Genomic DNA, 114,367 nt, shown 5'->3' with positions numbered 1-114,367 from the left:
CGGTGCCATTGTTTTTTCTCAAAATGCACACCAGTAATGTTTTTCGTTTATAAAAGCTACTTAAATGCCCTAATTTAACTAAGGCCTGTCTAATCGGCTTAATCCAATCCTTATCTGTGAAACCAGGCCATATATTACTAGATTATATAATTTATTAATAGAATAATAATATTCATTACTAAAAAATACAGATTTTAAACTGATTTTAGAACTTTTTTATATGCATACATTTATTTATTTTCATTTTGGTAGAGTGCAGCTGAAATTACAAGAGCAGCGGTCATGCTGTGGACACAGGGAGGAATATTTCACAGCGCTATCTCTGCCTGCTTTACAATGCCCCGCTCCTGCTCGTAAAAATGAACTATGGCAATGCTGAGTGGAAATACATTACCGCCATAAAGCACTCTACCACGCCCGCAGTACTCTGGGAACACACCTCTCTCACACAGAACAAGAGAGAGAGACTGTTTTGTTGCTGATTAGTTGCTAAAAAAAGAGAGAGACCGTGATAAAATGGAACAAAGGCAATAGTCACTGACTATCTGGAGGCTTGTTAGGAACAGAGGGAAGGTAGTTCAGAGTTGGAGATATCCACAACTCAAATACCTTTAGAAAACCCATACAAATTTCTCACTACCTCTTTGGGGCCATAGCAGTGTTCAAATGACTTACAGTACACACAGAGAAAGTTTCTACACACAGATCTGTGTTAGGTGCAGACACCCATCCCAAACAAAACCAGAATATTTAATTCATCAATGTACATTAGTATAAAATAACCCTCACATATTCACATTGTTATTAGCCAATCTTTCCAATTGCTGACTGAACCTTTTTGATGACTGCATAAGACTCCCATATAAGCCCCAGCATTTCACAGCTGATTTCTTCCTCTTCGTTTGCTGATAAAGTTTGAGGCAGTTTAAATCCTGAGAGCGCTGATAACAGAGGCACTTTTTCTTCAGGCACAAAAGCAGTCTTAAACTAACCTGAAACATGGCAGCCTATTTTACAAAAAAGCACTGCATTCATTAAATCATCAGTGATTCACTGACACCTCCTGTGTGACTTTTGACAGATATGAGGATGATGAGGCTGTCTAAATGAGTCTGAGGAATGGCAGGAGGATATTAATAACTTCCTTTTTACAGATTTTCCTGAAATCTTTTGCAGGGTTTCTGTAGTGATTCTCATCTGAAAGGTTTTCATGAATGTGCAGAATGAAATCTGAGAAGTACACTTAATTTGATGTGAGTGGCTGAAAAGAATAAATGTGCTGTGTTTTGTTTTTTTTAGTGTTTTTTTCTTCTTCTTAGACTTAAAAATAGTCGTTACATCGTTTTAAACCACTATTTTATTATATTTTCTTTTACGTTTCCATTATCATGACAGTCTATTTTGCTATCTATGTAAATAACTTATGATTGGCTAAACTACATGTAAAATAGTTCACACTTTCAGTTTGATCAATACTATCATTAAACTCGCTCTTATTTCGTAGAACTTTTCTTCGAAACACAAATTAACCTCCTGAGACCCGAATATCTTCGAAACACAAATTAGATATTTTTGATGATATCCGAGAGCTTTCTGTCCCCCCGACTGCAACATTATCACCACTTTCAAGGCCCAGGAAGGTAGAAAAGACATTGTTAAAATAGTCCATGTGACTACAGTAACACAGTCTCATCCCAAGTCGTCGTATAACTGACGTCTTGGGACGTCTTTTGACCATACGCCAACATCCGCCTTTTTAGGGTACGCTTAAACGTCGGTTAGTTGACGATCCCGCATCCCGGGCCGTCATGCTTTACCTTTAACGTCAGTTAGATGACGGGGTAGGTTTAGGTCTGGGGTAGGGTTAGGATCCGATAAAGTCATCTAACCGACGTTTAAGGGTACCCTAAAAAGGCGGATGTTGACGTATGGTCAAAAGACGTCCCGACGTCAGTTATATGACATCTTGGGATGAGACTGCGCTGACTACAGTGGTTCAACCTTAAAGGTGCTATAGTTTTTAGCGGCCTCTAGCGGTGATGTTTCAGATTGCAACAAGAGAGCTCGTGCTCGAACACAAGAGCGAGCACTCATTACCGGCCACACTGAGACTTTCAACAAAATGGAGAAAGCATCACACAACATGCTGAAAACTCATGTAGACTCCCACTGCGACGTTACAATAATAGGCTACTTTTATCAGCTTGACGTTGAATTAATGCTCCATGCTCGTACCATGATAACGTTGCATTGACTGTGGAGTTATCTGGCATAAGGCATTTCACTAACTATTTGTGTATCTAAAACAAAGTGGAGGTCTCAACATAATTCATCCTGAGTTTTCATCCTGACTCGGTTGACGTTTGGCCTGACGTTCTTCAGCAGATAAAACTTTTTTTTGTTTTTTATATTTTTGAGGAGTTTGTGTTGTCCTTGAGGCAGGTCGTTTTGGGGTGTTATCAGACTCCATGTCGTTAGCTGCCGTACCGTCGTATAGAATGTATATAAAAAGGAGAGAGGCGCAGAAAATCGGACCTGAAGACTTCACAAATAGGAATACTGGCCTTCAGAGGTAATCACAAAACCCGAAAAGGATCATTGTAATGTGTGATTACAACCCTTTACAGGCAGTGCGCAGTGATAATATAAAAAATTAAAAAACAACAGATTACACAGGCAATAAAAAAGGATTCATTTCAGAAGAAAAGTTACATATAGCACCTTTAAATGTTATGAAGCAACGAGAATACTTTATTCAACAATTTCTTCTCTTCCCTGTCAGTCTCTGATGCTGTTCATGTAGTAAATTCAGTGCAGCATTTCTGGTTTCTATGCCAGAACGTCGGGTCGGTATTGGGCGTCTCCTGCATCATGTGCCTATGAGAACAGCATCGGAGACTGGCACAAAAGAGTAGAAATTGTTGAATAGTCGTTATTTATTTATTTATTTTTTGTGTACAAAGTATTATGGGTTGGGAATGACATGAGAGTGAGTAATTAATGACAGAAATGTCATTTTTGGGTGAACTAACCCTTTTAATGAGACGCTTTTCATTCAGAAGAGTAGAAATTGTTGAATAGTCGTTAATTTTTTTATTTATTTATTTATTTTGTGTACAAAGTATTATGGGTTTGGAACGACATGAGAGTGAGTAATTAATGACAGAAATGTCCTTTTTGGGTGAAATAACCCTTTAATGACACACGCTTTTCATTCAGATGAGTAGAAATTGTTGAATAGTCGTTATTTATTATTATTTTTTTTGTGTACAAAGTAGGTTATGGGTTTGGAACGACATGAGAGTGAGTAATTAATGACAGAAATTTCATTTTTGGGTGAACTAACCTTTTAATGACACACGCTTTTCATTCGCCAGACACTTTGTGTTCGCTCAAGAAACTTTGCCATCACTCGCAAGACCTTTTTGTTCCTTGTGAGCAAACGCAAAGATTCTCGGGGAACTGACCGAATGCAAAAGCATTGAAATACATTTTTTTCCATCGCTATGTCCCTTTAGGAGCTCCGTACATAACATACTTTATTGAACCTTGTTTTCAATCATATTTCCATGATATACATTTCATATTTTCTAAGTTTGGGTATGGCTGCTTGGCAAGGTCCAGTAAGCTCCTGCTGGTAGATTCTCCTGCCAAAAAGCATCTCTCTCTATTGACGTTGAAAAATTGCAGTGTATTATGTAAACATTTAATTATATTATAGATATTTAGTCAGTGCCCATTTTCTTTGCAATGATCTTAAAGCATGAAATGGGCTTATGTTTATCCCTGTCTGCTGCCGTTGGCGTCACGGCTTGTGTACAGACGGGACGGTCTTTAGTAAAAGGTTTGATACTGTGGCACCAGTTATCAGCATAGCCATTACGTCATTTTGCTGCGGCTTTACAGCTCAGGTGACTGGCTCAAAAACTTGAATCGCAATTGTAACTTAAGACCCCCTTGATTATTTCATTCCTGCAATGTGATCCACTTTGTAGTTTAACCAAACACAGACAGACAAAGCGCTTAGACAACCAGCAAGAAGCCAAACACACACAAAGCAAACCACACAGCTTTTTTTTTAATTTATTTCCTGCTCGTTGAGCTTAACTGCAGGGTGGATTCGTTAGGAACTCTCAGACGCTGATGAAATTTGTCCATCCCAGTTGAGTGCACTGTCTGGCCAACTAATCACTCTAATTAGCTTAATTACACAATTAGCTGCTCAGGTATAACAAGTTGCAGCATGCATTACCCCTCAAGAATCCAGACAAATGAAGGTCAAAAGAGTAAAGATCTATCTGTTTCAGTGCTAATAAACCACAAGCTGCGTAACATTTGGACATTCACATCTATCACGGTAACACTGATCTGAATAAATATCTCTTCCAAATAACAGGGATTAATTGTTCAAAGGGAAGCTATATTGAACTGGCAGCTATGTGGTCAGAAAGAAACCATAAAATGCTAAACAAATTATGCAGCGGTAATTATTTTCTGTGACACCACTGTTCAACCGCACCCATTAATGGCTTTGAGAGCTTTGTACACAGATGATATACACTTATGAAATATTTGTTTACAGAGAGATAAAGGTAGATTCAGAAGATTAGAACATCAAAGTGCATCTCTCTCTCTCTTTACTGTACAAAGCAGAGTTTATACTGCAACAAGCCATCAGCTTATTAGTCCTGACATTGCACTAATGAAGAGAAAAATTCTGCCTCTATACCATCCCCAGACTTCTTTTTTTCTGCCTCTCTCTCTCTCTCGACCAGAAGCTGACCAATTACATGAATCTATTACAGCAAAATGAAAACATCCAAATGTGCTTGTGTCTGGTCTTGCTTTTCCTACTTTCAAATGAAATTAGACACAAATTACATTTCAGAAACATTGCTTCCGGAAACCAAAAAAGACACCGGCAGATAGCGTCTGCTTTCCCACAGAAAACTACTCAACTGTGCCCTCTCATAATGATCACATTTAAATTAAACATATGCATCGGTTATTATAAACTTTTCATTTCTATTCACTTTAAAAGAGAATTTTAACTATTTGAGAGCCGAGAGCCTATTTCAGGTGCATATTGAATGGCACAAAGCAGCTGCAGAGGATCCAAAGGCCTTTGAACTGACAAAAATAACTGGGAAAAACAAGCGACTTTAATCGCCTCTGCACCGTGAGCAGCATTCGCTCGCAATGGTTTTATCTATAAAAGCAGCAGCAACGTCCTGCAAGATAAATTGACATTAATGCTAATGTCAATAATGATGGGAGATGAGCGCTATGCCATGTGAAGTTGGAGTATGCCCCTGTGAATTCTGGGTAATTTGTTGCTCGGTCCCAGCGCAGTAATATGCACGTGAAAAAAAGGAGATCTGACATGATTTGCTTTGTGGATGAAAAGATGCTCTCTATCTCTCTGTCTTCCCCCTGTTCTTGCATTTTTCTTTTCTTTTTTTTTTCGAATGCGCTGGTGTAGCCTGCGGCGCGCTGGGCTAATGATGAAAGAGAGAGCGTTGCTGATTCTCTCATATATGAGAGTGTGTGCGAGCCTCAAATCCAGCTAACACTTTCTTCGCTCGATCGCGCACACGTGCGGTGTTAATCTGAGCATTGATGCTATAGTGAGAGGATAAGTGAGGACTCGGATTCTGCTGCGCCGTGGCAGAACTCTTCATACTCGTGCGGCTTTTGAGTGACATAAACACGGCTCAGTGTTGATCGATGTGCAGACATCAGCACACCCCAGAGATGGATCATCTACAGCCGCTGAAAACACTCCCAAGACGAGGCTGAAAGCGCTCCGCCATCACAGCGATAACACTAGATATAGTGAAGTTCGGCTATCTCACTCACACAGCATATGCATAAAACACAAGATATCCAGCAATCTCTTTCTCGCCCCAGCGGGCACACATACACACGCGGCTCGAGCGAGGACGGGGAGAGCGAGAGCTGATTTCCAACAGCAGAGGTTATTATTTCAAGAATGTTCTCTTTTTTTAGTTTGATTTCCTTACGCAACACAGAAGATATTTTAAAGAATGGTGGTAACAGTTTTAGTTACAATTGACTTCCATTGTGCTCAACACTGATACATTTTTCTAAATATATCATCTTTTATCTTCCACAGAAGAAACAGTCATAGCCTACACGTTGGGAACGGCATGATAAATTACATTTTTGTGTGAAATATCCCTTTAAATTTAACTTGACTCTAAAATGATACTAGTCACATTTAGCATACCGTTCAGCTAATTTTCATGAACGGAATTTTGTCATTTCAATAGGATAGGAATCAATCTGAAATCGCCCCCTATAACCTCAAATAGTGGGGACAGACGTTTGTAGCGGTGCCCGGAATCATAGTTATTGAGTGCACTCATTCAATCCCACAATGCACCGCAATAACGAGTGTACCAGCAGTGTAGGCCTACAACCGTTATATGCTCAACGGCTGTCTGAATCCACTCACTCGTTTTCATTCACATCCTCAAGTGGACTATATTAGTGGAGTAATGTAGGGAATAGTGAATGAGGGGTGATTTCAAACACAGCCTGTGAGAGAGTTTATTTGCTCATAAAAGATCCCAGTGACTCATTTCCATTTCCACTAATTTTTCATTTTCATATTTATTTTAAGCCAATTTATTTTATTTTGGGGTGTTTCGGTGCAACCACAGAAATGGAAAATTCTCATCAGCATTTGTCCCAATTTCAATCTTAACCGTTCTATTTCATCAGAAACGATCTTAAAAAAGGGCTTAAAGTGTAAAATACCGAACTTATTGTTTTTCCAACACTTGCAACATGATGTAATAATAATTACAAAGAAAGATAATGAAAACATATTAATAATCTAACTAGCCATTTACCTGTATCTATCTAGACAAATTTCTGTTTTAAAAAATTGAAGACAGAAACACAAATACGAATGCAGACTTGCATATCATTATGTTAAAACATTGATAATGATATTGTGCAATACTGTGTGCAGTTTGTATTTGTCATTTTAACTGACAAGAGAGGAAGATCACAGCTCATCACGGCTCATGATGTGTACAGAGATGGTGGCGGCTTATATAAGGTCAGGTCTGGTCTTCAAAGATCAAAGCTCAGAACACGTCGCTCAAAGGAACAGAGAGGGGGGAGGTTCAGAGAAATGCGTACCAAGAAACTGAAGAAAGTTCTTACCATGATACAAGAGAATTTACTTCATCACCCCCACAGGCATGTGTGGAAGGCAAGACACACATTCTTACCCCCACAGACAGACACATAAACATGCCTTCCCACGTTCACACACACACAAATACAGTTACAGGACAAATAAGCAAAGGCAAGGAGTATTTTAAAGAGTATTCTTTATGAAGCAATTCTTAGCACTGACCCCTTCAAACCCCTTCCCAAGACATGATGTTAAAACCAAACAAACTCTGATTGGTGGATAAATTCTGTCTGGACTGTACAGTGCAAAGGCAATACACATCCTCAACTGCTGCCCGTCACACACATTCACACTCACACTGCCTTTAGTGACAGTGCAGTTTACACAATGCCACATCAATCATTTAAAATAAAATAGTGAGAAAGTAAAAAAAAAAAAAAGTCAATAAAAAAAGATTTGCTCAAAAATAAAATCTTAAAACAGCATAATTTCTAGCTGTTAAGACTAAAGTAATACAGTATTTGCTCCTTTTCCTTCTGCATTTTAAATGGGATATGGGATTACATGATTGTGATGTGACATGAAGGACCCTGTTCAAATATATATAGAAGCTAATTAATTGCATGACAAAGCAAAAATATAGTTAATTTCCAGCCTTGAATCTCAGACATTATTGTCGGTGTTCAGCTGCAGCTTGTGGAATAAGGGTAGTCTAAGTAAAACATGTAGTGGTCTATCACAGGGGCTGACCTGCTTTCACACAAACACACACTGATCTCTGCTCAGCTGTGATCAAGAGGGAAGAGCTGCGCTTTTATCCGTCGAGCTGACTGTCAAGTAATGCCTCACATCATGGTGCCAACAGCTACCTGGAGCAACTCTGAGTCTCGAGCTCCTGAGGGACAGAGAGTGCCAGAGAAAGTTCTAGAACACCTGCAGGATTTGTGCTATCCTTGAAGCTGCAGGGAATGTGAGTATGTATGCCTGTCCTGAGTGAGTGAATTATGCATTATAGCAGCCCGACGAGTGCGAGGAAACAGTTGGGAAAAAAAGAGGGAAAAGGAGACAGATAGAGACTTTGTATTGGTGTATATATAAATGCTGTATGCGCACATACTCTTTCTCACGTACAATCGCCACATAAATAATGAAACGCCTACAAAGCTACTGTATATGCAGTGCAAACCTGCACCTGCACGTCTCTTTATCTTCCTCGTTCACTCACTAAGTACAGAGCCTAAATTCATTGTGACACTCACTTGGCAAGTCCAGATGGAATCTGAAGGCCTTTTAAATGTTAATTGGGGAAAATCGGCAGAAAGGGTTTATATGTGATAGTACAGTGTGTAAAATGGAACTTAAACAGAGTTCTAAAAATATATTGGTAGCTGAAAGCTTAATCAATGAGCCCAAATGTTTAATACAATACCGATCAAAAGTTTGAGTCTGTAAATTTAGATTTCATTTGAATATATATATATACAGTATATTTTTTAAATCCGATGAATTTTCAGCAGCTTACTGCAGTCTTTAGTGTCACATGACCATTCAGATATCATTCTAATATGCTGATTTGGAGCTAAAGAAACGTTTCTTCTCAATATCAATGTTGATAATATGTCTATGAAAAACGTTATATATATATATTTTTTTTTTTCAAGATTATTTGATGAACATCAAAAGAATATTATTTATTTGAAATGATCTTTTCTAACATTATAAATGCCTTAACTGCCACTTTGGATCAGTTTAATACATCCTTGCTGAAGAAAAGTATTAAAACCTGACTCCAAACTTACTCAGACATACAAATAAACAGCCACACTATCTATCCAAAGTAGCAGCTGACCAGCCCTTAACACAATTTCCCAGCCAAATATTGACCACCATGGACAATTCTACCAACAATATCCTTTGTGTCCTTTGTCTATTTCACAATCAGATCACAAGTCTAAACTGACAAGGGGAAGCCTTTAGTGAGTGTGTGTTTGGAGATGGGATGACATATCTATTGCCTTCGGTACCTCCTAATCAACATAAGTCAGTACGCCAACATTATGTTACAGTTACACATATTACCCATCATGCATCTAGTCAGCACAGTAGTAACAGTGAGTTGTGCACAGTACAGCCCAGACTCTCACTACAGTGTAATGGTCATCAGGTACAACTCAGTCATTTATCAATTACATCATAACTTTAATTGATCATTATCTTCAATAATCAATTGACAGGAGCAGGAACACAGTAGCTACTGGTCTCTGTTTTTTTTTTTCCTTGTTTTGTTTTTTTGCTAACTGAGAGAACATACAGGGATAAACAGAGAGATTAAAAATATCTAAAAAAGGAAAATGCCAGAGGCACATTGTTTAAGTTGCCTAATCAATGGTGTGGTGGGAAAAATATATTAAGAAAACTACAAAATAAGAAGAACTCAGAAGTTATTATTAGACTGATGGACTGATGGGTGGCTGAATGGATGGATGGATGGATGGATGGACTACTAACTGGCTAGATGGACAGTTGGAATGGGAGAATATCAAAAGGACAGACACAGCGATGAGGGCAAAGGGCTAAAACACAAATGATATGAAAGCTAGTTAGGTAGTATAGAGTAATTGTGAAGATCTGCTATAAATAATAAAAGATGGACAGAAGGATGGATGAAAGGATATTAGATTTGTTTGTTTTTTTCTTCTTCACAGGCACTAATGTTTTCACAGTCATATAGGAGGAATCAAAATTTAAAAATGTCTCCAGAGTCTAGAATTGCTACAAAGCTAAAACATTTAAAACTATTACTACCACTTCCTCCAAGTATATCAAACTTAACTCATTATATATATATATATACCTGTCTGTGTGTATATATATATGTATATATTTATTTGTACATATATATATATATTGTATAGATAAATTATATGATGGCGATGAAAACTGAATACAATGGTCAATAAAATCTATGTCAATTCACAGTATAACAAGATACATTCTCAAAAACATAGTATATAGAGATAATATTTCTTTTTTGTTCTCAAGAAAAAGCTACATGGGAATTATAAGTCTGTTCTGTACATGCAGTCACAGAATTCTGTGTTAGCGCCTTCTGACTCAGTAAGGGTCAATGACAGATCAAGTGTGCTCATGGCACACTATATTAATTCAATCATTCTACATCCATCTTCCTGCCCCCTCCCCCTTCCATGCCGGGTGCGGTGGACTTTCCGCTGACGCACCCGTATTCCCGGCATTGGAAGAAACGCTGACCGAGGGGATTAAGTGGCTGTGTGTGATTCAGTTTACACAACACGCAATTCAATACCTGAGCTTGTTATTTCTTGACTCATGCGATGACAGGTGGGTCTTTAAAATGTGAAAAAGCCCTACATTTTATTGTAATTGATGACAAACCTTCCCCAGGGGGTCTTGTTTAAATGAACAAGATATGAAAGGGAGACAAACATCACTTATATCAAATAAAGCGCAATCAAATCGGTTGATCTGTGACGACATGTACAAGCCCTCTATGCCCCCCAGAATAAAAGTGTAATTGTCTCTTCTTGTGATGAGTAACTGCATCCAGAGTGCTACAAAATCTACCGCATGTCTACTTTTTTGCTAAATCATGTCAAAGCTACATTCAACTACAACACGGGCAAATAAGCGGTGCCTGACGTCAAATAGGTATTCAGAAACCGAATCTCTGTGTGATTGACATCAATACTCAAGCCAAAAATAAATGTTCTAGGATGCTTTTGGTTAAAAATCGATAAGAAATGTTTGTCCTTGACTCTTCATTATCATATGTTAACATTTGCACTGACAAGAGCCAGCAACTTGTGCTTTATTATATGCAACTCTGCACTGGAAGTAGGCTTGACTTGATAATGCACAATCAGTGACAACGACAGCCTCAGCTTTTTTAAACATTGCCCTTAACCATCCCAGTAAAAAACAGCAAGCTGTCTGTTTGAAACCTAATGCGTGATGATTAAGGAACAAAACAAGCATGATCCACTAATGGTCCACCATTTATAATTGTTAACATACGGTTTTTAATATTATGTAGCCATCTAGTGCCAATCATAAATATTGCAACCCATCATCATATGATGAAAGACAAGTATTGCTTGTATGCAAAGAAAGGACCATCACATTGGGCAGTGCCGTGGATCTACTGTAGTTGTGACAATTTGAAAATTCTGTTATCAAAAGAAATAACTCATTAAAAATTGTCTTCACATCTATAATCCCACTATTTAACTTCAGACACAGCTGGTTTACCTTTTGTTAAAATACGACCACAGTGAGAGCAATAAACAGCATAAAAGAAAGGGAAACCTAAAAGAAAAAAAAATTGCTACATTTTTGTTCGTGTTCTTATTGTTTATCTTTTGAAGTCGGTCTCTTTAGAACATAAAGTCATCCCTATTTGATGTCAAAGTGACACCATGGCATTGGAGTTCTGATAGGACAACAAAAGTTCTGATGAGTGAAATAGCTCCATGAAGATTCTGATTATCTTTGAATCAGAAATACAGAAAGAGTGACAGTTTACTCTCGTTCACTTTGAGGTCAAATTTCAATAAATATTTTTTTCCAGCATGGCCTTAAAAGAAGAAGCCAAACAGGTACTGATGCCATAACATCTCTGTTGCAATTGCAAGTGTGAAAAAAAAAGAAAAGAAAAAAAGTGTGTTTCTGTATCTATGAGCGTCAGGTTGCCATGGAGACAATTTTTCAGTCAGTGGGTTGATGCTGATCATCTGAGGCTCTCCAAGACTGCATTAAGATTGAATATATATTAATTTTGAGTCATCTGTAAATAAACTGAAAAGCCAGTTTGAGCCACAGCAGTATTTGTTGTCTGTCGTCACATGTTGTATGTGAACGATCCAAAAATGTCTTTTCCTTGTTTGAGGGAGTGTATATGTGTAAACATGACATCATTACTCACAGAAAGATCCCAGACATTTGCTATCCACTGTTCTCATTGGAGGAGAGGAGCACAGAGGACATCATAATACTCAGCTCAGACCGAAGATGGAGCACGGCTGGAGTATCCATTGTGACCGCGGCAAAATTTGTTGAGCCTTTCCCTGCTTTGACTGCTGTTTCTTTGCTGCTCTGGTCACTGCCGTGGACGTTTTCCTCGTCTTGGTGCGGCGAATGTATGTGCATCACACTCCAGCTGCGCTTCACAGTAGAGCTCACACACACGCGCAGCAGCGAAGCCCCGTGTCATACTTCACTCTCTAGGCTGGAGAAATGGGCAGAACCACGGCGTGAGCATAAGCTCTTGGCTTTGAGCGGCAGGTGTGGGGAGTAGAATCGTCTTGGCTGGGGCACAGACCGAAGTCTCTGGTATTGAAGCTTAGCACTGGCGGTGGCTGCCTGGGAGGAGCCGGAAGCAGCCCCAGGGGAAAGCACAGGTGGAGGAGACATGGATGTAGAGGATGGAGGTGGAGGAATGGGCATGGGTAGGGAGTTGGGAGCAGAAGGAACAGATAATGAGGGCAGGAGTGGCTGAGGTGAGGATGGTGATGCCTGGGGTATGTGTTCTGAGAGCTGGGTTTGCTGGGAGCTTAGGTTGGACTGGCTTCCGGATTTGGATTTATCAGGATTAGGGAGTGCTTTGGGCCGAGAGCTTCCACTGAAGCTGTGGCAGTGAGGAAGCAGATCTTCTTGACTGTGGGACTGAGCACTGCTGTGTTTGTGGTGTGTGTGGGGCCTACCGTGGCCATACTGTGTACACGTACATGATGCTGCATCTTGCATTCTATCCCTGGACCTCTGACCTTTGCTCTTTGGCCCACTGCGGCTACGCTTCTCACCCTTCATCTGTAGTTTGTCCACTGACCAATAGCGTCGCGGTGGTGGAAGGGAGGTGGGAGGGGGTGGCCACTGTGAACCCAGCCCTCCACTGCCTCCCCCAGAACCCCATCCAATCCCTGGACCTGAACCCCAGAAATCACCTGCCACACCCCACCCTTCAGCTCGACCCAAAATGGAGTCATCTCTACTGTTGACACTTCCACCTTTCTCTCGAGCAGGGTATGTTCCAAAAAACCAGCCCCCACCCCCAATTCCACTGGCTCCACCTACACCAGTTCCTTCCCAGTACCTCTCAAAACGGCCAAACTCTCCTGAGGACCCCTCGTCAGAAAAGCTTTCCTCTGCTCTTATTCTGTCCCTCTCTGACTCAGACACTGCTCCTCTCCCTGCACGCCGCACTCTCTCCTCTATTCTCTCCCTCTCTCGTTCTCTTTCTGTCTCTTCTTCTTCCCCTTCCTCTTCCTCATCCTCAGAGTCCCACTCATGGAGGGACAGTCCTTCTCTTGTGTTAACTCGCCCCCTTTCATAGTGGAGAAGCAGTGGCTTGCGCTCTCCTACTCTCCCTTCTGCCTCTCTCTCTACCCCACTACTCCTCCGTCTCTTGGATGAGGAGAGGAGTGTATGTAAGGAGGAGGGAGGGGAGGGTCCGGAGGCCTCAGTGCCACCTGCTTCTCCTCCACTGACCCAGAATTTGACTGAAGAGGGGAGTTTGTTCAGGTTGGGATAGCGTTTACTGGATGTTTGATGTTGTGAATGGGAGCTTTTAGGTCTTCTCTCCCTTCCTCTACCTCCCCCACTCTCGTCCTCTCTATCGTCCCCCTCGTCCTCAACGCCATCTCTCCTCCCTCGTACTCTCTCTCCCTCCCAAGCTGAAAGACTGCCTTTGTCAACAAATGCGCTGCGGTATTGATTGGAAAATGATGAGTACTCTCCTTCTCTATCCCCATCCCCCTCTCCATCTCTCTCTGCCTCAACATCACCCTCCTCTGGCTCTGACCGCTTACTGGAAGAAACTTTCTTCTTCTTTTTTGTTTTCATTGCCTTCTTTTTCTTCTTTTTCACCTTGCGACGCTTCCTTTCTCTTTCTCTTTCCCTTTCACGCTCCTCCCTCTTTTTCCGTTTTTTGTTTTTCTTCTTCTTCTTCTTTTTGTCTTTGTCTCTCTCTTTCCTACGTTTCTTCTCTCTTTTCCTTTCTGTGTCTCCCTGGGCTCCACTACTCCTCTCTCTGTCCCTCTCTCTCTCTGCCCACCCTGCCCACCATTCCTGAAGCTGTGCTAGCTGACTGCCACCCCTCTCTCTTTCTCTGTCCTTCTTGTGCTCCCTGTCTCCAAAGGTGCCCCACGGTTTGCGTGGGGGTATAGGAGGAGGAGGTCCATGAGTGAGAGATCTAGGGGAAAGGATAGACCGTTCTCTGTCCCTGGTTCTGTTGTGGCCCTGCAGAAGACTAGACTCTTCAGTCAGCTCATCCAAATCCTCCTCGTCCTCTTCCTCACCCTCTCTATCTCGGGTGCTGCGAGATGATGCTGTGGAAGTGGATGAAGGAGAGGTGGAACGTGAGGATGTGGCTGAAGATGTGGTTGAGGAGCTGGTAGTGGATGAGGAGGATGATGTGGAGGTGTAGGGGAGTGAGGGAGAAGGTGATGGAGGAGTATAGGATGGGGAATGAGTGACTGGCACGGGGATGGGGAGAGGAGGAGAGGGTCTCGGTCTTCGACTCGCTTCCCTGCCTCCACCTCTCCGGCCCAGTGGCAGGATGTTTTCATACAGTGGGCCACCAGGTTCTTTGGGCTTTTTTGGTCGCCGCTTCCTCCAGAAGGATGAAGGGAGAGGGGGAGAGGGGTGCTGCAGCGGGGGGTTAGGTGTCAGTGGGGCTGGGGCCTGGCTTTTAGGAGGAAGCCTTGGAGTTCCCAGAGATTTAACCCCTCTACCCTGACCCCCTCCACCAGTACCCACTCCCACCTTCTTCCCCATGCCATGGTCCATGCCCTTTTCCTGATAGAAAGCCACACTAGTTGGTGGGGGTTGTTGGTGGGCTCTGGGGACAGTTTTTGGAGTTTGAGAACCTGTCTGTTGTTCCAGACATGTCCCAAGTCCCTCCGGATCAATAGGTCCATAGTAGCGCTTATATCCATCTAGACCACTACCCGTACCTCCACTACTTGCCCAGGTAGGTGCCACCTTTTGGGGTAAAGGCCCTGTTTCTGCTAGGGCTCCTCTCACACCCATGGAGGTGGTGGCACTAGCGGTTTTGGGTAGTCTCCAGCGGTCCACAACCGCCAGTCTGCGATCTGGCCGGGGTAAGAAAGTAGTGCATGGGAGCGGAGCTCCTATAAGTTGAGTATTTGCAGGACCCAGGGCAGCTCCAGAATGAACAATTGTGGGAGGGGAACCAGGAAGAGGTGTTTTGTAAGACTGAGGAGGTTGAGGCTGTTGTGGCTGCTGCTGCTGCACCATGGCAATGGCTGGATTGGATACAGCTGAAGTTACCACATGTGAGGAAGAAGCGGGAATCATGGCAGTGTGATGGTGGCCAGGAACTGTGACTTTAACCCCACCTTGTGCAGTTTCATCTTCAAAACTGCAGCAGCTATACATTCCCTAAAGTAAAATAAATTGTAAAGTTATATTTTGATAATAAGGGCAAATCAGCTTTCATTACATCACTCTCACCCCATTGGTAATACCACAGGCATGTCCATGTTACCATCTTTCTTCTACTCAAACTCTTCCATACGTCTTTCATCCAGTGACTAATAACCACTCACTCTTTCACTTTACACTCTCACTTGACACTCTCTCTCTCACCCTGCTGAAGGCAAGCAGGAAGTCCAGTTTGCCGGACTGGCCCATCTTGTTCATGCAGTGCCGCAGCCTCCAGTAAACCAGGTGTTCCCAGGCGAAGACCAGCAGACTTAGGCCCATGGCCACCAGCAGCATGTAGAACACACCGGCCATGTTGTCTATGTCTAGTTTGGAGCTCATCACTTCAATTTTATCATTATGACAGATCCCTGAGAGCCAGAGACGCTCTAGCATCTCAATCTCATCTGGGTGGAGAGGGGAGAGAAATACAAGGCATTAACATTACTCATTTTCTCATTTAGTAAGTGATACAACTACTTGGCACAGATGTATCAATAAAACATGTATGAATGCAATATGGCATTGAGTTGTCTTTCCCACATGCTTGCTGTAGCAGGAAGCAGATGCTAATACTAAATGTGTACAAATCTGTTTGTATCTGAGTTTTTTTTTTTACTGAAAACATTACAGGTCAGAGGTCAGGTAAACAGTTCCTTGTGGGTAATTGGGAACATTACTGTGAAGGTCTGTTTAGAAGGGATCAAATGGGGAAGTTTTTGTTAATTTTGAAAGAGTGAAAGGAAGAGGAAGAGAGCAAGAGGCCTGTAGGCTAGCAAAGGCTAGGTCCTGCATAATGATCTACCCATATCATCTTTTCCTCCGAGGGTAAATGAGAAGATAAAAAAGGAAGGAGAGCAAAGTTCTTTGTCTTTTCAATGCTGCATTGTATCATGGGAAATGAGAGGATGTGAAGAAATAAGAAAAAAGGCATGTGGAAAAGAAGAAGAGAGTGACTTTGTCATTATGACAAATAGCAGAAGTACCTTTACTATTCAGAGAGGATGAAGTTAACATAAAAAGAGGGATGAAGGATGAAGACAGATGGCGACGGGGGGAAAACAGTACAAGTGCATTTACATGTTTGTGTGTGTGTTTAGGTTGTGAAAGACGGAACAGAAAAGGGGGAAAAAAATAAAGGAGCAACAGAGTGATAGGCAGAGGGCAGAAAAACAAGACGACAGAGAGGGAGACCGAACGGTGAAAGGGTGAGATCATAATCATTTAATTGTGCTGGAAGATGGTCAGGCCTGCTGCAAACTCAAGAGAAAATCAGAATCTCACCTTTTATCTACAGAAAGACGAGCTTGTGAATTACTGCAATCCTTACTACACCGAGGCATGTACTGCAGCATTAACTGCTTTGATGAGAACTGGCCAACTGCACCACGTAATCTCAGTATGGGCCATCTCAAAATAGTGCTGTGTAACATAATAAAAGTACATCATCACCCATCACACTGTAAATGACAGTTGCGTTGTTCTCACAGAGTTTGAATTATGGCATCTGTCTCTTATGCTATCAAAACAAACTATCCAGCAAGCGTAACCTGCGGGCATTAATCACAATGTAGATGAGGTGCCGCAGACACATCACATAAAACATTTCACAAAAGAAAATGCAGTTAAGCAGGACAACGAAGCGCAAGCTGAATCCCACATGGGACTTGAACAGATAACAGCACGAGCCCGGCTTGGATCCCAGCACTGCCTCACTCTGTTGACAGTGTCCATTCACCTCCTTCTGCCTCCGGCCAGTGGCTCTGGCAAACCATTTCACTGACCACAGCCAAACTTAGCAGGTGTGTCATACTGAGAACATACATACACACACACACAGCTATATTATAAACACACAAACACCATTCACACACTTGTACAGCTTTACAGATGTACGCTAAGTTACAAATACACACCACACACATTCAGTACAAATGTGCGCATGGCACATTCTAACACATGTAGACATACTTTCACACCTTTGCTCTTGCCATAACGGCTTCTGTTTGGCAATGGAACTCAGGGTTGGCACGATCAAGTGGGCACATTTTAACAGCTAATGTTTTAGCAAGGTCTTTACGCTCAGGCAGACAGCCAGTCTGTGCCATTTGTGTGATCTCCAACACTGTTCCCTGTGCAGCCCCCTCTGATCCCATCCTGACCCAAACCACTATCATGCTAAAGCAAACATTGCTCTTGGATCAGCCTTAAAGGTCAACACTTTTATAAACAGATCGGAACCGCAGAGGCACCTCTGACCACTGTAATAAGTCCTCTGAAATTGTTAGTAGGTAAAAGGACTCCTATTCGAGACGACCACAGCAAAGAAAGCTGCTGGCCCTGAAATAAAATAAGATAATGCTTTTAGCAGTTAAGAAGTGCGTTTGCGTGGTACTGACCAAGAAGGTTACTTGCGGAGTTTAAAAGAAATGAAAAGGTTGCAGATGGACAAGTGGTTTTCCTGGGGCTTTTAAAGGCTAAAAAACAACAACATAAAAGTACAAATTATAGTTGTAGTTGTTGTACAGCAAAAACATAATTCAGTACCTCCATAGTGACTTCCCACATGTTTAAGCTTCAGAGCTAATTTCTTCGATTGACACAATTTTATTAATTAAGAATTGTACTGTACATTTTGTTTCTGTTATTTTGTGTTGATACAGTATGCCATCAACAAATGCTTATGTAGAAAAGGCAACCTTTCAACTTGGGAAGCTCAATTTTAGAAACAGCACTGCCATTTTCTTTCATGATTGTCCAAAGAAGCATTTTGAAAAAGAGTTAAGAGCTGCCAAAACAGCAGAAATTCGTTAAATCAATGAGATTAAAATATTTGACATTATGTATATATATATAGACTCATTATCCCCAGAAAGCCACAATGGTTTTTAACATTTTAAAGGTAAAACAAGGACATAATTCAGAAAATAACATCAGATAAAACACCCACCAAAACACCAACCAGATGAATAAAAAAAAGCCACTGTTCATTGCACTTGTTCAGCTTCTCAGCTGTTAAATTGTGGTGTTAGCTAATAGAACCTGGCACCAGTGTGACGATCGCACTGTGGGAACCTGGCGTACACACACGTTCTTTCAGTCTCTCTCTCTCTGACACACCAAAAGCCAAAGAGGATTTAAACAGCAATCAAACAAACCACCCAGTTGAAACAAAACACTGTGTGAGATGGTTAGTGCATTTATGTGTTTGTGTGTGTGTTGGGAGAAGGCAGGGAGGATGGTGTATAAATGACAATTAAAGAATTAGTACTTGGACAAGCACATTTGAATCAGATGCGTTTCACTCTGACATTGCAAATCCATAACAGCTAATCCTCTAAGGAGTGTGAGAATGGACAGTTACTCAACACACACATCTCACACAATTGCTTGGTTCCAAAACCTAGTGAGCTGACTAGCTACCTGCTGCCAACACATACGTACAAATGCCTGTGTAGTTTTTCTGACCATTATGGAACTGTCTAACTGACTAGTTTGGAATTTGGAATGCCTCGTGGCACACCATACAAACAACACAGGAGAAACAACTCACAACAGTTTGCTGTTAGCATGTTCTTAAGCTTACAACTGAGCCTGGGTTCTCCCAAGGTTTTTTCTCCATCCAATCTGATGGAGTTTTGGTTCCTTGCCACTGTCGCCTTACTTTTGGCTTGCTTTTGGCTTGCTCAGTTGGGGTTATTTAGTGTTTAGCAATATTATTGATCTGTGTTGTACTACTTTCATGTTATCACTGTGAAGCTGCTTTGATAACAATCTGTATTGTGAAAAGCGCTATATAAATAAATGTGACTTGACTTGACTTGACAACGTCACGTGATAAGCGATTACACATATGGAAGGGTGGTCACAAAAAACATTTGTTGTCTATTGTCAATAAAAAAAGGTTGGTTGTCTATTGTCAATAGTGTAAAGTAAAGTAAAGGCTTTCTGTTGGTTAACGCAGCAAATCCAGGTGACTTGAACCTGTTACGAAGTAGGCATGGGAAAACCTTTCACTCACACACAAAATTCCAGATCGCACATTTCATATCAAAGGGATACTCCACTTTTTTGGAAATAGGCTCATTTTACCACTCCCCCAGCGTTAAATAGTTGAGTTTTACCATTTTCAAATCCATTCAGCCGATTTTCAGATATTTAGAAGAATATCAGTAACCAGACAGTTTTTGGTCTCATTGACTTTCATAGTAGGAAAAAAATATACTATGGAAGTCAATGAGACCAGAAACTGTCTAGTTACTGATATTCTTCTATACATCAAAAACTCGGCTGAATACATTCAAAAATGGTAAAACCCAACTGTTTAACTTTAAGGGAGTGGAAAAATGAGCCTATTTCCAAAAAAATAAAATAAATGAAGTATCCCTTTAAATTGGCTGGATTTCACATGCAAGAATTTGATAAAATACATTATAGTCCCTTTATAGTCAATTTTGTCCCTTTAAACTCATCTTTGATGACGAAAATAACATATTTAAAAAATACAAAAATTCTTCAAATTGCTTGAATGTAATTACACCCTTGCCTCGACTCACTCACACCAGCTCAGAGATCAACTCGTTGACAATCACACGTTGTCGTGACTAGTTACAAGGTAGTTTGTGATGTCAGAAACACCAGCATTTTTGAGACCATCTTTGGTTCACTGTAAAAAATACTGCAATGGTGTTGACTTATGAATTTGCACAAGGTTTGTCTTAAAGCATATTAAAAACACCATATATCCATATACGTAAACAACAGCACAAACTTGATTTTTACCACATTGGGTCTCTAAACACACAGCTTGATGACCCACAACCCTGGATCAGGCAGCTCATAGGTTTTGGAAAAGAGCACAGACTTTTTTTCACCATTTTCTCTCTCTCTCTCTCTCTCTCTCTCTCTCTCTCTCTCTCTCTCTCTCTCTCTCTCTCTCTCTCTCTCTCACACACACACCACTTCTGTCATCCCCAAGACTGAATCTTTGATACATGATACATCTCTTTTATGCATCAATAGGCTGCGATCATCTCCTTCAAATCAGTAAACTGCTAGCACAAAGACAAATGTCACCTGGCTGGCACACAACAGATACATATTGCGTCATGTTAAGGAAACTGGATTACAACAAAATGGCTGAGAAGATGGCTTGAAGCTAGCAGTACAGGCTAATGAAGTCTTGTAAAACATGCATAAAAAATACTTTAATCTCCTACATCCCAACAGCATATAAGCACTAATATACAATTCCTTCAATTTTGACACTTTGACACTGCAGAACCTTCAGACTCTCACCGTCGCCCACCAGCTGCAGTAAGGCCAGGTCCAATGGCCGTTTCCAGCGGGAGTTCTTGATCAGGGCGATGCCGTAACCAGTTGTGGCGAATACTTTCCCTGAGCCGATGGTCATTACTTTGCAGCCTTCATCTTTACGAGCCATGTAGTTCAACACGGCTGCATCATAGATTAAGGCATCCAGCTTACTGCACACAAAGACAGGAAGAGTAGGAGTTAGAAGAGACAGAGAGTGGGATGGAGGAGGGTGATAGACAGAAAGAGAGCAGAGAGGAAAGTTGTAGAGTGGCGGCATTATATTATCACTTTTGCTAAAAATTGATATGACAGGCTAAGGAAATGACAGGCTCAGGAAAACCATGGTGTGGATTAACAACTCATGATAAATAGAGGAAGAGTGTGTGAGGTGTACAGGGCCAACAGAGGAAGTGTGGGAGGGGGAAAAAAAGTGCAAACACATCGTAAAGGAACTCCTGTTCGTGAGAGCAACATGGGGCTTGGAGGTGTAAGGAAGCGAGTGGAAAAGTGAGAGATGTAACATGTTGGAAGCAAGGTTATTATTGTTTATGTAAACAATTACAAAGACAGAAACTAAATAAACACAGCGGAAGTAATTTCGTTAACAGAAATATAAATGAGTTTGCAAAGGAATTATAGCTACACTGAAATGATCAGGGTTTAACTGCTGGAACTTTAAGATTTAGTTTTCGTTCTTTATATAAAGCATTTCTCAAACAATAAGTTATTTCAGGACAATTAGAGTAGAGATCACTCAAATGTATCACTGTTGTAGCCCCATTTATTGTCCATGTGTCATTTTATGAAAATCTTGCATTTCGAGGTTGTATGCTTTTTATGCAAACTGGGCCACACCCACAAAGAACAGAAATTACATTTAGGATATACATTTGGTTTGTCTTGAATCGAGGATTGCATTTAGAGATCATGGTTCCAGTGATATACAGTTCAGGAGATACGCAGTTCAAAATTTGTACAAAATAAAACGCATTTATCTTCATTATAGCGCCCCCACTTGACTGTTATGTTTAATAATGGCCAATAGTTCTACCAAATTTCAGATCTATAAGCCTTAGGTTTGGGCTCCATGATCAGTTTTAGTGAATACAAAATAATCTTACAAAAACAGTAGGTTTTTATCACTTGATCCCAAAACTATAAATGTGCACAAAAATATAACTTTTGTTTCTGATTTAATTATTTATTTATTTATTTTTTGATTATGTAACACTCTTAAACTCCACTATGGATCCAGTCCAAATGAAAATCTAGGGTGATTAGTAATGGTAGTTTCAAATGCAGTTAAATATACATTACAAACAAGAAAGAATCATCTTTGCACCATTAAAACTAAAACTGAAAACCACTATACAATACAATACAAAATGCAAAATTGTATGAGACATAGAATGACGGAAGTAAGTAAGAAAACCAGCACAAACCCAGACTTGAGGTGGGAGATGGCGTCCTCCACACTTCTCTGGTTGTACTTGATCATGTACTGGTGCATGTCTGGATAGTTACTACGGATGTTTTTCTCTGTGCTTCCGTTAGGGACCGTTCCAAACTTCAGAGGGGGGTACTGCTCTGTGGGGTGCTGAAACTGAGAGAGGGAAAACACAGTATGAAACAGTGATTGAAATTGATGTTGAACTTGTTTATTCAAAGTAATTAGTGGACTAACAATAGAGCACAATGAAAAAAAAATATTGCAAGAATAAACTTGAATGACGTGTGACAGTGAATGCATGTTAGAAACAGACTAGAGCTACTGCAGCTGTCAAAGCCAACTATAATACATCATAAAAACAGAACAATATACAAAGCAGCAGTGCTGACATGCACATTGTGTTCATTCCACTTTACAATAGTGAAGCAGATGGGGGAAACTTTTCATTTAAAAAGGGATTACAAAATGAACACGAGGCACTTCGAAAAAGAACTAACAAAAGCCACTGCAAGTTAAATGACTTTAAGTATACAGATTTGATGTAGCTTCTTTTCTGAAAATGACACAAACATAATGGGACTCAAATACATTTCATTTAGTGTACACAAGTACATTCATATGCCATGTCAGTGTGTTTCCTCAAGAATCCCAGTAGATTCTTCAAGGTCAACACTAAGAGTGAGGGCAAAGGAACATTTCCACGCTAGAATGGCAAATTACTGAACATCTCACAGACCCAAGAGCACTACCACCGTAGTAAAACGCAAGCACAAGTAGAGGCAATATACTCTGGCTGCTAGCAGAAGATTGAGAATAAATTGTCCTTATTGTTAGCTATGATAAGGTCTTTTATAGAATTAGGCAGCTTTTCATGTAATACTGGAGCTGATTGGTAAAGATGTAAAGATGAGTATGCACTATCAAATTCTTGCAAGTGTGTGTGTGTGTGTGTACACCTTTTAAACGTTTGAGGTCGATTTCATGTTTTGAAAATAAATCTCCTTCACATTAAGGTTCACATGATCTTCAGAAATCATTCTACACATTTGGTGCTCAAGAAACATTTCTTATTATTATCAATGTTCAAAACAGAAGTGCTGCTTAATATTTTTGTGGAAACTGTGTGTAGTTTATACATATTTTATTATATTTTAAAATCAACGTAATAGTCTTTCTTCCAAAATGTATCATTTCAGTAAGAGACTTTGAAAGCATAGGCTCTTCAAAAGACAAACAGTGAGAAAATGTTTCTTCATGCTGTTCATCCACTTAATAGCCAATTTAAGCTACTGTCAATCTCAAATTCCAGTCTAACTCTAGTCTCTGTAGTCTTAAAGAATATTGATCCCAAAATCCATGTCAACACCACATCACAAATTATGTCCATCTATACGCACCAATAAACACAAGCTCTCTCTGCTTCTACAGTATCTCTTGAAACCATTTTTCCCTTACCTTTTTATCGCTGAGGCCAGACACAGTGTCAATGTATTCCTCTTGGATCATGAAGGCAGCCAGGTTGGCAGTGTAGCTAGCCAGGAAGATGACAGCAAAGAAAGCCCAGACAAGAACCATGATCTTGCTAGTAGTTCCTTTGGGGTTCTCCACTGGAACGGAGTTATTAAAGACTAGCGCCCAAAGAAGCCAGATTGACTTCCCAATTGTGAATGTAGAACCTCCGGCCTCTGACAGGGAAAAGAAAGAGAAACAGAGAAAGAAAGACTTTTAACATGGCCTTGAATTTTAAAGGCACTTTAATTATTAATAAGCCCAAAACAAACTAAAAAGTATCATAACTACTAACTTGATTTAAAAAATGGATTCCTAAGCTATGCAGACAATGAGGCGTGAGAGAAGAGAACAGAGGAGGGATAGGAATACAGAGCACATGTCTGCAGTGCTTTATTATACATGAGTATCTGAGAAACTGCCTGCACCACAGATATCAAGTCCACGTCCAGGCCAATAAACAGAGAGGTGAACTCAACCATTAGGACTCCTGAATAAACTCTGCGACTGACAAGCAACTGTGCTCATTTATCTCTGTCAAAATAAAGCTTGAGACTCCTAATTGTTATGATTGAAGGTTACGTGCAGGACTAAGAACAAACAGGACTCTATCTCTCTATATATAGTGCAAATGATAAAGCTCGGATGATAAAACTGATAGGCGACTGTACAATATTTTCATTGTAGCCTAATAGAAAATGCATTTTGGCACAACATTTCAACATTCTGCTTTTGTATGGGGCGCTGTTTGAAAAGTCACGCTGAAAACAGCAACATACCTCTTTCACCAGCGTTGCCAACTCTGATAATAACATGCAGTCTCTGCATAGACTCGACTTGCTGCCTGATGAAAATTTGACTATTTCAAAGTGTTTTTTGTTTTTGTTTTTTTGGACGTAGGTATAGTCAGATAACAATATTTAAAAATCTATACGTATATTTTTCATTTGATTGGTTCAACCGCCTGCTGTTAACCGCCAACTGAGCATCTCTACAGGGCGCCATACACACTTTATCTGTCACAATGTCTGGTTTGTCATGTGCTTGTGTTCTAGTTCTGTTTATTGTGAGCACATGGCTTGACATGTGTTTCCTTTGTGCCATGTGCTCTCTTGTCTATTGTCGAGCCCCTCCCATCTTGTTATCTGATTATTGGTTAATTTGTCCCACCTGTACCTCTCCTTACTCTGGACCTGGCGTCAGGGGTCTCAAGTTCGGTGGTCCGGGAGGACTCTACTTCGGGGGTGGTGGTCAAACGGAATCTCTACTCTGATTCCGGTGGTGGCCAAAGTGGTGGCAACACCGCCGTGGCCACATAAACAGCAGAGGAGGAGAACTACCCTGGGACCTACCGTTCCTACCATCAGTCCTGCCATGCCCAAGAGAATGGTACTTTCCTTCTATGCATTGGCCATGCTGCATGCATGGAGGAAGCACATGGTGTCAGCCGATCCAGAGACCGTTCACGTCACGTCTGCCGATCCATTCACATCCCTTCCATTGAGCCAGTGTCTCCATACAAGATGGCCGCCATGCCTGAACCTTCTCCCTCAGCGGAGAAGGCCGCCGCCAAACCTGAGCCGGTGTCTGTTCCTGCAACACCCTGGTCTGCTCCACCCTGGTCACCTACACAGCCCGTGTTGTCTTGGTTGTCTCCACCATGGCCGCCTGAAAGCTGGTTCCCACCAAGGTCGGCCAAGTGGTCGTCACAGTCATGGCCGCCCGAAGGATCTGCTCTGCCCTGGTCGCCTGCACAGCCTGTGTCGCCCTGGTCTGACTTTTCGGCTCCGCCCACCCAAAGCGATCGGGATGTCACATATGAGTATAAGTCCTGTGCCTGATCACGAGCGCTCACGCTTACTAATAAACACTTTGTCCAAGGCATCCCTCGCGCATCACAAAGTGATCATAAAACGCTCCTCGTTCATCAATCGGGATGCCACATACAAAACAGCCTGCCACCTCTGTCAGCGAGCCGCCGTGTTCAAGCAAAAAGGGAATCTTTCTCGTAGCGTAAGCTAACTTACGCAATACTCGTTCCCCCTTCTAGAGAGAACTGAGGTTGCGTTAGGTAACCGTTACATTTTCTGTTAAAATGTTGTCATGTTAGCGGCCCCTAAGTTAATAACTAATGATCGTTGCGACAGAAGAGAATCAATCAAAACTAATTTTGATTGGGAAAAAACTTTATTTTAGCGCTGCCATAAAGCTAAAATAATCTGTTCATTTAATTTATTATTTTCACTGTAAAGCCACTTTGGAAAACTCTACATTGTTTTAAAGCACTAAATAAATGAAGATGACTTGACTTGACTCACTCTTGCCACTCTGAAGGCTGCGGTTGTACCCCACTGGACTGAAGAACTCAAAGATGAAAACCGTCACTGCCACCACGGTCAGGCACATAACAAACATCATCACCCACACAGCAGGGCTGTACGGCTCTAAAAGAGGAGAGGACAGGAATCAAAACCATTAGTAGTAGTTTTTCTACTTGGTTTGTACACAACACAGAGCAGAAATCAATACCAAGCTTGTAGAAAACGTTAGAACTGGACGAGACTTTTGGAAATGATTCAATTTGAATTTGAATCAAATTAACTTATTAACTTGACTAGGCTTACCATGTTATATTTAAGAAAAAAATAAAAATAAAAATAAAATAAGCTTCTCATTAAAATGATAAAATAAAATAAAATAAAGAACCTGTTTGGAAAAATGTTGATTTAGTGCTTCTCACTGAAGTGTGATAAATAGTTTGTTTTGAAAGGGAACTGTAAGTCTGATTGATGAGCTCTGGAAAGATACGCACCAGTACCTGAAAAGTCATACATCATAATCACATGCAGCAGAGACTGATTAAAGTCAAATATGATGAAACATTATGGCTCACATGAGACTCACCAAGAAAAGCAGAGGGAGAGACAGTTCCGTTACTGCGAGAGACCATGACGCTGATTCCCGTCTCTACAAACGGCACAGAGAAGTCCACGACCTCTGACCTTTCCTCGTTAATAGTGAGGGAGCCGATCGCCATGTCTGCCCGCTTGTACACAACCTAGAGAACAGGAGAAAGTAGAGGATTTTATTTTTGCCCTTTTGCCACTTTTATTTGTAGTAGGAACATTTTATTTACAGGATTTATATGGACTCTATTTACACGAGCACGATTCCCTGTAAACTGCTGCTGTGGCCCAGTAAAGTTGTACTGATTAATCCTTGTTTGACAAGGAAAATGACCATATACTGACCTTACTATTTGAGTCAATGGATATGATGATCATCTCCAAAATGTCAGAGACTAAGGCCCCGTCCACACTACTGCGTTTTCGTTTAAAAACGGAGACCTTTTGCTACGTTTGCACCTCCCGTCCAGACTAAAACGGGAAAAATGAAGACCTAAAACGGAGAAGTTTAGAAACGCTGCATCTGCGTTTTGCGTTTTGAATCTCCGGAGTGCGTTTTAGTGTGGACGAGACAAAACGGAGGAGTTTACAAACGATGACGCAGAGGCTCACGCTCGGCTCTATGATTGGGTGTTATCAGTCATGACGTGTCCTTCCCTGATTCGCCAACCACTGTTTACACCGGCGCGCGCATGCCCAGTGTTGGTGAATGGTCACGTGATCCGCGTTTTCAGTCGTTTTAGTGTGGACGGAGATAAATTCTAATACGCAGGTAAAACGCTAGTGTGGACGGAGATCGTTTTTGCTTTAATTCTCCGTTTTTAAACAAAAACGCAGTGTGGACGGGGCCTAAGTCAAGGTGAGCAATTCTTTCCTTAGATCTTCTTGGGAACTTCAGATTTGCTCAGAGATCAGTGACTTGCAGAGGAAAAAAGATTGATACTGTAGGTAGCTAGATACCAAGCTTACTCAGGTGTGAATGAGTAGCTATTGCAAATCCCTATATTTAACTGGACAGCGAAGAAGTGACAGGAAAGTACAGGAAGAGTGAGGGGGAAACACGACTGTGATTGGGACTTGAACCCAGGTCCCCACGAGCGCAACAATACTGCAAAATATATGTCTGTAGCAACTACTCTCTGTGCCACAGCTCTGACATAAAAAAAAAAATTTGCATTATGGATCAAGAAAGGCCACAAAGCAAGCTGCTGTATGAAAAGTGCATGAGCCAAATGGTCCAAAGAATGGTGCACTTTATATTATACTATTGAATGCTTGAATTTCTCAATCAATTGAAATGTGCAGTTTAATTTTAATAAAGTATATAGTCCAAACTATAATCAAACTGAACATATATATATATATATATATATATAAAAATTGATAGTTCTGCTGCATGGGCTTTTGTATATTATTGCAGATAACATATCAAATAAATAAATATTGATAGACCTACTTGTTAAAAGGGCTTTGTGTTTCATTTATTAGTCTAGCCTACTTAGAAAAAAAAAAGAATTAAATTAATTCAAACAAATGAATTAATAAATAAGATAAATAATACTGACGCACATGCTTTTCTGTCTCATTATTGCGATTTCTCTCTCTGCATTAAAAACTGCATTAGTCTGCTGTCAGTGGCTCAAACCCACTAGATCTAAAAAAATGTTTTGGAATTGGCAAAGGAGGCTTGGGGTTAAGAAATTAAGAGCATTTTTACGACAAAAACTTGACAAACGCCTTGCAATACATCATCTGGACAATGTTTCGAGGTGTGGTAATCGTAATATAAGTGGAATAATTGACACCAGGCCGTTGACTTATTAGAAAAAGAATGCACGCTCCGTTTCACGTCGTGACCGCTTTACCACCTCGGGTGTGCATTATTTTTCTAATAATTCAACAGCCCGTCGTGAATTATTCCTTTCTTAAACACTTCAAAGAAGATTGAGCATAGTTTCATGTTGTCAAAGTGCTTGTGCCATTTAATGTGCTAGAGTGGCTTTGTTCCTATTAGTAAATACTATTTAAAAATAATAATGTAAGTGAATATTAGTAGACATTGAACTTAGATATAAATGAATGGAAAATTCATTCTATTTAATTCAAATTTTAGATTTAATGATTTTTCTCCCTTACTTTTATCTGAAAAAAATATATTTCCTTAACATTATGTTCAGAGAAGAGAATGTTCTTTAATGCAGAAGATTCTAGTTGGTGGCTATAACACTTGTTTAGCATAAATGTTTATAATACAAGTTACAGTAGTCTTGCTACTTAACTAAAACTGTAAACAGTTCTTTTTATATTCTAACATTTACACTACTTTTCAAAAGTTTGGTGTCAGTAAGAATTTTAAAGGAATTATTATTTTTATTCAGCAACGACTCTTTAAATAAATTGATCAAAGAGGAACAGTAAAGACTTTTACACTCTTACCAAAAATGCTGTTATTCAAATAAATGCTGCAACAACAATATCAAACAGCCCAACCATTTTCACCAAGGTTGCACCAAATCAGCATATTTAAATGATTTCAGAAGGATCATGTGACACTGAAGACTGGAGTAATAAATAAATAATATACTTTTTAGTAATAATATTACTTATCAAATAAATTAAGACTTATTGAACATAAGAGACAAAATCTCACAGACCCCAAATTTTTCAATGTACACTGTAAAAATGAATATGCTTTATCTAATCAATAAAATTGTGGCAACAGATTACAAGCAATATTATTAATTAAATTGAACAAATTGGAATTGAGTAATCCTTAATCAAAATATTCCTTAAAAGTTAACCATTTAAAATGAGTAAAGTTTACACCAAAAAATTAAACAAAAATATCTGAATAACAGACAGACGTCAAAGATTAATTATTTTATATTTTCTTTATTTTATATTGCCAACATTGAAGACACCTGATGTTAACAAGCAGAATCACTGAAGGAGAAAACCGTAATTTAAAAACAAACACAGAGTACCATAATGGTGACTTAAACATACATTGTAAAAAAAGTAGCTTTACTCATTTTAAATGATTAACTTTTAATGAATTAATTTGATTAATTATTACTCAATTCTATTGTTAAATTTAATTAATAATATTGTTTGTAATCTGTTGCCATGCACATTTTTTTTGATTAGACAGCGCATTCATTTTTACAGTGTGTTATATATTTTAAACCTTTTTACATTTTAAAGTCATTTATTTAATTCAAATATATTTAATTAAAATACATACTGCTCCAAAAGTCACCAGAATTAAACACTTTGGTTCTTTGAACCTTGCCCTCAGGCCCCCCAAGAAAATAAAGGTGCACTTTTTTTTCTTTTTTACTCGATGGGGAGAAGCGCCAGCAATGCCCCTGGTAGAAAGAGGACATACAATGTTAGGGAGAGAAGAGTGGAACGAGCTGGGGAATTGACACGAAGATGAATCAAACTTGTGATGCCCGCATGAGCACCACGGTCCAAAATTTCCTCTACACTTTACTGATCAAAGCACTCACTGCACACTAAGACTAGACATTCAAAGAACTATCAAGAACTGGTTATGTACAACATAGGCGAGTCCTCAGCAAGGAATCAGCATTTTGCCTGAACACAGGGGCCATATGTGGTGTGTAACAGGTGGTCTATCTGCAAATCCAGAGAATCTCCATCTCTAATTAATATTCAATCCACGTACTGGCTGCATTCCAGTATCCATAAATTGGTCGAGCAGATAGTGTTGTAAGAAGCCTGCACACATAGACACTACAGGAGGCAGGTTATCCATCTCAAGACAGTATACCCCATACAGAGGGAAAGCATGTACGGGAATACCAAAAAGGAGGGAAAACATTAACATCTTTACTTTCCAGTGCAGCTCTTTTCTCACTTTGCATTCTGTTTTATATTCCTAAATGTGTAAAAGCTCATGATGCAGAGGAATGGGATTTATGGTGACGAGTGCCGGGTTGAGTCACTGCCTAAAGTCACGCAGGTTACAAGCTTTCCCAAATCTCCTCTGACAGTTTGAACGCCGCATTGATTCTAAAAAGATGCGCACCTGCCTGCGCCAACGTGTAATGTGGGAGACAGGATTTTTTTAGGTTGTATAATTTCAAAAGCTTTTGCATCCTTGTGGAAAGTGAGCCTGCATGTTTGTGGGTCTGCAGAGAATGTGGAAAGAACATTGATGAAGTTGTTTCCTTATGAGCGCGCCGCAGTCCCGGTCCTGCTGCAGGCCGGCACAACGCACAGGGGAAATGTGGACCTGTCGTAGATAGAAGATCAAAGCTGCTCACGCACACACACTCTTGCAGCCTGAGAAAATAACCCTTAGCACTGCGCCTACAGGGGCCATGCTGACAGCTGATTGGCTGAGCATCAAAATATGCAGTGAAAAGACCAAAAGAGAGGGAGAGAAAGAGAGAGAGAAAGAGAGGGAGAAAGGAAAAGACTAAGAAAAAGAAAAATATGTGGTCACAGAAAAAGAGACATGTTGAAAACCAAGGAGCAAGGGAAGAAAAAGAGAACACATAAGATACCGTGAGAAATATTAAGACCATAAGGATGGAAATGAAGAAGGAATGAGACAGAGAAAAGAGCCGTTTCCATTCCCTAGCAACTGTCTTGAACAGGCGTCACTCCAGGGTGTGAGCGCCACAGCGGGGTCTCGCTCTCAAAACAACAACCTCCTGTCTGTCATTCGCACTCACATGCATTGGCAAGTCTTTTTGGGCTGGCTTCAGGCCTCTGTCTTGGATACATCTGTGTATGTGCGTGTGAGCCATTAGTCAAATTCCTCAGCGCTGTGTTAAAAGGGTTCAGAGTGTTTCAGCAGTCCTGGAGGCCGGCAGATACGGGTGGGAATTCAGTCATCAAACAGGCCAACAAGTTACATCACGCATTGTCCTGGGAATTCTTTACACAGAGCAGCAATCAGCCCTACAGTTCTAGAGATCGAGCACTCTCAAGGACCCCAAATAAAAATAAGCAAAAGCCTTGATTTCTTCAGCAACCCTTTATAATAACTTTCATTAAGAAAAGATTAGAAGTTAGAAGAAAATAGAAGTTCAAGATGTTTTATCGTCTTTACCCCCTTTTTAAAATAAATTAATAAATGTATTAATGCATTAAAATGAACTATTTTAATTTTAAATGCAATAAAAACAAACAAAGATTGCTTATAAAATATTTTCTTTTTCTTTTACAGCAATGACAATTTTAAAGTTCGGAAACAACATATTGTCTATATAATATCATGCTATCTTATGCTATTTTTTTCTCAGACCCTATAAACGGATCTTTATGAAAATATATAGCTGCTTTTACATTTTAGGAAGTGAGTCCCTCTCAAGGGGATCATCATATTTAAAGGTCCTTCCTTGGCATGAAAAAGGTTTGCAAACCCCTGCCTTAGAGGTGAAAACGTCTTGCTTACGTATGTAACTGTATGAGGTAACGGAGACGTAATCGCTGTGTTGACTGATTGGGATCACGCTTAGGGAGCTTGTCATCTTTGAGTATTGATAAAATGAGCCAATGGACATTGGCTTGTGAGCTTTGCATCTCACACTCCGCCCCGCAGCGCGGTAAGTGGATGCACAAATCAACTGTTTTTTTGCAGAGAAGCCGAGCGGAGCCCGGAATCAGTGGTGGTCCAGGGACTACATCTCCATTCCCTCCTTCCTTTAACCGAGACGTTCCCTTTCAGCCGCTCATGTTTGACATAGTCGACTGATTGGGATCCCAATTAAAAAAGCACTAATGCTGTCTGTCACCTTCCGGTGCCTAAACACAAGGCTCCTATCCCCCCACATTATTGAGGCGGAGATGGGACAGGGCTTAGGCCAGGGAAGTCTCTCCTGATCCGCAAGACCCACTCAGTCAGACTTGGACAACACTGGGAAAGCATGTCCTTTCCTCGGAAAGGAAGACGCTGCAGAAGCCACATCCTGCCCGAAGGGAGGCAACATGTGGAGTATACACTTATGGACTGGCTGTTTTACCGAGCAGTGCAACATATGGAATGTCACTCAGGTGGTTCCAGCCTATAATAGGGGGAGACTCACCAGACAAGGGATAACACAGGCTCACTGCAGGGATTCTACTGTGGAAGAATACAAATATGGGATCACCGTAGGGATCACAACATATCACAACCCAGCTAACACAGGGTCCACCAGTGCATACACTCTTAGAAGAAAAGGTTCTATATAGAACCTTAAAAGGTTCTAAAGCGCTACGCAACATTTTGGAACCCCTAAAATGCAATGCATGTGAATGATCACAAAATTCAAGATATGTTGGTTAAAAAATGTAATTGATCAATATCACACGAAGAGTGCCATTTCAGTTTTTATCCTCCAAAAATCTGCATGATTAAAATGTGATATTAAGTTACTACAACAGTTTAATAAACAATAATTTATTAACAACTACAAAATGCTGCAGAATAATGTAATATATGAACAAATAATAGCCTTTAAAGAACCTTTGTGCCAAAAGTGTTCTTTCTTGTCATTATTGAACCTTTTTAGCATAAAATGTCCTTTTGAGTTGAGTAAAGAACCCTATGCTACATATGTAGAACTATTTTTTCTAAGAGTGTACAAGTGTTAGGCCTGGCATCACACGCTCCACAACATCCGTTACCAAAGGGTGTGAAGGAACTCAACAGGGTTCGGCTAAAGAGGAACTCTACTGGAGCAAGAATGGTACACGTATCCAGTCCATAGGAGGGGAATGGCGCAGCAAGCTGATACTTCGAATCAGGCTTACAGTGAAACTGGCTTCATGTGAAGGGAGCTCACAGGAAGCAACCAGCTCGACACATAGACTATTTTTCTAGCGAATGTGTTTGGTGTTGCCCAGTATCACTGCCCAGAAAGGAGCTACTCTCTCTCTCTCTCTGGAGAGGCTCTCTACCCAGGTGGGCATGGCGTAACTTGGGTAAACACATCAAGATGATGGCAACCACTATCCAGTAGGCCCACCTCTGCTTGGAAACAGCCTTCCCTTCTTCTGGTCTCAGTAACAGACACGCGCTGGTCTGAGGTTATAACTGCGTTACAATCTGCATTCTGTCCAGTTATAACCGTGAGGAGCATAAGGGACAGAAAAAAGCCAGGGCTGGGTCTGCCTCCTCCAGGCAGCACTTGCAGGCTCACCACCTGGTCCCGTTTTAAGTGAGAGGTAGTATAAACAAAAGGCCAATAAGGGGCAACTAGCGAGACCTGCTCCTTCTCCTCCCTGACTTAGCACAGGGCTGTGCAAGAAGGCTCACTGGGGAAACACATCTCTGCGGAGGCCACCCAGGCCCAGCTGTGTGCCAGTGTCTCCGTGCCGAGGGTTCTCCGCTCGGTCAGGGAGTAAAACAACTGGAAATGGGACGAGTCTGGAGAGAAAAACAGATGTAACTGTGCGGCCCTGAAGTGGTCCCTGAACAGCTGGACCGTCTGAGATCCTCAGCCCATAGGCAAGTTTACTCTTTTCCCAGTTGACCTGAAGACCTAACTGGCTGTGCAGCACTCAAGGGGAGGGACTTTGTACTGACTTAGAACCTGACTTAGAACGCAAAAAAAACACAGGTATGGCCTGCATTGCGGAAGGATAGGTTTGATTCAAGACTCGCAGGTCCAATTGGCCATAACCCACCGTCTTTCTTAGGCACAATGAATTACGGGCTGTAGAAGCTGGTCTTCATATCGGCTGGAGGAACCGGCTATATCGCATCCTTCGTCAATAGGACTGCGATCTCCGTGCACATGATAGGGACACGTTCACTCAACACCGAAGTGTAACGAATGCCGGCCAAACTGAATTACTGTTATTACTGTTATAGACGAGTCTGGAGGAGCCAGCTGGACCGGTTGGGAAGCACCTCTTCAGGCTTCCACGAACCGGGCCAGGGGGACACATAGGCACCACAGACGTACCCGGTGTGGGACAGCGAAGTGGAGGACAGGAACCCAGTTCGGAAGGCCCCAGGCGGCCTGAAGCAGGTTTTGAGTGTGCGGTGCGACACTTATCTGTCTCCACGGATTGGCAGGGGGTGCGTGAAAAGGCTTAATTGGGGCCTCGAACCGCACCCAGCTGCAGGCTGGCGACACAAGAGGGGGCTGAGGGGTGGCCCGTCTCAGGGACGCTTAGGAGCTGCCAAACCAGGTGGCAAGCATAAGACTGAGACAGACTGGGTGACCTACCTGCAGCTGGCTGCACGCTGAGGCCGGGGTGGAGGCTGCTGCGGAGGCCCACCGGGATCGGGAGCAGCGGCAAGGGGATGCCCTCAGCAACGAGCAGGCGGAAGAACTGCTACTGGCAGTGGGGTGGAGGCAGCAGCTGGCCGCCGGGGCAGGATGGTCTGAATGGCCTCCGTTTCCACCACATCACCGAACAGCCCAACCTGGGAAATTGGGGAGTCTAGGAACTGAACCTTGTCTGTATCCATCATATCAATCAGGTTGAGACAGCGATGGCGCTCCTGGACCACTAAAGTGGACATCGCCAGACCAACCTTGCACACCTCAATGCTTGCGCCCCGGAGGGCGAGGATTGGTTGCAGTGCGGAGGTCACCTATGAGCGCACGGTCTGGCCTACCCTCGTACCCTACCGTGGGCTACCCTGAAGGGATAGCTTTGTAACCCTTCACTGCTCCTCCCTCAAGGGTAGTAAGGGGGAGGAGCTACTCAGACAGTTTCTGGCAGAGAAAGGTACCTGGTAAGCTCTCCATGCACTTGTGGCGGCGGGCTGAGAATCAGCACGGCACGCCCCTAGAAAACAATCATCCAACCGAGACTGTTTGGGACACGGTGGTGGATTCCACTCGAGTCCAACAGCCTTGGCAGCCTGTTTCAGCTTAGCTGACATCTCTGGATCTGGCTCGGGGAATGTTACACTCCCAGAGGGTAAAGTCAAGTCATCATCTCAGTCAGCTCACCCTTCGATGCTGCAATCGGCATCCTGTCCTCTGGAGTGGCCCCTAATAAAACGGCTGGTCGGTCCATTACAGTGGGACCAGCACACTCAATGTGGGGCTCCACTGGCTACGGTGCAATAGAGGAGTGAGAGGCCCACATGGATTGATTACCGGGTGGGGAAGCCATCACTGTAATCCTCCGATCACCCATCCAACACGGCACCCTGGGATGGGGCGTGGTAATGGGGACTACACCTTCGCGGACGAAGGCGCGTCTTAATCTCAACACCGCAGTAGTCATGTTCCTGCAATTGGAACATGAACTATCCACAAAAGCTACTTCAGCGTGCTGTAAGCCCAAACACGTGATACAACTATTGTGACTGTCAGAGGGGGACAGGGAACGACCGCATCCAGAAACGCACAGGGGGAATGACAGCTTGAAAAAGATACAAATGCACCTGTGTTGCTCTTTCAGGAAGTTTGGAACTCTCACCAGTGCCGGACCACACAGGAGAATGATCGTGGCAACACTGACAGGAATGATGGAGCCTGAACCAGTTAAGCATTCACTTTCTTCGCCCTCAACCGACCGTCAGACAAACAAAGATAAAAAGAAAGCAGTTGAGAGCTCAGAAGGCCACCGCTGCAGTCCTGCTGTAGAAACACCAGCACCGGCAGAGACTTTCAGAAGCATCGATACACTTGCTCATTGAAAATATTCAACACTCTTCAGAGACATCGATGTGAAGATCGATTGGCTCCGAAGCGAAAGACAAATGGTGCATCCACTTCGTATTTATACCCGCGCTGCGGGGCGGAGGGTGATATGCAAAGCTTGCACGCCAATGAGGCTAGTTTTATCAATACTCGAAGATGACAGGCTCCATAAGCATGACCCCAATCAGTCGACTACGTTGAACGTGAGCAAATGAAAGGGAACCCTGGATACTCCCTCACTACACACTTACATACATCCTTATACAAAGGACATTGAAACATGTCATAGGCTCACATTGCTTGCTTACTGCAAATATACTGAACCATGCCCTCGTCTATCCCATAATCCCAGTGTTTGATCATCATGAGTACTAATACTAAAGGGAATAGCAGCTTTGCCTTTAATCTGTAGTCCTCTCTCCACCTAATGCCTGTATTTACATATGCAAGTAAAGTCTTAGAGATATCGCTGACAGTGCATCCAGGGCACTTGCTCATCAGAATAAGGAGAATAAGGAGAGGCGCTGATGGGAATACAACAAGCCTGGCCAGTTTAAAGTAGACATTAAAGTAGAATTTTAAAAAGCCTTTCTCACCTCTCCCACCATCCCGTTCCAAACACCATCAATCTTTTTCCCATGTTTCCCATTGGTCACCAAGTAGAGGTCATAGGTGAAGCCAACAATTCTGGCCAATCGCTTAAGAATGTCAATGCAGAATCCCTTGCAGCACTGTTTCATAGGTGCCACCCCTTCCTGAAGTGCACTGTAATCAGAGAGAAAGTGCTCACTTAGCTTTATTGCACGCGACAAGAAAATCCATCACATTCCCAAAAAGGTTTAATTTGTTAACATTTGTTAATGCATTTTTGTACCCAATATTTTATCATTCCTTTTTAGGAATAATATATTTAGCTAAACAATAAAATAAAATATGTTTGAGTTCAGTAAAATAAATAAAAAAGGAAATTCATATTTGTATTCGGAAAGGATGCATTAAACTAAATAAAAGTGACAGCAAAGTATTTACTTTCATCAAAGAATCCTGGAAAAAAAAAAAACACTATCACAGCTGACACTGAATACTAGAGTAGTGATACTAAAAATTCAACTTTACCATCACAGGAATAAATTACATTTTAAAATATATTAAAATAGAAAACAGTGATTTTAAAGGGTAATAGTGTTATTACTTTTTATATTATTATTAAATAATATTAGCTTATTATTAAATAACCCCCCCCCCAACCCTCCCCTCTTAGTGAGAGAAAACAAGAGAAACACTGTTACCAGAGTGACAGAGTTACAGAGGGAATGTGAAATAAGGAAAGACAGAATAATGAGAAGGGCAAGGTTTTCAGTAGTATGTTGTCTTGGTACATTTTCTGTGATATAACTTAAATTGATGTAATGAGATGAAACGCGGACGCCTACATGACTGGTGTAGGAGTACTGCAACAGCATCCGTAGAGACACACATAAGCACAACAAGAGCTCAAGCAGATTGACAAGCAACATGATGGCTAAGTATGAGTAGAGATCGCCACAAGGCAATTCAAAATGTGGGGGGAGTGTGAAAAAAGAGGAAAGAGAGAGGAAATGAGTGATCGATTGCAAAGCTAAGATAGGCGAGTATAGCCCCGGAAACTTCACAGTGATGTCTTGGGGGAAAAAAGTGAGAGACACAGAGATAGACAAAATTGAAAGAATGTGACAAATGACTGGAGAAAGATGACCAACGCCTCCAAAGAAAATTCTTTGAAACAAGATAAAAAAATAAAAATAAAAAAAAACTGAAACAAATAGACCTTGCTTATGTACAGTACCGGTCATATGCCCATCAAGCCTGCATTAATTTAATGAAAACTACAGAAAAAGAAAAAAAAAGTAACATTGTGAATACTGTTAAAATAATGGTTTTCTTTTTTTCAATTTACTTTAAAATATGATTTATTTATTTGATGCAAAGCTGAATTTTCATCAGCCATTACTCCAGTCGTCAGTGTCACATGATCCTTCACTTTTATATTTAAGGATGTGTCAGTGACAGTAAAAATGTATATTGCTAAAAAAAATCTGTTTTTTAATCTCTGAATAAATGCTGTAATATCACAGGTTCCAAAAAATATTAAGCAACAACTGTTTCACAACACTGATAATAACAGAGTATCAAATCAGCCCATTAGAATGATTTATGAAGGATCATGTGATGCTGAAGACTGGAGTAATGGTTGATTAAAATTCAGCTTTGCATCGCAAAATTATATTTATATTAAAAATAGAAAACCATTATTTCAATCGTAATAATATTTCACAATATAACTTAATTCTTTTTAATCAAGCGTATTGTTAGTTCTGGCAGGTCACCTTAAGCAAGCTTGCATCAGTAAGTTTAGGAAAATGCGGAATGACATTGGAATGCCTCCCTCAAGGGTCATGTACAGCCCGTTCTCATCCTTTAGCGTCACATAGAACGCTATATGACAAAACGGCGCTATACTACAGACATGGCACCCTTTATCGTTAATATAACACGCGAACCCAAGTCGTCATAAATCCTTTAGCATAATATGAGACTACCCTACCCTTCCCCACACCTAAACCTACCCATGACAGCGCATGTTATATTAACGATAACAGGTGCCATGTGCATGGTATAGCGTTGTTTTGTCATATAGCGTTCTACATGACGCTAAAGGATGAGAATGTGTTGTCTTGTTCAAGAAAGAAACTCCTTATCCTTTCCACTGAAAGATACAATTTTCTAATTTAACATGTGTATTATTCAAGTGAGTCCCAGGAAACCAATGTTCCTTTTCCTGATAAATAGCAGAAGAGGAGGTCTGATGATTACTAACCTGGCATTAAGAGGCCGTCGGCATGGCACAGAGTCCCTAATGCAAGTTCCAGAGGCAGGGTCTGCAAGCTCCACGATAACGAAGGGGCGCTCCTCCAGGGTCACAACCCTCAGGTGCTGGGCATCATCGGGCGGCTGCAGGAAGGGGCCATAGCGAGACCAAGCAGGGTATCTCAGACGCAACACCCCGTTCTCCCACCATCCTACCTAAGACCACACAGACAGTGCATGGTCGAGGGTCAGAGATCATTTGCGTCTAGCGGTTTCAAAAATGTGGCTAATAATATAAAATAATAATCATTGTGGCCATGATAAATCAATAACACATGAAAGTCAAAGGTCTTTCCAGCGATTTCAGCCATTTAAGTGGTCTATTCTAAACAAGTCACTGAGGCTGGATTACAGGCAGGAATGCCTTCCCTTACTCAGGTTAAGCCTGTAAAGTGGGGAAGGATAGTGAAAAGTGAAAAATGAAAGACTATCGCCTCTATGAGCTTATAGCTGAGGACTCTCTAAAAACAGTCCTGTGCCCTTTTTACCCACTGGGGAATGAGTGGATTTTTCTTTTCAGAGGAAAAAAAGATTTTTAGAAAGACAGATTTTTAGCTAAGTGACGGGCCACAGAGGAAAAGGTTACGAGCCTGAGAAAAAAACAGAGAAGGGGTAAAATGTGTCAAGATGGGCTATGACAGCATAACTGAGCTCATAATCCATATACAGAAGATCAAGACCTGCACAATTGTACTGTATGTAACAGAAACAGTGGTATGCACAAGGTCCTTGATGATAGGAAAACCACAACACAGTTGGCAATTAAAAATATGCAATTAGGTACATTACAATGACTATTATTTATGTATGTAGATTATACTTTGTATAAAAATCCTTTATACAAAAATAATAATCTGCATGTATTAATAATAATTAATAATATTTAATTCTTATTCTTAATAATAATACATTTTCTTATACATCATACAGAAAATGCAAGATTTGCAAAAGTAATCTGGAAGACCTTTATCCAAAGCAAAACACATATATAAGAAATGCTACAACAAGTAATTCGTCATAAGACGACAGCAATAACAGAATAGCTGCGATACAAAGCATCAGTTCAATTTGAAGAGATATTTCACAGATATTTCCATATACCACAAAAAAAATTGAATATCTAAAGAATCTTCACACAAAGGATCTTTTCATACAACAGCTTATAGTGATCAAGCTTCAAGCAGGTTGTCAAGCTTCAAAATGGCCAAAAAGCAACGCAAAAAACATCATAAACATAATCCATATATTTACATTCAGAATGAAATTGAAGTCTCACAACCAAACAAACACCATGATGTCATGACATCAAATATCTGAGACAAATGTCAAACCTGCAAAAAGGTCATATGTGCGTCTACTCTAAAACCGTCTTTAGAGTGCTTTTATTTCATTTCAAAAGCTTGACAGTTTGTGATCCATGATCTGTCACTGCATGGAAAAAAAAAAAGATTTGTTTGTGAAAAACAACACAGGTTTGGAACGACACATGGGTGAGTAAATAATGACAGAATTTTTCAGTTTTCAGAAATATTTCCTATAGGACACAACAACCTCTCGTTTGCAAGCAGCAAACACTTCACGCGCAACTGTCCTGTCCCAATCCCAACCCTCAAACTTTGTTCGCAGCATTGAGCCATAGGAGTCTCCTCTACACACCGGCAGAGACTGGCAGCTATCAGCACCCCTCGAGAGCTATTCAGATACAGCAAAAGATGTTCAGCTCTCATAAAACTGTTACAAAGTCTCCATGGCAGGCGAAGAATAAATATACTTCTCATACGCCGTCTATGTGCAAGCATACGACTCCAAGAGATCAGCCAGAGGCTGGCAGCTAGAAGACTTTGCATATTAGCACAGGATCAGTGCAGAGGCAACTAAATGAAAGGAATAGAGCAGGAAATGGCAGCAGTCAGCATGCGGATTCCTGCGAGCGCTAGTCTCATTGAGCTAGTTATCCCACTTTCTATTTGCCCTGTAACCAAGGCTCTGCCACTACAAAGGCTCCGAAATCAAACGCATCCGGGGCGGATCATTGGAAATTACAAAAAGCCGATTCGCTGACATCCGCTCACCTGGTCCCTGTCTCGTTCTCTGTTCATCAATCTGTCTGCTTGGGTCAGTTTGACTGTCCATTTGTCTGCGTTCTCTCTCTCTGTCACTCTCTCCACCCTTCTTAAACATCCACCTTTACAGTGTGTTAACCCAAAGATCTATTTTCTCTGAGCGCCACTGACAGGAGGGAAGAGAACAGAAAGGGAATGTCGTGTCTGCATCTGTCATCCCAGAATCAGCCACGGAAAGAGAATCAGCCACACATCTCAACAGGTGACACCGTCATGTATTAAGGATGTCTGAACAGCTTCATAAAATATGCATGGTGTGTCACAAAGTAGCACAACCAGGCAAGATAGGACTGTGTGGGATCCGAGTGGTTTTATGCTGCTTCTTGAGGGATAGAAATGCTAATCATGCAGGGTGTTTAGTGTCATGTCCTTACAATACTCTCTAATGTGTTTGAATGTGCTGTTGGGTTTCTCTTCTCCCTTTCTCTTCTCTGATCTGTCTCCTTCTTCTCCCTGAATATTTCTTGCTCTCCTCCACCTCCGAAATGCAGCGAGTTCTCTGGGCCGATCCGCGTCAGCCAGACGCCTTAACTCTTCTCGACGTCGGAACGTGGGCCGACAAAACGACCGAAATAGGAGTGTTGGAGCATGTGTGGAGATCTAGAGATCCTGCAGTGAATAACAAAGAGCCGGAGTAGCAGAGATATGGGCCCAAGCTGAGGGGGCAGAGCCTCACGCAGGCAGAGGTAGAGCAGGGGCCTGATCAAACACCGTCTCCCCCGGGAACGGATAATACTTTCACAGGGTGAAACACAAACACGCTGCCATGACACCCTGTGAAAGTCCCTGTGAGAGGAGGATGAAACGAGGCGCTTTTCCCCCAGCGCAATCCTTACAAATCCACTAGAAGATTTACACAGCATAAACACACATGGACACATCCTGACAGGTACAAAGAGGGTTTGGAAAAATGTGCCTGGCATTTCATTTCTTAAATGCCCCCCCCGATATGTATCGATTTATGAGAACAGCATGGACAAATGGGATCAAAAGCGTTGTAGCAGTTAGTTTGTTAAAGCACTATAAATGCTGCACGTGGAAGCCATCACATGAAGTGCCTTGTGCAACACGGCTTCTGGTAGTTTAGTCATCCGCATCCATTGTCTACTCCATGTTTGACAGAACGCATTTAAGACAGCCAGAGACAAAACGGAGCGAAGACAAAGATAGCGTGCATCACATTTTAATAGAGTGCCCTCCTAAAACAAATGGAAATTGAAAACCTCCTATAGTCAGCGTGGAAGCCTTTTAAACGTACATTATGGCGCCCCATTAAATATATTATGTGAATCACAAAGACTCCGTGACTCTGAAGTACAAAAGCATCCAGACGTCTCTAACAGCACTTTTCTCCAGAACATATCTGCAAATGAGACGCAGACGCCAAAGCCAGAACCAGCAGCATGCAACTCTTAACAGACTGTTGCACAGTTTGATGGGTTTTTTAAGAGTTGTTCCCGTGCAAAGATTTTAAAAACTACAAAATACCACTGTTTTCCAGTCTGTGCTGCTTGACCAAAAGTTTTAATGGAATAGAAAACTAAAACTTCTCTCAAGATTTACTCATGTCATTTCAAAACCAGTTATTTTGGAATCGAACACACTCTTTGAAAAAAGGGTTCTTTATGTACTGTAGCATAGGGTTATTTACTCAACTCCAAAGGGCATTTTATGCTAAAAAAAGGTTCAATAATGACAAGAAAGAACACTTGGCACAAAGGTTTGTTAAAGGCTATTATTCATTCATATATTACATTATTCTGCAACATTTGTAGTTGTTATTAAATTATTGTTTATTAAACTGTTGTAGTAACTTAATATCACATTTTAATCATGCTTGATTTTTGGAGAATAAAAACTGAAATGGCACTCTTCGTGTGATATTAATTAATTAAATTTTTTAACCACTATGTCTGGAATTTTGTGATCATTCACATGCATTGCATTTTAGGGGTTCCAAATACGTAGTGCTTTAGAACCTTTTAAGGTTCTGTATAGAACCTTTTCTTCTAAGAGTGATAGTCTGATGGCAACGATTTTCCTCTATGAATTTGGTATGAATTTGTACAGTCTCATATATATGTACTTTTTCGTCTGATGTGCTTACACCTCACTGACGGTTATGTTTTGGGGTGGATCTTCATGCAGGTTTAAAAAAAAATAATTTGCATGTTTTCGAACAAATTACATTATACGAATTCACATGAAATCGCTACCACATTAAATAGTTACGTTTTCCAATGAGATGAGGTTGAGCTATAATAAGAATTCTGAAGATTTGGAATATAGAATATAATTTATATGTAGCTCTTTTACTGCGATTTTTTACTTTTACAATTATATTTTTATTTTTATTATTTTTTATTTTTGCTGTCCCAGAGTAGTCACCATTCACTTTTATTGTGTAGAAAAGAACATTATTAATCTGCTTTTATGGTTGACAGAAAATCATTTGGGTTTGGAACAACATGAGAGTAAATGATAGAATTGTATTTTTGGTTGAACTGTCAGTTCAATACAGGATGAAATAAAAGATTTTAAGGAAATGAAAGGCTGGCCTGATTCAGAATGGACTAAATGTAGAACAGGCAGTGAAAAGGGCCTCATTGGCCTCATTGCACCTAAACAAAGCCTATCCACAAGTTTCCTACGCCCCATGAGGCCTTGCGTCAAAAGTGGGCGCGTCTTCCGGTTCGAAGTCAACAAAGCGCGACTTGACATGCTTGACACTCATTCAATCAACAGTTGACAGTCATTCAAGTTATAACGATCCAAACTAGCTAACGATGTGGGAACACAACCCCATCGAAATTAAAAAGAGTGATATAACAGTACCTTTACCCTCCGCAGTAGTTGGTTGGGAGTATTATAATAACATTATTAATAATCAATACTCGCAAGGCATGGTGACAGACAGTTGTGTGAGGTGACAAACAATTAAAATAAAAAATACATACTTAGTCATTGTGCTTTGGAATTTATTCAAAATTATAAATGAATGTGATACTTGAATACATTAACTGGCACATTTGGTATTCTGTCAACACAGACTTTGATCCCGAGTTTAGGTGTAACATCAGTAACGAACAGCCAAACACATGCTGATAGAGTTTATAGAATATTAAGAATTTAAACAAATGTACACAGGAAGATGCGTCGTCTTTTGGGAGGTGATGGAAACTACAGTCGTTGGCAGGATCACTCTGATTTCATTTTCGTCTTATGTTCAAAACAATCACGTTTAAGCCACTGAATTAGTTTAGTCCAGTTATACATACAACCGCGAACAGCACATGTTGTCCCTGAGCTCCGTAACGGCATCTCTCATAAAGATTTGCGTCTTTAAATAGTAAAATAATTCTCCAAGAAACAGCTAGCCTCTTCGCTAACTAACACACAAAATACCATTGGAATGCTACTTCTGCCGCGTCACCGGAAGTTTCACCCACTTTATTTTTTACAGGAGCGCCCCTCGGAAACTTGTGGATACAAGAACATCGACAAAACAAACACTCAACCTTTCAAGACGCCCTGGGCTACACAATCTCTGTGCATCCTCTCACTTTCCTACCGGAGCATGTTAAGGTGAATCTGTTGCTGTTGCATGAAAGAACGCGCTGCCGTTCGAAGTGCTATCAGGGGTCCAAGGCATAACAATCCTTGTGAAAAGCATTGATTGCAAGCTATGTTGTGCTACTAAATGCACAGAGTACAGTATATAAAGACCACAAATAAATATGGATGGTGACAAGGTATGGGAATCAGCAGAAAAATAACCCCCACTCTATATCGATACTTTTTGCTCTTATGGCTCAATGTCAGTGAATATCGCCCTAAGGAATTCGAATTTCTCCCAAGTACATAATCCGCGGTCTTTTTCTCTGTTAACAGATTGTAGCGGTGGAGAACACGAGCGCTGCCAGGGATTACAATTTTCAGTCTCTACCCTTGTCTTTGTGGCATCTAAATATTAATAATTCTGTTTTAAGGCACTGTTTGAGTGGCACCTTCATGTCTATGACATTCTCCCCGGCTATATTTACTTAGTTGGGTTTGGTATCAGTTATTTTGTCTCACGACAGCAGTGCTCTGCGGGATAAATAGAGCCACAATGTCCCATGTGGCACCAACGATATGCTGATATACAAGAAGCCAATGCATTTAAAAGAGTTTTTATTCATTATTTATTCCTTTTCCGCTCAGAGATCCTTAACACAAGCATAACTAGCGAAAGAGGGAAAAGAGGAAATCAAATCCATTCTCTAAAACCATTTCACAATTAATTATTTTCCATTTATTGCTATTCACATAATAGTAATAAAGTCGCAAGCTAGCTAATAACGTAGGAAAGCATTGCTAATAACATACCGAGGGTATCGAGGAAATGCATAGATAACAAGGCCAGATGTAAACATGAGATAATTGTGCATTATGTACGTCCTCTTGAAACCCTAATTATATGTTTATATCATTGAGGCTTTAACGTTTCTCTCCAGTACAGCAGAATTGCACCGTCAACACCACAACACTCTCTCTCCTGCACAATGTGATGCATTGTTCAGAGTTAATTGTAATGGGTTTTTTTTTTTCTGCTGTGGACTGTCATGGGAAATGGTTTTCGAAATTAGAGTAGTGTCAAGTAGTATATCATTTTAAAACTGCTTTCAATCTATATGTCTTACTGATACAATCTGTAACATTAGGTTTTCAGCTCTTAGACAGCAAGTACATCATTACAATAGTCATGATGGAGTAAATCGCACATTTTATTAGAGCACTGCGCTGTCGTTGCCTTTAAATCCCAATACGTACCGCAATCGTTCATATGCGTAATTAACAGCGCACAAAAACAGTCCATGTCATAAACAGACATCTCGAATGATTTGTGGTCTCTCGAAATCCATTCCAGCGCATTGGTACTGCAGTGCTCAGCATGGCTACTGCAATGCTGCTTTTCATCCTGGACATTACCAATCCATAACAGCAGTTACATAAGAACGAACAGAAATAGAATTCTGATAAGTTCTTACGTCTTCCCAGCCACTCCCAGGCGTGTAGGAGATGACATCCAGAAAGGGATTGGCCAGGTAGCCCTCGTTATTGAACGAATAGTCCCGCCCACCAAGAGTGATGTTACTGAAATACCTGAAAAGCATAGAGAACAGAGCAGAAATAGTCTTTCGAGATGGAAGAGACCCAGAAAGAATTAGTATTAAAGACTCGAGAGGACACGTCAAAGAGGAAATCTCACACAGAAAACTTCACAAACATCCTAATTAGGTCAGATTGCAAGAGTGTGTTGAAGGTAACCATTTTATTTCCTTCAGCAATGGAATCAAAGGAAGCAGTCACTCTATTTTGAGCACTTAATCTAAACCAGTAAAATACCCAGAACAGTGCCTAAATGTGACATTCTTTGTGACTGCTTCAAATGAATCTTTTTATCTTAAATCCAATATGCTTTTGGCAAAATGAAGACAGCACACACTTAAATAATTTGACTGGGTGAACAAGTTTAAGGGAGCAAAGTTTCCTCTACTCTGTTCTTATGAGCCTTTTGAAAGCCTTTTGTGAATATTCCTCACAAAATTCTGCCAAAGATCTGTGCGATTAATGCGTGCAAAACCATTATGTATAAGCCTATTTAGCAAACCATGATTACAACAGCACTAAACAGGTGAATCTCTTTTCACCATCAATCCTCTTCTGATGTGTAATGAGTCACACTGGTTGTTAAGTTGAGAGTTTCTGCTCAGTGAGTCCATAATTTCTCCTTACTACGTGTAAAACATGTTATGAACGGTGATTAACAAAAAAAATAAAAAATCATTCAGTCTATTCCTCTGCTGTCATCGCTTTAAAGGTGCCCTCTGGGATTTAAAATCAAATCATACAACATGTTCCATACCAGATGGGGGCAGTATACCTCCAGAAATACCTCCACGGCCACGCGCTCTCTCATGTCTTCAAACAATGGGCTATATGCACGCATAAGTTCCGCATTTGACGTAAGGATGCTCGTCCATTTCCGGTTGTGTAGATTTAAGCGGAGGAGAACCGAGGAAAACGGGATTATGGCAGAGTCTTCAAAACTTACTGTCCTCCCGTCTTTGAAACGAAACGTACACACGTTTAGATGTAATTTTATATATAGTTATATTTATTTAATATAATTTTAAAAAGAAGCATAAACACAACGAGGGGTGTCTGTTTTATCTGTTTTTGTGACTAACGTTTCATTAGTATAACCATGGAGTATAAAATTCAATATAAATTCTCGGTATTGCATTGGACTCTATGATCGGCGGAAGTTATCGAGCATCCCTAATGCTTCACCGGAAATACCGCCGTGCATAGAGCCCATATGGGCGAGTGCTGTGTTGCTCTGTCTCCCTCGTGCATATTAATCAAATCAATTGACACGATAGTAAAAGGTTGGAAGACCGCAGTTTCACGTGGAGCATTTGGAGATTTTCAGAGATTAGAGACTAAATGAACAACATCTCAATACTAAATTATAAGGGCCGTCTCATAGACAAGTCGGTGCATTTCGACGATATGGGAAAATTAAAGCCCAGGCTATTATTTCTAGTTTTATGATATTCGATTTGTTCATATTACATTTTTTTATCATTAGTTTGAATTAATTTGACAGACAGCATTCCCTGATGTGGACCACGCTAGCGTCTTTCAGAGCTGCCAACTCTCACAACACTTTTCACACACTCTCACGCCACACATCAATTTTGTCATGCACAGAAAAGGACACGGAGACCGATCTCAGCTCTCAGATTCTGTTCATTTTATTATGCAATTCAAACAATAAATACAGTATTGGCGCTTTACACGACAGATCCCTAGCACACGTGAACCGATCATCTCTACTAGCTAATGGTAAAAGAACACGAACACTGTTAAAAGATAAAGTATGCTACAACTTACCAAAATGTATTCCTCATGCATAATATCGACCAATTATTGTTTTTTAACTCTTCCCTGAACTGAAATGTAGTAGTGGGCTGTATTTTCCACACGACTGACGTCAGGTTCAAGTAAACACAAGCTGGCGCGAGCGCGACTCACTCGTGTACTGCAGTTTGGCTGGTGCTAACGTTGCCCGCCCGCATACCGCCTCCCATGGTCGAAACTGGTATTACGACACCTGCCGGGCCGGGGCTAGTAATTTAGCATGCTAATTCAGATTAATATCTCGGCAGCACTATAACGTGTCAGTTTTTTAATGACATCATCAACCTTATTTCTTCTCAATCTTTTGATGCGTGTAGCTCATTTTTGGGATATTTTAACCTCAATTTTTACAGATGGCACCTTTAATGAACCTCGCGCTACAAACAGAAAATCCATCTGGTATGATCATCAAATCCAATAATGATCATACCAGACGGATTTTCTGTTTGTTCGGCTCTCTGTTAACAGGTTTGTAAATTCGCCAAAGAAATATAAATACAGTCCACTCTAGTCTACTTTATTGCACAGTAGGCCTATGTGGATTAAAAGTTTTAGCCACGATGCTAACTAATCTAATGAACAAATAGAAATCATTGTCTTAGATTGTTTTAGTCAATCAATTCAAGGTATTCGGTACAACTGTCTTCAAATTGCTGATATAACTAATTAATAGTTGATTCCTGCTGTCATCATTGGCGTTCTCTTACGAGAGGTTCTGCGTGATATCTTAGGCTATGGGAAAACCTCTTTTCCACGAGATATTGAAGCCAAAAATTATCCTTAATTTTTAATTAATGTAAAACGCATTGCTGTAGCATGCAGACGAGGCAAGACGGCCTGACGGCGTGACTATTGGCTGTCCTGCGGCAAGTGCAGCAGCCTATCGAGAGAGGCCCTTGGTGATGTCAGATCCAATGGGGCCGCTTCGCGTCCCGCCGTAGCTCACGCATCGCTGGATCTGGTGTGAAGAAGCCACGGCGTCTGAGAAAAAGCCTCCTGCGGGACGAGCCTTTGCGTCTGAAGCCGCTGGGAACTGCCATGTCATTTGCGTTTCCATGGAGCTCTCGTGCTCGCTGACAGTGGACATTCGGCAGAGCGCAGGTAGACCTGTTCGCGTCCAAAGAAAACTTTCACTGTCCGAAGTTTTTCTCCAAAAGCAGGGATGCACTAGCCCATGTCTGGTCCGCTGCCCACTCTATACCTTTCCCCTCGTTTCGCTCCTGCCTCAGGTATTGGAACGAATCAGGGAAAACGGATGCTCAGTGCTACTTGTGGCTCCGCTCTGTAAAAAAAAGGCTTGGTTCCCAGTTCTGACCGATGAGGAAAGATGTCCTCTCTCAAGCCAAGGCTCGATTTGGCCTCCTCGCCCGGAGCTGTGGTGCCTACATGGATGGGTCATCAATGGATACCCGCTAACCTCCCGGAGGGAGTGTTAAACACGATCACGCAGGATAGAGCACTGTCTACTAAACGACTTTTCCTCAAAATGGTCTGTGTTTTCTGGCTGGTGCAAAGCTCGAGGATTTTCACACCTACTGTGGGGTTACGGAAGTTCTCTCCTTCCTTCAAGAGCTACTGGATAAGGGCAGAAACCCATTCACGCTCAAGGTTTATGTGGCGGCCATAGCAGCGTTTACTAAACCAGCGACTGGCCAGTCACTGGGGAAGAACGATCTGGTCATCAGCTTCCTTAAGGGAACTAAGAGGCTGAATCCTCAGTCCCCATGTGGGACCTTTTGACGGTTTTGGATGTATGGAATTTGGTCCAAATGACTCGAAAGTCATACTAAAACCAAGAGACGGGTAACGTGCCTAAATCCCTCAACACACTGTTCAGGGCTCAGGCTATTTCCTTGTCTGCCCTGCCGGTTTACAATTAGGAAAAGGACGCAAACTTCCTCTGCCCAGTCAGGGCATTAAGAGCTTATGTGTCTCGCTCGTCTGTTTTCACACAGACTGAGCAGCTCTTCGTTTCGTTCAGTGGACGTTCTAAGGGACTAGCTGCATCGAAACAGAGTCTATCCAGAAGGATAGTTGATGCTATTGCACTGGCCTACAATTCTAAAGGCTTGTAGTGTCCTTTTGGTGTCAGAGTGCACTCCACAAGAAGCGTGGCCTCGGCTTAGCTCCCTTAGGATGCTACTTATTGGGAATGACGCTTCTAGCCTCTTTTCCCAGGTGTCCCTGGTGATTATGCACTATATGAATCCTGGGCACCTGCCCTTGGGGCTTTGGAGTTGGATCCCAGCACGAACAGCTTTTTACATTGTGTTCCCCTAGGTTCCCCTAGAGAACCTCTCGTAAAAAAAATTTACTCAGTTACTAACATAACCTCGGTTCTCTCTAGAAGAGTGAACGAGTACAGCGTATCTGTGCCTGCAACAAGCTCTGGTTCGCTTCGGCGATGAAAAACCAGATAATATCAGCCCATCGAGCTGTATTTATAGGCCACGTACTGGCCGCAAAGCGCCCCCATTGGATCTGAAGTCACCAAGGGCCTCTCTGGATAGGCTGCTGCAGTTGCCGTAGGACAGCCAATAGGCATGCGAGCCGTCTTGCCTATGTCTGCATGCTGCAGCAACGCGTTTTACATTAATTTAAAATTAAAGATAATTTTTGCCTTCAATATCTCGAGGAAAAGAGGTTTTCCCATACCGCAAGATATTACGCAGTACTCAGAACCGAGAACCGAGGTTACGTTAGTAACAGAGTACATTTGTTATGAATAACACGTGGATATAGTTAATGTAAGCTTGGTCTATTTTTGTTTATTTACTACAGGTGCCCTGATTCTTTCAAATACCATTTTAAAGTCATTTACTGGTCAATAAATATTATCTTGTGAATGGATTTAATCAGCTTTGTTCTTTTGTTTCCCCTGGAACAACAACTGCATTTCTAAAATCATCTGAACATTTCAGAGGCAACATTGAATTACAGTAAGTTACCAGCACCACATGCACGTACTTTATTACTATGAACTTTTCTGTGTGAAATTGTATTGTTTGACTGTGTACTTGTGTTTTTTAATCAGTTATTCTCTGAGAATCTTCCCTCATGGTCTCAAATCTCATTCATGTTACTCAGAAAAATTTTATCACAGGTTTGGCGCCAAATAAAGCTATGCATTTTTCTTTTACTGCACCTTAACCATCTATCTTGTTTCTAGTGAGAATATTCTCACTAGAAACAACTATTTATGAGCACTGTTGATTCAAGTCACACACTTAAGCTTTTCAAAAGCCATAGTGTACATTACAGTCTCCAGTCTCACCGCATTTCCAGTCTCAATATTTTTCGACTCAAAATAGCTGAATAACTAACTATCTGAGATTTCAGTACAGAGATAAAAGTTTTCAGGAATATTTCAGCACAATATATATTAGCACCATTTGTTGTTTGTTTATGGCATCTAAAAGAGCTTTTGGATTTGGAAACAGCGACATCAGACTTAACCAGCTTAAATTAAATGGAACAAATGTGTTTCCATGCATTTTGTTGAGATGTCATTTCTTATATACCCTATTGTATATACTGTACATTGTTAATCATTCATGTTGCTTATGTATTATACTATTTGTTTGTGTATTCTATTCATTGATATTAATCTATTATTAGTTTCTTGTCCCAAGTGCATTGAAGTATATGTATAAAAAAGAGATCTAAAATATGTAATAAACAATTCTTATTTTGTATTGGGTTCAGTTTGTTTATTATAATAGAAGTTAATGATAACCATAATAATACATAAATAAAAATTGGTTCCTGGAGGCACCCAAAGCGGTTCCACACAGTGCCTAATATTAGAGTTCCTCAGGAAACCTGGGTGGTTGCTCAGAGAACTGCCTCTTTTTAAAGTGTTCCTAGAGGATCTACAGATGGTTTGCCGGTGTGGCAAAGTGAAGAACCCCAAAAGGTTCCTCCAGTCAGCTTTTCTTTTTACGGTGTATAATGCAGTAAATGGTTGTATTATTTTGCCCTGTAAGTTTATGATTATGATATATGTTAAAATAATATGATAACAAGTACCAGTCTGCAATATAAAGATCAAGACTGTTTTTGTACATCTAAAACAACTAGAAGCAGCTGATGCATCCTTGCACATTCAAGTCAAAAACAGACCCATTCGCTCTTACGTGAGATGAGTAACGTTCCCATTATAATAAATCAAACTGGCACATGCTTGTTAATTATAATGGGACTATTCTAGTTTTGTTGTGTTGCTTGCTTTTAGGGTAGAGACAGCGTCAAACAGCTGCAATTGTTTATCCGCTCTCACCCACTTTGTTGTCTTAAACACAGGGGCATGTTAAACGCCTCTCCTACAGTCCCCGTGGTGGGGGAGTAAAGGACATCCATGCCCCAAAGGTGCAGCACTTTCACTCTCATTAGAGTGTGTCATTAAGGATAAACTGACTTACTATAAATGCAAAAAGCATATATATATATATATATATATATATATATATATATATATGCATGCTGTTGTCCCAAATCCCGGAACCGGCCTTAATTGTCCCAGAAATTTTGATATAAAACATTAAAAACTGTCCGATAAAAAAACTGATTCGTCCAGCAGCCTGTTCCTTCAAGTTGCAGCAGTAAATGTGCAAGCAGCCAGTCTAAACTTTTGTCAAATCTTGACGCGCGAATGGATTCAAAGTGTTCAAGCGTATAACTAGGTAGGCACGCGGTAGGCACGAATTTGACGCGCTATTCGTGTCTGGTGTGAACGCAGCATTAAAGGAGTGATTGATTGCTCACGTCACTGTGTGCAAAAAATTACTTCGGCCGGGCCTTAATGTCTGATGTCGTGTTACACTTTTTTTTAGTTTTCCTATTTAATGACCGACGATTTAGTAGTAATAATAATTTTGGCATAAGTCTTATTAGCATTAGCATTAGGTCTGATTTAGCCTGTACACTGTTACAACTGTAAAACATTATTATTTTTTTTTCACAATGACATTTGAGGTCATGATTTTAATGTTATTTTTTTTATTATTCAGACTAAAGATATTCAGACTATATATATATAGTCATATATATATTGCAACAAAGATGAAAGTTAATGCCAAACAAAATGAGCTTTAAACACAGTGCTCAGGGTGAACATAAATTGAGGGCTTTTAAAAGATTTTCAAGATCACACAGCATAATAACACCATAAACTACACTGAAAGCACCATTTATTTGCATGTGCTGGTTTAGCACTTGATTCACTAAATGAATTACACAGGCAATATCATGCACACACGTTCACAAAGGCAGCTTTATTAGCGCTGCATTACCATGGGCAAAAATGGTTTAACTCTTTAATGAATTTGCTCCTACAGGAGTGTCTAAATTAAATACTTATATGGTTGATTCTATGGCTACTCCATATATAACAAAATTAAAATTCTCTTTCTAAACAAATGTCACTGATTATACTGTCCACAGACCATCACAAAAGAAGTTTGTTTAACAATCATGATAAAAAAAAAAAATATTTGAACTTTTTCATTATTTTTGACCATGAAAATGACACATTATATATGCACTACTATACAAAAGTTTGACGATTTTTAATGTTTAAAAAGTATCTTACTGTATGTTCACCAAGGCTGCATTTTTTTTTTAACAAAAAACAGTAATAATGTGAAATATTACTACAATTTAAAATAAGTTTTCCATTTATAAATATTTTAAACAGTTATGTATTCCTGTAATGGCAAAGCTGAATTTTCAGCATAATTAGTATTCAGTGTCACATGATCCTTCAGAAATCATTCTAATAAACTGATTTACTGCTCAAGAATCTTTTCTTCTTATTATCAATTTAGAGAAGAGTTGTGCTTCTTAATATTTTTGCGGAAACCGTAATACATATTTTTCAGGATTCTTTGATGAATAGAAAATTCTAAAAAAAAGCATTTATTTGAAATAGATTTTTTTTTTGTAAAAGTTTTTACTGTCAGTTTTGTTCAAGATAATGCATCACTGCTGAACAAAAGTATCAATCTCTTTATTTACTGATCTCAAACTTTTGAACAGGAGTAAGTTCATTCTAAAACTATTTTACAGCCTTTCTTCACTGCTCAATGAAATCTCATTTGATTAAAAATCAAATCCCACCCTACATCATGTCCAACTGAATATTAATTTTCACTTAATACAACACATTACATTAGTTAAACGTTTTGCAAATACATTTTCATGTTCATGGTCACTATAACACAGTGTCGTGCTTGGTGTGAGACAGGTTGTATCTTTCTGTGCAAAACATACAAGTCAAGTCGTGCATCGATGGAAAGAACTATCTCTTACTTCATTCTACCACGAATCCTCTGTGTTCTGTTGCCATCCGTCTGGCAGTTAGTGACAAAGTGTGGACCTCCAGTGGCTCCATAGTCCTTGCGCAACGCAACAGCTCCGTGGGTAAGGATGGACACCCCACGGGCGATACGTCTGCGGGGCTCGTCCCTCCAACCCTGCGGTCTGACTGCAAAAAGGCGATTGGGTAGTCCGGTCAGGCCCAGCTCGGACAGAGCTGGACCCACCGCAAACCATATGTGGGAGGCACTGGCCTGACCAGCTGCCCAAGCAGCTTGGAACACCTGTTCTGCTTCCTCCTGAGAGCAGTACAACAACCGCACCTACAGTAGGAGTGGGGGCAAAGAGGACAGAGGGGACCAAGATGAAAACCAGAGAGCAGGAGCAAGAGAGAAAACAAAAGCGAGTGCAAACAAGAACACAGAGGTCAAATGGGAGGAACAGACCATGAGCAGAATGAGAAGAGGAAATGGAAGACAGGACAGGAAAGGAATTGGGATTATACATTTCAGTGCTGGAACCGACGTGTAAAATCACTAAGAACTGATCGTGAATATGTCACGTCTTTGCGATGTACTTGGGAGAGACTCTTTCAGTGCTTGAAAAACGTATTTCTTAAAAAACAATATTTAATTACATTTTACTGTTAAATTCTTATAATGAGAGTGTTTCCATTTACACGAGAGCGTCCTAATATCAAAAGAGCGATTTAAATGTCGCCGTCATCATTAAATTTCAGATACTTCAAAGAGCACATGCAGATCAAACTGAACACAACAGAAAGGGAATACAATCACTTGGATCAGTGAATTTGGATTGAAATTTGAAATCCTATACGCACTGCAATTAATGACATATGAACAGTAACTTTAATGGGATTACTGAAATATAAAGGGTTCATTACAGGAACTAATAAACTGATTACAGTAGACTGATGTACTACAGTATGTAGTACCATGTTCATTGGGCAGAATGTGTTTGTTTCCTGCAATCACAAGTTCTACCTCTTAACAGTAAACTTTGCTAAATGCCTTTTAAAAAAGACAGAATGTAATAGACAGAAATGTAATTATTTTACAGGAGGTAATGGTGCTGGGACATTCCTTAACAAAGATAGACAGATACTGGATGGAAAGAGAAGGAGAGAAAGAAAAGGGGAAGGTGATACTAGCACAATCTGGGAAAGAGAAAGAAAGGAAGAAAAGAACAGAAACTGAGCGAGGGGCTAAATATTTCACCTTTACAATACATGAGAGAGAAAAAAACCCAAGAGAGACTGTAAAAAGAAGAAGAAAAGGTCAGTAGCGAACTAGGAAAAGAAATAGAGAATGAGAGGAAAAAAAGAATTCAACCTGTATAGATTAAGTGTTATTATGTTCTTATTCTGTGTGCGTGTTTATGCCGAGTATGCAGTATATCCTGTCCGTGTCTAGGTGTGTGGTACTTTGAAAATCACGGTATGAGTGATATCATGTTCATGATAATGTATACATCACATTATAAAATGGATTGGTCAACACAGCATTCCAGCCATGCTAAAATCCACATTTTAAAATCACGCAGCAGGTAAGGTGAAGTATTATAATAGCTCTCACTACTGACTGACTGAAGCAATTACGGTATACCACAATCATACTACTTACTGTATTCTACTATGTAACTTTCTGTTTTCTTTTTTTCTTTATATATGTGTGCAATATTTATTTCGATGTGTGTGTGTGTGTGTGTGTGTGTAATTGAGCAGAAGCACTGCAGACTGAATCTAATGCATACGGCATTAGGTTGCACCGCCACAGGCTCTGTGTTATATTAACACTGACATCAGTGTACTGGGACCCACAAGGCACAATAACACCCACTAACACACACATACACAGAACAATAACAGCCTGGAGCCAGGGGGAGACAGAGGACAACCTGTGACACACATACACACACATACACATTACACAAATATAGGTAGAGATGGGAAAGAGAACGAGAAAGAGAGGAGAATGGAAAAAAGGACAGTGAGAGGTCACAGAAAGATGGTGGAGTAAACCGCCAAAAGAAAACAAATGGTTAAGGACAGGAAGTGATGTCAGGTGGAGGGAGGAAGAATAAGTGATTAAATGAGTAAGCGAATAAGTGAGACATAAATGCAATGACCTTCCCTCTCTACCTGTGCTTCGTTCTCTTTCAAGAGCCGTCGTGCTCGCGCTCCTCCTGGGTCATCGGTTAAATTCAACATCACTACGCTCTTCTTCTCCCAGCCGATGAATGACCCGTCAGTCAAACCTTCCACTATTGACAGGAAGTCCTGGTAGCCATGGTGACGTGTGGACACCACTGAGAAGGCCGTCCAATCGTACTCCTCCAGCACCTCAAAGATCACCTCCAATTGGAGTGCGGTGGAAGAGCTGAACTGTAGGAAGATTGAGCCGGTCTCCTGCAGAGCAATTAAGAAGGTAAACGACTACATTTCCCAAGGCTAAAGACCGTCGATTCATTCATTCCTTGCATGAGGCATCATGGGAACTACATTTCTAATGTGATATTCTCTAATCGTGACATGAGACAGAGCTAGTGCTCTGCAGTGCAATTAAGGGGAAAAAATAACTACATTTCCTGTGATTGAAGACTATTTATTGCCGCCATAAAGCATCATAGGAATTCAATTTCTTATAAAGAGTTTCTGAGATATGCAGCCGCTGTAGAAACAGGAGGGAGGTACTTCAATGACTCCAATCGTCACCGGAGTACGTCGCACAGACTCAAATTTAATTTGCAATGCAATGGAGTGTGCGTGTAGGTCCTGGAGAGTGTAGGATTCAATGCAACATCATCAAAAGGATTTAATATCATGTCTCCAGGGTTGTTAATAATTATAATAAAACATTTGTACATTTAAAAAGAAAAATCCTTGTTGTTTTCACACTGTGCTAAAGAGAACAACTGAAATTGCGAAACCCAGACCGTAGCACTTCAGTGAACACAAGAGAGAGAAAAAAGAGCAGACCATATGGCCTGCAGTGGTAATGCACGACCTTTGGCCTTGCTATTTATCCAAATGGATGTTAGTAATGCCATCCCTTCCTACAGTTATTGGTGTACCCCGATCAGGCCCCGACAGAGACGAGGCAGCCCTATCTCTGTCCGTTTAACAACACTCCTCAGGCGGTACCATTAACAAACAATGCCCTTATAGCACTGCAGCAAGCCAAACACTATCTAGCAAGTGTTAGAGCTCATTAACACCAAGAGCTTGCAGAGAGATGTTTGTGAGGAATTTCCACAGTCCAAAGAAACCCCAATATTGTTTTTTTCTTTTAAAAGTAAAGCGATGTCAAATAATTCAGCGCTGTTTAAGTGCATCTGACACTGTTCAGACTGGTCTGTTCTGATAAATCCTCATTGGCCCAGTTTTATTTTGCTATAAAATGGCATGGAGTCTATGTTAATGTACAGTTAATCAGGACAAAACTCTATTCATTTCAAGACAGCTATACTTCAAAATTAAAATCAATCGTACTGGCTGAGTGCAACTGCTTTTAATAGGCATTTGACTTAGCATTTGCTTACATAGCAGGGTTACAATAAATACTTCAAAAAGTTTAAGTCTGTAGACTTTGCTTCTGTATTTAAAATAATTAATTGAGTAAGCAGCAGTCTATCTTGAAAGATTTGCTGTGAAATCCAAGGTTGATCAATGAAATGTGCACAGAGGTTAAGTGAAATTAATTTAACTCAGTGTATGGAATCATTGTAAATAATAACTAGTTGTTTTCTAACCTTAATGCACTTACAGTAATTGAGTGAAATCAAACTTTTTAAACAAACGGTGGGTCACACTGGTGAAATTTCGCAGGCAAAAAAAAAGGAAGCTTTAGTGTAGCAATACATGAGGCACTGCTCACATTCAAACCAAGCAGCGAATTCGCATGACCAACTTGAACATGGGTGAAATCTGCTTGGGGAACTCCTAATTGTGTGGATTCTTATTGAAATTACAGGATTTAATCTGCGAAATTTCAGTAAATGTGACCGCATCTTAATTCTGTAAACAGCCATACCTGTGGTACCCTGCCCAGACCCGCTCCCCCTCCCACAGCAACGATGGGGAGGCCGGTCTGGGCTGAAACGAATTCCAGCATGGGGGCCAGGGGGCCGGAGGCCAGCGGAAGGGGTCTCTCATCTTCATACACTAGTCCCTGAAGGGGTCTGGCTGCCAGCAGGTCACACAGCTGAGAGAGTAACGTCCTGGGACTGCTGTCATTAACCTGTAGTCAATTCACATTCACTTCACATTCATGTTCACATTCACACCACATTAACTTCTGTAGTTTTGAATAAGCACTCCTGTATAAGTGCCCATAATATTACTTTACTTTTGTGTTCACACTTCAGTTAACTTGAAGTCCGCCTGTGAAAATCAAGTTTTTAATATTTTATACATCTATGTGTTGTTTTTAATGTGCTTTAAGACAAACCATGTGCAAATTCATAAGTCAAAGTCAAACTCAAAGTCTCAAAACGCAGTTTGAGAACTACCAAACTACCTTGTAACCAATCACGTCAATGTGTTGTTGGGCTTTAGCATGTCATTAACAGCAAACTAGTAGGACGTACCGAGAGATGCTAGGTTATCCCGGAATATATATGTATTTTTTTTTTTTTTTGAAATTTAAAATTTGGTAGATTTAGCAATATAACAGGAAAATTGACCTATGGCTAAGCTACGCCCTCAAACGCGATGAGCCAATCACAGTGCGCAGCTAACCCAATACACTCGGACATTCTCTGTTTCCACGTCCATTGAAATGCATTGCAGTTAGTCAGTTTTCATTCGATTTTTCTTGTCATTTTGAGTTTAATACAGTACTGTGTGCATGGGGTACATGCAACTCTGACTCTAGGTTCCCAATAGGCTGGGCAACGGTGTGTATTTTTTACCCTTTCCCAGGCCACATCTCAGCCGAGATAAGTGTCTGCTCTGGATTAAGTTATGCGATTAAGTTATGCGGTAGACCACAACACGTGGATAAATTAAATACGGATGTCTATTTGTTCTAAGTTAAGTCAACAACGTATTTGAACATTATCTTTAAAATCCGTAATAACGTAACATTAGGTTAACATTAGAAAACGTTAACGTTAGCTTCTAGCTGCGTTGCACATCATGTTACTTAGCTTCATTAAATAACCGAGATAACGAATGTTAACAATGTTGTGCTAAATGGTTCATGCAAATATTGTATCACCAAACGATGATGGCAACGATATGTGGTTTATTACGTTTTTACACTGTGACCTGTACATTTTTACCTGGGGCTGAAGCTTTTCATCAACCTTAAAATTAAGGTTAACAATAAAATTATTAATATAACCCTTTAATGCATAGTTAAAGCCCTTTAGGTGATTTCGATATGATAGCTGCCATAGCGCCTGTCCCCGAATGTTGACTGTTTGTCCGAGTGAGTGGAGGGGGCGTGGCTTAGCCATAGGTCAATTGTGTATATTATGATGTTATGATGAACTACATGCCTTTCTCCACTGACGTTCCGAGTTGTTAAAAAGGTTTCTGATGATTGTTACTTAGAAGGCAGACTGAGATGGCGAACAGAAACAGTTTGTTTAACATTAATAGCATCATATTAACATAGTCAAGCAAAAGGCCAATAATATTAATTACCATTATGTGTCCGACATTGTAAAGAGCGATACAACTGTGCAGCGTTTACCTCAGTAAGATGGCCGAGTTAATCTCTGAGTGAGTGGAGGAGGAGCTAATTAGCATTTTCATGGTTCTGCGTATACTAAGCAAAGCAAGGGTGTAGACAGTTGCATTCAAGTTATTTTAAGGCACAAAGAAATTTTTTTAAGGAAAAAAAAACTTTTAAGCTTGTCATTTCAGTGATCAAAGATGAGTTTAAAGGGATAATATTATTGAGTACGGGGGGACTTTAAATTAACACAGTGTTCAGGTATTCTATGTTACTCTATATGTAAAATCACAATCTGTCTCCACTCTGAAAGCAATCAATTCCAGTTTCATGACCTCTTTTAGACTGACCTGAAGCCAGATTACGTTTGCGGATCCCCACTGGGTGACGACGCTCTCACCAAAGCTGCTGTGAACACGTCCGAAACCTGGGTACGGCACCCGACCCGCAGCTGCTGCAGCCCCTGCTTCCCCTTGTTGAACGGTTGAGCCCGCGTGGATCACTGCGATGTTGAAGTGCATTGATGCTACCGGGTCCCGTTCACGCTCTCGGGGCCGGAGCAAGAGATGAGGGGAGGAGCTAGTCTGACCCGCCCATTCTACCAGGGCCAATAGCAGAGACAGCGTGGGTACTGTGACCATGGCAACAAACATGGAGGCCAAACGAGAGGGCACAAAGAAAGCCTGAGTGAAACCAGGAAGGGAAAAGCAAGAGAGAAACTGCAATTAAAATAAAATCATAAATTCGATATATTGCATACAATAAAAAAAAAATTGAGAGATACAAAGTGTAAAGATTAGAATGAGAGAAAGAATGTGAAACAGGACAAGAAGTATACTAAGAAAGAAAGAGAACAGAAAAAAGAAGGGAAGAAAAGGAAATTGGCTTTATTCAGGCCACAGGCTGAAATGGAGCAACACGGGAGAAAAACAAACACAGAGAGAGGGTAACTGATAGAGGGATAGAGAGAAACTGTATGCGATTCTGTGCATGCACAGATAAAGCTGTTGTAATGAAGGCCTAAATGTCCTAGTGAGCATCTGAAGTGGACTTAACTATTTGGAGGGCTCACCAATCAGCCAAATCATGTTTTATTTTAAAGACGCCCACAAATGTATATCCTGACATCATTTAGTCATCCACGTGCAAACCCGCAAGACTTTCGTTTTATCTTTGAAACACAAAAGAAGATATTTTTATTAAAACAGCTATACAACTACCACTTCAAAAAGTTCATAAAGAGATAACTAATACATATGAATTGAGCTGTTAAGTCCAGATTTTCTGAAGAGACACGATCGCTTTACATGACGGACAGAATGAATTTAGGATTTTATTCACTCATATCTTATTAAAAAATATATTCATTTGTGTTCCGGAGAGGAACAAAAGCCTTATGGGTCTGGAATGACATGAGGGTAGATAAATGACGTGTGAACTAACCCTTTAAATGTAATAATGTCAATAAGCTTGTGCAAGGGTTTTGCCTATATTAAATAGGTCAGTGGCTAAAAAAAGTTTTTTAAATCTTCTTTAAAACTCATACGCATGTATTCTGGATTCATGTTAGTTTGAACTTTTTTACAAATGTGTAATACATGATTTGAGTGTACACATCCTAGGCATTATTTTTAATGATTTCAAAAAAGGTTTTAAAATATATAGGGTAAACCGATTTAACAATTCGTAACCATTTTATATTTTGGTGAATATGTATGAATTTTCACAATCACATTTGTATGTTTTTGAGCAATCTGCTTTCGCCCTTCTGAATGTTAGTGCTCTCTGTCATGAGTAGCAGGAAAGAAACACATGAGGCATGAGTAACAAACATCACCAACCTTGTTTACTCTTCACTTACGTTCTCAAACATTACGCCACTACACAACACTTCCTTACAACATTCTTTTAAAATAATAGTCCCAACACAATTCTACCCATGCACGATTACCACAGTTAGATTTAGGGGTGGAGTTTCATGCTTATTTTTTTTTCTAAAAATCATGTACTCAGACTTCTAAAAACTTCTAAAAATCCTATCATACTCAGATCATTACAAATCACACTTTAGGACATGGATCTATTATTATATTTGGGAAATTTAAGCAGAGAAGCAGTTTTTTTCTCCAAAAAAATAAAGATTATGCCAAACTAATTTAGAAACAAAATTATCACCTAATATAGCTTCTAACGTTTGTGTGTGCACTAATAAAACAGTCAAGGAATGAATGGAGGTTACTTAGGTGAATAAATAAAAACAAACAATAAAATATAAACACCCACATAACACTTCATACCCACACTCACATCAACATCACTGAACACACGCACACCATAAAATGATTTAGAGAGTTAGAGGTTAGTGCATTTGATATGTAAGAAAGTACCTCCACACACACACAAACAAGCAAATAATTTTCAATTTACTTTTGTGGCAGCCTTATCCTGCCTGCTCCTCTCTGTTTCATGACTTCAGGTGCTAATGCAATTGCTCGGAATCACCAGGCTCTGACATAATATTCCCTCTCTCCCAAATCTGTCACCACTCTCTGGGTTTGTTCTCTTTTTGTTGTATTCTCTTTCTCCCTCTGTTATATTTATCTGTCTCTAAGTCTGTTGGTCTGTTGACCCTGACAAGTCCTTCAGATGAACGAGAGAAAGAATTAAGAAGCCAAAGTCGAAGGAAAAATGAAAAGAATATGGGACGGATGGAGACAGAGAGAGAGAGCGAGGGAGACAGGCAGACATTGGAATTTTGTTTGGCTGAAAGAGGTAAATATAGTCCTAATGACTAAGATGTGGACAGAGATGGGGAGGAGGGGGAAATGGAAGCAGTGGAGAAAAAAGAACGAGGGATGAAATATGGAGGAATAGAGGAAAGGAGAGAAATATTGATTACTGGGGTATGTGTACGTGTTTGGCCTGACCAAACACACTGGCAATCCTCCAGTTTTGACAGACAAGGGGTAGTGTGTGTGTGTGTGTGTGTGTGTGTGTCGCTCTCTGTGTGTGCTTTGGTTGGGGTTGGAACGAACGAAAGAGCACATGACCACATTTCACAACAGCATTTTACTGTTTTTGAGTCACTTCAAATTAACCTGGTGTAATCATAGCCTGGGCTTGTCATTTGGGGTCCCACTGTGCTAATGTTGTGCAAAAGCAGCAATTTACGGCACCTTTACACTTTGCATTATACAGTAGGAGACGTGGGAAGTACACATGCAGTCCTGAATTCATCAAAGAGAGCCAAAAACACTCAACGATATATCATCCACAAAGGAAGGGACATGTGCTTTGCTGTTGCTTACAGACCCCCGGGCGATTTTAAAATACTACAGAGTACATTACTATAACGGCGCCATATAAATTTGCATAAATCTCTTGTGTCCCTGACTGGTTTATTAAATATGCTGTGAACACTGTGCTTTAAAAGACATGTTCACTTCAGTTATTTACAGTTTATGAACATACAGCACAAAATGTATGTTTACACAATTATTAGATTTATAAGACACAAGGTCAATTTATTTCCCTTACAAAGAACTTGAGCAGTTTATGGGTATTATATCATTACATTTACGCATATAACATATAAATATACATTGGCCATATTTCCAATTATAAAAGGTCTATTTAGCCAAGCCTGAATTAAAAAATCTTGACATTTGCTCTAGCTCTGCTTACCATGTTCACGAGAGGAACAGCAATGTTTGATTCATGAAAAAAATCTCTATTTTAAGGCATATCTTTTCAATTAACCGTTGATCCAGTTGACAAAAAGCGGTCTCTGATCTGAGTGATTTATTCAGAAAACTTACAGATTCGTTTCCCTAGTTCAATTCGCTGGAACAATGAACCCACTGCAGCAGTTCAATGGAGAAGCTCACTTAAGGGGAAGATTATCAGTGAATAACACCACATGGCTAATATTTACAGGGTTTAAATTGGGCTGAGGCCGTCCGGCACATAGGCTTAAACTGGTAACTCATCAGTGGACTTTGACCTTTCCAAAGTTTCCATTTTAAAAAAACATTTTTTGACACCTTTCTTGTTCTTACTAATTCAAGCAATGATTCAAAGCGCTGCCTTTTAAGCATTAAATAATGGACAAACAGCGCACAAGTGAATTACAGTAGAGTGAGCACAGTGACAAAGTTTGCACGTAAATTTGATTGTGCACAAAAATCATCACGTTGTGAGAAGTTGTAACGGTCACCAGCTGGAGTGCCCTTGATACCCACCAGAAGGCACTCCAGATTAGTCTTGTATCACTCTCAGACTACATAATTCTCTCAGCGGGTCCTGAATGGTACCTGTTAGACTCATGTTGGTCAACGGTGCTGCTGGATCTCAGTGTGGCGCACAAACACGGAAAACGCTCAGAAATGCAGACACACAGTACAACAAGACTTCGCAGGGATTGAACAAATGAACCAGGTATATAAAGACAGACAAACAGGATGATACACAGGTGAATGCTATCAGAGAACGAGGTACAGGTGAGTGTGATCAGTGAAGATGAGTCCGAGCAATGAGTTATGGGAAATGTAGTCTGAGAGTGATACAAGACTAATCTGGAGTGCCTTCTGGTGGGTATCAAGGGCACTCCAGCTGGTGACCGTTACAGAAGTAACAGACCCGACAGCAGAACTGACCACAAACGTGAGTTCTGTTCTGCATGTACACGCAGATCTGAACATATGTGATGCGCGTGCTTAAATCTTCACAGCAAGAGTTTGAGTTGACAACTTATGTGTCCAAACTTATGTGTTAACAAATGCTTTAAAACTCCTATTTGGTTTGGCTGCTTGTATTGCGTTAAAGGGATATGTTTTCTTGTTGTGTTCATGTCTAAATAGCTGTAAGATTCTTTGTGCAATATAGAGCAGTACAGTATAGTTTTATATAGGCCGACTGTAATTAGTGTAGAAATATGCCAAAGGCTTACAGATCATTAAATGTTTATTAAACTTTTATAGACCCCCAAAAAGTTTTCAAATTGCCAGACATGATTAATTATATTGGTGTCCATTTAAAATGAAGATACAATTTTATTTGCCTTTTGAAGAAAATACATATTTTACATTTAAGATTTCTATTTAAACCCTTATATTGCAGTATGAATTTAAAAAGAAACACAGACAGCACATTTTCATACAACCACATGCAGCACAAAATTATTCCAATGTATTTTTTTTTTCTGTCTTGAATAATATGACAGTTTGTTCATTGTGCTATTTCTGCATTCCAGTATTATAATTTCTACAAAATATTACATGATTTATTTATTACAGTGTACTTGGTCATGGGCAGTTGACACCACAGAGCATCGCTTCGCTTCAGAAGGCCTTACGGATTACTTTTATGATGGATGATGAATGTGCTTTTTTGGGGTTCAAAATCTATTTAGCAGAGGTGGAAAGTAACTAATTACAAATAGTTTCGTTATAATACTTGAGTACATTTTATATTTTTTTCAATATAATTAAATTATAGTACTTCTATTTTTACTGTAACTTGAGTTGAATAAAAATAAAGTATATTACTTTGCTACATTTATTTTTCACCAAAAGTAAGTACTTTGAAAAGGGTGTTGAGGTGCGGAGCAACAGGGAGGACTGGCACTTTTAACACTGCGGTGGAGCCCCTGCGCTTCAACCAATAATAGACAGGTCTGACTCAGGAGCAAAACCAATCAAGACTTCCAGTTCAACTGAGCTGGGGGAAGAGGCATTTAAACCACTTTTTGACAGTCAATCACTGGCGCTCGCATTTTGAATCAGTATTGTATCCACCTTATATTTTAAGTAAGCGTGCATGGGCGCTGCCATTTTTTAAATATAATGTGTAAGATTTCCGGTATGTCGCCACTAAATCGTAGTTGTATTGTAATGCGAGCCCGTAGTTTTGCGACGACTGTGTAGTTTTGACTGGCTTGTTCAACTTTTAGTATGGACTACAGACAGACTGGCGTCCTTTGTGAAGTTATTGGGTGCCATAATAGAGTGGTTCAAGCTTAAAAAATGCCTACAAGATATTTGTTTTGACCATAACTCGCGCATCAAAACTGAATGTGGATGTGGGGCACCCTATGATTTGCACGCTGCAAGAAGCTCATCGGCTTTGGTTAAAAGCATTATTGTAACGTGTGAACACGCTAGCAATGCAAGTTGCTTGTTTTGCTAGTTTTAGTCAAATAGTTAACAGTGTATATGTTGCATTAACCCGTTCAATCTTCATTTTGAGTACTTTGCATGCACATGCTTAATGTGTGACACGGTGCAGAAAAGGTGAAATAGTGTATGTAAAATGATGTTATTAAGGTTCTAAACAATTATGTATTTCTCTTGTGTGTATTTGAGCGACACATTTGTGAGAAACTGGCCAAATTTCTGTACGTTTGCTCTTTCCACTTCATTACTGGCAGATCCCCAGAAGATCATCTCTTTAATATTTGGCCACCTCTTTACGATTGAAATGCTACAGTCTTAATTTATACTGTAATTTCTTGAACAATAACATGGACATCAAAACATGCAAACTCAGAATGAGGGTTTAAACTTTTATGTTATGAAATAATCATGATGAATTAACAGTTTGCATATTTAGAATACGTATTGGTGTATTCTCCAGTCTTGGCATAGGTTTATAGATAATTTGCCTTACAAATCTGATGAAATGGCGCACATTCCTTTTCCATTTGAACATCATAAGCAACACAAACTCACAGAATATGCTGAGAAGCGCGTCGAAGACCTGTCTCTGAGTGACAACACAAAATAATTGAAAACACTCTCATAAGATGTCAGGCCACTTCTTCATTTCATCTCCCACTGTGCTATACACTGGGGGTGTGGTAAATATTTACCATCATGGTGTTTCATAGTATTTTGGTGTGTGTTCTCACAACATTGCTCCTTACATCATCATATTTACTTCTGCGTTGCAAAATAAGGTGGATCCTGCATACGTACGAATGTATTTCGCTTTTAAATTGTAATTTTGGTAGCTCCTGAAATGGGTCATACCAGTAATATTACCAGAGCACTGAGCCAGTGAAGTAAATAGAAAACCTGGCTCGTACGTATGCAGTTATTGCATGGACGGAGCAAGAACAATGTAGGTAAAATGGCACATTTCTGATAGAATGAAAAAAAAGAGCATTTTATGTAACATGTTAACCCATACCCCTACTTTTGTTTTGTTTTTTGTTTTTTCTGGCACTTTTCTTTTCATACTGTTTTAATCCCTCATTTGATCAGACCTCTGAAAGCAAAATGATCTCAAGACAAGAGAACAGTTAACACAAGAGCTGTAAGAAATTTCGTTTAGCACACACCGTGTACCGTCTGTTGCCAGAGTGCATTATTGTTATCATGCTGAGGAGCCATGAATTTTTTTTTTCTTAACATGAACATGTGAAACAATATAAACATAACCATATGCTAACTCTGGTGTATGTACAGTGTGTTCTGCACAATAACTGATTTAAAATAAAATCGCTGCGCTTCGATGCCCTTGCAAACTTCCCTAAGCATTTCCCCATGGGGGTAATTCCTGCCACCATTTAGAAGTGCGTTCCACTTCGTTAAGTAGACGAGAGAAGTTTATATGGACAGACCCTCTCTCTCTCTCTCTCTCTCTCTCTCTCTCTCTCTCTCTCGTCTACTTCATGTACACTTCAGGCAGCTCCATATACCACAATGCACAACTGTGATGTCAACACATATTGCGTTAAATTGACCCCACCACAAACAACTCTATGATATGAATTATTATTATTTTTTATTATTATTATTATTTAAACAACTTAAACACACATAGAATGCTGCATTAAACAATTTCGTAAGGGAATAAAGTTAATAATAAAATCAACTCCATAGTGGATTCTAAGTGATCGGAGAATCTGCACAACTGCAGCAGTGGAGGACTATTATTCTGGTGAGCAGAACCAACTTAAGACGGAACAGTTTGATCTTCGTCTGAAAAATCAGAGGAAAAGGGCGTTTCATTCCCACCCACGAGTAGAAATCGAATATTCAAGCTATTTAATCCCTTTTCTACCTCAGAACGAAAAATCAAGCTGAATTCTTTTTTCGTTTTTTTTCTGCTTTCAATATTAAATCAAAAAACAACTGAACAAATGATGCACGGATTCACATACTCACTGATTCATTTTGTCAATCCATCAATTTCTTTTATCCTTTGAATACTACTAAAAAATGCTCCATTATCACAATTATCGTGTCCAAAAGAATAGAATTTTAAATACCACACTTATCAGTCAACACCTTATACGTATATTGCAACATGCCTATAACAAATATGCCAGCAATTCCCTGCCCTTCCTTCACACGCAACACAACAAATGGCCAACACAATGCTCGAGACATGAGATGGACTGCATTCACAAACACTGGCTGGATCTGGGGCCATATGCATTGACAGCTCGTGATCATTATAGCTGAGCCCATGGTTGCACTGGCTGTGAGAATGCTCCCCTTTACTGCACGGCTGTAAACACAGCTCATAAAATGCTTCGCATGCACTGTGATGACCGACGCTATCGAAACCACTTTAGCTGACAAACGACCACGTCATCCATCAACCTTCCACACAGGCACGGATCCTCGGCACAATAACAAAGCCCATGCTGCACTGCACAAAAACATTACTACACTATTTAGATACCATTCGTATGTTGAACGCATTTAACAGAGATGCTGTATCACTATTAAGAAGTGACTTTAATCAAGTTTAACTCCAAGATCTCTTCTTCAAGAGTGTGGTACAAAGTAATCTTACTCACAAGACAATAGCGGTCTTATCTTAATCCTTTGCCAGATTTTCATCGTCAATCTCAGCAGACTAAGAGAAAAAAAGCCGTTTTCCCTAATTCTCTCTTCAGCATTAAACAACATGCAGGCTATTATGCCCTGACAAATTAAGAAATCAAATGTTGCCATTCTGTAAGGTGTTTGTACCACATCTCAAAAAAAAACATTGTTTAAACCTCTCCACCAGTTGTTAAATTGGTTAAACACATAATCAGCAACTTGGTTAGTAAACTGAGTTGCCAAGAAGTCGATGAGTAAAAGGTTGTAAGTTTGAATCCCACAAGCAGCAATTTAAGAACTATCATCATTGTGCCCATGTGCCTATGAACTATCATCCTTGTGCCAAGACACTTAACCTTAGGTTGCTCCAGGGAGGCCTTCCCTGCAATACTCTTTGGATAAAAGTGTCAGCTAAATGATAAAATAGCAAAAGTGTGCATATTTTTTTTCACCAAATACAAAACTCTTAGGACCTGGCAGAGGTCTATGAGAAACAGAGGTATGTGCACTCCTAGGGCCTCATCTCCAAAGCATTTCTCCAAAGCATTTCAAATAAATGCATTTCTCATTTGGCTTGATTTCCCCCTTTTTAAAATGATTTCGTTCTAAGACAACCCTACGGTGGTCGAGAGAGCTCAATGCACTGCAACTGAAGAAAACACATGCAAATAGAAAAATACCCCCAAATTGAGAAAACATCTTCATTAGTTTCACAACACATGTGTGCTCCAAAACCTCACAACACTCACAATGCACTGCAAACGTTCAACACACAACCAAATACAGAAACGACCAAAACGAAAATGTTTCCAGGTGATCCCAATAGGTGACGAGCCCAGCAGGGACATGCTTATTGCTCGTGAGCATCCATATGCCCTACTCCCTTCGAAGGGCAGAGCCCTTGAAGTGGGGACTTTGGAGTGAGCTGGGCACTTAACGCAATTTCCTCATTATTTTCACCAGGGATGTTCCTATGACAACGCAGTGTCCATCAGCTGAATAGCTGTTCTTATGACAGAAATGTCTTATTGCTGTTAACATAACTGTTGCAAATATGCATTTTATACAAAAAAAAAAATGTTTTAAAAATATGCGTTATATGTGTGTCTCCACTTTAAAACTTGCCTTCTCATCTTTGGACCCTGCATTACCTAACATTATTATGAAACTTATTTAAACATAGAATGACAAAATGTGTACAGTGTACAACCCCAAATCAGAAAAAGTTCAATACAATGTAAAATGCAATAAAATCAAGAATCTGTGATTTGTTCATTCTTTTAAACCTTTTTTCTTTTAACTGAAAAAAGTCCAAAGAAAGGTTTTCCAATGTTTTCACTGACCAACATAATTGTATTTTGTAAATGAACAAATTTTGATTTTGATGGCTGAAACACACCCCAAAAAAATTTGGGACGGAGACGTTTACCACTGTGTCACATCACCTTTCCTCTTAATTACACGTTTTAATCATTTGGGAGTTGAGGATACGAATTGTTGGTGTCTTGCAAGTGGAATATTTTGTTTGATACAAGACAGCCATTCAACAGTATGTGGTCATCATTGCATGATTCTCCTTTTCATGATGGGTGTAGGGTCAGACACACACTAATTATTCATATTTATTATATTTAATGAATATAAAGGTCTATGAAACTCCCCCAAAACTAACCTCAAAAATGAAGTTACTTCGGCCGGGTGTCCTGTTACAGAGCACTTTAAGACTGATAACAGACTTTTACGACCTCAAAGGAATGTGGCCACATGCGCCACAGAGAGAAACAATCTTTAATACAATCTTTGCGGCATTACTCTGATCTATGAAGGAACATGCCTCCCAGAAACTGTGATGATTTACTGTCTCGGGGGGAGACCCCCCTCACTGTAGCCCCCGGGCCCAGCACCATTGGCCATGCTTTCATTCTCCCAAAAGGGAATCAGACAATTTTTCTTCAATCCAGAAACTGCAACCTTACCAACTTAAAAGGACAACCTCAGGAGTGCACCACGACTTCTCAGGCAGAAGAAGTCTGCCGAAACTCACACCCTTTTCTCTACGTGTCCTCCCAGACCAGGGCTGGCAGGCCACAGTCTGCACTCCAGCCATGAGAACAGAGTCAAACCAACCATGCAAGTTCATCATATCTTCTTCATCAAACGAAGAAGAAAATGATTGAGAATTCAACATTTGACACGCGCAGAATCATCAACAACTTCAAATTTCAACAACTTTGATAACAGTGTACCATACCCAGTCATGAAAGTATACTTTTGATTTGATGCTTTGAAAGTGAAATGCTGATGTTTCTTCTCATAGTTACATGGAACTTCTCAATAGTTTAGTTTCCGGTTTCATTCTATAAAACTTGTACATGATATGTATTTGGTTCTGTTTTGTTTGCAATACGGAGTCCCTTTTACGATTTCGATTTGGCTACATGCTCAAAGCGCTGTACAAGCTAAGAAATAGTTATTCTTCTTTGCCCATGGAAGGTACCTTTTTCTTAGAATAAATGAATAATCAAAGAGTTCATTGGACGAACTGATTAATTGATTGTAATATTAATTCAGCCACGTCAAGTTAATCCAATTAACTGACCCATATATTCATAACAAGTTATTATTGATTATTAATATTTAGGCATGTAACAATATACCGCGGCACAATATATCGCAATACAAAAACACAACAATACGTACCGTGGATAGTGACAATACGTATCGTGGATAGTCCCCCCAAAATAAAAATGACTGTTTGACAAATTTTTTTTTTGTCAGAGTTTGTGTCAGTACTGCATTAAACTTCTATATATAATGTTGATTATAATTTATAATGATGCAGTGGTGGAATATTTGTGGGTCGTGATAATGCCAAATATCTAATGTTACTACTAAAAAGTGATAATGTTACTAGTAAAAAGTGAAAAGGTGAACACTCTGTACACAGAAACCCTTGACTCACAGAGAGCACTCAAACAAACACGAAAGTGAGCATTTAAAAGCAGCGTCTATCAGTGGGTACCGAATTTTTACTGGTAGCACTAGTCCTTTTGCCAACCCCATTCCCTGCTGTACTATTCAAAAAACAGTAGGTGAAAATATCATTGACCTACTAATTCCGACATGATTCGGGGGTGCTCATTTGATATTTTACCATCCCATAAGGCCACAGTAGAAGGGTCATGAATGGCAGAGAAGCATCACCATAGCATAGATCACAACAGAGCCAAAATGGCGGGTCGGACAGTGCAGGTTTTTTTTTTTTTTTTGCAGGTTTACTCAAATAAACTAAACTCAAAATGAGCAGACATCAAAAAATGGACTTTTTTTTTGTCCTGAAAACGAGAAATGTTGATATTGGTCTTAAATAATAACCATTCCACTTTCCTTCATTGTGACTCAAAACCAGCACAACATTCAGTGTCAGAAATAGCAGAGCCTCGATGGCAGCCTCTTTCTCATTATCTCGTAATTTATTTCACTGATGAAGGTAGGAAGCAGAGATGTTTGAAACAGCAGCCACATCTGAACAAATAAACAACATTATAGGAAAAAAAAATCTCTCAGTGTGAATCATTTTTCTCAATTCATTCTGGAAAACCTGAGAGCTGAAATGAGAAATGTTTGAGCTGGCCTTTCCACACAGCCCTCTATGCAGCATTTTTGCTCAATTTCTCTCTCACACTCACTCACATTTTCCCACTCTCTTTCTGCTTTAAAGGTTGAAGAACACTATGTTCTTGTGTACCGTGCCAGCTGATCACACGTGCCTCTGCCTCAAACGTGCACATTTTCGTGGTTATGCTGAGTCGATTCGAACCAACAGGCTCCTCTGTACCCCATTCACAAAACAAAGAAACACCTTTGAATCCTCCCATTCATAAATCAGCACCCTAATAACTTCCATTCACTAAAAAACAACCCCCATGGCCTCAATTAACATACTGTAACAAGCTAAGCCAAATACATTAATTTACCCAATTTATCCATGCTGAGAAAACAAGTTTACCGTCCATAAGGAAAGAACAATTTCACAAGCAATTCTAATAAAATTGATCCCCTGCAATTCTTTCACTGCATTTACAAAAGAATGATGCTCTTAATTCACCTTGCTTTATTTACCAAACATCCTTACACTCGATTTTATTAAAAAACAGCCCCTCAAACAACATCATGCCATGTCTCCGCCCAATTTTTACCAACTATGGTATTCAACATTTTCCAACCCAGGCTCATTGAAAAAGCATGCCTGTGGCAACATTTATGCAAAATGATATTACATTGCTTCTTGCGCATTTTGCAACACTTTGCAATGTTGCATGAGTGGCTCTAAAACTGTGTACAGATTTTTCCTGAAATAGATGAACGTGAATCTGACAACATTTTATTACATTGGTTGTTGCACATATTGTGTATAATGCAATCAGTTCGTAAATGAAATGTCCGGTGAGTGGCGCTAATAATTTAATGCTCTATCGCATTAAAAATATAATGTACCACCTAAACCCTACCTTAAGTGTCACAAAAGTGAGGTGACAAAAGGCATTTCTTGAAGGAACCATGCCATTTAAGCTTGCTTCCACAAGTCTTTTGAGCTTTTAAAGCGACTCATAGTTAAAGGTGCTGTAGAACATCTGGGAAAATGCTAACTTTAGCCTGATAGCAGTAAAAGCGTACGTCACACCCATGCCGCCGTCCAAAGCCATGCCTCCTGAAGGCATGAACGAGCACAGCCCAGAAGACCAGAGACAACATTACTCTAATAAGTAACAATAACTACAATGCCAAACATAAACAAATTCTTAAAAACAGAATTAGATCCAGGAAGTTGCCACTTGTTGTTGAGTTGGGAGAGTGAGAAAATGTGTGTCGCCAGTGCCACTTGTTTTCAGTTTAGAAGGAAAGTTAGGTTGTTGCTGCTTGCCTGCCATTCTCGCTCTGTCTACACAGCGTAAGTGAACACATTGATGCCTTATTATGTCTGCGTGAACAGCCTGCGCAGTGGTATGTGGTTGACTGACAGGGAACGCATGCTATAGGACAGTTCGGACAGAACGCAACGATTGAACAAACATTTTATGGCCCTGCACCTTCCACAGACGACAACAGGATATGAGGACTTTCAACCAGCCTAACAAAAAAAAAATGTTTCTGTAGAGAATCGCCTACAGCCCCTTTAATCTGATGCAAATGTCAGCATGTAAGCCTATTAGTTTAAAAATCATCCAGTATGGTAGAGTGTTTTGAAGTCACAAAATAATATTGTGCAAGGAACCGCATGGAAATAAGTCTTTATTCATTTATAATATGCCTGTGTGATCATAATTTGAGTGAAAAGGATTAAAAATTGCATGTGTTATCTTCAGCTTGAAACTGCAGTGAATTGCATACAGCCACATTTTTGGAGTTTGGCAAAAATGTAACCTAGGCTCAATTGAAAAAAAATGTGCCTCTACCTACATTTTTGGAGTTTTGCAAAAATGTAGGTAGAGGCACATTTTTTTTCAATTGAGCCTAGGTTGAAATTTGGCTGCTACTCAGAGGCTCTGCGTTGATGAATGGGCTCCTGGAAACTGCTACCAGCCGGCAGCTGGCTCCGAGGACCCTCGAGTAGGAGTTCAGCGACACAAACCTCCGTGGCGGTCTCTACATGGTGCCCTGCCTGGGGTTGGCTCAACCAGCACATCCCTTAAGCTTCCAGGCCCCACTGAGATCCTGCATCCTGCCTTTCTGTCAAGCACAATGGAGTGTTTTAAGGATTAGACCCGTTCTAAGGACACACCGAGGGAAATGCCGTGAGTCAACTTGGATCATTCACCATCCAAAATCTATGAGCCCTTGGGCAGCGTCTGCCCTAAGATCCGACATCACCCTCTATAATACCACCAGTCCTCAGAAGATCCTAGCTTCTGTATAACCCACAAAGAATCTGAGCACCTCAAGGCAGGATATGGATTTCTTTAACAAGTGTTGGTCGTTGAATTTCCTTTTTCCTTGGACAGGTGGATTTAACTATAGAAGCTGATTTATTGCAGCTTTAAAAGATTGTTAGCACTAAACAACAGCGGTAAATGATGCGTGTAAGTCAAGCTTCAGCTGTTGAATCAAAGCTCCTCCAAAGATACAGGGCACTCAAACCGACTCTAAACTAAAATTTAATTATAAATGATCAGGATTGGCCTCCTCCTGCCTCTATCTGCAGATAATTGACTACCTACCATGAGCATTAGCTATTCATTGGTTGCCTAGATTAATCGCACAGTTTCATTTAAAAAAAAAAAAAAAAAAAACCTGAAAAACCTCATTAACTTGGTTGGGGGTTTAGTAAAAAAATATATATGATACAGTGGCCCTGTGTTGTGCCACTCTACCATTTGAATATGATTGAGATTTAAAGTGGAAATTGCCCTGGAGAAAGAGACCTGACTTCCTGAGAGCGGGGGAAATAAGCAAGCCAGGAGATGCAATCCATCAGGGAGAGTGGCCTCTTCGCTGAGCGCTACAGTGCAAAAAGGCCATTATCCATCCAAAACACACAGATTTAGATGCAATGATATCATAACAGTCAGGTCAACAACGCAACACTTGATCTTTAAATTACCTGGAACTACTAATTAAAAATGCAGTGGCATTGACTAGAATACACATTGTCTATAATGAGCATGTTTGCAATTTCGTAATTGCAAACAGTCAAAAGGTTGGGCCGATGTAAAGTCCCCTCACTGAAACAAAATCTTAACATTAACATTTTTTTTTTACATATTTTTATTATTTCTTAGAAAAATATTTTAACAAAGCCTCTTTACTGCTTAGTATTTGAAAAACTTTTGCACACCAAACCAAAGTCAGGTACTGAAGTCCAACCAAGCAACATGTGATGACATCTCATCAGATAATTCAACCCGATCTCACGGGAATTCGTACGAATTTTACGAGGTGGCTAATTCGTAACAATTCATACGACCTCAGTCGTACAAATTAGTACGATTTTTGCTAAATCGTACATATTTTACGAATTGGCCAATTCGTATGAATTCGTACGAATGACCTACCCCTGACCCCGCCCCTAAACATAACCGTCACGTAGGTTAAGACAAATCGTACGAATTAGCCACTTTTTAATCACTCGTACGAATTCGTACGAATTGGTCGTGAGATAGGGTAGGATAATTTGACATTTTTATGACAAGGCAGGCAAGTTCAAGTTCTAAAATGTCATGTGGTGTGACATTCTCCAAAAACAACAAATGAATAATTCATGACTTGTAATATGTAGGCCCTTATTAATATTTCTAATTTTGCAAAGGTCTCCTAATATTTTCCACATACAGTGGGCTATATTTTTTAGAATAAATGAATGAAACTTTTCTTTAAAATAGTATATTCATTTTTCAAAACAATATGAAACCAATATGACAAAACTAAAAACAAACTAAAAACTACATTTTTAAAAGATTATTCCTTACATTTATCAAGGACACTCTTACAGTACATGTCATTGACCCAGTCATTGAATCGTATCAATCAGCTAGAGTGTTTTCGTTTTGTTTTCATTTTTTTCTGATGATTATCACAAAATCAAATGACTGTCATGTTTCGCTATGCGCTTTTTTTTTTTTTTTTTTTTTTTCAGAGGGTAGCCCAAACAAGCATATTGTTTTACATTTTTGGCAAACTGAGAATGAAGTCTTTCAAAAAACCTAATGAAGCATCTGATGAGCATCCAAAAATGAAAGGCGGTTACAGTTCTACATGAGCCAAAGTGAATGTAGAGCTCCTATCTGTTCAGTGCGGTGGGGAGAGAAAGGATTGGGAACCAGTGGAGTGGCACAGGATGAGTGGGAGGTGCTGATGAGAGGAGATGAAGGAGGAGGAGAGCTGGAGCTGAAAACCAGCAGTCTTAAAGCATACCTCCTCACACCTCTCAGACACACACCGCTGTGAGGAGGGAGCTTCACTGACGACAGCTGCATAACAACACTCAACACACACATACTGTAGTAAAACAATGCGTGTACACTGAAGAAAAAAAAATATACTTTGAAAAAATACTCTATAATTTGTTACAGCAAAATGAATTAGTTTCTCAAATCATATTTCTTATTTATTGATTTAATATTAATGGGCCAGTTGTTCAAAACACTTAATCTGGATCAAAATGATCCGGATTTGGAAATCCCATTTTTTCCTATCCAGGATCAGGTAATCCGTCTTACTTTTATGCCGGTTTTTCAAAGCAACATTGGACTGGATCACCCTGATCCAGATACATAGTTTTCAAGATTACCAAATCCAGATTAGCAGTGCTCTAAATGGGACAACAAATCACAATGTGGGCCAACAGCTATGTAAAGAACAGGTAGAAGAGCCAACATGGGGTCACTGTAAGTGTTTCTTATTTTGAGACAAAACACAAATGGGGACAAGATCATTTTTATTTTATTTTTACTTTACTATACTGAAGAGCTTAATTGTTAGCCTATGTCTACTTTATCACTGTTACAACGGTTCACAAGTCAAGTGCAAAATATAAATAAAAGTATACACTAAATGATACAAATGTACCAATTTTAAAGTTTTACTACATTTTCTTCCTGAAATCCACCTTGAAATCCTACCCCCTGTTGGGATCAGGATAATCCTGTTTTTTTTTTGTTTTGTTTTTTTTTTGGATCAAAGTTATCCAAATCCCACTGACAAGTTTTGAACAACACAAACTGAAGGTCTGATCCAGATTAAAACTAGGATTGGATTCCCTGATCTAATCTGATTTCAGATTCCTACTTTCCCTTTTGAACAACCCATTTTCAAGATTTGATCCAATCCGATAACCAAAATCCGATCAGCTTACCTTTGAACAACTGGCCCAATCTTATAATCTTTAATGTTAATCAATATACCTATAATAAAATATATCAATATAAAATTCTCGGGGCTTTTTACTTTAATTTCACCATAAACAAAAGCTATATAACATGAAACATTTTGTTAGACAATGTTTAATTTGGTTTACTTTATAAAAAAATGTTTTATACTTCTTATAAAGTGATGTAATGAAGTATATGTATCATGTTTTCTGTTATGCACCAGAATTGTGTAAATCAATCAAATACAATTAATAAAACTCGCATCATTTCTGCAGTCAGTGAAGCTAGCCATTATGTGCTACACATAGGGTGACCACCCGTCCCGCTTTGCGTTGTACTGCACAGAATTTTCACCTCTTGTCCCGCACGTCGCATATTGAGGAAATGTCCCGCATTTTCAGTCTATTAGTTTTTAATATCATATTAAGAAAACGTGCATGCGTTCTTTTGCCTTTTTAAAGAAAGCATTCTACTTATTACTTTTGCTGCGTAGTTTGCAGCGCTTCGTCATAAGTACAAATACAACAGCTGTGTTTTAGCTATACACTATCCAATGGTTGAAAAGAAAGGAGCAAACACGGCCACTCGTTGGTTGTGACAGCTGTCAATCAAAATGTGGACCGGTGATTCGTTTCATATATGTTCCCAGTTGCAAAACAAATGGATAATTGGGTAAATTAAAATTTTAATTTAACGGAATTTATCTGTTGTTGTTTTAATTCACATCCTTTCTAAAAATATGAACGTTTTTGTTTTTGGTTTTTATTATATTCTTAATATATAAGACTGTAGTGTCTATCTAATTTCATGTTGTTTTATATTTTATTTGTTCATTGTTTATTTTGTTGGATTTTTGCTGGACTTTCTGTTTCTAAAATATTTATATACATGATTCCTGTTGCCTTTGGGCTCAGTGATGCTGAATTTAAATGACTTTTTTTTTGGAAGGAACTAAAGAACAAATCATTTTTTATCAGATTTAAAGGCAGAATATAAATGTTTTTATCAAGTTAGATAGACATTATATAACAGTTTCAGGGTATGTTTTAGTGTTGGTAACATGTCCCACATTGTCCCACACAAACTTATAATTGTCCCACATTTTTGTTTGATGGTGGTCACCCCAGCTACACATTACGATCTAGTGTCAAGTGAAAATACTATTTAAACAAAACAGTGTTTCTATGCAAGTAAGTTTAAACTGAAAACCATGATTTTTGATTAGACCAATATAAAAATGCACATTAAATAAACGGTTGTTTCACTTGTGTGAACTGATCTACAAACAGAGACTCTCTGGAACTAACCTGCACTCTTAAAACAGACCAAATTGTTTGCCGAGTTTCGTCTACATATCCGCAAAGACAACTTGGATTGGAAATAAGGTCAAATTACACTCTCTCAATCAGTCACACACACATGCTTTCACACCACATCTGGCCAGTCCTCACACACACCGGGTGCCAGAAAAGAAGCCGGATACACACTGTGCACATCAACACAATCTTCATGGACACTGATACACTCTCACAGCTGTCAGCTTCCTCCTGTGCCCGCCTCAACACACACACACACACACACACACACACAGACAAACATACACTTGCAAGAGAACACTTGGCTTTACCAACTAACATGTAATTTCAGGCACAGATGCACAGGGCAACGTACCACACACACACGTGCTATAGCACACAGACATACATTATATAAAATTGGTAATAGGGAGCACATGTGCTCACATAATGTCATAATGACACTTACACTCACGTGCACCCCAGTTCTCCATTACTGACAACACACAAACATGCTGTGGTTTGTAGCGATGCAACGCACGCAAGCTCTTGCAAATCACTTTGGAAGAAGAGCGTCTGCTAAGAAAATAAATGTAAATGTAATCGGAAATGGTCGTGTTTTTGGCCTCATCTGCCCTTCGCTGTGCAAGCGCCGTGACTCTTTGTTTGACATGGTCATTATTAAAGGTCAATGGGAATGTTGTTAACATGACAAAAAGCCTGTCGTGGACTTTCAATCTTTGACACGACTGCTATGAAACATGCACGGTTTGGATTGTTTTACAGGTAACACCGACTCCCGCCATGTGGCATTATTGGATCATTTGTGCTGTTGTGGAAATGTCTGTTTGCTTCCATGTTACAAGGTGTCATGAATCGTTAATGAAGAAACAGGGAGGCATGAGCGGAATTAAAAATCATCACAACTTAAAAAAAGGGGAACATTAAAAAATAATTTGAAATGGATAGTTTGGCCAAAAATGTGACTTTGGTTTATCTTCGAAACACAAATTAAGAAAATTTTAATGAAACCTGACAGATTCTGCCCTTCCATTAAAGAACCCTTACACCAAAAATTTGGCAAACAGGTGGTCACATAATGACATCATAATCTATGAATATTTTGAGGGTTTTTTTATTTTTTATTTTGAGTGTTTAGGAGATTTTCTTTTTACAAAGCACTACGGCTGCCCCAATGGAAATGTATAACTTTTCCAAAAAAAAGTATTGTCTGGACCTATTCTTTAGTACTCCATAAAGAATAATATGCTAAAAAAAAATATATGTCTTTTTCACAAGGATATGTATGCGCATTGATCAATGTTTATTTGAGAATGAAAGCATTAATAGTCATATAAATACTTTGTATATCATCATATAAAGTGATAGTGTCTTACTTTGATTAAACCATATATATATATATATATATATACATACACACACATATACATTATATATATATATATGTATATACACACACACATAACACATACATATACATTATATACACACACACACACACACACACACATATATCATTTTTTGAAACTTTTTGAAGCTTTAAAGTTTGTGACGGACAGATATTTCTCTGGTATCCATTAAAAAAAAATCAGACCACCTGAGGCTGAGTAAATGACAGAACAGAACTCTCATTTGGATGAGCTATCGTTTTAAAGGCAACAGCATCTTAGGGTATTTAATTTATGATTAATATTCTTTTTTTATGAATGCCAATTGGTCAGAATCCAGACTGAGGCCCTGCCCATCATCTTAGTTTTGTGACTGTGTGTATTGAGCTTATTAGCATCCAAAGTACTATGCTATTAGTATGTATATTAGATTCAAGGTAATCTCTCTAGGTTGCTTATGTGCAGTTGCCCCTAATTACCATGTGTGGTGGGAAGAAAGAGATGATGATGATGAGAGAGAGAGAGAGAGAGAGAGAGAGAGAGAGAGAGAGAGAGAGAGAGAGAGAGAGAGAGAGAGAGAGAGAGAGAGAGAGAGAGAGAGAGAGAGAGAGAGAGAGAGTCTGACAAAGCAGTGGGGAGGAGGTCATAATTCCTGAACTTTTAATGAAAGTTGTTGTGGAAACTTCACTGAAGCAACAAAGCAAAAAAACAAAGTAGGGTAGCACAGAGTTTAAATGAATGCATCATTTCATAAATACAGCTTTGCGTTGTCCTATTCCTTTAAAACAGATGACAGTTGTTGCCCAATGAGACAGTTTCTCTCGTGCTCAGCACACCATGCTGTGAGTTAACCAGCAAATTATGGCTGTAATAACGCAAGAACACCCTCCTCTCTTCAATCATTTAGACAGTGTATCTATAGATATTTAAAAACTAAATGCAGGCAGCATTCCTAAACACATATGTACAAAGGGTAAACAGGATAGGATTAAAAAAAATGCCAGACCCTAAAGCCACACAAAGATATTAATCATTTATGATATTTAAACTGCATGGAATACAATTGTTACAATCAGACGGCGTTGCACAGATGTAACAACACTGCTCATATAGGTCTGCAGCAACATTACATCACTGATGCACCAACATGCACACCTGTGCATCACATGCTTGATTTCACTTACAATCTCTTTCTGTCTTTCCCTATCTCTCCATCTCTCTCACACACACACATACACAACTGGACTGATGGTGAATACTTTGAACATGTTATCTGAGCAAACAATCTACACTACATGGATATTTCTACTTCATACATTTATCACAATTCAAAAAAAAAAAGAAAAAAAAGGTGAGGAGGATTAAAACTCAAACAAGTGTAATAACGAAACATGGTATTTTGAAGGGGTAAACAAATTAGGATTTATTGCTGGTCCAGCTGGTTCAAATTATTACTCAGCCCTGACTTCATCACATATAGGCCTAGATAGAATATCTATATGTGTCAGAAAACATAATATGCACTTCATATTATGTAAGGATAGGCCTAGTTTACCCAAAACAAGAGATCTAATGAACTCACCCTCATGTCAGTCATTCCAAACCTGTTTGACTTTGTATTCTTTGGCGCATACAGGTTTGGAATGACATAAGGATGATTTAATGAATCAAAGGGGTGGTGAACTATCCTTTACACATTTAGTTATATTTATGTCATATTAAAATCAGCAAAATTTGTAACAACATTTAATGTATAACAGTATACCAAATGTTTAGTTTAAAATTAATAATAAGTACACAATCAACAGATGCAAAATGTTATGCAACTGTAATTCTCTATAACAAAATGTGCAAATTGTAGCACTGCTCACTTTTGAAGTCTTGTTTTAGCATAGTAAGAAACATGACTATAGAGTGGTTCAGTGATTCTGTCAAAACCCAGAAGACTAATTCGCCAGTGGATCCCTCAGGATTTTCTTTAAATGGGGTTTTTCAATTAAGTAAAATAAAATAAGGTTTGTGCAATAAGGTAGGTTACGTCACTTGCGCGTTTTGCTCAACAACAAATTACACACACTCATTCCCCCCAAAAAAATACAAATTCATTTTATATTTTATAACCCTTATAACTCTTTAAAGAAGACTTTAAAAATCTCAATTGTAAAAAATACTTCTGGAACCAAGCCTACTAAAAGAAAACTGGAATGACCACTTTATTAGGCATACTGAAAGAAAAACTAAGCACCTGTGTCCATTTCAAAAACATCTGCGGAACTAAAAGTCATCAAACTCAAGGTGAATATGGTGGTGGCCGAAAAGAGATCCCCTGATATGATTGTAAAGCGCTTTGGGTGTACAGTAGTACATATGAAAGACCTATATAAATGCCTCATTCATTCATCAATGAACCATTTCTGTTCTTGCCTTGATCTAAACAAAAATATTTCAGCTTAATCTTTTCTAGATCTGTGTCAGGTAAAAGCATGCCATATTTCTTGTCCTCCTCCTTCTCCATTAACATACTGAACAGAAACCTGTCAGTATGATCAATCAGCACCTTGAATACATACAGCCCAAAATGTCTCCTCCTCAGCCTGGTCCACCATTATCCGTGTCATTTCACTGCCCCTGAATCTCATCTTGTTTCATCCAACAGCTGCTATACACATCTCTGCACCTCTCCACTTCACAGACACAGCATCACAATACCTGTCTTATCACTAGAGACCTCCCCGGGGGGAAAGCAAGGCCCACACTGGCTTGATTTTCAGCCATTGTTAGTTTACATGTGTCAATAGCGTTTTACGGACATGTCTTTGATTGGATATCAGAGATGAATGAATCAAGAGAAGCCGTGATCCCACACAGTGTCAGCGAGCTCACGTTAAGCCGTCAGGTGAATTGTCTATGGAAACGAGGGAAGTCTTGCAGGGATTTCCGTGGTAACTGTACAGGACCGCAGTTGTAGTTAGACCGAAATATCCGTGGTTACGGTAACCGTGGAGATGGGTGAAAGGGAAGACTTGGCTTCCTGTGGAATGGCTGATTAGAACAGGATGCCACTGAGTGCTACACTTTCTGTGTCAACGTTTCCTCTTTTTATGCTAACATTTCCATCTTTCTTGTTAAAAGTCGCTTCTGTTTCCCTTCTGTTTCATAGAAACACCCTCCTTTTTATTTTCCTCCTTCCATTGCTCCTTTACTACCACTTGGCCTCAGCTGTATAACACTGAGGTGCCGTTTACACAAAATGCTTTCAAAAATGTTTGTTAGACAGGCATGTTTGACTATTGCACTCACGCCTATTGCTGCGTCTTGCTGTCAACGTTATTCTAAATTAACACGACTCTCAAGTTAATATGGAATCCCAATTTTAGCCATATAAATGATTTGGTAAATCATTAAGATATAAAAGGTCATAATTATTTAATAAAAATGACTAAATCCTAAGACAACATCAAAAAGACATTATTATACAATAAAAAATCATTATGAAATCAGATTTTTTTGTTATAATTGACTGTCATAATTATGAAACTTGAATGAAAATGACGACATTGTTGATTAATTTTGTCATTATTGTTGCATCTCAGAATTTTGTCTTTCTGTCAATTTCGACTCATCTCTTAGTATCGCATTTTGACATATTATCTCATACTTGTTTAATATAACAATTTTGACAATTTTTGTCAATTCTAATTTCTCACACCTATAACATACGACTTAACTTAAAATTTACTTAAAGGGTTAGTTCACCCAAAAATGAAAATTCTGTCAGTATTTACTCACCCTCATGTTGTTCCAACCCCGTAAGACCTTCGTTAATCTTCGGAACACGAATTAAGATATTTTTGATGAAATTTGAGAGCTGGATCACTCCTGCATACTGGTCCATTATAGGCTTCTTGAGGAACCGAAACTTGCCGACCTCGAAAAGTTATTAAAGACAAACCCTTAACTTTATCAAGCGACGAGAAAACTTTTTGTGCGCAAAAACAAACAAAAATAACAACTTTATTTCAACTATTCACTTCCTTCTCTATGGGCCTCTAGTCAGTTAACGTAGTGTGATAGCGTAGAGCTACGTCACACATATGCTGTGTGATGCGTGTGACGTACAACAACAGATCATACGCTGTTAAACTAGTAACCTGACTCGAGGCAGAGAGAGAAGTATATGAATACAGTAGTTGAAATAAAGTCGTTATTTTTGTTGTTTTTTTGCGCACAAAAAGTATTCTCAACGCTTGATAAAGTTAAGATTGAGCCACTGAAGTCACATGGACTATTTTAACGATGTCTTTAGTAACTTTGAGGCCAGCAAGTTTCAGTTCCTCAAGAAGCCTTTAATGGACCAGTATGCAGGAGTGATCCAGCTCTCAGATTTCATTAAAAATATCTTAATTTGATTTCCGAAGATGAATGAATGTCTTACGGGGTTGGAAAACATGAGGGTGAGTAAATACTGAAAGAATTTTCATTTTTGGGTGAACTATCCCTTTAAAACAGGGCTTTAATTATAAAATACCGAACTTGTCCTTTAATGAACTTTTTGAAGAGTCAAAGTGGTAGTTGCATAGTGGCCTATGGAAGGACAGAAAGCTTTTAGATTTTATTAAAAAACGTATTCATTTGTGTTCTGAAGATGACCGAATGTCTTACAGGGTTGGAACAACATGAGGGTGAGTAAATACTGACAGAATTTTCATTTTTGGGTGAACTAACCCTTTAAAATTTAGTTATAGTATAATAATTTTGACTTTTTAAATTTATCTCACAATTACGATTTATCAAAGCATCATATGTGCCGGAAAACGGCTTCCATAAGTAAAAAGAAGAAAAAAAAACGTGTCTCTAGACCTTGTTTATTTTTGTCATTCCACTGACCAGTGTCCAACATCATGTGTTTTTAAAATAAAAAAATGTTTTCAATGTACTGTAAACAGCCCTAACGCAGGAATAGCTATGTGTAAGACATGGTGGGCTGCTTTATTTGGGTCTGAATGTCGGAGCAACTGTGGTGTCCCACGTGCTTTCTCCATCTGACCCCAAGCACCCAAACTGCGTCTGAGGTCTAATGTAAATTAGAATGGCCTTTATCAATAGCGAGCCAGTCTAACCTCTGGGGAGTCGGGGGAGAGGGGAGCAATGTAATCTCTTTCAAACACCAGCCTATGATCTCGTTAAAGACTAATTGATGTTCTGTGTTAACGAGCTTTACCTTAATTAGTCACATTTAAGTGAACGGAGGATACTGAGAGGGAGTTGGATACAGTTTGGGGCATGCTGGACACATCAACACAGCTATGTGAACCAAAAAAAAGGAGAGGAAAGTAATCAGATGAAGAGACTGATACAGAAACGCTGAAGAGAGGGATCCAACAGGGAAAAAAAAGACATGTTAAAAAAGCTGCAATACTCTAGAGGCAGAAACCCCACGAGGGAATGATAGAGGATAGAGAGCAAAGGTAAAGGAGAAGATAAAGAATCAATGCACTGAAACAGAAAAACGAGAAAGAGAAATGCAAACGTTGATTCAAGCTGCTCTAATCTTTCTGTCTGAGCCCTCCAACCATGTTCAGTCTCAGATATTCAATTCCTCTTCTTGCTTTCTTCCTCTCCTTCATTTCCTCCTCTCACTCCCTCATTCTGTTTGCACTGTATTTCTCTTTTCCCCATCCTTCACAGTATTTCTGTCTAAGAGTCTTCTCCTCCCCATCCAGCTTCATCTGTATCCACACCTCTGCTACATCCTCCTCTTCAGTGCATTATAGTCTCACACCTTTTTTCATTCTATACTCTTTCATTCTTTCACTCTTCCTCCTTCTTTATAAGTGCACTCCCCCTCCCTCTACAGTAAAGCCTGGAAAGCAGCTGCAAGACAGACCACTGGAGTGAAGCTATATTGACACTGAAGGCAACACATTAACATTACTGTGCGCATTACAGTACTGCAGTGTGTGTGTGTGTGTGTGTGTGTGTGTGTGTGTGGTCCTTGATGATTTGCGTGCCCAGTATCCACAACATGCCTTGTTCAATAAATGTGCTTTTTTTGGAGGTCATAATCTTTTCTCAGCTTTAGCAGATACTCTATACTGTATGTGAAAAAAAGTCTCAAGATAGCAAATCAGTACATCGTGAAGCTTATGAAAGGTCACATAGCACAACAAGCTGCTAGTACACACTAAAACATATCATTGAACTAAAATGTTTTCTGGTATGATGTATGCCAGTGCTGATCTCAGGCCTGTCTTGGTGTACATTAAGACTTCACATTCCCTCTGCAGGACTCCAGGCTCCATCTTAACAGCTTTAATAAGTTTGGCGCAAGGAGGGAGTAAAACTTATTACAGAATATGAAGCAGAAGCCCCACATAAATGATTTTACTTCATCTAAACGCCAACGGTTTGATTCATATCGCAGGAGGAAAACTGTGGGCCTATGATGGGCTCATATGAAATTAACATAATGAGCGCTGCTCATAAATCTCACTGATTTCTTACCCAACTATTAAAAAGCAAATGGCCAGACTTTGAAAAACGACAGCAATTTGTCTATTGAGATATTTCGATTCTCTCTTCGTCTTCCAATTTAAATTATTATAGAAAAATGCTCGAAAATAAATAGGATATGCTATATGTAAATAAGCTCGCATGGCACTGAAACACCAAGAATACCAAACACACACTGAGAGACACTGAAACAGTGCTCAGTAAAATTGATAAATCCGCAGTTTACATACACATCTGGAGACGAGCTGCCTGACAGCGCGGCGCATCGACAGGATCATTAGCCGCACCGAAGCAGCATTTTAAACACGTTTCAATATTCAGTTGCTTCACAGTTGTTGTTTTTATGAAAATCACTAATTGTGACCGCAGACTGCGCGTGTCTCAGTGCCGTTTCCAGGCGCGTGCGTTTTCGCGTGTTGCTGTAACCTCTGCGCGTATCAATGCAGTGAGTGAGCAAGAAAAGTCTAAGTATGTGCCGTTTCACTGAGGAACAAGTGGGCTTATGAGCACTGGCATATGTGCGCGCGTGCAGCAATGACAGAAGGGTCAAACCCCAGCGCGCGCCGGCCGTATCCATCTATCTTTCGCGTGCCATCCATCTTTTCCAGTAGCCTTACGTTACCCTCACCCGGAGCCACCGGTGCACTGTCAATGCCATGTCTCCTCGCTCCACGCAGTCAAGTCCGTGCAAAAACACAGCAGTATTCATTAAACTGTTACTTACTGTATTTTCACGCGCCTGTCCCCCCTCTCTCCTTTCGGCCCTCCATTCTCTTCACATCATTCCCCTCGAGGTATCCTTTTTGCGGCTTCTCTGGGAGAAATACACCTAGAAATATAAATATTCTACATGTATTCAATTTTCGCGAGCTCTCTCTCTCCACCTATCTCCCGCTCCCTCCTCTCCCTCTCTCTCTCGCTCCTCTCTCTCTCTCTCCGCTCTTTTGTTAAAATTCAGTATATGCGCCTCGTCACCTAGCAACCGTCAACCGTCAACCTCCCTCTCTCAAGCGCGCGCGCGCCTCCCGCTTCTCTCTCTCCCTCGCTCTCCATCACTTGCGACACGTGTTGAATGCTAAACTTAGCGGTGTGGAATAATATTAATAACTGGGTGGCTCGAGGTCTCTTCTTCTGTCTCTCACTCTCTCTCTCTCTCTCCCACTCCACACACACGCTATCGCGCAAACACACATCCTCCTTTCGCTCGTGCATATCATCATGCAATATAAATATTTACTAGAGCCACTCAGTCCTCTCTTGCATGCCCCCCGCAGCCCCCGTCCGTGTCTCTCTCCCCTCCCATCATCCCGTACTGCGAATCAATGGAGCTGCGTTGCCACTTCTGCTTCTCCGAGCAAAACGGAGAGGTGTGTGTCCGTAACGCAGTCCATCCGTTTCACTAGACACGCGTGTATCCATACAGCAAAGACAGGGGGGGAATACGCACCGACCGTGAGCGCGCGCGCATGTTCTGGAGAGTGAGGTACCGTTGCTTATCCCGGGAAAATGGATGTAGCTTGAGCTGCAGTGTAAAAAAAAATATTTTTAAATATTTATTTTTTCTGTTAAGTGCTTTTATTATTTTACCAGTTAGATTTTTTACCTCTCTTTTTGTATCAGTGGTCTACTGGAAGTGGTCGATCGTCAATCGATTAATAAACCAATAACTCAATCGCCCATGATTAATACCGACACGCTGTGTTTCATTTAGTGAGCTCTGATGATAAATGGTCAATGTTTTTTTTCAGAAGGTCACTGACTGAATCGCAGCGTGACGCAGCGCTATTGATGAAATACCGTTCAGCCATTTAAAGCAGTTTCCAACTCTGTTCCTGGAGGCCCCCCAACGCTACACATTTTGGATGTCTCCCTCATCTAACACACCGATTTAAAGTCTTGAAGTAGCCTACTCTACTAATGAGCTGACGACTTTAATCAGGTGGGTTTGATTTGGGAGACATCCAAATTGAGTACTGTTGGGGGACAGGAACAGGGTTGGGAACCAGCCTTTTAAAGCATAAATTAAACTACTGATCCGTTTCCTCATCTCCACTAAATAAATCTATCAGCATCATGTCTGTGCAAGAGAATGTACTGGATATAACAGTCGAAAACAATCATTCAGTGCCTGAGTGTAATGCAATTAAAGTTAATTCATATCTGCTTCATTCTTAAAGACAAGTTATTAGTTATTAATATCAGGCCCTTAAAAGAACACAGGCCAGTTGTACGTTATATGATAAATAAGCAACTTTAAGTTCAAACACAAAATTCAAAAGATGGCTGACAGCTTGTTTCTCAGGTGCATAAGGTCTATTTGAGAAATGTACACATTGCTTTCAGTTTTGTTTACAACCATAGCCAAGTCTTCCCTTACAGTTAAAAAATATTTGTTTTGAACAAGGGCCGGTGAATATAAACAATGAGTTTTCCATTTTTTGGGTGAGCTGTCAAGTTATGTTAAAATGGAAGTAGCGACAGAACTTTCCTTCTGTCTTGTTACACATCTGATCTGAGTGTACAGATCTATCGACAACAAAAAAAAAATTATTAAATCTATGGAGAGGACTTCTATGCACCGGTTGCGAATTTGATTTTGAGAAGTGGGCGTCGCATTCAAAAGTCCTGTATACATCACTAATAGAGTTTTCATTGAAGGTCCCAATATAGCACTTTGACTAAATATTACAAAGGTAAAAAAAAATGTTTTGATCTATATATCTACATAAAGATCTATAACGTGCATATGGAAAATAGAAAAATATGCTTACTGCAAGACTACATGGTGCAACATGAAGTCGAGGTTTAATTACAAACTTACCCAAATGTAAACCTTCCCAATTGAAAGGGAGTGTTCAACCAAATATCCAAGTTCTATTGTGATTTTAATGACCCTCATAATGTTTTAAACCTGTATGACTTTCTTCTGTGGAAAGGCCAATGAAATTCAAGCGCGCCATTGTTGTATTGGACCCCACTGAAAATTAAGCTGACATTTTTTTTTTCCACAGAAGAAAGTAAGCCATACAGATTTGGAACAATATGGGGGTGAGTAAATCATAACAGAATCATTATTTATTTGTTTTCATACAAATGGACTGGTTCAAATCTACCCAGGTCACAACAATGAATTTTGTGAGAGAACAAGGGAACCAGTGTAGTAGTTGTCAGGTTGCACAAACCCACATATTAATCATCAGTCTGAATCTCATTGGCCAGCGACAGATGTCAGTTGAATGGTTCGCAACATAAACTGTCAAAGTGACTGAAGCGAGGGCATGTTAACAAGTTTCATTCAGTGGAATTTATGTTCACACCCTTTTCACCCTCTTTCTCTCTCTCAGTCTCACTCTATGTATATGTGTCCTGTTTGGGTTACAGCTCAGAGCACAACAGATGAGTAAACATTGATAGTCACACGTAAATCCCATCAAATCAGATTGGGGAATGCAAAGGCTACGCTCCCTCCTGCCCTCGCTCTCAGTTCCTCTTTTTCTCTCTCCGTAGGCGTTTCTTTCATTCTATCTTCGACTCCTCGCAAAGTCTGATTAGAGTTGATAAAGAAAAATTCCATTTAATTAAGTAAATAGTAGATTGAGGAATTGAGCAGCAGTCCCAGAGACACACACTGGGCCTCATAGGAAGGTTCGTACAGGCCTTGGGATAATACGGACTACGACATGGCATCTGGCATTAGTGTCGGATAAAACAAGCAGACGTGAGGGAGAAGCGCAGAAGAAACTAATAGGAGAACTAAAGAGAGACTGCCTGAGGGAAGATGGAGAGAGTGAGAGCCCTTTTCAGCAGTGCCACACAGACTTGCCTTTCGCACTGGGAGACCTCGACGACGATTGAATTTCTTCTCAGTCCTCGCTGTAATAGAAAATAACCAAGTACTTTCGCGCAATAGCTGTCAGCGACCTTCTGAGAAGAATAGGGCTAATCCTTTACGGTGCCCTCGCAGAACGGCTCAGTTCAAATCCACTACATTTCATTTCTTGAATAAATTTTGTTCCTCTTAAAAGGTGCCCTAGAATTTGAAATTGAATTTATCTAGGCATAGTTAAATAACAAGAGTTCAGTACAAGGACATGACATACAGTGACTCTCAAACACCTTTGTTTTCTCCTCATTTAAATGTCATTTTTGAAAACACCCCGAATATCCACAGAACACCGACTGTGACCCAACAGTCGGGATCATTAATATGTAACACCCCCATAAATTTGCATATCCCAGCCCATGTTCAATGCCAGACAGACCTGCGCAGCCAGATCATCGGAAGTTTCATTTAGTTTCTATTTAAACGTCATCGTTATATCATTTACACACAATTTCAGAAGGAACAATATGGTCATATGCAGGTCTCGGGAAATGGGGAACCCCAGAGAAGCTACTAAAGGCTTTTAGGCGGGGGCCCAATAACATAAGCATACAACATATAATATACAAGTTCTGCAGGTGAAGAAACAAGCGAGGATCATGGGGGAAATGGCAGATCATGGAAATATATGTTCCAGGCTGTGCAGGAGATGAGGACTTTTCATACCCTTCCCACAGAAAAGAAATGTCAACAGGCGTGGTTAATCGGATACCCCAGTTTAATTCGAATTTGTCCTTTGCTCTGCCCATTTCACCATGGACTTATTTTCTAACTTGGGACAATATCAAGCAGGCTTCTCTCAGTGTCTCATACTAAAGATTCAATTTCAACTATATTCCTGCAAGCGGTAAGTAGTGATTTTATTATTGATAATTTCCACGTCACTGTCTAGATCCAGCGCAAGATCCTAGTACAGTAACAAATAGCAAACTCCAAATAATGAGCATAACTAAATAGTATTCCAAAGTATTTATGGTGAGGTTAATATTTCTTGCCTGTGTTGTCAATTGTCACGTAAATCTACAAAATAATACCGTAGATACATATGCAAATACCCTTTTGTCAAATAATTTTACTTTCATCTATTTCATCAACACATCAGAGGCTAACAAGTTGAAGCTATTTATTTGACAAGGTTTAAATAAATAGCTTCTAACGTTTTTTAAATTTTGAAAATTGACGTATGATTATTTTGCACGCTTTTAATTCAGAGTCCACCACAGTCCTTGCGTACTAATGATAGGCTGCCAAACAGATGATCCTATCATCTTGTGTAAGGGGGAACACAGCTGTCTTTGAACACAATGAGGTTCAAATGAAACAGCCAATCGGAGCAGAACTCCTCATTACTATTCATGTTACTATCCAATTTCTAGAGTTGAAAAAGGACCTGTAAAACCATATCTGGACATTTCAAATGCCCTTAAATAAGCCACATACCCTCTAGTTATATGTTGAAATTTATTTCAACACATTCTAGGGCACCATTAAAGATAATTTTCCCCCCTCTCACAGTAAGACTGAACTCTGGGCCTTTGTTAAAGGGTTAGTTCACCCAAAAATGAAAATTAAGTCATTAATTACTCACCCCCATGTGGTACCAACCCCGTAAGACCTTCGTTCATCTTCGGAACACAAATGAAGATATTTTTGATTAAATTTGAGAGCTGGATAACTCCTCCATAGGCTTCCTAAGGGACTAGCACTTGACGGCCCATAAAGTCATTAAAGAAAATGTTTAAATATTCCATGTGCCTACCAGTGGCGGTTCTACTTTGAATTACACCCAGGGCGAGACCCCCTTCGAGCGCCTCCCTGAAAAAAAAAATACTTTGCATATTATAGGCTACTGTAAAAACTCATAAATAAAGTTGATTTTAGTTGATCATTATGAAAAGTATTAAATAATATAGAATATAGTGACCAAAACGATCACAGAATCTTGTTCAAAAAGCCTAATACACAGTGTCAATTCACCAAGTTAATAACATTAAAGGTTTGTTTTAAAGGAGTGTCTTTCATCTTACCTACTAAACTTTAAAAAAGGTTAACACAAAAAAGGTTTTATATAAAGATAAAACTCATATTTCAGCATTTAAATCATCTCTATAAAAAGAATGAGTCAATAAAGATACATTCCTGACATTTATAATGCACAGCTTATCTTTTATTATTAATAGTAAAATTCGTACCAATTTTCCCATGGCTGTCGTTGCTATAGAACCATGCACTCATTACACTGCGCTCTCCACAACGACAAAGAAGTTTTGTATCTAATGTATTTCCACCACAGAAAAACGCTTGCTGTAGCTCTGCTAAAAGATTTATTTACGGAGAAGTGAAAAAAACACCCAAGTGTTTGGGTGCACGTGCACTCCCATACTGAAAAGTTTATGAGCGCGCTTCCCGTGAACTAATCAGGAGATACCCTTGATCCCCTCGCTTCTGCGCATGGCACCTTCTCAGCAAGCAGGGCGCCATTTCCAATAATTGAATCGAAATCATGAAAAATAGAAAAACTTCGCGGCACAGAGGATTTTTTTAACTGCTCGTGCCGCCCCCCATGTGACATGAAGAAATTCCGCCCCGGTCGACTGCCCGGTTCGCCCGTGCCTAGAACCGCTACTGGTGCCTACAGCGGCTCAATTATAAGTTTATCAAGCAACGAGACTACTTTTTGTGCGAAAAAAACCCATAAATAACGACTTTATTCGACTATTCCATTACTTCCTTATGGGCCTTGAGACAAGAATTGAAGAGATTTCCAGAACGCATGCGCGAGAACCGAGAGGAGGACGTTCTTCTTCGACTACTTCTTGTTACCGGCTGCTCACAGCTTAGGAGTATTACCGCCACCTACCGTATAAGATGATCCATATATAAGGCGCTCCGGATTGTAAGGCGCACAGCACTGTCGTATTTGAGAAGAAAAGGCTTTTAAGTTTCTACAGCGCATGTCTTCCTCTGCTTGTAAACAGAAAGTTTTGCGCTTCCAGCTATATCAACACGTCATCTTATACGGTAGGGGGCGGTAATACTAGCGGTGAGCAGCCGGTAACAAGAAGTAGTCGAAGAAGAACGTCCTCCTCTCAGTTCTCGCGCATGCGTTCTGGAAATCTCTTCAATTCTCGTCTCAAGGCCCCATAAGGAAGTAATGGAATAGTCGAATAAAGTCGTTATTTATGGAACATGGCACATGGAATATTTAAACATTTTCTTTAATTACTTTAAGGGCCGTCAAGAGCCAGTCCCTTGGGAAGCCTATGGAGGAGTTATCCAGCTCTCAAATTTAATAAAAAATATCTTAATTTGTGTTCCAAAGATGAACTAAGGTCTTACGGGGTTGGTACAGCACGGGGGTGAGTAATTAATGACTTAATTTTAATTTTTGGGTGAACTAACCCTTTAAACGTAGACTCGATTCATTTTCACAGCCGGTAAATGATGGCCATTGTAATCCCAAGCTAATTATTGCAACAAGCGCAAAAGTACACCGCCATTTATCAAGTATCCACATTTGTGAATATCTAAAGACTTTGTATGAATAATTCTTTAAGACTCCTCGCTTGTGTTGGTACAGTATAGTCAGAGGGTTCAAAAGGAGCTGATGGAAACCACAAGAGCCTTCAGTCCCCGCGGTCATTTCTCTGATCACTTATGCTTCCATTTAAACCATATTACTCTCAACGAACAGCTTCACCCAGATAATGATGGCATGATGCCGCATGTTTCAAGATCCTTCTTTCTCAAGAGGTATTCGACAGGGTCGGATAGAGATTCGATGAGAAGATTGGAAAGCCCTTCATCATCCAGAACACCAGGGGTTTGGGCTTTATCCCAGTGTGTGCCAAGTTCTCAGATATATCAGTTAAAGGGCCCAACCAATCAGTACTCTATAGCAGTCTAAAGATGCAGAACCTCTCAGCCATTATGAAGTGAACATTGTTCTATCCACTCTGGTTTATGTTTAAGGAATATTCCGGGTACAGTACTAGTTAAGCATGGTCACACATTAGATTAGGGTTAAATTCTCACTCTTAACTATTAACTATGACTTTGGCCTCAATACACGCCTAATTAAGGCTTATTGATAGTTAGTATTACTAACTTAGTAAGGTAGTTAAGTTTAGGTATTTGGTAGGGATGTAGAATATGGTCATGCAGAATAAGCCATTAATAAGTGCTTTATAAGTACTACTAGTAATAAGCATTCTAATAAGCATCTAGGAGAATTGGACCATAAACTAAAGTGTTGTAGACAGGATTTGTGGCATAATGTTGATTACGAGAAAAAAAGAATTTCCACATGGGGAACTGACAATGGAAGTGAACAGGGCCAATCCATAAACATTAAAATACCCACTGTTTCAAAAATAAAGTGACAGAACAGTGAGACAGCATGATTTTAATGCGTGTGCGTGGAGGGGTAATCCTATTTTGAATTAAGTTGTCCAATTGTCCAAGACAACGAAAAATATTTAACAGCTTCACAGCTCAAAAAAACAAAAAACAAAACAAGTGTCATAAGTTGGCATAGTTAAATAACAAGAGTTCAGTACATGGACATGACATACAGTGACTCTCAAACACCAGTGTTTTCTCCTTTTTTAAATCTCATTTTTAAAAAACACAGCTGAGACACACTGTTTTCGACTGTGACGCAGCAGTCAGGATAATTAATATGTACGCCCCCAAAAATTTGCATATGCCAGCCCATGTTCAATGCCAGGCAGAACTGTGTGACCGAATCATCAAAGTTCTGCAGGTGAAGAAACAAGCGAGGATCATAGTGAAAATGGCAGATCATGGAAATAAATGTTATGTTCTAGGCTGTGCAGGAGATGTGGACTTTTCATACCCTTCCCACAGACAAGAAATGTCAACAGGCGAGGTTGATGTTTATCTATAATCGGATACTGTAACAGTTTGACTTGATTCTCATACTAAAGATTAAATTCCAACTATATTCCCGCAAGCAGTAAGTCGCGATTTTATTATTTTACAATAGCAAGCATTTCTATTGATTTTATTATTATTATTAAAGGAGTCATAACCTTGTATTACCTTACCCACGCTCTATTATAGTCTTTCAGGCCCTTCTAAAAAGAAAAGTGGAAAAAAATACTCAGAGCTCCTCTGACCCTTATTTCTGAATTCAATATTGTCTCGCGAGATCTGATGCGAAATTTTGGCTGTCATGGACGGTCATTTTAATAATGTAAATGAGGGGAGCATTGATTGGTGGCAGGAAGGAGGGGGCTTGACACCGCAGGTAACTTCAGCATATCATTCCAAAATAACATCATGGCGCAAGTTGTGAATGAACCCGACCTGGCCGCGACCTGCGGAATTCAACCATATATTTTTGAGCCAGACTCTGAACCAGAGCTGGAAACGGAAGATATTGAGTCAGTGGAAGGATGTCTACATCAACATGTCTCTGAATAGTAAAGACAATCATTTTGACTGAGACATCCATTAACATCATTAACAAGCTAAAACATTGTTTGTTGCAATTTTCTCCCACATAAGTTTACCTTTTATTTTATGTAGATTACATTAACGGAGATGTAGTCTACTTTTTTTTAGCTTACAGTGGTTATAGAGATCAACCTTTGCCATCATGTGTTTTTGACTTGTTTAACGTTCACGCACTTCTTACTGTGTTTACTCAGCTCTTACGGTGATTTTCTGAAGTAAAACTGACACTTCGTCTTTTGTGTGATGTACAATAAACTTTATTAAACTCATCAGTATATGTTTGATCATCATTCGGACCTGGTCCGAAAATACAGACTTGTAGGCTATTAATAAATAATGAATACATACAAGCAGATGACAAATACGTTATAATAACCGTAATTAAACTACTAAACTTTACCTGTTCCATCTCTATACAGCACTCTGAGTCTGTAAGCATTATTGTCCGACTCGAAATGAACGTTGTAAAGGATTCCTGTGTAAACGTTGAGCCAGTTGATAGGGTTGTTGGAACAGCGTCATTAAAAATGAATTTCATCCACTGGTTCCTGGTAGTTTGGTCTGTTTTTGGTAGAGAAAACACATTTAAATGTTGATTCTGGCAGTCAACCACAGAGCAACTCACATGTGCACTACATTTCTGCATCTTTTCTTGACTGAATATGAGGCGGAGAGGGACAGCGCGGGCTTCCTGCAGCATATGTCTGCGGTGTTCATATATGGTATATCCTGCCCCGTCTTGACGTCAAGTCGGGGGAGAAATTAAAATCTCGTATTTGACTGCGCGTGCACGTGGGCTGGTTTACGAACCCTGGGGTAAACAAACGCTTCACTTTTGAATATCGGCTGCCCGGCCAAAGTATAATCGTTAGGCAATCATAACATACATTGATTCTCGTGGAAAAGTGAAAATTGCAGGTTATGACTCCTTTTCCACTGTATTATACAGATCCAGCGCTAGTAACAGTAAAAATTTAGCAAACTAAAGTAACGAGCATACATAACAAAATTGGTTATTGGTGAGCACATGCGGGAAGAGGCATATGTAAGGAGCACTTTGAAGACATGGGTTGTGGGTTCTTGGTGCTTGGGTTTCACGTTGGGTTCCCCTTGGCGTTCTTGTCAGCAGACAGCAGAAAGCAGCAACCACAGTGACTACAAGTGGGGGGATGTCTACAGATTGAAGACGGGTGAGTGCCCGACACATGGAACAGAGAGAACAGAGTGATTAAGGGCAGCTCTGAAGATCCATGCTGTTACCAAGGAGAGAAGTTAAGTACACTTTTCATCAACATACGAAAGGGTGATGTTATGAAGATTTACCAAGAACATTCTGAATACTGACTTGCGCTGGCTGGCAGTGTGTGTTGTTTCTCTCGTTGTGAGTCTCAGAGACCAAGGAAGTACGGGCTTTATAGGATCACTCTTGAAACCTGATACCCCCGTGTGGAAAGCCATCTGTGGATTGTCTGACCCTGCAAAGATGGAGTGAGGGCCTGTTGTTCACGGGAAGGGATGTGGCATTGCAGTGTCTGAAAGTGTGAAGTGAGCATGTGTAAAGAGTTATAATATTGATGCATGCACGGGTGTGAGAGACCAAATCATTACCATCATTCTATAATCTTTGTTTAGGGAAGCCCAACCAGTGGGGCATCAAAAATTTAATCTGAGCTGTCGATTGTAAAGTTGTGCCCAGGTTCCCAACAACCTGATGCTACATTGGAGAAAGGAGAAGCTCTGACTCATGTGCTGGTGAGAAGAGCCGTAATTGAGTTCATGGGATGTTACTTTGTGATAATTTTTTTTTCTAAAAGAAAAGAAAAAGCCCAGCCACTTCACCTCCTCTGATGATTCTTTTCCTGGAGACTGCCACACCCTCACCGTCTCCCCTGAGAGGAGAAAAAGCTGGTTAGTAGTGGTTGGATTTCATACTCACGATTGTGTTCCGTGTGCCTAGAGAGTCTGCTGACTGCTGCGTCCAATCTGATGCCATTCTATGAGCTGAGAGATCCTGTGAACCATTGCTCTGAAAGGGAGTCTGCTGACTGCTGCGTCTGATCTGCTGCCATTCTACGAGCTGAGAGATCCTGTGAACCATTGCTCTTAAGGAGATTCTGCTTACTGCTGTGTCTGATCTGCTGCCGTTCAACGAGCTGAGAGATCCTGTGAACCATTGCTCTTAAGGAGATGCTGCTGACTGCTGCGTCCGATCTGCTGCCGTTCTACAAGCTGAGAGATCCTGTGAACCGTTGCTCTGAAGAAGACTCTGTTGACTGCTGCCTCCGATCTGCTGCCGTTCTACGAGCTGAGAGATCCTGTGAACCATTGTTCGGAAAGAGAGACTGTTGCCTCCGATCTGCTGCCGTTCTATGAGCTGAGAGATCCTGTGAACCATTGTTCGGAAGGAGAGTCTGTTGACTGCTGCGTCCAATCTGCTGCCGTTCTACGAGCTGAGAGATCCTGTGAACCATTGTTCGGAAGGAGAGTCTGTTGACTGCTGCATCCAATCTGCTGCCGTTCTACGAGCTGGGTGAACCATTGTTCGGAAGGAGAGTCTGTTGACTGCTGCGTCCAATCTGCTGCCGTTCTACGAGCTGAGAGATCCTGTGAAGCGTTGTTCGGAAGGAGAGTCTGCTGACTGCTTCGTCTGATCTACTGCCCTTCTACAAGCTGTGAGATCCTGTGAACCATTGCTCTGAAAGAGAGTCTGCTGACTGCTGTGTAAGATCTGCTGCCATTCTACGAGCTGAGAGATCCTGTGAACTATTGTTCGGAAGAAGAGTCTGTTGACTGCTGTGTCCGATCTGCTGCCGTTCAATGAGCTGTGAGATCCTGTGAACCATTGCTCTGAAAGAGATTCTGCTGACTGCTGCGTCCGATCTGCTGCCATTGTACGAGCTGAGAGATTCTGTGAACCGTTATTCGGAAGGAGAGTCTGTTGACTGCTTTGTCCGATCTGCTGCCGTTCAATGAGCTGTGAGATCCTGTGAACCATTGCTCTGAAAGAGAGTCTGCTGACTGCTGCGTCCGATCTGCTGCCATTCTACGAGCTGAGAGATCCCGTGAGCCGTTGTTCGGAAGAAGAGTCTGTTGACTGCTGTGTCCGATCTGCTGCCGTTCTATGAGCTGAGTGAACCATTGTTCGGAAGGAGAGTCTGCTGACTGCTGCGTCCGATTTGCTGCCATTGTACTAGCTGAGAGATTCTGTGAACCGTTCTTCGGAAGGAGAGTCTGTTGACTGCTGTGTCCGATCTGCTGCCTTTCTACGAGCTGAGAGATCCTGTGAACCGTTTTTCGGAAGGAGAGACTGTTGACTCCCGCGTCTGATCTGCTGCCGTTCTATGAGCTGAGAGATCCTGTGAACCATTGCTCTGAAAGAGAGTCTGCTGACTGCTGCGTCCGATCTGCTGCCATTCTACGAGCTGAGAGATCCTGTGAACCGTTCTTCAGAAGGAGAGTCTGTTGACTGCTGTGTCCGATCTGCTGCCTTTCTACGAGCTGAGAGATCCTGTGAACCGTTCTTCGGAAGGAGAGACTGTTGACTCCCGCGTCTGATCTGCTGCCGTTCTATGAGCTGAGAGATCCTGTGAACCATTGCTCTGAAAGTGAGTCTGTTGACTCCCGCGTCTGATCTGCTGCCGTTCTACGAGCTGAGAGATCCTGTGAACCATTGTTCTGAAAGAGATTCTGCTGACTGCTGTTTCCGATCTGCTGCCGTTCTATGAGCTGAGTGAACCATTGTTCGGAAGGAGAGTCTGTTGACTGCGGCGTCCGATCTGCTGCCATAATACGAGCGGAGAGATCCTGTGAACTGTTCTTTGGAAGGAGAGTCTGTTGACTGCTGCGTCCGATCTGCTGCCATAATACGAGCTGAGAGATCCTGTGAACTGTTCTTTGGAAGGAGAGTCTGTTGACTGCTTCGTCTGATCTGCTACCGTTCTACGAGCTGAGAGATCCTGTGAACCATTGCTCTGAAAGAGAGTCTGCTGACTGCTGAGTCCGATCTGCTGCCATTGTACGAGCTGAGAGATTCTGTGAACCGTTATTCGGAAGGAGAGTCTGTTGACTGCTGTGTCCGATCTGCTGCCGTTCAATGAGCTGTGAGATCCTGTGAACCATTGCTCTGAAAGAGAGTCTGCTGACTGCTGCGTCCGATCTGCTGCCATTCTACGAGCTGAGAGATCCCGTGAGCCGTTGTTCGGAAGAAGAGTCTGTTGACTGCTGTGTCCGATCTGCTGCCGTTCTATGAGCTGTGAGATACTGTGAACCATTGCTCTGAAAGAGAGTCTGCTGACTGCTGCGTCCGATCTGCTGCCATTCTACGAGCTGAGAGATCCTGTGAACCGTTCTTCGGAAGGAGAGTCTGTTGACTGCTGCGTCCGATCTGCTGCCATTCTACGAGCTGAGAGATCCTGTGAACCGTTCTTCGGAAGGAGAGTCTGTTGACTGCTGTGTCCGATCTGCTGCCTTTCTACGAGCTGAGAGATCCTGTGAACCGTTTTTCGGAAGGAGAGACTGTTGACTCCCGCGTCTGATCTGCTGCCGTTCTATGAGCTGAGAGATCCTGTGAACCATTGCTCTGAAAGTGAGTCTGTTGACTCCCGCGTCTGATCTGCTGCCGTTCTACGAGCTGAGAGATCCTGTGAACCATTGTTCTGAAAGAGATTCTGCTGACTGCTGTTTCCGATCTGCTGCCGTTCTATGAGCTGAGTGAACCATTGTTCGGAAGGAGAGTCTGTTGACTGCTGCGTCCGATCTGCTGCCATAATACGAGCGGAGAGATCCTGTGAACTGTTCTTTGGAAGGAGAGTCTGTTGACTGCTGCGTCCGATCTGCTGCCATAATACGAGCTGAGAGATCCTGTGAACTGTTCTTTGGAAGGAGAGTCTGTTGACTGCTTCGTCTGATCTGCTACCGTTCTACGAGCTGAGAGATCCTGTGAACCGTTCTTCGGAAGAAGAGTCTGTTGACTGCTGTGTCCGACCTGCTGCCGTTCTACGAGCTGAGAGATCCTGTGAACCATTGCTCTGAAAGAGAGTCTGCTGACTGCTGCATGCCATCTGCTGCCATTCTACGAGCTGAGAGATCCTGTGAACCGTTGTTCGGAAGGAGAGTCTGCTGACTGCTGCGTCCGATCTGCTGCCGTTCTACGATCTGAGAGGTCTTGTGAACCATTGCTCTGAAGAAGAGTCTGCTGACTGCTGCGTCCGATCTGCTACTGTTTGAGGAACTGAGAAAGCTTGCTAACCCTGTAATCGGGAGGAGGATTTGCTTGCTATTGTTACCCACCTGTTGTCTTGCGGTGGACGGGAAAGATCTAGTCCTCCGAGGTGACGTTCCGCCTCCGCCATCCTGCAAGGAAAGGGAGTGCACAGCTGAAACCAAAACCCATTCTCTGCTGCTTATCATCTGCGGTCATCCGTCACAGACCCTCTTGACCTCCTTCTGGCCAGAGTTCCCCTTGTCGGAGGCCCATACGAGACATCCTGGAGTGAAGTAAAGGAACCCGGAGTTATTCCGATGCTGTTTTAAATGCTATTAATTAATGAATAGAAATGAGGATATTTTATATTACCTGTTGTCTCGTCTGATTGGTGTCTTTGGTGTCGGCTGCTCCGGAGTGTGGTGACCCTCGGCCATGGGAAACAGTTACACTTCTAGCAAACGTCACATTCTTCACCACATAAGTTGAAGCAATATTTATTTGACAAGGCATCTAACATTAGTCCATTTGTTAAAATGTTTAAATTTTTAAAACTGACGTATGATTATTTTGCACGCTTGTATTTCAGAGTGTGTGAAGTGAAACAAATCTCCTCATTACTATTCATGACCCTTCCAAATAATGTACAAACAGACCATTTCATTCTGGGCCAATTTCTAGAGATGTCAAACCATTTTAACATTTTAAATGCATTTAAATAAACCACATCTATGTACTGTAGATACCAGAGACTAAATTAAAATATTTCAACAGATTCTAGGGCACCTTTAAAGAGACAATATGTATTTTTTTGCCGCTAGGGGTCGCTAACCTCTTCATAGGTTGAATGATGAAGCAAAATTCCAGTTGAATTATGGAATTTGCAGTCAAGCTTATGGATCTAATAATGCTTATGGATGAGTGAATACACTGATGTTTTTAACATGATTGTGGTATGAAGCAGGGCGCGATTGCTAATGAAAGACAGATATCAGCGTCATACGCAGGTCCTGAGGATACAAAGGAATAACTAAAGGACATTTAATTCTATTGAACTACCCGGATGTGTTGAATTACTACACACACAGGACAGTTTATTTGACGAATGAAGCTTGTGAGATAATGCAGCTCTGTTTCACTTGTTCTACACTAACGTTATCACACTATACTTCATTTGATTGTGGTGAAAGTTAATGTTATTCTATGTGTTTGTTGGCTGTATGAGACTAGCAGTAAGCTCGATCAACATTAGAAGAACATAAAGATCATATTATATTTCATCATGTTACAGTATATAACATTGACTAGTTTTATGTAACATTACATTTGCATACCTGTCTAATAAAGTATATGCAAGTCGAATTTAGTCGCGGACGTGGAGCTCTCAGCATCTCGAAAATGTCACGCTGATATTGATCCTTTTTTTGTAATTTCTCCTTTTTTCCCCCAAAGTCTGCTTCCCATGGTCCATAAAGTTTGAACGAAACAACAATAGCGTTAGCGTACAGCTAGAAGCAGCGCTGTTGTCCACATCTGTCGCCATGGTTACTTTGCTCATACTGCACAAGCAGAAACCAGGGATAACGCGGATATTACGTCAGTGACAAATCTACATCTACATACAAGGGCCTGACTTCATCCATGCAACATTTCAACAAGTGAATCAAAACAGAAGCAGCAAGTCTCCGCCCTCCATTTTTTTCTTTTTCGATAAGCTGCTACACTCTGCTAGCGACAGATCTTTTCTTTTGCATTTTGACATTCATCATTTAATATCGACTTTAAATAAGGGAATTAACCAAGAAATTAAATATTTTATTTTTTTGTTAATGTTGTAAACATTGTCCCAAAATGCTGTACAAACTGAAAACACAAAATGTGAACAAAATAAATAAATGCACTTTTTTTTTTAAGAACTTGGGCACTCTGAGTTCCACCCCACGGTTCTAAAATATCAATAATAATAATAATAATAATAATGATGAAAAACACATATAACCGTGCTTGGTTACATTAAAATGGAAAGGGGGAGCATTGACAGTACAGGAGATCCATTTGCATTTTTGCAAGGGTAATGCTGAGAGAGAATTTACAATTGTCAAACAGGTTTCATTTCATTATTTAACATCATAATGGTAATAAAGCAGGAAGGAATGCAAACAAACAAGACCTTTATCACGTGCAGCAATTGGTATTTTACAATAAAAATATAAAAACAGAGAAAGGAAACTCAGAACATAAATATTGACCTGCTGATCTCTACTATTAATCTATCCTTTGCCCTACAAAATCTCAGGAATGAGAGCAGCAGATGTAGAGTCATTGTAGTAGTGTCATTGGTGTAAAGAGTACATTGTAAATAAAGATCAAAAACATCTGCACACTCCACTGACACAGTCGCTCAACCAGCTCTCACAGATTCATTCAGAGCACAGCAGGCAAGTTTGTGTTCAGTTCTCTTTCGTTCCCTCTCAGTTTTCTTTTTCACAGTTTCCATTCTACACTAATACCAACTTCTCCCTAAAATAAGACATATTGACCCTGCTGTTGCCTACAAGATGACAGGGTTTAGTTTAGCCTGATCCGGTTAAGCTGATAAAACAATTGAACAGAACAGAAACCGAAAGACATTAACATTCGATCAGAAGCTGAGCAGGTTGCTTTTGTTTGAGGATTAAATCTGTAAAACTATTGTGTTTGAGAAGACAACATAGTTATGCTAAGTAAAGAAAACAGCGGAGTTCACTGTGAAACCAAAATAACCAGAGCAGAAAACTATTGAGCTTTGCTGGGGGCGTTTAAATTGCAAATGGGGACTGGATCTGCTGAGTGAGGGAGGGGTGGGGGAGATTAGAAATTTCATAGACTTCCTCCTGTAATGTTAATTACCTCTCTCCTGTACTCGAGGTAATCTTTAATCAGATGAGCACCATGGACTCCAAGGGGGTATATGAGTGCCCTGCAGCCGCCTCTGATAAAATTCACACACGCACAGGTTTGTTTTTCCACCATAGTGGGGAAGTTCCATAGACTTCTATTGGTTTTTTTTTGTTTGTTTGTTTTGTTTTTTACTGAGCTAAAGATATTTTGATTCCCTATCCACTTCTCATGAATCTAGTCCTTTACTTTTAAACCATTTTCAAGAAATAAAAAAAATCAATAATGACCAAAAAAATGTCACATGGTACAGTATATAACCACTAGTACAACTTTTTCCTTATGTCTTAAAAATGTCATTATACACACAATAGTTTTTAAATATATTTTCAAGAATGTTTCTTTACAAATGTTGAGAAACATTCATTCATAAATAATCACTAAAACGTTGTTTCGATATTTCCATCCACCAATTTGGTGGCTCCAATGATTTCAGCAACTTGCATTTTTATTACAGATATTTTGTGCCAATTTTCCCAGGAAATTACCATTTTGTTCACTTGAACACATGGGATTTTGAACTTTGCAAGTTTCTTCTTTTCTTTTAATAAATCTTTTTTTCTTCTTTACAACATCATGAAAGCTGTACCACACTAACTTTTGCCCCAAAAATATCAAAATAACTTTAACTCAGAAAGTTAAAAAGCTCATAAAATTATCAAAGTCTTTGTATTAATGTTATATATATATATATATATATATATATATATATTATAATTTTTAAAGTTTTTGGAAGAAGTCTCAATTTATTTGATCAAAGTACAGTAAAAACAATAACATTGTGAAATGTGATATTGTGATCTTTTTAAATGTAATTTATTGCTATGAGGGCTAAGCTGAATTTCCAGTCTCCAGAGTCATATGATCCTTCAGAAATCATTCTATTATGCTGATATGCTCAATACATTTTTATTATTATCACTGTTGAAAACAGAAGTTCTGCTGATTTTTAAAAACCATGATACATTTTTATAGGATTCTTTATTGGATGGAAAGTTCAAAAGAACATCATTTGTTTTAAAAAAAAAAATCTATTCTAACTTTTTAAATGTCTTTATAGTCACTTTTGATAAATGTAATGTGTCCTTGCTGAATAAAAGCATTCATTTCTTTCACAAAAGAAAAACCTTACTGACCCCAAACTTATGAAGGATAGTTTAAACCTCTCTCACACACACACACACAAACACACGATCTGGCAAGAAGGATTCTACAGACCGAGCAGGTTAGCGCATTTTGTATTTTGTAGAATGTGGTTGTTTAATCTGGGGCAAAGTGAAGTTCATTGAGAGAGTAGGATAAGGAGGCAAAGAGGGAGAAAGTAAAAGTAGGACTGGTAGTATGAAAGATGAAAAAGATGGAGCGATGGTATTGTGTGGGAAACCAGCAGAGGAAAGTAAAGTCAGGTAGAGGAGGGAAGGAGAGGAAGAATAAAGATAAGCACAGAAGAAAAGAATGCACACAGAACGGAGACGAGGGGAGGGAAGAGGGAGGGGCAAAGAACATGGCAAGGTTACACATGAACTGCAGTCTGTTTTCTTCTTTAACACAGACACAGAAGGAGAGAAGTAGAGGAAGGAAGCTTCGGTGGTTTTGCGCTTATCTCTGCAATATCACATTAAACCATAAATTAAAAACAGGACGGAAGAACTGCATGCTAAAGGAGTGAGTACATTCATGACACAGAGAGCCAGGAAAGAGGGACACTGAAAGAACAATAAAATAAACACGGCGGATACACATTGGCAGAGTTTACAGGACCAGCTCTGACATCAAGTGAGAGAGGAAGAGGGGTGCAACATTGCTTTACGGAAACCGCTTGACAGTTTCATATATACGCTGACAGTCTAACAGACGCTTGAGAGAAACAGAAAGAGAAAGAGAGATAAAAGGATAAAACAAGCCTAATTTCAACCAAACCATGTTGATAAAAGAATACCGGATATGCATGCCGCTCACTGTCGATGAGGTAAGTTTGTAACTTTTAACATGTGTTTGGGTTTGCTTACATATGTTTGTGTGTACTGCAGCTGTCCACATGATTAGTGTGCATGAAAGTAAACATTATCAAGATGTTTATCCCACTCTGTTTATGCAGATGAAACCTGAATCTAGCTCTGTGCATGTCTGTGGGCTGCATTTCATAATCTCCCTCTTCCAGCCGTTTTCTTTACCTAAACGGGTCTGACCAGTTACGTATTTCCATGCTAACTTGTTCACCTCAAGGCTCGAAACAAAACACAAAGGCCTTTCCAATAAACAGCTTGGGTTTCTATACAGATGGGTCAGGGACTGTTTGGTCTATCTTTCACATCAAGTAGCCCAACTTGTGCTCTTCAGATCAGACAAGCCCAAACAAGCACACCTGACCTAAAAGTCTTCCTTAGAATTCGTCTATGGACTACATCAGCACTAGACCCGACCGCATAGTTTCCAGACAGGAGCACTGCCCCCTTTTTCTGGAGAAGCTCTGTTGCGCGCACAGACAGCGTTTTTATGCTCCAAGATTTACAAGGTCTCCTTCGTCATCATGAGTGACAATGATTGTCGGAATGAGTATTCACAATGACAGCAGGAATATTGTCAGTGCTGCCAACATGGTTTTTTTTTTTTTCAGGAGAATGTGTGGAAAAAATTATCCTGAGACAATTTGTGCTCTTGGAATATAAACCTTTAGGCAAAAAAACCCCCAACATATTTCCATGACAGATCAAGCACTATGACAATGACAATAGCTATGTTTCCACCCACCTAATCTTGCAGCAACTTGCATTTTTATCACAGCTATGTTGCACCAACTTCCCAGGAAGTTACCATTTTGTTCACTTGTAAAATTGGAATATTAAAACGTTTGCGAAAAAAGCAATATTTCCATCCCATGTGTTCAACTAACATTCACCATTCCAATTTTACGCAAAAGTTAAACTCCCAACTTTGGATGGAAACGTCGCTAGTGACTGTTTAGTAATTTTTTTTATTTATTTTTTTAAAAACAAGCTTTAAATTTTTTTTTACATTTCTCCAAATAAATTAGCCATAAAGCATCATAATAGTACATTATGTACATAGTACATAGTACATCATTCAGAACATATATTATATTACAATAATAAATCACTGTTTGATTGCAAAATGGCACCAACAGAAATGTAATAGATTAGGAAATTTAAAACTATACTATTTGATTTATAGTTGATTTAACAAATCAAATTTCACTTCATAGATCATTATATAGAACAAGCCATCATCAAAAAAATGTAAACTCATTAATAGTATTTCTTTGTTAATAACATTTTTCAAAATAAATGTGCCATAAATTCTAATATCATATCATATCAATATCATAAAAGCAAATGCCACAAAATGTATTCCAAAAAATGTATTATATTAATAATTAATGTCTGATTGGAAAATGGCACTGAAATGTAATACATTTACTTTAAATATTTAATTTATAGATGTTTCATTATTTTTAGCCAAACAAATAACATTGACATTTGGCACAACACACACAGTTTCCAAGAATGCCCTAATTTAAGTAACAAAATAAAAATAAAGTAAAATAAATAAGGAAATATTGACAAAAATGTGAATTGACTATTATTATTATTATTATTATGCAATTTATTGTTATTGTAATAATTCCTATTTCTGAAAAAAATGTGATGCACTTTTTTTTTATTTCTGCATAGCAAAATTTAAATCTTGATTGAGATGTTCATTTGGCATTACTGAATCAATCAAAGCACGTATATCAGAATATAAGTTGGCAGAATTAGTCCAAAAAAGTATGTAAACAAAATTTACGTTGTTGCAAAATAAATCTCTATTTGAATTATGTGACAAGAAAATACCAAAATATATTTGAAATACATGTATTTTATGGTAAATATACAGGGTATACAAATACCCTGCAGTTGTAACTTTGGTAAGCTATACTAAATCAATATACTTAAAGTCTGCTAACTTGGAACAACTAATTTTGTATTTTAGTTATCTGAAAGTAGTGTTGAGGTCCAACTACAGATATAATTTAGTATATTTGATTATGCTAAAATGTAACTATTTCAAGTAAACTCTAGGTACACTAAACATCTTGCGTTTAAATTATACAGTGGTCACACTATCCTTACTAGTGATATTAAAACACATTTTAGGCAATAAAGATGGATTGTGCGAAAACATGCAGTCAAAAAAAGGTTAATTATAATATTTATATCAGTAAGTCTCAAGTGATATGTCAGCAAATATGTTAATAGATGTATTATACTTGAAATTTTTCACTAGAGAAATTCAACTTCCTGTCATTCCAATTTAAATTCCAATTCACCATCCATGGGGAACGTAGCCAATTCAATTCACATTCCAAATTGTGAGCTGAAAGTGAGCCATTTCTAAAATCCTGGATTTTGCTCAACCTAAAACAAGGCCAACAAAAAAAGCGAGAAATGAAACATGAGGTCACAAACAGGGGTCAGCCATTTATCTCTCTCTCTTCCTTAGTACAAGATCGGGCAGTTATACATGATCAGCAAGCACAGCAGAGAGCAGAGCGGAGGAGGTGAAGGGGTGGAGGTCGTCCGTAATGAACCTTGCACAGACCACAAACATGGAGCCGGTCAGATCACAGAGAAACGCATCTACCTCAACAGGTGAGAGCGTGCACACTGCACACACACACGCATAAGCCATCCTGTTTTGTTCACGGTTTACATCACACACCTGCCAACGTGCAAGCGATCAGCTATTATTGATGACTGCAGCTAACACCATTATACGCAGCAGAGCTCCGGCCATCTCTCACTTTGCCTCCAAAAAAAACCCTTTCTCTCCCTTTCGCGCTTCAAGCTAAAATAGCAACATAACCGTCCTAAGGAAGATCACATATCATCCCACGGTGTGAACATGCATACACACTTATTGTAATTGCCTGTTTTCTTATATTCTTTACACTATCGCCTTACAAGGACAGAACACCCACCCCACACACACACACTCAGTCATTAGATGCTGTTGTGAATATGAATTACTGCACCTCTAGCAGTAAAGCAAATTTTTCAAGCCATTAATGTGTTAGCAAAGACCAAAAGGGCAGAGCATTAAGTTCCTAATGGTCAAATAAATCTTATCGTGGAGCATGTGAGTCTAATTCAAATGCTGATATTACCGCAGACGAGATCATTATGCTGTTTACAAGTATATCATGCTGAACCGCTGCATTGTAATTATGAATAATTTAACTTGTATCGTCAAGACACGAGCGTCAAAGGAATGAAATGTAATGCCAGTTGTTTGGTGAGAATGTGCTGTACGGCGCGACGCGCTGTGGAAATGTCTGTCACTTCAGAAATGGGGAAAGAGAGAGTGCGAGAACACGCGGCCACATCCGTGGCGCTCGACACAACTGGCTGACCGTGAATGATCTACATCTTCTCTTCTCCGCCCCTCTCTTCTCATCCTCTGTCCATTCATCCATCACTCAAGTCCTCAGGCTGTAAATCTCAAGCGCTGTCTGTGCTGCCTTATCTTACAGTGCTGAGTTCATTATCTCTCTCTGGGTTTTTTGTGAGGGACAGATGGCACCAGACACCTCTGGAAGTGAGACTTATAGCTATTGTGGCGGCTGCCTGACCTCTCCCCCCCTGCACATTCACATTGACTAACAGTGGCCCCAAAAAGAAAGTATCTGGACACTTAAGACAAACTTTAAATTATTTTCATTAAACAAGACACAAAATATCAAAAAAAGGGGCAACTGGAAGCCATTTTAGACAATGTACATTGCCGTTTAAAAATCTGGGGTCGGTAAGAATAAAAATACAGTAAAAACACTAATATTCGAAAAATTTGAAATACCTTTTCTATTTTAATATATTTTAAAATGTCATTTATTACTGTGATGGCCCATTTTTGAGTGGAAGGAGAAACATACTGTATTCGTGAATGTAACTTTAAATGCAGAATCCAGAAGAGGACGGCTTTTAGAAATTGTGCCTACGATACTCTGACAAAAAAAATAAAACATCCGTTTTGTTTTGATTATAATCTCCAATGTGTTTTGAACCCATATCAGTCTACACTTCTGATATATGATTTTCTAAGTGCATAGATCTGAAGCACACGCACAGAAAGCTGGCTGTCAGACGGCGCACCCCGTGAGTATTATTACAGTAAAACTTCAAATAATAGACGAGTCTCTATTACACGCCTGGTGTGGCTGCAGGTTTAGGTAAATAAAAGCTGGTCTCAAATAGAGGCCGGGTCTGTTTTTTAGTTTCGGTTTGTATTTAATATTCTAAAACCCGTCAGATGGTCCGCTTTGTTTATATGATATACAGTAAAAACAAAAATCAATTGACACAATAGTAAAAAGGTAGGAGGGCCGTAGCTTCACATGCTACGATTTTTAGAGATTATACACTTAATGAACAACATCTCAACACTAAATTATAAAGGCCCGTCTCAAATACAAGCCGATGCAGCTCGACGATTTGGCCAAATAAAAGCCCTGGCTATTATTTGAAGTTTTACCATAAACCGTTCTCTATTGCGTTTAAACTGTTAAATGCACACAAGGTTATGTCACATAAACATAGTCGGATGTCTGTGAACGTAAACAGCCAGTAAAGAAAACACGTATACATTAGATATGCGAATTAAAGTGAAAACAGCGTAATATACAGTACCTACTGCTATAAATGCTGTTAATATGTATCAAACAACAAAATAAAAAAATAAAAAAGAAAATCACTGCATTTAAAGGAATAGTTCACCCAAAAACGAAAATTACATATAGTCATTTAGCACGCGCTTTTATCCAACTAAACCAAGCGAGTCATCGTGAAGATGTAAAAACAACCCAAGAAGTGCTCAAAATACAACGTTCAGACATTGCTCGGAGTATCATAACAAGTCAGAAAAGCGAGGATTTAAAGGAAAAGGAACAAATTATTTATTTTTTTTAATTATGTTAAGTACTCACGGAAGAGATGAGTTTTCAGTTGTCTTCTGAATGCTGTCAGGGATTCTGCATTCCGGATGATGATGGGCAGATCATTCCACCAGCGTGGAACCGTGAATGAGAATGTTCTGGCGAGTGATTTTGAGGCTCTCTGTTATGGTACCACGAGCCGTCGCTCATTGACTGATCGTAGGCTTCTGCTAGGGATGTAGACTTGTAGTAATGAGTGGGAGTAGGAGGGAGCTGATCCTGTGGTTAATCTGTAAGCAAGTGTCAACGCCTTGAACTTGATGCGAGCAGCGAGTGGCAGCCAGTGCAGAGAGATGAACAGAGGAGTGACATGGGCCCTCTTGGGCTCGTTGAAGACAAGGCGAGCAGCAGCATTTTGGATCATTTGTAGAGGTTTAGTTGCACATGATGAAAGTCCAGCCAGAAGAGCATTGCAGAAATGACCAGGGCCTGGACGAGAAGTTGTGTTGCATGCTCAGTTAGGAAGGGGTTGATCTTCCTGATGTTGTATATAGCAAAGCTGCATGATCTTTGTAATGTGGTCTGTGAAGGTCAGATGATCGTCAAAGATTACTCCCAAGATTTCTGACTGACCTTGATGGGGCGATTGAGGAAGAATCTAGCTGGATAGTAAAGTCGTGCTCTAGAGACTATGATTCACTCACCCTCAAGTCATATTATGACATTCTTCTTTCAGACGGATACAATCGGGAGTTTTTTTATTTAAAAAATGTCCTGGCTCTTACAAGCTTGTTAAATGGCAGTGAGACTTATTTTAAAACTTTATTGACTAAAATAACTAGCTTCTGGCAGACGGCCAACGCAAGTCGACAATATTAATTTTTAACATTTAACACATTATTCAAACCAAATGTCGTATTTGTACTGCACTGTGAAGTATCAAGAACAAACAGCTGTATTTTTATTAACTAAAGTAATCAATAATTAAGGTTAGTTCATGTTTTAATACAAAAAAATAAAAAATAAAAATCAACCTTATTGTACTGTAAAGTGTTGCCGCATTTCTTATAATCACAGTTAAAAAAAGTTGTGCTACGTGATTTTTTTTAACAGTATTCTTTTAACGGCATTTATTTGAAACGTAAATCTTTTAGGATACTAGAAATGTCTTTACTGCAATTTTGATCTATTTAAGGCATCCTTGCTGAATAAAAGCATTCAAATCTTACTGACTCCAAACTTCATGCTGGAGTTAAGCCGAGGGTTGTATAATGTGTCAGTTGCGTCATAACATCTTTTCGTTTCCCTTTTTGTCTGTTCAGCAAACTGCCAACCTGGATGAGAAAGTTTGTTCCCATGGCTTTTTATATAACAGAAACTGCCTGGAACTTCTACCCTTACACCATAACAGGTCAGTCCAAGTATTTTGTTACAATAAATACAACAGTGTTTGAATAGTAATGTGCTGCCGTCGCATGGCACATACATCCATCTTGTGTTTTTAAATGCACCATAACCAGCCGTAACCTAACACTATTTCTCTTCTGCATACTTTTCTCCTTCTACCCATTGGTGTTTTACCATAGAGTACTCGGTAAGTATTCTCACATGTCAGCTCAAAATCATGCAGTTTGCTCTTGGCTCACTGACCCACTGAGCAAACAAGATAATCACTCTACCTCTCTCATTTACTCCTTCCAAAAGTGTTCCTTCCTACCGAGGTTCCATGTCAGGATCGAGACGCACTTTGAGAATGACAACGGTTGCAGTGAAAATGTGAGTGAGAGATGGCAACACACATGCATACGCGCACACACACGCGTTCTTACAGGAGATAATCCTCTTAAAGGAGGCCGATTCATCAGAGGCTCACGTAGCTGCCGCGTCCTTGTAAAGGCCATTGTGCTCGTGTCCGTCTGTGAAGCACTCAGTAGTAACAGTCAGGTAAGCAGATCCAAACAGTCCACCTCACTGACACCGGACACCAGTGCCTTAAAAGCAGGGCCTCATAAACTGGTTTCGGTCAGATTATAGCAATAGGGCTCTTGTACATATATCAACAGCGCTGTCGACGCACCTTTAGTTAAGGGACTGCAATCTTTTTTTTTTTTACTATTATTATTGTATTTATTTAATAGGCACACTAACAGTACAATACCATTCAAAAGTATGGGGTTAGTAAGATTTTTATTTTATTTTATTTTTTTAAAGAAACTGATACTTTTATTCAGAAAGGATGCATTAAAACGTTCAAGTAAGGACATTTTTATTTTTGTTTACAATGTTCGTCTAAATGCTGTTATTTTAAACTTTCTATTCAAAGAATTCCGAAAAAAAATTATCAGTTTCCGCATTAATATTAAGCAGCATAATTGTTTTCAACACTGATATTCTTTTGCGCCAACTCAGCATTATTTCTGAAGGATCTTGTGACTCTGAAGACTGGAGTAATGGCTGCTGACAATTCAGCTTTGCCATGACAGCCATGATTTTAAATTATAATAATATGTCAATTTTAAATGCAATCTTTGATGAG

The 114,367-nt window shown here is 39.9% G+C and overlaps 2 protein-coding genes across 3 annotated transcripts in view; one reads left to right on the top strand and one right to left on the bottom strand.

The window, feature by feature from the left end:
• Positions 1 to 7,352: 7,352 nt before the first annotated feature.
• On the bottom strand, positions 7,353 to 88,602 carry grin2db (glutamate receptor, ionotropic, N-methyl D-aspartate 2D, b). Of its 2 annotated transcripts, none has more exons than XM_039679537.2 (15): positions 88,121 to 88,602; positions 60,826 to 61,158; positions 58,826 to 59,032; positions 56,935 to 57,201; positions 54,768 to 55,096; positions 46,520 to 46,634; positions 39,317 to 39,522; positions 37,056 to 37,224; positions 26,829 to 26,982; positions 26,243 to 26,368; positions 23,871 to 24,100; positions 22,408 to 22,568; positions 20,948 to 21,135; positions 15,815 to 16,056; positions 7,353 to 15,607 (listed from the first exon to the last, which is right to left on the bottom strand). In XM_039679537.2, the coding sequence occupies exons 2-15, from the start codon at positions 61,126 to 61,128 to the stop codon at positions 12,416 to 12,418; spliced, it is 5,889 nt and encodes a 1,962-aa protein (XP_039535471.1). In that variant the 5' UTR covers positions 61,129 to 61,158; positions 88,121 to 88,602; the 3' UTR covers positions 7,353 to 12,415. The 2 variants fall into 2 exon arrangements, with proteins under 2 accessions (XP_039535471.1, XP_088973721.1); XM_089117595.1 differs by lacking the exon at positions 88,121 to 88,602 and adding an exon at positions 62,903 to 63,213.
• A 17,850-nt stretch (positions 88,603 to 106,452) lies between these two features.
• Positions 106,453 to 114,367, top strand: part of pitpnc1b (phosphatidylinositol transfer protein cytoplasmic 1b) — an 18,584-nt gene continuing 10,669 nt past the window's right edge. The window contains exons 1-5 of the mRNA XM_039679837.2: positions 106,453 to 106,869; positions 109,404 to 109,552; positions 113,154 to 113,242; positions 113,418 to 113,425; positions 113,536 to 113,607. Of these exons, the coding sequence (XP_039535771.2) occupies positions 106,822 to 106,869; positions 109,404 to 109,552; positions 113,154 to 113,242; positions 113,418 to 113,425; positions 113,536 to 113,607 (366 nt within the window). The 5' untranslated portion in view covers positions 106,453 to 106,821. The remainder of the gene's footprint in view (positions 106,870 to 109,403; positions 109,553 to 113,153; positions 113,243 to 113,417; positions 113,426 to 113,535; positions 113,608 to 114,367) is intronic.

The sequence above is a fragment of the Pimephales promelas genome, chromosome 12 (assembly GCF_988280905.1).
Source record: "Pimephales promelas chromosome 12, fPimPro1.hap1.1, whole genome shotgun sequence".
Taxonomy (NCBI): Eukaryota; Metazoa; Chordata; class Actinopteri; order Cypriniformes; family Leuciscidae; genus Pimephales; species Pimephales promelas.
The sequence above is the reverse complement of the archived record's forward strand: the minus strand, read 5'-3'. Positions and strand labels throughout refer to the sequence as shown.

Excerpts from the sequence above, each read along its gene's own strand:
- grin2db (XM_039679537.2), bottom strand. The coding sequence starts at position 61,128 with ATGTTTGTTGCCATGGTCACAGTACCCACGCTGTCTCTGCTATTGGCC. Across the intron at positions 57,202-58,825 it reads GTCTGGGCAGGGTACCACAG|GAGACCGGCTCAATCTTCCT; the intron begins GTATGGCTGTTT and ends ATTGCTCTGCAG. Across the intron at positions 15,608-15,814 it reads TCCTGCTTGCCTTCAGCAGG|GGAATGTATAGCTGCTGCAG; the intron begins GTGAGAGAGAGA and ends ATTTTACTTTAG.